The following is a 144,179-nucleotide window of genomic DNA, read 5'->3' on the forward strand; positions in this document are numbered from 1 at the left end:
TCTGGCCTGCAAAGTTTCTGTTGAGAAATCAGCTGACAGTCGTATGGGTGCTCCCTGGTAGGTAACTAACTGCTTTTCTCTTGCTGCTATTAAGATTCTCTCTTTGTCTTTAACCTTTGGCATTTTGGTTATGATGTGTCTTGCTGTGGGCCTCTTTGGGTTCCTCTTCTTTGGGACCCTCTGTGCTTCCTGGACTTGTAAGTCTATTTCATTCCCCAGGTAGAAGTTTTCTGTAATTATTTTTTCAAATAGGTTTTCAATTCCTAGGTCTCTTTCTGCCTCTTCTGGCACCCCAATAATATGAATGTGGGGCCTCTTGAAGTTGTCCCAGGGGCTTCTTATACTGTTTTCATATTTCTGGATTCTTTTTTCTTTTTGCTCTTCTGGTTGGGTGTTTTTGTTTCCTCATGTTCCAAATTGCTGATTTGATTCTCAGCGTCCCCTACTCTACTGTTGATTCCTTGTCAATTATTCTTCATTTCAGTTCCTGTAGCCTTCATTTCAAATTGGTACTTTATTATGTTATCGATTTTCTGTTATTTCCCTAATAGTCTGCTTATAAACACCCTTATAAACAAAATTCTGAACCCTGTATCTGTTAGCTTGCTTGGATCTATTTCATTTAGTTCCTCATCTAGAGATTTCTTCTGTTCTTTCCTTTGTGACATGGTTCTTTGCCTCCGCATTTTGGCTGCTTCCAGGTGTTTCTTTCTATGTATTAGGTAGAGCTGCTATGTCTCCTGGAATTTGTAGAGTGGCTTTGTATAGTAGGTGTCCTGTAGGGTCCGGTGGCTCAGCCTCCCCAGTCACCTGCACTGGGCCTTCTAGGTGCTCCCCTGTGTGGGCTGTGTGCACTGTCCTGTTGTAGTTGAGCCTTGGTTGCTGTTGGCGTCCCTGGAAGGAACTGACCCCCAGGCCAATCGGCTGTGAGGACCAGCTGCAACTACAGCCAGAGAGCTGCTGTGCTGGAGACACCCCTATGGAGCAGGATTTACTTCAGTGGAGCTTTGGTGTTCACCAAGTGCGCCCCTTGAGTGTCACTCGTGGATGTGGTAGGGTTGTAATCCAGTGTGGTTGAGTCTGACCACCAGGTGCACTGTCTCTGGGGCCTCCAGGGAGGTGCAAAGTCAGCCTGTGCCAGTGCCTTGCCCAGGGCCACCCAGCATGAGCTACACAGCAAACCATAGATGGCTGCTCCTTATGCTGGGCCTGGAGGTGTCCAGGAGAGGCCCAGCTACGAGCCAGTGCAGCTGCCGCTGGTGCCAGGCCTGGGCCACTTATCAAGCCGTATGGGGCAGCTGCTGCTTGTTTGAGAGATTTTAGGAAAGTCCTAAGCATGAGGCTGGAGAGGCCACTTGCATGAAAAGCCCCTGGAAATGGCCTGGATGAGCTGCAGGTGGGGAGGGGCGGGGCCTCCGGGAGTCACGGGGCGGGGCCAAGGGTGCGAGTCAGGTGCTGGCGACTCAAACATGGCGCCTGCCCGCCGGCTGTGTGCGGGGAGGGCTCGCCAAAGGAGCAATGGCCTCTGCCAGCCCTTCTGCCTGGAGGAAGCCGCCCTCCGCCTCTCGCCCGGATCTCAGGCAGGTTAGTTCCCCCCCCCCCCCGAGTGTCCCGGGTCCTTTCCGGCTGCTGCCCGGTGCTGGGCTCAGAGGGAGCGTCCGAGTGAGTCCCTGCCGGGCCCTTAAGAGGAGCTGCTGGGGCTCCCGCAGCCTCCGCGACCCTCAGAGACGGTCCCCACTGGTTTCACTCTCGGAGGTTGTGGGGGCGTCTCTTCCCGGCCTGGAGCCCTGGGCTGGGGGCCTGCTGTGGGGCTGGGCCCCCTCCCTCCTCTGGGAAACCGCCGCCGCCGAGATTCCCTCCAGGGTTTCAACTGCGGCACCGGGTGTGGGCCCGCGGCCGCGTCTCCGATTCAGCCCCGATCCGCCCGCGTCTGCGCCCCTCCTGCTGGTCTCGGTGCTTCCTCAGCTCCCTGGTTGTGGGGCTTCTGTGCAGCCGGATCTCAGGAGGCTGAGAGTGAGGGTGGCTCTGTGTTTAGTTGTGATGTTGATGTGGTCGCGGGAGGCGGCGGGTGCAGCTGTGACCTACGCGCCATCTTGTTTCCTCTCACGAAATGATTTCTAAGATTCTTTTTGTTCCTGGGGTCACCCCAACTTTGGGAAAGGGAAGGGAAGGGAGCAGTGTACCTTTTAATTCTGAAGAGGGAGGTCGGGGTGGCGAACGTGGGGAACTGAGAGGCAGAAGAGGGGCAGGAAGGCCCCTGAGTGCCAGGCGCTAAGACGCAGTGAGATGCCGACCCCCCAAAGCAGCGCCTGGCCCACCCCCTGGGAGACCCTGTGCTCAGCTCTCCCCCTCTCATCCTACCCACTGGGTTTCTTCCCGGCTCCCTCCCGCAGAGGGCAGAAAGACTGCCACCTACACTTGCCGCTGGGACAGACAGGTGGACGCTGAAGCCTCAAAATAAGCCACTTTCCTTCGTGAGCCGCCCAGCCCACCGCCGGGGCAGAGCCCTGAAGAGCCCCCCCCGCCCCGGCCCTTGTACCGTGTTGGACGTCAGTCCTGGTCAAGCAGGCAGAGCTGACGGAGGTGTAGCAACGAGGGGACAAAACCGATCCCTTCCACTCACTCGTAACCCGCACCCCCCTTGCGGAACGCGCCGGTCGGGGCGTTTCCCCTGCGGGGTGGACACACCCTGGGCACACCCGCCCTCCTGTCGGCAGGTGGCCGCAGCCTGACCCTGCGAGGAGCTGAGGACCAGCGGCCTCCCCTTTCCCTGCGGGAGCTGGCCGTCCGCAGGGAGCACAGATCGGGGCCGGCTCCTCCGTGGCTTAGTTCTGCAGAGCCAGGCCGGGCTCCCACACGGAGGGCGCGTCTGTCTAGTTTGGGGTTCAGTATTAGTAAGGGAGCTGCTTGGGTATAAGCCCGCATTCGCCAGGACCAGCTTCTGTCAGCCATCAAGGTCTATGGCCTTCACCTGCTTTATCTGCTGTAATTCCCAACTGATTTAGCACAGTGGCTCTCGATTTAAGGTGCATGGGAACCACCCTGCGGATTTAAGACCCCGACGCCTCCCCTCCCAGAGTGCCTGAGTCCCAGGTGAGGCTGTGGGCTGCGACTGCGGCCCGGGGACACACTAACAGGCCCCGAGCCCTGGCGGGGAGGAGGAGCCCTGCCCTCGGTCCCCTGGGACTCGAGACTGAATGTTCTCAGGGCCGTCTGAGTCAGCTGCGTGTCCTTCGGGAAACTGGTCAGCATGAGTAACTCTACAAATCAATGTCCTCTCCTAGCCCGCGGCCTTGGGGAGGCAAATGGTTATGGATTATACTCATTTCTGGTCTCAGGAGAACAGCAGCGAAACCAACGCCAGCCACCAGTCAGCCCTGAATGACACTTGGAAAGCAGCCTCCCAGGGACGGTGCCGTCGCCCGGAGAGCCTGGCAGAGCGCCCTGCACCGTGAAGCTTGGTGGGGCTTCGCAGCAGCCACGAAGCTCGAGCCCTGTACACGCTTTTCATTGAGATACAAAACACAAACATTTGCAGATTAGTGGGCAGAATCTCCACGGACCGAAAGCCCGAGTGGAATCGGCACCAGACCAGAAAGAGAGCGTCTTCCCCAAAGTCCCCGTGCTTTCCTCAGTGACCCTCCTCCCCGGGTCAGGTGGAGCTGGGTTCTCACAGGGGAGGAGCGGCTCGCCTTCGGTGCTTCCTGTAAATGCAGTGCTCAGCTCGTACTCTAGTGTCTGGTTTTACTCAACAAACTCCCGAGTTCCTAACAATCACCGTCACCCAGTCGCCCTGCGCCCACCCCACTGAGCTGCGCTCAGGCCTCTGCTCTGGGGCTGCTCCGCCTGCTGCGTCCCTCCACGGAGGGGCTCTTCCTACAGCCCCCCTGCCCCTTCGCTGTCAACAGCTGGACCTCCCACGCCTGGCCTGCCTTCAAGCTTCCCCCAGCGTCAGGTTTCCATTAGTCAGGGTAGACAGGCTGTTGGTCCCCACCACGCCCACAACCCAGAGGCTCATAACGTTGGGGATGTTTTGCTTCTGCCGGTAAAACCTGGGGGACCAAGTTTCCTGGTACCGTGTGGAACACGTGGTCACCGGGCACCACTGCAGGGGCACAGAGGCCACTGCAGCCCACAGGGCCTTCCTGCCGCCGGGGCCCAGGAGCCACACTGCTCTCGTCTCATCCTCCACTCATCAGAAGTCTCGCACGGCCTTGCTCAGCCACAGGGCTCGGGACACGCAGGGGACTGCTTGGTGAGCATCCTTGTCTCTGCCCACCGACTTTCTTAAAACCAGAGCATGACCCCCTTTGCCCTTTGAGAAAGAAACCTGAGTAGTGTCCCCAATCTCCTCCCAGCCTCAAAAATATAGCAGTGTGCCCAGGGGCTTCTCACCCAAGGCCCCTCACAGGGCACAGGCCTGCACCACCGCAGGCCGCCTCTGGGAGGCACTGCAGGCCGGGAAGTGTGGGCCCCAGAGCTCTTGTACCCCGAACCTCCCCCATTTCTTTAGCACTGCTTTTTTTCTGGTTTTCTGGTTGAACAAAGGTGAAGGTAACTCAGGTTACAGGGAGTGAGTCATCACTCTTCCCGGTCCTCACGGGGAACAGAGCTCTGTGGCCAGAAAGTGAGATTCGGTCTAATGCCAACTCTCATTTTCTGCTGTGTGACTTTCAACAAGTTGTTAACCTCTCTGGACTTTAGTTTCTACCAGTAAAATAATAAATTGATTTCTATAACATATTTTTTCTCCTTAAACAGAGAAGCTGTAGGTGCTCAGAACCCATTTTCGGTTCCCTTTGTTTTAATTAACGCAGCAACGCTGCTCAGGTGTCCTGTTCTCCTGGGGCAGTCTGTTCACTTTGTCCCGAGGGAAACTGCCAGAAGGGGCCCTAACTGACAAGTGCAGAGCCTGCCAGCGTGGCTCAGTGGTTGAGCTTCAACCTAGGATCCAGGAGATCGCAATTCGATTCTCGGTCAGGGCACATGCCCAGGTTATGGCTCGATCCCCAGTGGAGGCGTGCAGGAGGCAGCCGATCAATGACTGTCATCATTGATGTTTCTCTCTCTCTCCCTCTCCCTTCCTCTCAATGAAATCAATAAAGATATATTAAAAAGAAAAAGAACAAGTGCAGAGACTTTGGTACAAGTTCTGAAACACAGGGTCACCTGAGAGAACACTACTCTTGTATTCATTCATTGGAAAGCTCTTTAGGACCCTCCCCTGTGTCCTTGGCACTGCTGTCAGGATGGGTGGTCGGAAAGGACCCCTGTCCTTCTGGAGCCGCGGCATCTTCCACTTGGGGTGGTGCTGGGCATGGCCTGGCGGTGTTCATGGGTCCTCGCTCGCTGATGATTCGAGGCAGAGTGCGAGGCTGATAATTCAGCAGAATTAGAAGTTGCGGCATTTTGCTCCGAGGAGGCTGCTCATGCGGTGAGCCCAGTGCTGCGCCGGCCTTCTCTGTGCTCTGGCCTGGTCCTGAGACCAGCCAGGGAAGTCGAGGCGGGCTTTGAGGGGGACAGGATGGGCCCAGAGTCTATGATGGCCACATAACTAAGCGCTTATATCCGAATCCTCAGGAATTGACTCCTGGGTGTGCCCTGGGCCTAGGCCGGGTGTGAGGCGACTAACAACGTCTGGGAGTAACCACGGCGCTTTTCTCCAGGCTGCTCCTGGGGCGGGGCTGGTTAGAAGGGACTCTGCCCTCCGGCATCTCAGCTGGGGTGGGCGGTAGCCGGGGCACAGCTGCTGCCTTCCCTTGCTCTGCTGGGAGATGACAGCTCAGCTCTGGGAGGCGCAGCCCAGGTCCTGACTCTGCCCATTCCCACCTCCGGGAAAACCCTTCAAACCCGCCCACCACAGGGCCCAGGGCCAAGGCCCCATTCCTGGCCAAGCCCAGAGGCTCCCCCACCCCGGCCTCCTGCCCGCCCAAGACAGGGCAGCTGGAGATACTAGGGAGGGGCCAACCCGGGGTAGCTCATGACCTTGGAGGAGGGTTGGGACCCACCGCCTGGGTCCCAGCCACCACCCGGGGGTGCTCACTCGGGCGGATGCAGACACATTCCAGAGGAGCTTTGTTCATTCATCATGTATGTGAAGAGCAAACAAATCATTCCAGCCCCTGCCTTGTGGGGTTCCCGCTTCCCGCCGAGGGACTTGAGCAAACGAGCCATTCATGTGTCGGGAGGTGAGAGGCGGGGGTTGCGGTTTTATAACTGGTGGTCAGGAAGCTTCGTGGACAGGGCGACACTGGAGTGGAGACCTGCAGAGGTGAGGGAAGGATGGGTGCACGCCCCTGGAGCGGCAAAAGGAGGCACAGGACATGACAGACGTGCCCTGAGAGGGCAGGGCCTAGAGCACGTTGAAGAAGCCGCCGGAAGGCCAGGAAAGGGAGCCACAGCCCACGGAGCAGAGCCGGGAATCACCTTCGCCAGGTGGTCACGGTGCCACGTGCTGCCCAGCTGAAATGGCCTCGGGGAGCAGGGCGACAGGTAGGATGAGACCGGCCGTAAGGGAGGTGACAGGAGAGCCTGTTGGCAGGGGATGCTTCCTTCAGGTCTGGCCTTGAGAGGCGGGAAGGTTCTGAGAGGTGGAGCAAAGGAGGCGCGAGCCCAGGCCCAAAGCCGGAGCTAACGAGGCCAGGACGCAGCCCGACCTGGCGCAGAGGATGGCGCGCCGAAGCGTAGAAGAGAAGGAGCTCTCACCCCCTGCGACCGCGTGGAGGGACCTGCAGAGCAGTGTGCCAAGTGGAACGAGCGGGGCAGAGAAAGGCAAACAGCACATGACCTCACTCACATGTGGAGCCTAATGAACAAAATAAACTGATGAACAAAATAGAAACGGGCATGGGGACATGGAACAGACTGACGGTGTCGGGGCGGGGCGGGATGGATGGAAAGGGCGCAGGGATTGACCAGAGACCATGCACACGCATCACACGGACACAGCGGTGCGGTGAAGGCTGGGGGGGGGGGGGGTAAGTAGAGGTGGGCAAAGGGGGGAAAATGGGGACATCTGTAATAGTGTCAACAATTAAAAAAGAGAAAAAATTAGCTGAAGGACACAGTAAATCTACACACCTGGCCTCAAACTTCGCAACTGGACGGCTTCCATACCAAGCATGCCGAGGCCTAAATGAGAAAGTGTCTCCCAGCCGAGCCTGCAACCCCCCCGGAGGGTTTTCAGCAGGGGGTTGCCCGACCTTCTTTACAATTTTAAGAGAATATTCTGGTTGCTATGTGGAGGGTGATTTGGGGGGCAGGAGTGGAATTGGGGAGATGAGGCCTTAGTGTTCTAGAGAGAACGCACTGGCCAGGGCAGCGACGGGCACTGCGTTTGCTGGGCAGCTGCTCTGGGCCAGTGCGGTGCCTACAGCTACAGCGTGGGGTTAGTTGCTAATTTTACATGTCACGGTGGCCACGTGGCCAAACCCTTGTCCAATTTTAACCCAGTAAAAATCTGGGTTTGATTCAACGTTAGAGGTCTGCCCCCCCCCATCAGCTTTTCTTCCCCTTGCCCACTGAGCTGGTTTTGTTCACTCTCATGGGGTCTCCCCACTGCTGACCCTCCTCTAGTTTTATTGTCCCTTTCGAAATTGTGATCCACCATTTAGTTCCTGCTTTAAAATCTTCAGCATTTTTAGGGGCCTCAGTATTGCCTATTTGCAGGGGCCCCCAAGCCGCAATGTCTTTGGGAGTCAGGCGTGATGACATCCCGGGGTGCTGGTGGGAGCCCCGTGAGAGAGGGTAGGCCCTGGCCGGGCCGGCAGGGGAAAGCTCGAAGTAGGTGATGCTAACCACTCATTCTCTCCCCGTTTTTCTCTCCTTCAGCTCCTAATTTTGCAACTGCTTATTTAGCAATTGCTAAATGAAATAATGAACCAATCAATCAATCAATCAAAGAAAAAAGTGGAACCCAGCACAGCCACTGCTCGTGGCAGACACTGCTGATTTGGGTGAAGGGAGAGAGACAGCGGGTAGGCGAGCAACTAACCTACATACAGCGTCAGGGCCCAACAGAGGCCTACGTCATGCTAGGAAGCTGGGAAAGCTGCAGGTACAGGGCGGCATTTATGCAGCTCCCAGGATCCTGTTTCTGCTGCTGAGGGGGAGACGGCCTTATCTCGGGGGAGGAGCCTGCAGGGCGCGGGCTGGGGGGATGGGAGCACTCGCCACTCATGCTTTGGGAATGGTCGGTGGCCTAGAGTCTGTGGCAGGTTTGGGGGAACAGATGATGCACCTGGGATGTTACTGTGATGGGTGGGCTTTGAAAATTATAATAAGGAAGTCTGGCTTCATCATACAGGCAGTGTGTGTGTGTGGAGGGGGGACAGGGAGTGGGGGTTCAAGGCTTCCAGGAAGTGCATCGTTAAAGGGAGGACTCTGGTTGGGGTACAGGGTAGAGAGAGGATCTGAGGGAGAGAGAAGCGGTGGGGAGACTGGGTAAGAAGTGTTCCCAGAGGCCTGAGTCAGAGCAGTGGGGCGGACATGAGGGCTGAGTGGGAGGCTTGGGGAACCCTGTGAGAGGTGTGAGGGAAAGGAGGGGGTGCTCAGGTCTCCGGGAATTCACGTCTTTCAGCAGCTATTACATGCCAGGCTCTGGTGCCGGACATTTGACACAGATATCTTATTTATTTATACTGGCACTCCTGCAAGGAGGGGAAAGCTTCCCTTTTTAATACAGGAAGTGGCTGAGCCTCAAGATCAAGGACCTACTCAAGGCCCCCCCCTGTGGCAATGGGGGCACCAGGTCCCAAGCAGATCTGTCTGGCTCCACAGTTCGTGCACTTTCCACGGCGCCCCCCAGTCACCTTCCCCTAACCTCAGGGCTGCTCTAAGCCGAGAGCGGCTGGAACCTCACCTCCTTTGCTCTCTGGCTGGAGCTGGGAAACACCGAGTCTTCTGTATGAGCCCCTGGCTCCTGCACCCAGCTCTCCCTGCTGTAGGGTTTTTCCGCCTTCCCCGAGGCCCTGTGCGCAGCGTTATTGGGATCCATGAGCTTTTGCTTTACAATCTGAAAGAGCCAGTGTCTCCCAACATGCATTTCTTTCCCTCTGGAAAGGATGTTAGTTAGCCTCGGAAACACTGGGGCCCTTGGAGGGAGGGTCATGGTGGGCGGAGGGGGGGTGCTGTGACCTGGGGCAGGCAGGGGACCATTACTCAGGAGGCTCAGAGGCTCAGAAGGCCCCTCTGCAAGACAGGCCGCCAGTTAGGACAAGCACGCGCCCCTGGCTCCTTAGCTGGGGAAATAGCTGTGGGGACTGTCCTCTCACTTCTGCTGGGGCCGCTAGGGCCGGTTGCTCTATCCTCAGAGATGTGTATGTTTTAGCATCACTGGAGCCTGAGGCTAGATCCCAGTGTCCCCACATCACCCCTTAACCTCCGGCGCTTCCTGCTACGAGTCTGGGAAGTGGCACCAGAAGCCCGTATGTTAAATTCTCGTCAGAGGGATGGAGTGGGAGCCTTCAGAGCCAGTTGCCATCTTCCCCTTTCCCCACTGCCATGACCAGGGCTGCCCAGTCATCTCCGTGTCCCCAGGCAACCTCTGGCTGGGGAGGGGGAGGGGCAGAGTGAGAATCCAGCCCTTTCTGGGTGACTCAGGTGCAGGAAGAGGTGCTACTGTCTGAGGGAGGCTCTGCTCTGAGCTTTGCAAGAAGCTGGGCCCGGTGGAGGGCTGACTGCACCGCCCCTGGGCCAGTGGCCGCCTCCAGTCCCACTCACGCCTGCTCCACGGTTCTCCACCTCCCTGGGCTCAGCATGGCCCGTGAGGATGAGCTGGCACTAAGCAGGCATGTGCCAGCTCCTTGCTCTGCAGTCGCATGGCTCCGGGGGTACTGACTGCCCGCAGCACCATGTGCTGCTTCTGCTCTTGCTAATTTGGTAACGCACACAGCAAACCCATACGTCTCCTCCTGAGCTTTCCATGGGGTTGCAGAACTGTATTTGCCACCCCCCTTAATCTTTTTGTGTGCACATTTGCAACAGTCAAATGAATGACAGTCACACCTTGGGAAAGCGGAGGGGGGAGAAGACCTTTGAGGGCTGAGCAGTCTGGCCCTGGTGGGGCCCCTGGGGGGCTGAAGGGTGTCGGGTGAGCAGGGTGAGCGCAGGCTCCGGACCACAGCAGGGCAGGCCTGGGACTTGGCGAACGGGAGGTGCATTTAAACGGCGTATTTCTCATTCTTGCAGTATTCCGTCTCTCACTGAGCTCCCTGGGAACTGGGAAGGGAATCTGTTCCGCCACTTAATTAAACGTTTCTATTTCTAATCTCGTGCTGAATTTGTGCAAATAGAAAGCATGGGAAACGCAGTGGCGGCTGCTTCACATAAAAGGTGTGTTTGCAATAGGCGTCGTCAGGAGTCTGAAAGCTACGTGGGCCTCTGGAAAGACCCAGGAGAAGAGGTCTGCGCGGGGCCAGAATCAGGGGAAATGACCTTTGCTCCCTAGGACTACAAAGGATAGAGGGCGTGGAGACGGGAGTCCAGGCTGAAATAATCTCTTTCCCGCACAGATCCGGCCAGGCTTGCTCAGCAGAAGGCGACAGGAAGTGGGTTTTCTTGAGGCCCTGAGCACTGAGCCCGGGTCTGCTGGCCGGGTCCTGGGTCAGGGCGGTCGTCACAGCCTCAGGGCAGGCAGATCCCTGGCTAATCTTTCCCTCCCATACAAGCGACATCTTGTCACGACTATTCATCCACAAAAGCAGAGTGTTGAAGGTGTGTGGTCTAGGGAAGCAGAGAAGCGAAGTTCTAATTCATATTTTTCCACCTCTTTCCTGCCCCTGGTGGTCATACGTGTTTTAAGTGCGTGCAGTTACAGCATCACGGGTGTTCGCTCCTCGGACCCAGCTTTTATAGACGAACCCACAGCGGGGTGCTCCTGGGCCCATTCCTGAGGTGTCTCTCGCGGGTGGGGCCCGGGGGGCTGAGGAGGGGCTGCTGAGCAGCACAGTGGAAAGGAAAAATAAATAGGAGCATGGAGAGAGGAATTTGCCTTTGAGCTTTAACATTTTTCTCACTTCTAAAGCTGGGAGAATGCCTGTGTCAGAGGGTTTTAGTTTAACTCACCTACGGGGCTGGGCCCTCCAATGTGAGGGCCTCCCTACCAGCCCTGCTGCTCCGACTCTGAGAGCAGCAGTTATGAACTAAGGGGAAAAGCTCAGGGAGGAAAACAATCACCCAGTTGCATGGGACATCTCCCGGGAAATGTGCATTGTCCACCTGGGGCCACAGAGCTCCTACTGCTCTGTCCAGGGTGGCCCCGCAGCTCCCACAGGGAGGGACCACATTCTCATTTACTCAGGTCGGGGGAGGGGGCCCAGACAGGTGCGTGTCCCCTTGAGGAGTGAAAGCAGGGCTCGCAGGGGCTCGGCAGTGCAGCCCACGCACCCTGACCTGTGAGGCTCCGGAAGGTTTACCTTCTGTTTTATCATCATCATTTTTGTTATTCCATTTATTTCCCTGTTACGACGGATAGAAAACCCTTAAGCCAACAAGGGCCTGACAATGGGGACCACAAGAAAATGGGGTGCCAAGATCTTTTTAATTTATTATTATTATTTTTAGATCCTCACCGGGGGATATTTTTCCCATTGCTTTTCAGAGAGAGCGGGGGGGGGAGGGGGAGAGAGAGAGAAAGAAAGAAACATTAATGTGAGAGAGACACTCCGACTGGTTGCCTCCCGCACCGATCGAGCTGCAACCGAGGTACATGCCATTGACTGGAATCGAACCCGAAACCCTTCATTCTGCTGGCCGACGCTCTAACCACAGAGCAAAATTGACCAGGGCAAGGAGGTCTTTTTTAATACAGACAATATTATGTTCGTTTCAGGTGTACAACTTAGTGATTCAACAATTATATATACCTTCCCAAGTGACCACCACAGCAAGTCTAGTACCCATCTGTCACCGTACACAGTTAATACAATGTTATTTACTACACTCCCTACGCTGTATTTATATCCCTGCGACTTAACAACTGGAAGTTTGTTATCCTTAATTCCCTCCCTTTTCTTTGCTCACCCCCTCCCCCATTCCCCTCCCATCTGGCAGCCATCAGTCTGTTCTCTGTATCTATGAGTTTGTTTCATTTTGTCTGTTCATTTGTTTTGTTTTATGGATTCCACATGTAAGTGAAATCATATTATATTTGTCTTTCTCTGTCCAACTTATTTCACTTAACGTAATACTCTCTCGGTCCATCCGTGTTCTTGCGGATGGCAGAATTTCATTCTTTTTTACGGACGTGTAATATTCCATTGTGTCTATGTACAACATCTTCTTATCAATGCGCTGGTCAGTGGACACCTAGGTTGCTTCCATACCTTGGCTATTGTAAACAATGTTGCAACGAATATAGCTGTGCACATATCTTTCAAATTATTTCCTTCACATCAGTATCAGAAGGGGAATTGCTGGATCGTATGGTGGCTCTATCTTTAATCTTTGAGGAACCTCCGTACTGTTTTCACAATGGCTGCAATAGTTTATATTCCCACCAACAGTACAGGAGGGTTCCCGCTTCTCCTAATCCTTGCGGGCGCTTGTCACCTGTTGTCTTCTTGGTAACAGCTATTCTGACGGGTGTGAGGTGATACCTCACTGTGGTTTTAATCTGCATCTCTCTGATTAGTGGAGTTGCGCATCTTTTCATATATCTACTGGTCATTTGTATGTCTTCTTTGGAAAAAAAAGTCTGTTCAGGTCCTCTGCCCATTTCTTAATTGAATTGTTTTTTATGTTGAGGTTTTTATATATTTAGGATATTGACCTTTTATCAGATACATGATTGGCTAATATTTTCTCCCATTCAGTAAGTTGCATTTTTGTCTTGTTCTTGGTTTCCTTCACCGTGCAAAAGCTTTTTAGTTTCATGTAGTACCATTTGTTTATTTTTGCTTATGTTGCTTTTGTCCAAGGAGACACATCTAAGAAATATTGCAAAGTCTAATGTTAAAGATGTTGCTATGTGTTTTTTTTTTCCTAAGAGTTTTATGTTGTCAGGTCTTACATTTAAGTCTTTAATCCATTTTGTTTATTTTTGTATATGCTGTAATAAAGTGATCTAGTTTCATTTTTCTTTACATGTATCTGTCCAGTTTTTTTCAACATTATTTATTGAAGAAATTGTCTTTCCCCATGTACACTTTTGCCTCCTTTGTAGCAGACTGACTACTATTTAGTAGACACATATGTGTGGGTTTATTTCTAGGTTGCCTATTCTCTTCCGCTGACTTATGTGTCTGTTCCAGTGCTGGTATCATACTGTTTTGATTAACATAGCTTTGCAGTATAGTTTGAGATCAGGTAGCACGGTACTTTCAACTTTGTTCTCTTTTCTCAAGATTGCTTTGGCTCTTCAGGCCTTTTGTGATTCCACATAAATTTTAGAATTATTTGTTCTATCTCTGTGACAAATGACATTGGTATTTTGATAGGGATTGCACTGAATCCCTAGATTGCTTTGGGGATTATGGACATTTAAATGATATTCATTTTTCCCATTAATGATTATGGTATATCCTCCCATTTATTTGTGTATTCTTTAATTTCTTTGATGTCTTCTAGTTTTCGGAGTACAGGTCTTTTACCTTCTTGGTCAAATTCATTCCTAGGCATTTTATTCTTTTTGATTTAATTATAAATGGGATTGTCTCCTTAATTTTTTCTGATAATTTGTTATTAGTTTATAGAAATAAAACAGATTTCTGAATCTTGCAACTTTAGTGATTTATTAGTTCCAATAGTTTTTTTCATGGAATTTTTAAGGTTTTCCATACGTAATATCATATCACCTGCAATGGTGACATTTCAGGGTTTTCAATATATAGCTTGTCACCTGCAACAGTGACAGTTTTACTTGTTCCTTTCCAACTTGGATACCTTTCATTTCTTTTTCTTGTCTGATTGCTATGGCTAGGGCTTCCAATACTATGTTGAAGAAGACTGGCAAAAATAAACATCCTTGTTTTGTTCCTGATCTTAGGGGAAAAGCTTTCTGTTTTTCATCACTGAGTATGTTAGCTGTGGGTTTGTTATATATGGCCTTTATTATGTTGCGTTATATTCCTTCTATATCCACTTGGTTGAGAGTATTTTTAAAAAATCATAAATAGATGTTGATTTTTTTTTTTTTACTTTTTAAATTTATCTTTATTGTTGAGAGTATTACAGGTATCCCATCCCCCCCCCCCCATTGATACCCTCCACTTCCCTCCCACCCCCTTCCCAGGCCTTCACCCAGTTATTAACTGTGTCCATGGGTTATGCATATAACTTCTTTGGTTAATCTCTTCCCACCCTCCACCCCCCTTCCCTCTTTCCCCTGAAATATGATCGTCTGTTACATGTATCAATGTCTCTGGATCTATTTAGTTCATCAGATTCTTTTGTTCATTAGCTTCTTCTTAAAGGAGACCCTTCAACTTTTCCTGTAGTGTCGGTCTGGTGGTGATGAACGCCTTTAGCTTTCCTTTTCTGAGAAGCTTTTCTCTGACCTTCAATTCTAAATGATAGCTTTGCTGGGTAGAGCAATCTTGGTTGTAGTTCCATGTTTTTCATCACTTTGAATATTTCTTGCCACTCCCTTCTGGCCTGCAAGGTTTCTGTTGAGAAATCAGCTGACAGTCGTATGGGTGCTCCCTTGTAGGTAACTAACTGCTTTTCTCTTGCTGCTTTTAAGATTCTCTCTTTGTCTTTAACCTTTGGCATTTTAATGATGGTGTGTCTTGCTGTGGGCCTCTTTGGGTTCCTCTTGTTTGGGACCCTCTGTGCTTCCTGGACTTGTAAGTCTATTTCTTTCCCCAGGTAGGAGAAGTTTTCTGTAATTATGTTTTCAAATAGGTTTTCAATTCCTTGGTCTCTTTCTTCCCCTTCTGGCACCCCAATAATACGAATGTTGGGCCTCTTGAAGTTGTCCCAGAGGCTCCTTATACTATTTTCATATTTCTGGATTCTTTTTTCTTTTTGCTCTTCTGGTTGAGTGTTTTTTGTTTCCTCATGTTCCAAATTGCTGATTTGATTCTCAGCGTCCTCTACTCTACTGTTGATTCCCTGTAAATGATTCTTCATTTCAGTTCCTGTAGCCTTCATTTCAAATTGGTACTTTATTATGTTATCAATTTTCTCAGTTATTTTCCTAATAGTCTGCTTAAACATCCTTATAATCATTATTCTGAACTCTGTATCTGTTAGCTTGCTTGGATCTATTTCATTTAGTTCCTCTTCTAGAGATTTCTTCTGTTCTTTCCTTTGTGACATGGTTCTTTGCCTCTGCATTTTGGCTGCTTCCAGGTGTTTGTTTCTATGTATTAGGTAGATCTGCTATGTCTCCTGGAATTTGCAGAGTGGCTTTGTGTAGTAGGTGTCCTGTAGGGTCCAGTGGCTCAGCCTCCCCAGTCACCTGAGCTGGGCCTTCTAGGTGCTCCCCTGTGTGGGCTGTGTGCACTGTCCTGTTGTAGTTGAGCCTTGGTTGCTGTTGGCGTCCCTGGGAGGAACTGACCCCCAGGCCAATCAGCTGTGAGGACCAGCTGCAACTACAGCCAAAGAGCTGCTATGCTGGAGACACCCCTATGGAGCAGGATTTACTTCAGTGGAGCTTTGGTGTTCACCAAGTGCGCCCCTTGAGTGTGCCACTCGTGGCTGTGGTAGGGTTGTAATCCAGCGTGGCCGAGTCTGACCACCAGGTGCACTGTCTCTGGGGCCTCCCGGGAGGTGCAAAGTCAGCCTGTGCCAGTGCCTTGCCCAGGGCCACCCAGCATGAGCTACACAGCAAACCGTAGTTGGCTGCTACTTGTGCTGGGCTTGGAGGTGCCCAGGACAGGCCAAGTTATGAGCCAATGCAGCTGCTGCTAGTGCCAGGCCTGGGGCCACTTATCAAGCTGTATGGGGCAGCTGCTGCTTGTTTGAGAGATTTTAGGAAAGTCCTAAGCATGAGGCTGGAGAGGCCACTTGCACAGAAAAGCCCCTGGAAATGGCCTGGATGAGCTGCAGGTGGGGAGGGGCGGGGCCTCCGGGAATCATGGGGCGGGGCCAAAGGTGCGAGTCAGGTGCTGGCGACTCAAATATGGCGTCTGCCCGCCGGCTGTTCGGGGAGGACTCGCCACAGGAGCCATGGCCTCCGCCAGCCCTTCTGCCCGGGAGGAAGCCGCCCTCCGCCTCTCGCCCGGATCTCAGGCAGGTTAGTTCCCCCCCAAGTATCCCGGGTCCTTTCCGGCTGCTGCCCGGCGCTGGGCTCAGAGGGAGCGTCCGAGTGAGTCCGTGCCGGGTCCTTAAGAGGAGCTGCTGGGGCTCCCGTGGCCTCCGCGACCCTCAGGGACAGTCCCGGCTGGTTTCACGGCCCGCAGTTGTGGGGACGTCTCTTCCCGGCCTGGAGCCCTTGGCTGGGGACTTGCTGTGGGGCTGGGACCCCTCCCTCCTCCGGGAAACCTCTGCTGCCAAGATTCCCTCCCGGGTTTCACTCGCGGCACCGGGTGTGGGGCGCGGCCGCGTCTCCAGGATTCAGCCCCGTTCAGCCCACATCTGCGCCGCTCCTCCTGCTCTCGGTGCTTCTTCAGCTCCCTGGTTGTAGGGCCTGTGTTCAGCCAGATCTCAGGAGGCTCTGGGTGACGGTGGTTCTGTATTTTAGTTGTAATTTTGATGTGGTTGTGGGAGGCGACGGGTGCAGCTGTTCCCTGCTTGGCCAGCTTGTTTCTCTCCAGATGTTGAATTTTTCAAATAGTTTTTCTGACTCTATTGATTATATGATTTTTATTCTTCATTTTATTTATGTAGTGTATATCACATTGATTGATTTGTGGATATTGAACCATCCTTGTTTTCCTGGAATAAGTCCCACTTAATCGTGTTATATGATCTTAATGCATTGCTGAATTTGGTTTGCTAATACTTTGTTGAGAATTTTTGCATCAGGGATATTAGCCTGTAATTTATTTGTTTTATTTTTGTAGTGTATTTCTCCGGTTTTGGTGTCAGCACAATGTGGCCTTCATTCAATAAGTTTGGGAGCTTTTTTTGGAATAGTTTGAGGATAAGTTAGTTCTCTTTAGAATGTTTCGTAGACGTCACCTGTGAAGCTGTCTGCTCCTGGCCTTTTGTTTTTTGGGAGTTGTGTGATTACTACTTCATTTCCTTTCTAGTACGCAGTCTGTGCAGATTTTCCGTTTCTTTCTGATTTATGTTTCTAAGAATGTATCCATTTCCTCTAGATTATCCAATTTATTGGTGCAGGAAGGCCCTGGAACTAGCCAGGCTAGGGTGCGAGCTGTGGGGAGCCCGGGGATGAACAGCCATGGGGGACAAGTCGGGGGGCTGGATGAAAGCCGTAGCTGGAGCAGGCCAAGGAGACACCCCAGGATAAGCTGTGCCACATCCCAGAGCTGAGGCTGGAGGGGGCCCGGGCTGCGGGGAACTGAGAGCAAGCCTGAAACTGGTGTGGGCCTGGAGTGGGCTGGGACGGCTTCGGCTGGCAGCTAGGGCACCGGATAGTGCTCCTTGCCTGTGCCATCAAGGTGGGGGGGCACGAATGGCACCATCCGGTGTTCCTGATACTGGAGTTCCTGCAGCTTCCCTCCTGTTTGGCACACGCTCTGAGGTTAGTAACTGGATTTCTTTCTGGCATAGTCTCGGTGCCCTTCAAACCAGTGTTTTCATGGTGCCCCAGGATGGGTGTTTGTGTTGGGTCCTTCGGTGATATTTACCTATTGCATGTTGGTGCATTGGGGGTGGGATTCCACAATACCATGTCTCTCTCTCTCTCTCAAGGAACAAGTGTTAGAAAGTACATGTTTAAGGAGGCCCAACTATAGGCATTTTGTTTTGAATAAATTCACCATTATTGTTGCTTTTTATAACTCTCATCTTCCCCAAAATGACTTGATTCGTCAATGTGTACAAGTCCTTTAGGGAGGGAGGGGGCGGGGCAGGATAAACTACCAAGTCTAATCCACACTGTAGCCTAACCTGATACTCCCCTAGGTCCTCAGCTCAGCCCCTCCCACCTAACACTCATTCTGGATATGCTGAGTGCCCTGCCAACTGCAGCTGAACATCAATCATCAAATGTGCTGATGGAGCTAAAATAAATACCTGACAATGGCAAACAGCAATTTTAGGAAAATAGTAACAAAAGCAAAAATCTGAAAAAATAAAGGGGAAAAATCCCCTTTTGGAAATGATATAGTTTCCCATATACTGACATAGAGTTTGAGTATGTAATATCATCATGGTCATTAGACCATTTGGGGATTGTGACCGTATCTGAAATAGAGTATTTTCAATTCCTAGGTCATAAAGGAAGGGAAACGAGCCTACTCAGGGGAGGCATTAGTAAGAAATAAAGATTCATTCATGCGAGGAGAGATGCGGACAGCTAGAAAGATCTATACAATAAAGACCTCTTCAGGTCACGGGAGGTAACAGAGAAACCTCAAGGGAAGGCAGAAGCAGCTTAGGTTAACCACTGAGAGAAACTGGCACTTAATTCACAGTTTCATATGAATTAACTGTGGCTCTGACACATGGATACTGAATGTGTGCTCATCTTTCGGAAGCCTCGCACGTTATTAACCCCTGACTGTAGGTGAGTCGTGGGACCAGGGACAGGTGCCTTTATGTGTGTAGCACCTGTGCTGCTGCACGAAATCCATTTCTTCATGAAACAAAAACAAACGAACATTAAGAAAAATGAACTTTTTAATTATTTTTTTCTCAGCGGCAGAATCACATAGCCATTTTGATACGGTTTCCAATAGGTCTAAAATACTGCTTTTTGGAGTTGTAAAAATTCCATTACAGAAACACACAGAACAGATGTAGGATAAACAGAATCACATCAGTTGATCAGCTGTTGTTCGAAAGATATTCTTTGCCTTATTTTCCTATAAGAAAAGTCTGAGAGATCAAATTGGAAATTTTACTGTCAGCATACAACTATGGTTTGGGAGGAAGAAACCTAAAAGGGAATGACAAAGTCAGTAACCTGGCTCACTCGCAATGCTATGTCTACGTCTGCAGAAGTCTGCATGTTTGTGGGTATTTCGTATTAGCCAGGACATTTGTAATTTCAAAAAAATCTTCAATGTCTTTTCCCCTTGAGACACAAACTGCTTTAGGAACAGGGTAAAAAACTTCCATGGACAACCATTTGTCACTCATCTGAAATAACCAGATGGAAAAATGGCAAATTTGGTACATGGTTTAAAAAGTGAAACTTTACAAATTTTACAGATCAAAATATTAAAATATGCACAGACTTTTTTTTTTTTACTGCCAAATGGTAAAAACTTTACATTGTTTTTAAATCTGAAAGACTAAGGACCTTGGGGAAAAGTCACTCTTCACACACAACAGTATCATTGTAACAGAAGTAAAAAGCAGGTTAATAGACTCATTAAAGCAAAAAGTTAAGTAACCAGTTGCTGTTAAAATCTATAGTTGTATTCCAATTTTACAAGAAAGTATAACTACTTAAGTGGATGGTAATGTTCAAGACTAAAAGATGTTACTGATGTAACAATTTATAAAACACTGTGAATGAACATGCTCCGCAGTGTACATCCAGTGAATTCAAAATTACACATGATCATGTTAAGAACACCACTCACCAAGGACTGTCCCAAGGTATCTTCAAAAAGTCTACTCTAAAGGTTGGGACAGCGAAAGCAGGGATACACTTAGTTTCTTATAGAGACACCAATACAGCGAATGCACTCACATTTTAGCTACCATTACACTAGTCACAATTCTTAACCTTACAGAATAAAGCTACAGTGTGTGAAATTACAATATACTTATCTTCTTTAGAACTATTTTAAAGGAAGGGCCTATCTGTCATTTTTTAGAAGTCAAAAACCAGCAGAAAAATGTAACTGATAAATGCAGTCTTTAAAATATTTTGTGGCTAATTATATGCCAATTTTCAAAATACAACAGAATTGTTTGGTCCATGAGGCCCTTAAGAAACAAAAGGTAGGTAAGGGATTCCCATTTAGCAATAGAATTATATAGTTCATGAAAAAATTTCAATACTTATTGAAATATCTTTTTACAGAATACTTTTTTTGTGGTTCAACATAAGAAATCTTTCTAATAAATAATGGGTGTGAGCAGGTAAAACACCTAAGTGGATTAAGATGCTTTAATATGACTGTCTCATGGTCTTCTTTTGAAGGCCATCAATAAAAGATTTTCTTTCGTTGTCAACTGAAATACAATTAGTTCCTATATTACCATATATCGGGATTTAATGTATTTTTAATATGTCTGATTTTCTCCCCCTAGGGCAGGGATCAGCAAACTGCAGCCCATAGGCCCAATCTGATCTGCTTGTTTCTGTAAATTAAGTTTTCTTGGCACACAGCCACACCCACTGGCATATATTGTCTGTGCCTAATTTCACGGGGCAGAGGTGAGCAGTTTGCAGACACCATGTGATCCTTGAAGCCCGAACTGTTTACTACCCTATCCTTCACAGCAAAGTTTGTCAACCCTTGCCCTAGAGGGTTTCCCAGACCAACCTAAATTCGTGTATGTTTCTCTACTTTTATTAACACCCGTTCTCTTATTCTGATGCATGTGTCAGTTCATGTATTTTATGCTCCACTTTATTTGTTGGTATGTACCTAGGAAGCCAACACCCTAGCTGAGCTCCCTTGCTTAATACATCTGGAACACGGGCATTCGCTCTGGCTATAAGCCGGCCGGCTTCGGGTCGCTTGGAACTCTCCAGGTGTTGGATGAGCCACACGCTAACAGAGTGGCCAAAGCACTGTGCATCTTATTTTATCTTGAATAAGGAAGCTGGGTGGCCAGAGGAATAGCCACAGCCAAATGTACCTTAGGGTAACTGCCATTCGATCGGGAAAACAGCCCGATAACACACAGGCGCGCACACACCCAGGCACACACACACACACCCAGAGCCACCCGCCCACCTACCACACACTAACAGCTACAACATAAAGTATATTTGTTTTATAAATATATTACTGTCTATATACATATAGATACATCCATAAAACACATGTTAAATAATTATCTGTATAATCAATACTACTTTAAGGTTTTTTTGTGTGTTTTAAAGTTACACATTCTATTAAAATTATCAAAATAATTCTTTAAAAATACCAGGAATAAAAACAGTGAAGAGCTGCTTTCCATTCAAGTGTTTCTAAACCTTGCCATTGGTCATCCGGACTCCAGACTCGGGCATGTACATCTCAAGGAAACGTAGTTCAACTCAGGAAAAGTTAGCCATCGAAAGCATAACACCCTCCCATTGTTAATACTTCATGACAAATAGGTATGCATGTATGTGTATATATAAAAACGTTCTTTTTAGTTATAGTACATATGCTTATAAATGAATTTTCATAAAAACACCAAGTTCTAGTTTCTACCAGTACCAAATATTTTATACTGGTTTGCATTTCCTTCAAATGTTTAGGTTAATGACAAACTCTATCAGGATACACACAGAGATCATAAAAAGGAGACTGAAAACTTACATTATCACATGCAGGAAAGGAGGACACACTTAAGGGCCAGTACTTGGCCAGCTGGGTACTAGTCCCTCTGTACTAAGACAGAGAGACAGGAACTGGCGCATCACTGTGTAAAGTACAGTCAACTCCCACTATTCAGGGGCAGAACATTCCAGTCGAATCCTTTCTCCTGGCAGCTCCACTACTCACTAACACACCCCTCTTCTTTATCAGCAAGTCTGGTAAAATGTATGATTAAGGTGAAAATTTTGGCTACATTAAAGGTTTGGAGTCAGCTATGGATTTAATTTAATGATGGATCCTTTTACTTATTGCTTTAGGTAATTAAGAATTTGCTGTATCTAAAGTCTGACAAATATCTGATTCTTAAGCTCTGAAAGCAACATTGGTGTTTCAAAAAAGGGGGACAAGTTGTCCCCTTGACGTAAGAAAATGGCTATATCTTAACTTACAATTACACTGAAGGATTTCAGTGCGGGCAGTTCAGAACTCTTCACTTCAGGACAGGTGGTGGCAGGCCCCACTACTCCCCAGAGTCTAAAATCCACGAAGCAACGACCAAACTGTTAGCTAAAAACATTCAGAAGGTAAAATGAAAGGCGTGATACACATCCCACCTAAAATCTCATTTAGATAAATTCAGTCAAGTTTGTCAGAATCTCCAAACAATTAAGATACTAAAATGAAGAGAATGGAAGCAAAACCTACATGCACAATTTAAAAGTGATTTCACACTAAAAAACAAAAAACAAAAAAACCCCAACAAGCTTAGAATATGACTAAAATAAAAGGTACTATGCATTTGTAACCCTATTTTTGGCACTGGTTCCGCCTCTACATTTAAGCTTGTTCTACAGACAGTGACCCACAAAATCAAGAACAGTTTCATGAGTGAGTGGGGTCGCTCTCAGACAGACACCACCTGGAACGGTTTGTGTGGTTTCATCCGTAGTCTTTCTGGGTACAGATGAGAGCCACGCTCACCTCAAAAACAACAGCAATAATTGTGTAGAACACCACTTTCCTGAATTAAGTTTGCTGAACACGGTTCAGATTATTGGATATGTCAATATGCACAATGCCTTTTAGAAGCATTTACTGTATACCCAAACCCTACTTCGTGCAACACACAGTGTCGCACAAGTAGTGAAAATGTTATCCTAGTCAAAGGTGCTTGGACATTATTTTCAGGCAGCATTTTACCTTTATTTTAAGTTAAGTTCACACTAGATATGTTTTAGGAGAAAGAAAATGCCAATAAATTTATTTAATATATTTTAATATATATTATATAAAACTAGGACAGACACTTTTATTTACCTAAATTGTTACTTTAATTTTCTACCCTATTCTAGACCTCAATTTTACTTAAAAAATTTGTATTTAAATAAGGGATAAAATGTTGCCCAAAAGTCTAATCATAGTTACACATCTGTGTTTTAACTAGATCTACAAATCAAAATAGTTCTTATAGTTAAAAAGATACAATTTGTATCAACAGTAAAAGGTACTTTCTGGTTTTTCAGGGCTTTACTTCGAACTGTAGCATGTGGAGGAATCAGAATCACCAGGGCAGACTACAGAAACAGATTGGAATGAGGCTGTTACGCTGAGTGAAATTCAACAACTGGAGGCAACAGGGAAGTCATGTCAATCCCACAACTGTCTGCCACTGATCGCAGTATCTACCTTCTAACCGACAGGAAGAATGAGCATCTAGCAAAACCCATGACTTTGAAACCAGAAATATCCCTTACTAATACTAAAACAGACTTTAGTCTGTATCTAAAACTACACTATTTGTGGCAAGAATCTGGCCTTAATAATATAACAGGCCCCCCATAAACCAACCTTCAGGAAAATGGAAAATATACAGTATCTTACAAAAATGTTAAGTTACCATTTACAACTCCTCCATCACCATTTCCATAGTGCAGTATCAATAAATGTTGCATATCCTCAACACATAAAACCACCTCAGGCCAGCCTTGATAAATAGCAGGAAAGCTGAAGAGTATATTAAATATAAAAGTTGCACTGAGAATAATTAGATTCATTAAAAACAGGCAAGTACTGTGAAAGGGTTATATTATCCAGTATCGTTGTGCCCCAAACACATTAAAAATACAGGCCAGTGGAAATCTAGGAATTCGATTCCATTTCTACTATCTTGAAGCACAGCACAGCTGGATAGCAAAGCTGTAAACTAACAGTTACAGCTTTTGCCTTATTCGTAAGAAAAAAAAAAAAAAATGGAAACAATTTTTTCCATTGATTGCATCTGCTTTCCTTTAAATCCACCATATTAAATTAACTAATTACTTAACGACAAAAAAATCCAAACAAAAATAAAACAATAAAAAGTGCCATATTATAAATCATTCTAATATGTTACCCATTTCAGCATAAACTGGTAACTTACATTTGTTTAAAATATAGTCAGTGCTGTAGTATATCTTTGTTTCTATAAATAATGATTATAGCACAAAGAAGCCCACTTTCCCCAAATAAAAATAACTTAAAAAGCTGTAAAAGATTCCAATTAAGCTTGGCTTGAAAAAATAGTTTGCTAGGTCTAGTCAAATGTTCAACATTCTGAAGGTACTGTAATTGCTTGCAATTGATAGAGAAACACCAAGTTAATAAAACATGAAATAAGGATTAAAAAGTGCTGCATATAAACCCCTGATGCACCAAAGATTAATATCAAAGACCCCAGATACATCTAATAAATCAAACTGGAGAAATCTCCAGCCAAGGATATAGCTTTAAAAAGGAAATGTTAAAAAAAAGTTTGAATGTAAAGCAATCCCGTGATACTTGCACTGTGTGGGGCTATACATACAGGTTCCATGATACAGTATTTCACATAAATGGATACTATTTAACCTCCTTGCTGAGAAGGAGATCACATGTGCTATTGTAGCAAACCTCCCTCAGCATTTGAGCTGAACAAAAAACGACTAAACACCACAAAGATGCATCATCTTTCAATAGCCCAGCTGCGATTTCTCCACTAAAATGGCTGCGGCCAGCTGCTGGGCATCTGTCACGTGAGGGTTCCTTTTCATGACAATTCTCACAAGGTCGGGCGGGAAGATGTTGCACAAGTTGACGTAAACCTTCTCCCGGTTGTCCTGGTACCGCGGGGGGTCCTGCGGCAGCCCGCAGTAGGGCAGCCGCCAGGCGGGCTCCTGCGGCTCGGGCAGGCTCTGGAAGGCGAACTGCTCGTAGCAGGGCTGCGAGCAGCTGTCGGGCAGGGAGTAGGTCTGCCGGTAGCCGTAGGCGTCCATCCCGAACCCCTGCCTGTCCCAGCTCCCCAGCCCCTCCTGGCGGGAGTAAGGCTTCCTCTGCCTCGAAGGAGAACTGTCGTACAGCCGCGAGTCGGAGATGCTGTCTAGTCTTGTGGCCACTAGGGACCGCCCTAGGTGCGGCGCCTTAGAGTGTGTCGAGCCCGGAGGAGAGGGATAGTCCCCGGGGCAGCTGGACCGGGCCCCCACCGCCGGGTGCTGCAGATGCACCGCCAGGTGCGGGAGAGGCGGCTTGTGATGGTACTTTGGTTCTTCGTGACTGTAACTTTGCACTCTGGTTAAGGGGTCGTGGAAATTCTGCAGGAAGGGCTGGGAATTAAGGCGGCCGTGAGGGTACATGTGCTGACACTTTAGATTCTCGTCCAGTTGTGGGTCGGGAGAACTGACGTAGGACCGGTCATTGTACCCCACATACGAATCACTGCTCCCACAGCTCATGCTCCCTTCACTGCTGCAGTCAGAAGCTACAGAGCTTATCCTATAATCCGTGTCCAAGGAGAAGCGCCTTTCAGGACTTCGTGGGCCTGAGATGCTCAGATTTGAATATGCGCTCAGCATGGAATAATACCCAATGTCAACGGGGGAGTCACATTTTGGGTACTGTTCGTAAGGCATTGGCGCTCCATGATTTTTGGTTGCCATCAACATTGGAGGATACTGTCCCTGTGGTCTTTGATCCTGAGGTGGGAAATGAACTCCAGATGGAAGGCCATTGCTTAAAGATGTAGTGCTTTGGGGTTTTGCAGTAGAAGTAGCCGGTATGCTAACTAAGGAGGGTACAGACCTGGTTTCCAGTTTGTTTTTGGTGGGGAGCTTTTCTTCCAGGTCCTGGTAGACCTGAGTCCTGATGCTGGGATCCGACTGCCTCTTCGGAGCGCCTCGCTTGACGTCGGATGTGCTGTCACCCTTGGTGCTGCAGGGCACGCTGTTGCTTTTTACCAGCCCTCCTTCGTTTGCAGTTTTGGCTGCTGTGTTTCTCGACATGGCACGAAGCTCATCAGCCACTGACCGCTGAGGCTGGCTGCCCCTTTCCGGGTGGTAATATTTGCACTTGTGTCCATACGTACACTTCTTTCCTATGGAGAGGAACATGAATTAGGTGAAGGAACATCCCCCGCCAGGCCTTGAAAACTCAGTCTGGCACTACTTTCCCTCGTGAAAGACACAGAGGCAGAAATGGGAGGCACACGAGTGTTACTCTGCTCCTTATGTCTGAGAAATGCCACCTTTCCTTCTACTATGCTCAGCACTGAGAGAGGTGGCCGAATGATTAATAATGACCTCCAGAGTTTTTGGCTAATACCATGTCCTCAACTCCGACCCGCCTATTCTCTTCTAGTATGACTTTATAAATCAGGTAGAATACTCCCTTTTTTTTTTTTTAAAAAAAAACAACAACAACTATTGCTGTAATGGGATAAAGCCATGCTAATCTGATGTGCACCTAGATGTAAGAACTCCAAATTTTTATCTACCTGGAAAATTCATGTAGAGTTAACCAACTGAGTTTTTGGAACCATGTTTTAATTCAGGGAAATGCATTTGCATTGAACCCAACTAGGTAAAAATAATTACTTTTTCATGGTTAGGACGTTTTCTTAAATTTAATTACAATCAAAAGAACTACGTACTATACCATCCCAAATTAAAAATGTTTATTAACAATAGTGTAACGACATATGGTATTCTGAAGGCAGATATTAAATACTCATATGGAAAGTTACCGTATGGACAAGGCTGCTTTTTGTGCTCGGGGACAATGGGTTTCTTCCTCAGAAAGTTATCCAGGCTTGGGCCATGCCTGCCAAGAGGGTCATCGGGGGGCATGAACCTAGGATGAATAAAATGCAAGATTATACCTAAGCAGGGTGCTGATGACTTAATTCTAAAGACAGTGTAAAGATTTATTACTCTAAGATATTTTATTCAATTTTAATCCAAGAGTTTTGACTCAACATTTACAGGTTAAAAGTATTAGTGCACAAGGTTCTCTTTTCCTGATGAAAACAATTAAAATGTTTCAAGCTGCTCTCTTATTTGTTTTAATTCAAACAAGTTTTGAGTCTAGCAGTTCTAATTATTTCTTCCTTCCTCTCAGTCTTGGGATTTTGTAAGGATTTTAGAAAACAACCACAGGGATGTTTTAGGAGAGTTTTATAAACATCAACACTGTGCAGCAGGATGGACCAGGTGGGGAGCGGCCGGGGCAGCTGAGACAGAGAAGGGAGACGGAGCACGGAGCAGGGGCTGACGGGGAGACACCTAGTGCAGGTCGCAAGCTGTGCACAGGTCGTCTCGTTTCGTCCGAGCGTGAGCCCTGCAGCATCAGCTCTGCTCTGCAGGTTAATACACTTTTCTAATCTAGGCTTAGATAAATGAAGTTATTTTTATCTAAGTTCGCACGGCGCAGTCACGATGTCTAACTACGTCCACTCTCTTTCCACTCTACTGAGGTGCGTCTCAGCTGACTTAGAAAATGTCTTAAGAAAATAAACTTACTGTTTTGGATCAGCTGTGCAATGGAAGCAAGAATTCATGGCATACACAATCAAAAGCAGTTATTACTGAAAAGCTCTGCTACTAGTTACATCAGTGTTTGAACTTGAAATAAACTGAGTATTTACCCATAAAATGTGAATTATGTACAGACTCTTACGGGACTGTCGACATGGCTGAGTAATAACACTTGACAAATATAGTGTTTAATATTAATAAAAAGACAATATGGCAACATTAAAAGTTTAAAAATAGAAGACAGACACTCAATCCTACAATCTTAATACAATCAATTTTCACTAATGTGTTGCAGTTGAGTCATTTCTCTGTATGCATACACCATTTACAAACAAATTTTATGCTTTGTCTTTTTAACATATTTTCCAATGATTCTTAATAGCTTTTCATAATCATAATTCAGGAAAGGATTACTTGTAAGCAAATGGTTTTACTTACTTGTCATTGACAAATGAGTACATTAATAACCGCTCATCTATGAACTTCTTCCACTCTGGTTTTTCATTAGCCAGGTCCCTGTAGTTATCATTGGACACGATTATACCGTCCGACTCAAAAGCCAGCTTCACGATGAACCTGTCGTCGTAGCACACCACTCGCCGGCCCTGGACTCGCCGGGACGGTGTAAACACCAGGATTTTCTCTTTCTCTAACTTACGAAGAATTTCCTGATCTGCAGGGTAGAATTTCAGGAATAAATACATGTGTAGCACAGGTAAGCCGCATGCACACAATGTGAGCTCTTCTAAGATAAACTGGGCATGTGTCATCATTTAATCAGGGATTATGATTTATAGTTTGTGGACGTAGCAAATCTGTAACTCCCAATAATCTTTTTTCTTAATGGATTTCCAATAACAAAAGCTTTAAAAATACCCACCCCCTGCCTCCCCGCAAATGAACTTAAAAAACATAAAAAGTTTAAAACTTCAGAAACTTTTAAAAGTTAAAAAAAGTTAAAAGCATAAAACTTAAACATGACTGAGCAACTTGTGAATTAACTGGAGTTACTAATTTTTTATACCTCTGTCTCTCCAGCGGACAATCACTACGTGCCTCCTCTAAGGTAAGTACTCTGCTAAGTGTTAATGGCCACCAAGATTACGAATGAATGACCTCTCCTCAAGGAGGCCTTGGGGGTTGGACGGGACAAACATGTAAACTAGGTAAGCAAGGGCTGTAACTGCCACACAGAAGTATGAGCAGGGTACGAGGGAAGTGGGGACGGACGAGCGATATGGGTCAACTAGCTCCGATACTGGCACGTAGACTTCACGATGTTCCCGATAAAGTTCCAAAGTTCACTGAACCAGAACTTGGTTTAGAGAAGCAGCAGAGAAGTGGAAGAAACGTGGGTCTTGAAATCAGCAAGTCACGGCTAAACCTCAGGTTCTGCTACTTTATGTCCATGAAATCAGCCCTGTTTCTTCATGTCCTCAAATGCAGCCGATGGACTCTGAGGAGTCTGAGTTAAAAGCGCTTAGCCCAGTGCCTGGAAAGCTCTTAATGAACAATGTGTTCTTTCACTTAATTTTGTTTAATAGATGTATGTAATTGTTGATCTCTTTTAAAAACCACAAAACCAATCAAAATTAAAAGCCCAGTCTCCACTATAGGATCTGTGACCTTTTAATTATTTTGTGTGTTCCCCTGATAAACATTTTGAGGGCAGATGCCATGTCTCATTGATCTTTGTTTCCACCAGCACTCAGCACATCAGCAGATAATAAATGTCTGCAAATGAATATGTGAGCTACTTAACCATGTGCATTCAGAGGTCTGCCAGCTTCTTTACTATGTTCATGAATAAGCCTTGGTACTTTACTTGTGGAAATGTTCCATCATATGTGATATGCCTGGACCCTCACCAAAATGACTGAAGGAACAAGTGTGGGAGCCGAACAGTAACCATCGCCTTGCTTACTCTGCATTTCCTTAACAGGCAATGAGAAAAACAGGACACTAATTAGGGATAACTAATTAGATGGCAACTAGTTAGGATAAGGAATCTTAAATAAATATGGGTGCAGTACAGCTAGTAAGTTAACGGAATCTCTGTTCCTAGCGCGCTACCTGATACAGAGCTGAGTACTTGCTTGTAGGTGTTTGATATATCAACAGAAGACTGGCAAAGGCTCTGGTCTGAATCTGTATCTGAGAACTTTAAAATATTTCTTATAAAGTTTCTTTTTTTTATACAGTGAAAAAAATATGGGACTATTCAATTTCCCAGTTATTATCTGGTTGAGGTTTTGGTCAGGGAATGATTGTCCTGGGGAGAGAACACCTAGCAGCCTCTGGCGGTGGTGTGTGCATGTTGCAGAGTGAACTACATGCTGACGGGTTCCACGTGATCATGCCGGTGTTTCAAACACTACACTGAGCCGCAGCCCACCCTGGGGATAATCTTTTCCCTTCGGGTCTCACATTCTGTCTGTGCTCGAGAAGCTTGCCGGCCATTTTCATGTTGAAACACTGTTTCTTTCTCAGCTCAATTACTGCTAATATTTGGGCATATTTCCTTATAATCCTTTCTGTGTCTTTCTCTCTCTCCACTGTTTATACTACATGTACATACGTATGTATATGTGTGCACACACACACACACAATACAAAAACCTGCCTTTTATGTAAAAGAGCACTTCCTCGGGTCATTAAAAATGCTGCCTAATATTCTAATACACATTCCATCCTATCAATGTACACTAATTATATACTAATTTACCGTATGGTTCTTTTAAAGAATGTATGGTTTGTTTCTATCTTGTTTTCTATTTTAAGTATTTTGCCCTGAATGTCTTTGTGGTCAGAAATCTTTGCTTGGACCTCTCCTTATTTTCTGAGGAATTATTCATAGGAGGGGAAGCAGTAGATCCAAGATTAGTAACATTTTAAGAACAAACTTCTCCAGAAAGGTTGTAACCATTACGTTTCCACAGCACTGTAGGAGTAATCCCCTCAGGATACTGAGAACTATCCCTTTTTATCTCTGCAAATGTGATGGGTGAAAAACAAGACTTGTTTAAATGCACATTTCTTTAATTGCTAATGAGGTGAACACTTTTCTCTTATTTGACACCGGCCTTTGTCTGCAGGCCGACTATCCCTACTGCACTGCCATTATATATTGGGGAGACTTCACGTTTGTTTTATCAACGTGTATGAGCTCCTGACATGTTAGGACATGGGTTCTGTGTTTATTGGTTGTATTTTTTTCCTTAGGCAAATAAGAAGATTTCTCATTGTTAAGAAAGTTTCCCCAAATACAGATGTAAATTCTGATGCAAGTAAATCTATCTTTTCCTTCGTAATTTCTTTAAAAAAATTTAAATTTAGATAGTTCTTCCCAGCCATTCAAAGACTATTTATAGTCTCTAATGGTTTAACTTTTGACAATTAATTCTTCAACCATCTGGAATTAACTGTTATATGATGTAACATAAGAACTAAATATGTATATTTTCCCCAAAGAGTTATCCAGTGCCCTGGTACTACTTACTGGCTGAATTATGCCTACCTCTCCCACTCAGGCTATGGTCTGAGTCCATGGCTCTGGACTCCACCATAACTTGTCTATCTATTCTTATGCTAGGCTGTTAATGGTTTAATGATTACAGATAAAAATAAAGTCCCAAAATCAGATTTCAGGTACATGGTAAGTGGTCTCTCTATTTGTTTTTGATTTTGAAGTGTATTTTCTCCACCCAGTTACTCCATTTTTGCTACTGTTGAGCAAAGGCAGAGAGAGGGGTAAGAAGGGTTGGATGTTGACTGAAAATCACTTAACTTGAATAATAATTAGCAGGCACAGAGGACATTTTTGCCTGACACTCACACATTTAGAAATTAGAAAACAATGCCAAATACAGATACGTTATTGGGATAGAGTCATTTCCTTCTACTTGATACCAGACGGCTTATCCCAAGTCTCACAGATCTTTTTTGATCTGCAGCCACTATAATGTGATTGTCACCTAGTCTAATTTTTATAGCAGATGCGAAAACTGGGGTTCAGTGTGTTGCTCGAAGTCCTACACAGCTAGTGAGTGGCAAAGGCGGAATTTGAATCTAAGTCTCCTGACACCTAGCATGTCTCTAAAGTTCAAAATGTCACAAAATTTGAAGTAAAAAGTTTCCAAATTAAGAATAAAAAAACGGCTTATGTAGCAAGAATGACTAGTTGAGTTAACATAATCAGACTGGTTTAGTTAACAGAGAGTCTGTAAACTTGAAAATAACCTGAATGTTCCACCTGAGATAACGTGGCAGTCACACAGTGTGAGAAAACAGAAACAGATGAGCGCAGTGTTTGACCCCTGCCCAGGAAGCTGTGGAGAGTGAGAGCACACGGCTCGTCGGGCTTACCTGTAATGAGAGCATCAGGGCGGGACTGCTCTTTTCTCCAGGCGGGGACGAAAACTGTAATATCTTTGTGGCCTCTTTCCAAAAACCAATCCACTGCCAACTTTATCCCTCGGCAGGAAAAAACTTCTTTGTTTCCGTGGCTGAAAGATTAGTTTAGGACACTTAAAACACACCAAAACCTAAATTTAACGTAATTCCCACTTGTAAACAGGAGTGAGCACATCATTACCATAGTTACAGGGGATTTCAAATGTCAGATGGAGCCGAACAGCCCAGAGCAACACTGAGTTAACTTAGAGGCTGAAAATCTGAGAAAAATAATAAAAAAATTGGGATGATTTTTGTGTGGAGAAAAAAGAAAAATAAGTTTTCAAATGTAAAGTTGTAGAGGATAATCAGTCAGAAAGATACCTGCTCTCTGTGACCAGATGGGGAAAGGAAAGGGCCTCAAACCGCAAGAATAAGTTAGTCAAATGTAAAAGAGAAGTCGCACAGGAGAAAACTGTAAAGGCGGAGGAATGGAATACCTGTTCGTTTTTAAAAACTTCCTTCTCGAGAGTTCTAATGTGTACATTTCAATACAACGATTAAGTAACGCACAAAATGTATACGGTGACCATGTAAGGCAACGTGTACATGTGCACTAACAGGAAAAATCCATTCACCATGTTTAACCTCACACGAGAAACACTTTCCGTGTCTTTCAACAAAAAGACACCTGGTTTCAGTTTAGCACTATCGTGTCAGACAAGGATTAATGGCCACACAGGGGCATTCAAAGCTGGATTAGCAGTGTCAGGGCCTAAAAGAAAATGCCCAGCTGAGAACATAGTCATCTGACAAGTATTCATGCAGCACCAAGCTCTGCCTGTGCACCGGAACCTAATAATTCAAAACAGCTCCTCCAGTGTTTGTAAAGAAACAGTCTCCTACTTTGAATGCAATAATTGCATTATTTTTTAAAAAAAATTATTTATTTATTTATTGTTGACACTGCTTTCTTTTACAGTTTGAGCCCCGAAGGCTGCATTTTTTTTATCTATAGTGGAGCTAGGAAGTCTAAATGATATAGGTAGGTAGATGCTTTACTAACTTTTAGCACAAATCAAACATTAGGTATATTAATATATTGTTCCAGTGGTCCCCTGGGAAGCACTAGAACCATCTAAATATGGTTAATCATTTTAAAAACAAAAAGAAACAGACCACCTTGTTTTATAGACATAGAAGGCTATAAATGCAAACCAGAGACTCGATGGTTCCACACACCCATCCTAACAGTCTGGGGCAGGATCTGAGGTGAAATCAAATGTACTGGAAGTTTCGGACAAAGGGAGACAGGGTGGGGGAGTCTGAGGTCACATTTTGTAGGTACGAAGGCCTCACCTGGGCCCCAGCAAATTATATGAAGTGATGCTGGGTTCATGGGAAACACTGATATCTAATCAGTCTTCTAAAAAACTAGAGAAAATGATGGTACCATCTTTTGAGAGAACATGTATATTAACTGTTCCTAAATACGAAAACTCAACTTGCTGAAAGCTAACCATTTTATTTTACACCAATGCTCTGAGATCTAAGTGTATGATTATCTGCTCGTTAGGACATTTTGTTTACTGAGACTTGAGCATTATTAACTGCTTCTGGCACTAGGAGTGGACTAGAAGGATTGTCTTCCCAGTGACTTCACCTGGGAAGGGCAAAGGTCACATTTTCCTACGGGAAGAGAAGATTCCATCTTTTGATGAAATAACTTTCATAAAATGTGAGTAAACAGCGAACATGAGACAAAGATTCTACACGTGCTGAAACTGGATACTGTACCATGCAACACTGACAATAAAGGCTGTTCTCATAGCCTCTCCTTTCCCTCAACCCCCTCCCCCCAGCCCATCCCACAAAACCTCACAGGGAGAAAGCCAGCAGGGGGACAAAAGGGCCGTACTGTGAGTGGCAAATGGAAACAGAGAGAGCCTGGGTTTCTGGGCAGATGGACCCACATCTCTGATCTCATTATTAGAGAAAAAAAGGCCCTCCCCCTTATTTGTTTAAGAAACTGTAGTCATTTTTTTTTCCTGGTATTTGCAGCTACACACATCCTCAGCTGCTACATTAGTTAAACCACAAACCAAAAACACTGGCAAAGCTGTATTAGTATCAGAAAAATTATTTTAAGGCAAAAAATTACTGGCAATAAAAAGTTATTACATAATAGTAATAAAGGGACAATTCACAAGGAAGCTAAAATAATTGTGAACTCAGTCTCCATATGAGTAATGCAAAAGCTCACAGGATTACCAGAAGAAACGAATGAGTCCACAATCACAGGATGGACAGGTGAAGCAGAGAACACTTAGCAAGACTGTAGACTGGACGGTCAATTACAAGCCTGATCTAAGGGATATGAGCAAAACCCTGCACAAAATTAGTGAGGAGAAAATCTTTTCAAGGACACAGAAAAGACTGATGCAATTAGCTGTGTGCTAGGCCACAGAACAGATTTAAAGGGACATCAGACATCTGTGTCAAATGGATAATATATAGGGTGTCCCTCCAAAATGTATGCACACACTTTGAATAATTATAAAGGCAGTGTTTATTAAAATACACTTCATTTTCATTTAACAGCTATCAGCTGTTAAAGTATATGTATACATTTTTTGGGAACATCCTGTATTTTGACAATGTTATTACATTGAAGATACAAGGTTCTAGTTCAAAATGAGTATTGCTATTCACCAGCAAGCCAATTAACTACTTAATTTAAAATATCCCATTTGTAACAGTCACAAAAACCAAATAAATCTAAAGAAGAAAAGAAATACAAGAGATTTATAGAGAAAGTGAGAACTGAAAACCTGTATTAAAGGGAGTAAGAGAAGACCTAAGTGAAAGGAACAATGTACCATCTTCCTGGATGATAAGATTCGATTTATGAAGATAGCAATTCCTCAAATAATCTACAGTGCACTGCAATTCCAACAAAAATCTTCAAAGAGTTTTTTATGGAACGTGAGATGCTGATCCTAAAATTAACATGGAAAGACAAAAGGCCAAGAATAGTTAAGCGATTCTGAGGAACAAAAGAGGAGGAACTTGCCCACCAGGTATCAATACTTAGTATAAAACTACAGAAATCCAATCACTGTTGTATTGGTATAGGCAAAGATAAAACAACAACACAGAAAACATGTAACAGAAAAGCTGAGTGTAAGGTGACGCACACAGGTATATAGAAATGATAAAGTGACCTTACGAATCAATGAAGAAAACATTCAACAGCCCTAGGGCAACTGGTTATTAATATGGGGAAAAATAAAACTGCATTTTTATTTCAAACCATACACAAAAATAAACTGTAGACAGATCAAAGATTTAAATATGAAAAGAAATATTGTAAGACTTTTAGAAGAAATTATAGGGGACATTTATATCAGGATAGGAAAATACTTCTTAAAGACGACGGGCAACCACATGCTACACCAAGGAAAGGACGGCTACATTGGGGCACATAAAACTTCTGTATGCAAAATACTCCATAAACAAAAATGCCAGAGACTGGGAGAAGGCACTTGCAACATACAGGACCAACCAAAAGGCTAGTACTCAGAATATATAAAGTACTCCTAACACTGAGAAGAGGAACCAGTTTTTGGGTTTTTTTTGAAAGGCAAAAGATATAAACAGTGAATTCACAGAAGAGGAAACCCAAATGACCAACAAACATGCAAAGATGCTCAACAGTGAAAAAATGCAAATTAAAGCCTAAATGAGACACCACTTCACACTCATCAGAATGGAAAAAATAAAGTCTGCAAACACCAGATGTTGCCAAGGATGTGTGAAAGTAAGAACTCATACATTACAGGTGGGAGTGTGAACTGGGACAATTCAGGAGAGCAATTTGGCAATACTTTATCAAGTCGAAGGCGTGTTTTCTCTAAAACACAGTATTCCACATTTAGGTACAATGAAACCCAACAGCAACCTGAATATATTTAATGCAACCAGCAGTTGGTGTTCACCCTTGGTCCGGCCTTAGATCTCACATGGGAGTATGCTAATGTCTTATCTCCTACAGGGAGAGGGAAAGGCAGACAAGTGGGCATGTGTAGGGTGGGTCCCTGAGTCCCTAACACTTTCCCAGTCAATCTTCCCTTTACCAGGCCAAAGAAATGAATGCTGACTAGAAAATCCCTGGAATGGCTGCTGTTGCCTTAGAATTCCTTGCCAGCCAAGGCCCAGGGTCGCCCCTAGTAATACTAGTTTGAGCAGACAACTACCAACTTGGTCCAAGCTGCAGACTGGACTTCCACAGATGAGAGGTTGTGGGAGACCGGATGTGACTAATCACGTGTTGGATACAATGTAAGGAGCAACTGAGGAGGTTCTGATAACCAGCTATGAAAGAGGGAGCCTGACCAAAACAGAAACAGGATGTCAGAGGAAGCGCAGTGTACCCACTGATGCAAAGTAACTATCTGCTGAGTTTACTAAAAAAGTCAGATGATATTTAGGGACTGTGGCTTTAATTTCATATAAACAGAGAAGCAAATTCATTATAGTTCTGTAGCCACTTACAGGCTATCTTTACATGAATTCAGGGTTATTTTTTCTCAGTGACAAAAATAGCTTATTCTGTTTTTATGAATTAGCATGTTCCTTTGGGCCTCATCAATTTCTTGTTCTTTTGGGCCTCGATTTCTTCTTTATTTCAATCCTTTGGTAATAATGGATGGTCTACCTCAAGTGAGTCCTTTGCTGGGTGAATTTGTTGGAAGATTTTGGCCACTTTTGATTAGGTAAGAAACCCTGCATATTTGCTAAAAGGTGCCCCTTCAACTACTTTGGCTCAGTGGGGTTGGGCTCCCAGGGAAAATTCCAAATCCTCGCTGCAAATTTTGAGTTACTGCTGAGCAAAATGGGTAATACAGGCTCGAAGGTTGCCTGTGATTCACCACTGGCTTTAATGGTAGAAAAACACAAGAAGCCTGCCAGCAGGTCTCTTTCTTAAAAGCCTTATTTTACTGTCACATTAGGAACAAGCAAGCTTATAAAATCCTGCTTTGCAATGGCCACAGGAAGGCTCATTTGAAGTAGACGCACTGGTATATTAAAAGAGGTATTTTTAGAAAACCATACTTTAGGTAAAAGGATTCCTGGTATCTCTGGATCTCAGGAAATAAACGAATGAACTGGACAGCCATAAAGACTGAATTCAGAAACTAAAAGCTCCTTTTCCTTTCTCCAGGTTCTCAACCCTTCTCTGCTGTTGCTCCTGCTCCCCTATTGCCTTTACCCTTCATTTGTCTCAATCTGGGACCTAGAAGGAGACGATGACTTCTTGGATGGATGGTTCCCAATGGCTTTAGGATCTGGGGGTAACTCCCCTTTGGAAGAGAGAGAATTGCCAACTTTATCTAAATGTTCTGATAATCCCCTGACACTTAACATGCAAAACACAGCAAGGGGAGCAGAAATGACTAACAGGAAGGCCAAGGAGTCTGAGGATTCGGATAAAACACTGTCCTAGAATTAAGGCCTTGGGCTGGCAAATGGTCGCTCTGATAACTTGGAAGAAAGGGAAACAGCAAAATGAGACTGAAACCACAGTGCCCAACAAACCAATTTACTTTTCATCTCAGGATGAAAATACAAAAAATCAGCCCTATTCCTTTGGAGCCCCAGGGATTCGAATGCCTTCTATGAATTCACTGTTCATATCTTCTGCCTTGCTCACAAAGGGAGCCAACTCTTCTTACCCAGGATTGCTGGGTAGATCGGATGTGGTGAGAGTGCACATGCCCTTTCTCTCAGTTCATATTACCCACCTGAAGGATTATTTTCCAATGCTTTGGGAAGCTCTGCAAAAATGCACCAAGGCTCTGCCGCATGCTTTCCACCTACAGCCCTGTGCAGGAGAATGGACACTGGCTGCTGCTTGAGTTTTGCCTCCTGATGCCTCCGCCTGGCTCATCAAACAGGCATAGTGGGGCCAAAGGATAACCCCTCACAAGGGAGTGCCATGGCCGCAGGCACCTCCTGCAGCTCAGGCCGCTCCTCAGGCTGGGATGCCCGTCGTGGGCACTGCTGAGGCAGCCCGAAGCCTTTCTGCAGCAGGTGACCTGGGAGGGCTGCAACGCTGCTGCTGGGCGAGTCCCCACTGATTTTCATCAGTGGGTCCCTGAGGCGTTTTCTAACCTAACAGTGATGGATTCGGGGGCAGATTGGAATAGACCCTCAATCATGTCCAGTTTTGTGGCAGCCTTGTTGCTGGAATTTTAGTGAGAAAAGGTATCTGGATGGCAAGGACAGACAACTTCTCAGGTAATGGCAACACAGCAATCCAGTTTTGGGGGAAAAATGGAGAAAGGGGAAGACAAAGGAACTCAAGATCGCAGTGTTGCCTGCCCAGTTAGAATCGTTCACAAGGGGCGCACACCTTTTTCTGGGGAAACCAGCAAATAAGACAGGACTCCCTGATGAAGGGGTCAGTGCGTCGCCACTGTAAGAAGCCAAGGGCACGGGAAAGAGGAATGCTGAGACCGAGAAGGTGCAACGATGCAGCCTAGTTAACTAAGACGCTTTGCTAAGCCCACCAGGAGACTCTTCCCCCAAGAAATCAGAGAGGAAGTCTGCATATCTAGGATAGGAGGCATAATTTCATGTATTATACTTTAAGTTTTATATACGTACACACACATACACACACGCACATATATCATTTACAAGGTTAACCACAGGATAGAGTTATTTTAGAATTATAACTGTTATCTCCCAGTGGTAAACGTGAGGAGTAATTGAAAAACATGGAGAAACTTAAAAAGGGAATGAAGTCCTCTATTAAAGGGAATTGCCTCTTTTCATTTTTCATGGCATTGGAAAAAAAAGGGGGACATTTTAAAAAAGGAGAGCAGAGGAATATCTTTACAATTATCTTATTTCCTCAAATCTGATTTTTCTTGAGTTTGAGTATTTGCTTTGAATTAACATATGACTTACAATGTTATACAGAACCTTGAAAATCATAAGTGATTTTTATTTTCTTATATTCTAAAATTTATGTAATAAGTATATTATTTATATTACCAAAGAAAAGCTATTCTTAAAAAGTCAGTCTTTCCAAAACTCACCTAAAATCTAATTACAAAAATTATCCTCGAATGGCATGTTCAGTACTACTACCAGTGAATATAATAGTATTAGTGCTCCTACTACTGAAACCAGTACTACTATTAAACAGAGATGGCCTTTGGTTAGTAGGCCAATACAACAAAAACACCAGTCTTCGGAATTAAGACATGAGTTTAAGTATTTTCTTTGCCACTTTTCTGTGTGATCTTGTCCAAGTCACTTATCCTGAGTCTCGATGGTCTCATACGGTGAAATGGAGATAAGTCCTTACAGGGCTGTGAGAACTGAACAAGGGTGCCTGGAGGCTCAACAAACATTAGTTCCTTTACTTTCTCAAGTCCCTTTAGCCCTAATTTTTAGAAAATGTAAAAAAGCTTGCATTGGAATGAAAATAAAACCAATAAAGTAGATCTTTAATAGCTTTAATCTCACCATTGACAGTAAACTGTCATTTTTAGAGCAATTATGTTTGATGTGTGAAGGTCACTAAACAGTTTTAGTTTAAAAAACAAACAAAATAGAACCAGGTAATCAGGGGATTCAAAAAGACAATCAATTGCTTTTTTGATAACTTTCTATATATCATCTTTTATTTAAATAAAAAACTTGACCTATAAGTTTGCTATACCCTCTTCTGAAAGATTCAAGTATGATTATAAAACTTCTATGACTTTAATGGGTCACTATATCAAGCTACCCTATGATGATAAGGGTTTGTCATTTAAGTGTCTATAATGAAAAATATAAATAAAAAGTATCCTTTTAAATTAGAAAACCGTATCGTACTTGAGAACCTATTACTTCCATGTGCTGACTCACGGCATCTAGAATTCTTTCCTTCATACTACTGAAGGCTCATAATTGATTGATGCCTATTTTTTCACTCTTCTGTCTACTCAGCTTATTATCTGATTTCTTTTCCAAGGTCACTTTGAAGCTAAACTTTGTTGTAGGGATGCTAAATACTGAACATACCACCAGAAAACTAAATCATTTAATAACTATTTATCAAACTTTGTTCCAAACAGAAATTCCACAGTGTGTCTCAGAGGCCCTTCTGAGGGTTTTTAAGTGGGAAACAAAGCCCCACCTATGCCCCCCAATTCAAACAGATCTCTGCTTTTGTTTGGTTTAAATACTGGGCTTCTATGCAAGATTTGCAGGATTGTACTGCTTTAAAGGAAAATAAAAGCCTAAGAAATCACTGACTTAGGACAATGAAATATCCAACATCAGAATTATGATAGAGTCTTGATATGAAATAGTTCGCTATTACCCTCCAGTTGGTTATGGACACAACAGCAGTGTGGCCAAGAGAGTGTCTTCACAATGGGAAAGGGAAGGAAAAAGGAAAGGAGAAAGATTTCTTTGACCTTACAAGGTCCATAATTTGAAGCCAAAGTTGTTAACAGGAAGCACATCTAGCTAATCCAGATCTAAGGGTATGGTTAATCTAAAAAAGCTGAAGAGAACATACCTGTTAAGTAGATGTAAACTTGTCTTCAATATTTAAAGAAGAAAACATCGGCTTTGATCACTTTTTCCTATTTCATATAATTGGGTAACTTTTCCCATTTCTTATCATTACTAACACTAGGTTAGGTGAACTGTAATTTACTTTATTCATGTTACGGGACTACTGATGCTGCTGTTTCCTAGGTTAGGGTTAAAACAAACACATTTGAGATAACAGGGAAGTTTATTGACCGTTGGTCTATTAAAATTCATGACTGATGGCAACTAGAATTATGTACTTAGGGTTATAAAGAGATGCAGTGGAATATAACTAATATTTGTCTTTGTCAGACTCCACCTGATCTAATTAAACAACAAAAAAATCTAGTTCTGATTCTTTGATTCTTTTTGTAGTCTCTAAGGATTTCCTTTAAAACAATAAGAGAAATGGCATACCACTGCTAAGGACCTGTAATACTGATGATGCTCACCTAGAGAGAAACTAAGCTGTCTTTTAATTAATATTAAGCCCCTACTAAGTTGAGTCTTAAAACATATTCCACTGAGAGGCTATCCAAAAGAAATACAATGTGAATTGCAAATGTAATTTTCAATGCTCTAGCATAGCACATTTAAAAAAGTAAAAAGCAGTAGAAATTAATTTTAGTAATAAATTTTGTTTAACTCAATGTATCAAAAATGATCATTTTAACACATAATCTATATAAAAGTTATTTCATATATTTTTGTACAATGTTTTCAAAATATGCTATGTACTTTACATTTTGAGAACATATCCACTTGGACGAAACACATTTTAAGAGCTCAGTCGCCACATGTGGCTAGTGGTTACCATACTGGGTCGTGCAGGTCCATGGCACATAATTTCAATAAACTTCTGTTGAGGAATAAGAAACAAATCTGAATGAACTCTAGCAATTGGTAGTCTCTCCTACGGTCTAAACCAAACACGTGGACTAGCTGTCCAGGAGGGTTTTATTTACTACAAGTCAGTGCTGGACTTTAAATGGTAAAATGGCAACAGGACAGCAAACCCACCAAACAGCTGGAGGCCAATTTTATCCTAGGCCCAATGGCCTTCAATATTCAACTGGCATTGGAAAGAGTTCTCAATTTCTTATAACGTCACAAACCAGATGAGATGCATGAAAGGCTCTGTGCTTTTAAAAAGATTCACCAGAAGCTTACATCCCATTTATAGAGACTGCTAAACTTTGCTTGTATTTTATAAATATATGGGCTGTTCTTGATAGAAAGTTAAGTTATCATAACTAATGCATTTTCTTTGTTGAGATTCTAAAATATCTGGTTTCTGTTCAGACTTTCAGAAAACGACTAAAGGTTGAGCTGGCGTGCTTTTCTACATTCAGTTAACACTCAGATTTGTACTAACAGTAGCTGGTTTCTAACACATTCCCTTCTGGGGGGTGAGGTGTTAATTGTCAAGCAAATGGTTGCTTTATTTCTCTCTTCAGTACCTCTTGATTGGTATACAAAAACAATGATGTTCTTAGTTCGTCTTTCTGTCCAGAAACTGTCTACAGTTTAACCTTCGCATATATTTTTAAATATATGTAGGTCTCCTTTTCTCCAGTCTTAGTGTTCAAATCCTCCTTTAAATTTCTCTGCAGAATGATCTTTCTTAAAGGCAAATGACATGCCATCTCTTCCTTAAATTCTTTTGGTGGTTTCCTATTCCTAAGAGAGAGGCCATAAGAGCATGAATCCTACTCGCTAAAAGTGGTCCACTTAGATTATTAGCAAAGAAAATATCTGTCCTAATACTCTGCACGAACATGCACCAGTAAGGCTTACCCACCGGTCAGGAGATCTGATTGAACCCAGAAACCTGGGCTCACTGACCAAGACAGAGGGCTCGTATGGTGGGTGGTGGCGGTGGAATTTCAATAGTTTGTTCATATCAAAAAGAGTCAAGTGTCAGCAGAAGAATTTGTGCTACCGCATAATGCAGACAGAGGTCGTTACGGGGCTCTGGGTTTTTCATCCGCACCATTCTTATCTTTTATAATATTTGGTAGAAGCTAATGTAAGATATAGAGATACAATTAATTTTAAATCAGTCAGGTGACTAGCATGAAAGCATATTGAAGAAATCAAGGACTTTTAGGAATCAAAGGGCTCTGACACCCAACTGATCATGCTCCCACCCCTGATGGCTCACAAGATTGTACCTTGTTAATGATATGACAAGTCCTAAACCTAAAACCTCAGACTAAAAGAGCGCTGGACTCATTTAAGAAAAAATGTGAATTTAAACTATAGATACATGTGGACAGAGACTAATTCTGTACTCCACTGCTGAACCACCTCAAGTTCAATGGAATCACAGATTTGAAGGCTGGTAAAGCTACTTGGAGGAAATAAAAATCACAGTATCACAAGAATTTCATTTCAGAAATATGATATTAATTATGCTCTATTTCTGTATGTCTGGAATATCCATTTCATGGTACATCTACACTGTCAAGTACCTGCCCTATTAAGGAAAGAAGCGTATTTGCTGAATGACCAATTTGCTAAATTACTGAGAAGTATTTTTTTTAAAGAATTAAAATTAACTGCAGCTTTCTGTCAGGAATTGTTAGTCCAGCTCCACTAAATGTTAATTTCATTCTTTTAATGTTTCAGAAACCAAATACTTTTTGAATGTTTAACATTTTATACGCAAAAGTGTAGGGCTTTCTCTAAACTTACTTCACCGTCTTTTCTATTCCTGTGCACTTAAGTCCTCTCTGCTCCTGTATCTAGCAGTGACACACCTGTCACAAATTATGCTAGACTAAGTTCTGGGCATTTGCCTCAACTTTTGGTGAACTGCTCATTCAACAAACTTAACCAGAGCTTCTATCAAGGTGGCACATTTTAAAAAGGATACTAAATAAGCCGAAAGAAGACACATGCTCCCTCAAGGCAACACAGGTTCCCTGAAATTTCAGGACCCTGAGCTATATACTCTGGCTATGTGGCTCATCCCTGGGCAATTCTGGAGTCAATGAAAACCACTGATGATATAAACTGCAGTGAAAATTAAAACACACCTACAGGTCATAATAAAATGGACTGCTAATTTACTATGTTTGTTAAATATTGAATAAAAAACTGGAATAACTAAGTTTTCATTACATTAATTATAATTCTGGCTCTTTAATGTAATAACTGTAATTTACTCAGCACCTATGACATGACAGGTGCCTGGTATTAATTATCTCTAATTCTAATAACAAGCCTGCAAAATAAATAAATAAAGTTAAAACATATTCTTAACATATAACTTAAATAAAGTTAAAACATATTCATCTCATATAGGGAATATATCTGCTTGAGAGATCAGGAAGGAAATAAAATAGTGTTCTATTCTTAACCCCCCCCCACACTTACTTATTATAATTTATTACCATATGTATAGATTTATTATATAATAGGCTTGCTAAACTTATGAGTAGGAAATTAATTTCATAAGTAAAAGCATGTCATATTTTATGCAACATGAAATGGGTAAAATCTCTCTGAATTTTTGTTAAATTACCATTCTGGGTCTCAAGTAGACATGTATTTTTAAATGACTTCGCTACTTTATGTTGAACTTGTAAATGGCAGAATGTAAAATGTTTACTATGACTTTTTATGAGCTCTGGTACTTTCAAAGTTATGGATGTGGTACCTGGTATTGTGAATGACAGTAAAATGTTGCTATAATAAAAATTTCCTGTCAACTCCCTGGGTCCTGGAAGGCCTGAAACACTTCCATTAAGTGTCGGATTAAAGTATATGACGGAGAGAAGACCCGAATTTGCACTGTTTCACCTGTACAGCAAGGCAACAGGATGGGGCCAGAACACTGTGGGGTAGAAGTCTGCTTTCATAATGAAATAGGACGAGATTTAAAATGCCTTGATTATGCCATCTCTTCTGTACACTAAAGGTTTTTCTGTGGATAATTCTCACCATGTGGGATGAGCAATGCTCAGTGTTTGGTAAATTTTCAGTTTTCCTAGGACTTTTTATCTCCATTTGGAACTAGGTTTTCATCACGTGAGCTGACGTCAGGCTGACCCAACTGTGACATCATTTATCTAGATGATACCCATCTTAAAAATTCATTTCTACAGGATACAAGTTTTATAAAACTAAAGCCATCTCCCCCCTCCAAGGCCTGCATTTATGTCCAATACCAAATTCCCCTCTCGTCTCCTCCTTCAGAACTTTGCTTCAAAAATTAAACTCATATGCTCAGCTCCTCTCCTGTGGAGGCTCTTCCCCCATCCCCTCAGCTTATACAGTTTCATTCTTAAAAACAAAATGAAACAAAACCCTTTCCCAGCCCTTCCTTCTTTCTTCCTTTGCTCTGCCAACTTCATCCAGAATAAAGCCTAGCTCTATTCACTTCTTGACATCATGCAAGTGAGCATCTATCTTTAATACCAGATGGCATTCTTGAAGACAAGGACTTCCTGGCTGTCATGTCCTCTGAGCTTATTTTCAGTACAACCCACGGGATATTCTCTTCCTAAAGTCTCTTTCTTTTTTGAGTTTGATGCCATTTGTATATCTCTTGGTTTTTCTACCACTATGCTTTTTTCTAACACGTTTTTCATACTAATTTTCTCTTGGATCATCACTTTCTTCTACCTCCTGACCTGAGATACCCACATTTTCATCTTGAATGGTTCTCAACATAAACTCTGCATCAGAAATACCTTGGCACTTAAAAAAGGTAGTTATTTGGGTTCTACCACAGTCGCACGGGATCAGATTCTCCGAGAGTCCTGGAGGTTGTGTTTGTAAGAACTCCCTGGTGATTCTGGTACAGGGCTATGGTTGCAGGTGTTTCTCTAGGACCTGTTACACCTTCCTTCATTACTCTCTCCCTTAGCAAATCCATGGCATTTTGGCCCCACATATATCATGCTGCTAAGGTAATTGTTCACTAGTCCTGGATTATTATAAGAAAAAAAAATCCTTATGTGGTCACGTTTGGGAAAGATTAAAGAGAGGTTGTTTTACTGAAAGACCTCTCAAGGTCATATGCATACTTCATACCTCTATGACATTTAAAGCCCTCTTTATAAAAGGGTTGTTTGCATCCAAACTCATCTCCTCCCTCCTATAATCCACTCTAAACATCACCGCCAGATATCAGTATATGGCATAACTCTACTCTTGGCGTCCCCCTCCTCAAAAATCTTCGATTACCTTTGGATTAGGGACAACCTTAAATTTCCTAGCCCAGCACTCAAGACCTTGTAATATCTGGCTCGAACCTTTGTAACTGGCTTTTGTCTTTCATTATACAATAAAAAATGTATAGACTTTGAAATCAGACATATTTGGGTTGAAACTATACTGTACCTTGGGCAAATCCTGCAAGTCTCATTTGCTTAAAAAGGCAAGTAAGGCCTGGCCAGGTGTGGCTCAGTGGTTGAGCATCGACACAGGATCCAGGAGATCATGGTTCGATTCCTGGTCAGGGCACATGCCTGGGTTTCGGGCTTGATCCCCAATCAGGGGCGTGCAGGAGGCAGCCGATCAGTGACAACTCTCATCACTGATGTTTCTCTCTCTCTCCCCCCCCCCCCCTCCTCTTTCTGAAATCAATAAAGATACATTTTTAAAATAAATGCAAGTAGGATAATACAGGTTCCACCTGCAAAGGTTATTTTTGGAGAATTACAAATTGGCCCTTCTCATACCCTGTGCAGAAGTACTTGTGATCACCTACTACAAACAGTGGTCCTCAAATATCAGTACCATCATTATTAGCGGGGTACTTTTTACAAAAGGAATGCCTGGGCTACACCTTAATCTGCAGTTGGTAGGTCTGTGTGTGGACTTGGTAGGTCTCTAGCACATGTGGCTACTGAGCGCGCGCAGCACTATGAGTCCAAAATGAGGCGTTCTGAGTGTAAGATGCCCGATTTGGAGACATGAAAGAGTACCGCGAAAATCTCATTAACAATTTTTAAATTGATTACATGTTGCAATGATATTTTGGCTACGTTCGGTTAAACAAAATGCATTATTAACATTACTTTTATCTGTTTAACTTTTTAATGTAGGTACCAGAAAATTAAAAATGACACACGTGCCACACATTATACTTCCACTGAACAGCACTGCTCCAGAATGTGCATTTTCAACAAGTTCTCCAGATGATTCTGTGGCAGGTACCTTCAAATGACCTTTGAGAAACAATATATAAAATTCTAAGCTCTATAAAAGAAGAACTGATGCCTTCATATATCTTTATATCCCCAGTGTTCTGAACACTGAGCAGTTGATTATATAGTACTAATTGAACTGAATTTTAAGGCACCAACATTTATAAAAAATATTTCATTAGAAGTTCTCCATTTGTTCTTTCCCTCCCAGTTTCTAATGAATTATTTTTGAATAACATCTCTTAAATAAAACAAAAAAAATTGCCTTGATTTGTTCCCAAATCATAAAAATAGTTTATTTCCTAAAACAATTTGTGTTTTTCCCCTATGATTATTTGACTTGATGTAGAAATAGGCTATTTATCTGACTAGATTCCAAAATTGTTGAATATTACTGTACTCAAGTTCTCCATTTAAAACTAGTGGTTAACATGAAACCAAGAAAAAACGCTAATTTTTACAGCATAGTAATAGAGCCAGAAGAGAAAAAATAAGAGACATATCCGGGGAAATGGGGTCTCTATTCAGGGACAAATGGGGTGAAAACGGCTGACCACTCTGGAAGTAGAGAGACAGAACACTAAAAGAGAAACGTGTAAGCTAATGTTAGGATACAGAATAACCTTGACTTTAATGGCTGTTAGAAAAGTCACACAATTAGAAATACCTTTCAAAGGTTGTTTGGTACTAATCCCTGAAGATTTTCCCACCTACCTCATTGCCACATTGCTGCCATCAATAACTACTGGTCTCAGATTTTCTCCATCATCTGTCACGATCTCCTGCAGCATTGGAGAATCAGACCGCTGAGACTCCAGGGACGACGTTTCCCGCATCACGCTGTTAATAGTAGTAACTGTTTGTTCGGCCTCACTTTTATTTCCAAGTTTGACGAGTTCTCCCAAAATATCATTGATTAAAGCGTCAGTGCCAAGTTTGTTCAGCACCAGCTGAACCTGTTCTTCAGAATAACCCAACTTCAGTGCAAACTCCAGTTTCGTTTGGTACTCCCGCACCACGTCGGGCGGCTTCCCTTCCCGGGGTGCGGTCTGGGGCTCTTCGGGTTTCAAGTCTTGTAAGATTTCACCGCGTTTGAGGATGTGAGGCTCCAAGCAGGGAGACCTGCACAGCTGTCTGTGAGCCTTGGCTAAAAAGCATGGCTCTGCCGAAATGCTACTCAATTGTTCCGACTCGTTATCAGAATTTGTGCTTTCTTCAGAGTCACCAGAGCTCGCATTCTCTTCAGACACCTCTTTTCCTTCCTTCCCGGAATTAACTTGATCCATTGTTGGTTTTTCTACCATTGACCAAGGTACAGATGTGCTTAAATGTGGGTCAGTGCTCTCCACACAAAGGTGGCCTAGGTCATGCCCCAGATGATCCTTCAAGCCCATGAAGCTGTTCTGTGTACCTGACTCCACTTCGCTGTTTTTTCCGTATTCCTGAATGCAAAGCACTCCGTATTCCTAGAGAAAAATGTAAAACATTTAGAATTTCATATTTACTGTTTCATTTGTCTCAATATACAAGTTGAAAGAGAATTACCCAACTATAAATACCTACTTTAGGTTATGCCCACACCCTCTCATCCCTCAAACCCTAGCCAAGATAGTACCAGGCTGTTTTGCATATGAAGTTGGCAATTAGAAAGGCCATGTGACACCCCTCCGCCCCCCCCCCCCCCCCCCCCCCCCCCCCCCCCCCGGTCAACAAAATAAGTAGTGAACTGGATTTTTTTTTACCAATTTTTGTCTGGCTCCACTATATCATACTGCTTCTCAACCTTGATGGAAGAGACTTTTTTACTGTTAGAAAGGCCTACCTATGTTTCTACAGTGACACACAGAATACTATCAGGAAGAGTGTTTTAGATATGCTACGGCAGTTTATGTCTATTTAAAAAAAAGAATTCATAAAAAATTTGTAAAAATTCTTTTAAAGAGAAAGCCATGTGGAAAGAAAGGAAACATTAACTTACAATTGTAAAAGTATCATTAATTAAAAAGTTAATAATTTCAATGACAGTCTAGAGACATTCAAAAATAATTCTGCTATTGAGTTGAAAGAGCACACATTCAGCAACAGCCAACAGGAATTAAATAACTGATAAAGTCAATTATATTCCATTTAAGAGATGAATAGTTTGGCCCTAATAAGCTTTATTTTGTGAACACTGAACACAGTAACAGAATATAATTTTTAATGTTATGCTACCCTTATCAAGCACCAGGGACACTAGAGTGGAGGAAAAGCTCTCTTATTCATTCCAGGGAGTGGGGAAAAGCTCTCGTATTCTATGAACATTTATAGATAGGAAAGAAATAAAATATTTCACATAAAATTAGCAGCAAATAATTATGTACACTGAATGTTATCTTAATTTCTTAAATTTTTATGGCAGAAAATACTTCTATATATCAGATAATAAACCGTTATCTGCATTTGATTAAAAAGTCATCTTTTCTCCTACTTTCCCCCTATAAAAATGCTTTTACTGTTTAAAATGCTTCTGCTGCTTTATCGTTTTCCTTAAAGTCTATTGGGAATAATTGTTACTTCTCTACCAGGACAGCTTAACAAAATAACATTATTTTCTCCTGTGCTTCACTGTAAGGCTTATATTTACATCAGTAGTTTACTTATCAAGGCAATTCCAGTGTTATATCCATGGATATAGTATGCCAGTGGCAGCTCAATTTGAGACTGTCATAAAACATCTATTTACACAACCTAAAAAAAGATATTGGAAAAACAGTTCATTCTAAAGCTCTTCAACATCTTATTTACACTAGAAAGGAGCTATTATATAAACGTTAAAAAAAAATGTTAAGTGATTTTCTAAGTCACACATTTGAATACATACTTGCTGAACTTATTAGAGAGTGAAATATTGCTACAAAATGAAATAAATTATATTAATTATGGTAAATACTAGAGAACATGGCAATCTTTTACTTGATACAATACACTTAAAATTCTTTCAGTGTAGAACTCCTACACACTTCTACCAAAGTTTCTTCAGATTTTATCCCTTGAGAAGACAGACGTTAATATCACTGTTCTACTAATGTAGCCTCCATTAGTTTTAAAGAAACAGCAAACTCTCCTGGCTCCTGACTATACAACTGATAAAAAGAAATATTCCTTAGGCGAGCTCCATATACATTGCTTCATTATGAAACTGTATCCATTTCAATTTTTTTCTATTAATATGGATATGCATGAGCCCAATTATTTAGAATTAAAGGAATTTTGAAAGCAAATCTTTACACTCACTGATTTATTAACTACTGTAATATACTGATGCCATAATGCAAGTAACAAATCACAGCAGCATCCTAATAAAGGGATACAGTTAAAAGAAAAATCTGCACTGTGGCCTTCGTAGAGCTCCCACTGAAAGTATTTTAAACAAGAAAAACCTATTGGAAGCTGGGCTGCCTGGCAACCAGAAGCTGGTTGCTAAGCTGCACTCTTTTAACATGCCATCATGAATGCTAGCACAGTGAAAGAATAATTTGGTATGAACAAAAGCCTATAAAAGAGACTGGGACTTAAGTGCGTCTGGTTTACCCTCAGAGAACAATGCAGCTGCCAAACCGATCTGGAAGCTCCGACATCATTGTTCTGTAAACCCCACAATCTGCTCTGACTGCAGGAAGTGTAGTTAATGGGCAACATTTTTGATCTCCCCTGAAAAGTTTGGGTTTTGCATAAGTGCTGTTGTGAGATAATTCTTCAAGATAATAATTCACTGACCAAATCCCTAGACTGAACTAGGAGATATTATTTTAATTTTGAGCAGTAGCATTTTTCTTATGGGCTGTTTCAAACAAGACAAATACTTTATGAAAAATACAGCCAGTGGGGAAAGTTAAGATGAAATGTTATGTTTACAGCATAAATAAAATTTTTATGTTTTTCAAAGAAACAAAACCAGATACTGTAAAGCTTTTAAACCGAAAATTAGCCACACTAAAAAGTATATAAATCTTTATATATCACCTTCAGTTTAATATAAAAGTGTTGGTGACACTATGTAAATCTGCTATATACTTTTATTACATGACTATGATACAAAAGAGAGAAAAATGAGATTGTCAGTTGTTTGCTTTTTATATTATTAAACCAGATAAAACTCATTTGTATATGAACATATTTAGTGAATACTACACACCTTTAACTTGTGGCAATTCATGCATAAGTGCTGTTATGAAATAATTCTTCAAGATAATAATTCACTGACCAAATCCCTAGACTGAACTAGGAGATATTATTTTAATTTTATATATGCCATTTAACCCAAAAGTTTGAAATAACTGAGCTAATATGATTTTTAATACTAAACATAAATGTAAGCTTGATCTAACCTATTTTTTAAAAATTAACATTTAATTTTGTTGCAAAATACTTTTTCTTTTAAAAGACTTTGGTTTAACTTTTTTTCACACTGAGAGGCCTCTCTTCATCTTCCAGATTTCATTGGTTACCTCAGAGAAAGTTATTCAATGTTATCTTGTCCTAAACAAGCAGATAAATAATTTTTAGTACCTATAAATCAACATGCTAAATATATAATAGTACAAATAAGGTCAACTGAGTTCACTTGCCAGGCCTACAAACTTGAAATAACCTGATTTGTATTGACCCAAACGGTAACGACTTATTTTTTAAACTTTAACCACTAAAATGCTTCCTTACCCACTTGTAATTAGTAAAGGATTGCCTTAATATGGCCCTTTAAAAAAAAAGGAACCTGGCAATATCTTGAAATCATTCAATAAAAAATTAAATGTTAAGATTTAAAAACTGATAAAAATATTTTCACATGTTGCAGTACTTGTCAACGAATATGTAAAACTTACAAGTAATGAAAAGAATCTTAGGATAAAGAATGGCATATGATCTTTTGTTCAATGCCTTAAAAATGATCAATATAATTTTGAAAAAGAAAAGATAGTGAAGACTCTCATAACAACATCACAAAATTTATTACACGTAATGTAGAAAATACTTTTCTCCTTAATTTCCAAGCCATTTATTAGACTTTTAAGTTCTGTATTTACTCAAATGCAAGCATATATAAGTCATCTGTAATCAACTATTAACTAATAAGGGTAATTTTCCTCAGTTCATGAAGCAGCAAATAGACAAAGTTTCACACATAAAGTAGGTCAGAGTTTATACTCTGACAGTTATCAGAAAACTCCAAGAAATATGGCTTAATTTTTAAGTTTTATATCAGGAATCCATTATAACTGGTCTTTACATACTATATTCATGAACACAGGAAGTATTGGGCAAAAATATAATTGTCTGAAAACAGATTCCTACACTTATAAAGGTATAGATTTCCTCCAGATATTGTACTGGAAATAAAAACAATTTTTCTTGCTAAAGGCCCAATAAGTTAAAAATCAAGTAATATTATTTGTTGAAAAAGAACAAAATTTTCATAATTTTGTAGATGATGATGAAGTATAATATTTTAATGGCCAAAAAGAAACTTTATCTTAGCAGGTTAATAATATAATGGCTGTTTACTCGAAATTTGTTGCATATACACAAACTCCCCATTTAGTGAGACTTTCTGAGAGTTCTCATTAGATAACTTGGATAACCCTTCTTCTCGAATCAGATATAATTTATCTTATAGTCTAAAGAGCCTCATATTAATCAAGAATATTAAACCATAAACTTGTTAAATCAGTTTGTTTGTTTGTAATGTAAAGTTACAATGCCATAAAGTGGGTTCTGGTTGTTGTCCAAATGGTAATACTAAGAGAACAATGAAAATAAAATAATGAATATGTAATAAATACCTACTGCTGTACCCTCTGTGTATTTAATTACCATTGTATTTCGGGGAGTGCGGTTGTCAGCATCCCTCCCCTAACAAAGGAAGGATGTCCCTTTGAACAGATTGGTTAATGCTCCAGGGCAACAGATGTCTACTGGAACTGTGGGAGACCAGCAACTGGTGGCCTGCCCATCTTCTGAAAACTTTCAATAGACTTATGCATATGTTCACACAATAGGGCATGTGGTAGAAATGAAAACCTCTTTTTAACCCTTTATGCTCTTTCCTTCTCTCCCAACTGAGAGATGAAAGTCTTTGTCTCCTCCTCCCTTACAGGACTCTTGAAAGCAATCGTTCTTGAAATGACATCTTCAATCTAATATCTGAAACTAGTGCAAGGAAAGAAAAAGATGGGAGAGAAGAAATTAGTAGCTCTAAATGAACACTGAAACTTCTGACAAAGCAATTGGATGCTTAATCATCATCTTTAAAACAAGCTGTTTGAAACATCTATTTATATCACTCCATCTTCCCAAGCTAGGTTTTTAAGACAATGGAAAAATCTATCTAATCTTACTATCATTTTACAGCACCTAGGTCTGACAGGGACACCTTAAAGAAGCCTAAGAATGTGACAAGATAAAATCTAAATTCATTGTTTATAGAAATATCAGAACAAGTTACAACTTATCTTTAAGTACCAAATGATTACATGCCATGCCTAATGCCTTGCAAAATGCTCATGAAGCTGTAATTTTAAAATTCCAGAATTATAAAAATGTAAAAAATTTTCACATATTTTCCAGAAATAATTTAACTTTCTGGTATTCTAGCACTCTGTAGTAATTTGTAGGCTTTCATTTGAGGTGCTTTCTATCCTTTACAGAGTTCAAGTTAATACTATGAATATTTACTAAAGTTTAACTTCCAAGGCATGAAGTAGCACAGATACTCACGTTAGCAGGGAAATACAAAGACATTGGTTTCTGAAGCAGCTTCAGCAGTAACTCCTTAACACAATTTTAGCTGCAGACTTCCAGGCAGGCAAGAAGAACAATGAATGGCTGAACAGATGGAACGGCAATGTCTCTGCTTAACCTACTACTGAGTGGAGTAACAGCCAATCATAGGCCAGAAAGCTCACAATTAGTTGGCCAGGCAGATGCAAACCAACCTCAGCACCCTGCGTCCAGGTTTTAAGATAAGCAAGTTGATGTCACTCTTGGGGTCTGCCCCAGGCAGCATGTGTATTAACGAGGGGTGTGCGGCAACAATAGGCCATACAAAGCGGACTAGTAGGCAGCTGCTCTTGGAGCGCAGTCATTAGGGAGCAGGCTGCCAACGAGAAACACCTGGCTTGGGCAGGCTTCAGCTTTTCCTCTTGTTTCTAATGCATGAAACAAAGAAACCAATTATATTTAAAGTAGCAAAAGTTGCATGTTCCCCAAAACTTGGGGCTATACTCTAGTATAGCTTTTTGTTTTTGAAAAATAAAGAAAATGATGTGTGTCAAAATAGCAATTAAAGACTGCAGCAATCCCTTTTCTATAATAAATGAGTTACTGATGAAATGAGACAGATTATAATAAAACAATTTCCCTGGAAATTCTGGGATATCTAAAATATTGGTAAGTGTTGATTTGTTGCAAGACAATAAAAAGGAAAAAAAGGGATGATGAAAATAACATTGCCCCAAAAAAAGGTTTAAGAGCTTACAAACAGAAATTACTTTAAAAAGTAAGTTCACTGAAGTATAGGGTAGGAAGGTAAAACAAGTTGGTGCAACTTTGTGCCAAATGACTCATCTGAAATGTATATTTAGACAAAACTAACTTCAACCTAAAATCACCAGAACAGCCCATCTTCTGTATGTCAAGTGTAAAATTCTTTTATAATGGATACTAATTAAATAAAAGCAAAACCTTGACACCTGTTTAAAGTATTTGTACTTCATAAAATGTGTATGATGTAATATTCAGATTCCAGTTCAGCAACTAGTTGACTTTATAAAGAAGAAACATTGTGATATTTTTGAAGGATATAAAAGCATACAAGAAGCAGGCCCTTCACTGAGGAAGCTTGTTACCCTTGATTTATTTTAGAGTTTCAGAGTGCAGTATTTATAATGCAATGTACTCCTTGCTTTTGAGAGCTGCATACATTATGTCTGAAGTGGCCTCTGATGATGAAAAAATTCAATCAAAATTCAAACACCATCAGATGTTGAGAGAATATTTCCCTACTACAGAAAAAGGAAATCTGTTGCTGCCCGAGTACCTACTTACATTATGTAGTGCACACACACACACACGCACACACATGCACACATGCAAGAACCTCCATTTCATTCCAGTGCAAATTAAAAGAGTAAAGGCAAAAAGCTGCTCTTAAAATACAATTTTTTACTTAGGCCTCAGCTTTTCCATTATACATGTAAATAATCATGAACTCTAAGAATGTAAGAGTTGGTTAGAGTGCCCTGAACAGTCAAAATCAACCTCTCCTTTGACACACACATACAGAGGCCACTCATAATTAAGATCATTTGTGAATACTTGGAAAAACACCATACTGGCTGGGACTCTTGATCATATCCTTACTGAGCCACTTGAATGTACATAAGCTCTTCTCTCTGTACGGAATAAGAGGAAGGCGTACTTCATATGGTTCAATTTTTCAGTTATCTCACTGAAAGCATTCCTTATGCCTACTAAAGTCCTAAAAATTATTGTTGTTTCCAGAAAAAATTGAAATATAAAGTATGATATAGATCACCATTTGTCTACAGGTACATTTCCTCAAAAGAGCTTGAAGGTATGCCATCTCAAAAATGTTAGAAAACTTACAAATCTGAAAATATTTTTAAATTAAATTATTGGGTTTCTGAATGGCAAACTAATTTCTAAAGCAAGAACTATTCTTTTTTTCTGCCAAGGGTTACAGTCATGCCTCTGCAATAGTTAACGATGGTCTAATTTCATAGGCCCATTAAAATAATCTCTAATATTATGTAGTTTATTGAAAACTATAAAGTGAATTACACAGAATTCAAATTTTATGTCTTGGGTAAGCATACGAACCTCAAAGAAATGGAGAAAATTAGAATTTATATTATTTTTTTCTTTTTTTGTGTGGTATTTTTTGAAATTCCATGAGTAAAAGGTATCAACCCTGAAAGGAGTAAGAAAGATAAATCAAGGCCACCAGTATGGTTTAGTAAAGGGACTTCTGGTAAAACTGAGTTTGACTAAAAAGAGATAAAAATGAAAAATATAACATCTATTCATGCAAAGTGGTTAAAACTAAAACCTAATAAAACTTAAGCTATGCACTGACTACAGAGATCAATATTTACAGTCAATATTTATGAATTCATACTAAAAACTTTTTCTTTTGTGTATAAAAAGGAAACTCTTCAGTATGAATGGACAGTCTTCTTTCCCTTGGGCTCTTTCTTCTTTTTATCCCTTGCTACTATAGTTACTATTTTATAGCTTTAATTCAGGAGGAGGAGGAATCCTCTCACTAATTCCTGCCGCGGTGAACACAAAGAATGAGAGAAACTACCAAGAGCTCAGCAGGCAGCCTGATCTCCAGCACTGGATTAAGCTTTTTTGCAAACACCAAATAAAGGCAGTGATCTGAAAAAGCTAATCAGACCCTGCTGTGGTATTTAGACTATCTGGGTTGCTAGTATTGGATAATGTTAAGCACATTAAAACATCTGTAGGTGAAAAGAGGGCCATCGGCTGTCCGTCTTAGTCACACTTCCCTCGTCCGCTTCCCAGGGCAGAGCCAATACAAACAGCTGCTGGCTCTGCTTGGGTCACCGCTATCAATGACTGTGCAGTTACCACAGGAGAAACAAGAAAATAAGGCTGTGTAGTTTTAGGCAGATACTAAAATCCATCAGTGCCAAGGATGTCACTGAGGAGCGAGCGTGAAACTCATGAGCTTTGATGCTAGTGTTTGGAATCAATTCTGACAGTGGTGATCCAAGCCCGCTTCCTGGTACCCTTCTCCTAACATGGGTTTGTTCCCCTTTAACATCTCTTTTGAGCCTAACAATAACACCATAGAAGTAAGGTTATTATATGAAGTTTTACCAATATAAAAGTTAAGTTTTAACTTTTTTACTCCAAAAAGTTAAAAACTTATTTTTGAGAGTTAAAAACCCAACCACCAAGAACCCTAATTATATCCATGGTGTAAAAGAATGGAACAGAATCAATCAGGCACTAACTCTAATCTCTGGGTTATTATACTTAGGAGGTCAGGTGGGCCATGAGAGTTTTAATATATTTTATTTTCTTAAGTTACTTACTCCTTCCTTCCTCGAATACTCCCTAGGTACATCCCTGCCAAAGTAACTTTTACTGACACCTCTCTTATGCTCAAAAGCCTCAGCAGCAAACCATGAGTCTCTGGTTCTCTGCTTTGTTTTCAAGGCTTTTTCCATAACCTGGGCCCCTCCAGGCCCTGTAATCTTATCTCCCATTTCACCTGAGGGGAGGGTTAGCACAGGGAAAGCCACCTTAGGTGTCCTCTGGCAATGCCTCACCTTCCCAGATCACACCTGCTGTCCTAAGCCCCGCTCAAGGTTTACTCCATAAAACCTTGGACTAGCTCATATTTTTACTGCTGTCCAACTTCCTTTGAATTTCTGTAACACAAAGGGTCTGTACAGCATAGCACTTATTTACAAACCAGGCTGTAAGCTTCTTGAGGGCAGAGCCATCATCCAAAAAAAAACCCCGACATGTGCAGCAGTGTGCTGGTATCTAGAAGACATTTGAGTGAAAATTATGGCCAGTAAACAGGCTCCTGACAATAGGAATGCAGGCATTCACGTGAACAAAAGTGCTCCCGGCTAGTTTTCCTCTTTTGTGACAGGGTGAGCTTATCAAAGGGCCCTCAGCTACCTGCAATGTCCGTGCAGCCCAGGGTCTGCCCTTGGGGCTGTTTGCTGCTCTCGAAGTGAGTGGGCTCAGGCCTCTCGGCGATGAGGTCTTTTCATGCAGTCTCCTCTCGCTTCAACTTCCCACCTAGAGTGGCGCTGGTTGAGGATGAGTGACGTGATGGGAAAGTCTGGAAAGAGGACTGTGGGCGCAAAGCCCAGACCCTCACTCACGCATCTCTCTTCAGGGTCCGCCCAGGTAGGTGCTCGCTAAGTGCAAGGCTGCTTTGCTCTCCAGCACTGCCTGACGCAGAGGGGTTAAAGCTTTCTAAGTTGGGGGTTCAATGTAACTGAGCTCTTTATGCTGTGATCTTAAGTCATGTTCTGCAATAATTCTATCAAAAAAAAAGTGCTGCTATTAATTTTGATGTCCACCTGCCTGGCTTCTCTATTTCTCAGCTGGTTCAGAGCTAAGGCAGGAAAAAGGGCCCCTCAATAAACTCGACAGTAAAGTTTTGTTAACAGTAAAGTTTTGTTATAAAGAACCATTAAGGGAAAAAAGTGATAAAAAGACTTACATACATTAACTCTGATAAGACTACTTTAAAAACACATATGAAGGGATAAAATTAAAAAAAAAAAAGAAAAATTCTGTAATAAAGATAAAATGCTTCTCAAAATAAAATTCATTGAGTTTGATTAAAATAATCTTCCAGTACCCTACCACTAAGAGCAGACAACCCTCACCAGTCTTTAGGGTTCAGGGACAGATACTAAATAAATCCACAAAAGCAGTACTTCTTCCCGGTGGCCTAAAAACAAGGAAACTTTTCTATAGTCATTTTAAGTGACAATATAACCCATATTCTTAGACTTCAACTATTTCCCAGTGATTAGCTTCCCATTTAGTATTTTAAAAAATTCATTAGACAAGCCTTTAAGCAGATTAGCTTAAATTCCTATAAAACTTGTACAAACTCAAGGAACAAGGAGTCTTGGCAAAGGTCGGGAGTACAAGTCACACCCAAAGCGCTGATGTAACAGGTTACTATAGCAACTGATACTTGGGGGAGTAGTGGAGAGAAAATTCGTGAGAGAAAAAGGGCACACGTGATTCGAAACAAAGTAGAAAGCATGTGGTATCATCCACGTTAACAAGGCACAGTTATACTCAGTATAATTGAAATGCTGAGGAAAATCTGACAAAAAATGTGCAATTTTGTAATAAAGTACGTACAAGACATTCTTGGAATTATATCACAACTCGATGGTGGTTAAATGACACTGTATGTCGTCTGGTAATGTATTTACATTAGCGTGATCAAAGCCTAGTCAGAAGTCCTCTCTCCTGACACCCCTGCACTTCATTTCCCCCCTTCTCCTCTATGACACTCCCCACTTCCCCCCCAGTATGTGCGCCTATCTGCACATCACACCTTCAGGCTGCAGTAGCAGCTGGGGATGGGTGCAAGTCTTGTTCTTTAGGTGTTAAGTAGTTCTGCTTAGCAAACTAATTCAAAGCTCCTTGACCAAAAGCATTGTTAAAGTGAAAGTGACAGATTTAGGCTATAAAGAATAATTGTACTAGACAGAATTAAAATAGGGCTCCAGCCTCAGCAGTGGTTGAGGGTCAACCCATGAACCTGGAGGTCACAGTTTGATTCCTGGCCAGGACACATACCTGGGTTTCAGGCTCAATCCCCAGTAGGGGGCGTGCAGGAGGCAGCCAATCTATGTTGATGTTTCTTGCTCGTCGATGTTTCTCTCTCTCCCTCTCCCTTTGAAATATATTTTTACAAAATAGGGCTCTATCATTAGGTCTGTCTGTTCTTGCTAATGGTCTAGAAGAGACTGTAATAGTAGTATACTAAATGGAAAGGAGCTCAGGAAAACAAAGCATGGTACGCAAATAACACAAAAGGAACTGTCAACCAACTATGACCCAATAAAAGTTCTCTGTTAATTATAATTTGATCAAAATATAAGTTCTTATTAATGATCAAGATAGAAAATAGTTCCTTATATAACAATTCTTGTAAGATGGGAAAACAAAATGCTTGAGTTAATACTTCCTATGGCCCTTGATTTTAGACAACTGTCCCAGGGTGCAAGAAACTGAAAAACACTGAGTAGCTGACAAAATGAACTTTTGTTGGAAAATATGCTCAGTGAAATTAGCACAAAAGTTTGTTAACAAAATTTTTCTTCAGAGAGTTCTATTCATGCCAGGGGGAGAGGTAATAACTCAGACATTAAATTTATTATTCTGAGCATTTAGGACAAGATCCCTTCTAAATACAAACCACCATATACTATAATTAGTTAAATCTAGAACATGAATCATCCTAAACAGCTGCCAATGCAATTCAATTATGAACTCGGATAGGGCAGGGACTCATGTTTTATTTTCTGACTTATCTGCAGCACCCAGCAGAGTGCCTGGCACGCACAGGCACTTAATAAATATGTGCTAAGTAAATGATGGCATTTCAGCATCGGGGCCAAAACCTCTTCTTCAGATTTATTTGTTCTCTACTTACTTCATATGACCTGCACTCCAGCCAAACAGTTTGGTTACACATTGGAATCATCGGGGGAGGTTGAAAACACAGGGCTTGGATTCCAGACTTTAATCCTTAGACATTTATTTTTTTTTGGTCTGGGTGAAGCCTGGCCATACTCCAGGTTATTCTAATGTGTAGCCAAGTTTAAAAACACTGACTTAAAAGTTTCTTCTAAAACACCTTTCTCCACAGCTTCACATGTTAAAATCCTACCCATTATCATTAAAGATTCAGCTAAAAACCCAACTTTGCCATGAAAACTTTCCTGGTACACAGTTAAACTTACCTTTGGATTATTTAAGTTTTGCACAGGGCCCGACCTGACACGGTTAGGGTTTGATAAATAAGTCTGGGAGCATGATACATAGTAGAAACACAACAAACACTTATTGAAAGAATGATGGATAGTTGGTTCCCATTATTCATGGATTCTCTATTTGCAAATTTGCCTACTTAGTAAAATTTGTAACCCAAAATTAACACTCATGGTACTTTGGAGTCATTCTACAGACATGCCTGCGCAGAGAGGTAGAAAATGTGAGATGCCCAAGGCACATATCCTTGCTGAGGCTGAACAGAGTGAGGCTTTCCCTTCTTATCTCAGCTCTCCTACTGTAAACAAGAGTCCTAAAAAAGACTATTTAGTGATACTTTTTTGCATTTTTGTGCTTTTTGTTGGTGAATTTGCTGTTTAAATGGCCCCCAAGTGCTGAAGTGCTACCTATTTGTTCCTAAGAGCAAGAAGGCTGTGAAGTGCCTTGTGGAGAAAATGTTAGGTAAGCTTTGGTGGACATTGATTACAGTGCTGCTGCTGGTCATGAGTTCAGTGTTATGAATCAACAGTTATCTATAAAATAAGGTGTAAACAGCAATACATGTACAACAGGGTGTACCAATTGGTGGGTGAAAATGTTTTGCCCTGTGGCTCACAAGAGCCTAATCCCGTGTTCCCTGTATGAGCAACTGTTCAGTATTTGCAGCAACTTTTAGAACATACCTACAATGAAAAACAAGAATTGGCTGTAATTTCTCCCCCTTCAAAACTCTGAGAGATCTTATCTGCAAGTTTTAATACCAGTTTTATTCAGCAAATGGGATGCTCCTAGGGCCTGGCTCTGAGACTACAGCCAGAACAAAGCAAGTCCTTCCCCCACCAAGCTCAGGGCGTAGTGTGGGGTGGGGGAGAGAGAGAATATGAACAATAAATACACGTCAGGGGATGGAAATGCCACAAAACTTTCAACGAGGGAAGGCTTCTCCCATAAGGTAGTATTTGTGCCCATATCTAAATGAAGTGAAAGGAGAGGTGTAGCAGGAAGAGGGAGGATTAGGGACAAAGCCCTGAGACTGAGTGTGTTCCTGGGTCATCGAGGTGGCCAGTGTGACTGGCGGCAAGTGAGCAAGTAGCTGAGTCAGAAGGTGAGGTCAGAAAGGTAAGGTGAAGAGAAGCCAGGTCATGTAGAACTTTGAAGGGCAATGCTTCTCAAATTTTACAAAGCACCTGAAGATATGAGGATCTCGAAGATTCTGACTCGGGAAGTCTGGGGCGGGGTGTGAGATTTCCGCATTCTAAGGAGCTCACAGCTGATGCTGTTGCTGTTGGTCCAGGGACCCTACTTTGAGTAGCAAGGTCACAGGCCACAGTAAGAACTTGGGTTTTATTCTGAGGTGGGAAACCTTTGGAGGGCTTGAGAAGAGGAAGTGATATGACTCAATTTTATACTAATGTCTTATAAGCTTGGCCTACCTCCATACTTCCAATTGTGTTACATTGATCTTTACCTATTTCTTTGCCTGTACCATATATTAAAAACTGTAGATTTATAACATATTGGGTACCTTGCATGTGCAAATCTATCATTAGTTCTTCTCATTTTCATATTACCCTGGATGTTTTGCATATGCGGTACATGCTTTCAGATACTTTAGAACTGTTCTGAAAGTTTTAACCCAAAAGCTGTTGGGAGTTTGATGGAGTCTGTGCTGCAGTGATACCTGCTTAAAAAGCACTTCTGATTAATCAATCAAGAACAGTTTATTAAAATTTTCTCTTCCAATATAGTTACCTAGATTTCTTAATGGGGACTTAGGAATTTATTAAACTTGTCTTAAAAACATTTTGCTCTTGTGAATGGAGGGTTTTTCTTTCCCCATTATATTGAGGCTCTTGGGTTTCCAGGCATATAATAAAATCATCAGATTGTCTCTTCCTTATCAATGTTTGTATCTCTTGCTCCATACTTTTATCTCATTACACTGTAATATTAAATGACATTGATTATTTTGTGTTGTCCCTGATGCTAATGGGAATGCCTCTAGTGCTTCATTATTAAGCGTTATACCGATTGCTGGTTAGGTTGTGCACACACATAGATATACAACACACACACATACACACACACACCCCAACTTGGACAAATTTACCTCCCCATGCCTCAGTTGTAAAAAATGTTTATTTTGAAATTTAATGAGCTAGTCAATGTAATTAGAACACTTGGAACAGTGCCAGGCATATACTAAACACTAATAAGTGTTAGCTACATGAAATTATGTTTATATACATGTATGTATATGCACATATCACTATACAGCCTTTAAAAATCATGTACAGAAATATACTCCTCCTTCATGAGTTAAGAAAAAACCCTGAAATGTGGATTTCATTAAAATAATATAATTTTTTTCTTTGACTTAATATTGTGAAGTCTATTAACAGACTACCTAATACAGAAACATAACTACATTTTGGAAGGATTATACAAAGGCGGGCAAAGTAGATTTACAGTTGTATGTAGAACGCAGAGTTTATTCTTATATTATTTATTCATTACTGTATTATTTTCCATATGAAAAACTATAAACCTAGGTTTGCTCACCCCTATAAATGCTGATATTTCCCTAAAACTTTTTATATCAATAACTGTAAGACTAGATCGTCATTTTCTTCAACTTATTTCCTTTGCCACATTTGGGCACCACTATTTTGCTGACATTAGAAAAGGGATATGGTATTTCACCCAAACTTTTTCTCATTGGCAAACCAACTGCCCAGTGTACGTACCAAAGGGAGCTAGACTAGACTGTAGACTGGGCCATGTGTTTCTACACAGGCACCATTATTTCTGATGTACTGGTATTCTGAAAAGTGTCCCTGAACCCTTAGTATAAATGTCAGGGTAGAGTTTACTCCAGCATGTGGTTCAAAGAAAAGACAACGAGCCAGAGGGAAATCCCGTAACTTAGGGATGTAGGAGCCAACACCTCACCCTGCAGCCCCCCTGCCAGCTAACCCAGTGACCAAGCACGCTGCGGGACAGCTGTCTCAGGTTGTTCAACTACGAAGTGGAGGTAGTAACACCACCAACAGCAAAGGGTTGTTTTGAAGATCAAAGGAGTTAATATACATAAACTTAGAACAGTGCTTGGCACATAGTAAATGTTAAGTGTTTTCTTTAAAAAGTTTGCTCAGAAAGTAAAATTGCAATACAAAAAAATAGAAAACCTCTTTTTCATGGTCTTATGTTCTCATTAACCTAATTCTAAAAGTTTTCTCTTTAGTATTAAATGGGAAAGAGTATGCAAAAAAAGAGGCTACTATGCAAGCAAAGGCTACAACTGTGTCCCATTAGCTCTTCTTACCACATGTTTATAGAACCAAACTATCAAATGACCTGGAGTTCAAATGCCCTATGCTAGGTCTTTGTTCATGAGCTTAACCATGTGAATTTTGTTAAATAATTTAGAACGTCTCTCAGAGGGAAAGGGTAATAACGTAAGTTTAGAAAAGCTAAACATACCTATCATTTTTGTAAGAAAAACTGACGACGTGTCATATAACACTTTAGCTACTGAGGGCAATTGGAAGGTAATGTGAGAAAGCTTAGTAAGGAACACGAGGATAAAAACGGTTAAAACCAGTGATTTAGAAAAAGTACATTGATCTGATGGTGGACAGGAGTAAAGGGATGAGGGAGAAAATGGACAAATAGAAAATATAAGAGGACCTGAGAGGAAACAGTTTCTGGTGGAAAATGAGAAAACATTTCTTTGGGTTTAACAACCTAGATGGTGGATTGTGAGAAATTACTTAAAAATAAATGGCCGCAGACAAAGAGCAGCCATCTCTTCCCACCTCAAAAACATTTTAATTTCTAGGCACAGACTTTCCTAAAGTAATAAACTGGTACGCTTTTCAGAGTTAACTTCCTCCTAAGATCTTTGTTCTTAACTACTGAAAGATTAACTCCACGCTAGTTATCTCCCTTAAATAGTTGTTAACAAAATCTTTTATGTAAAGATTTTAATGGCTGAGGAATTTACTGACAGTAGTATCATTTAAACACAGAGTGCCTTGCTAGTTACGGCATTTTTATACATGCTAGCTAGTAGACCAAATTTTATTTTAAAATTGTTTACAACTAATACATTTAATAAATAATACTCTGATGAAAGGCAGGAAAATAGCAGAATGATTACCAATTGAAACAAGTGAGAGGTTAAGCTAGTATTCAATGAATTCACGTATTCACTCAAAAAAACATTTATCTGAATGCCTACGAGAAAGAAATAATGCTATGTGAGGAAGATGAGAGAGGTACCCACATAAATACAGCTGCTACCCTAAAGAATATAAAGTTTATACTAGGGAAAGCAGACAAATGAATATCTATATAACACAGGGCATGTCGGAATTAATGCTGTTCACAGAGGTATGTCATGGACAAAGACAGTGGCTTAGATTTGAGAAGGTCCTGAGAGTTGACACTAAGCTAAGGACCGAATGATGGTGATGACATTCCTACAGACACTGCGGTGCGCGTCTGTGCAGGGCGGAGATGGGGAGTGGGGTGAGGGAGGGAAACACAAGATTTTCGCCCGGAGAGCAACAAAATCATAGGCCCGGAGATGCGAGAGATGATAATATATACAGAATTACGTGGCCAGTTCAGGGAAAGTCTCGAACGCCACACTAGAGTTTCAACTTTGGTCTTGGGAAGCTATGGAAAGTTTTAAAAATAGGGAATGAAGTATTTCTACACCCATTTTAGAAGGTAATGGGGTACCACTGAAGGCTTCTGAGAACGTTAATGACGTCTTTTTAAGTACTTTGAAAATGACAACTCCAACTGTATCAGTTTTGAGGAGGCAAGAAACTCAAAGAGGACAAGTTAGGAAGGTTTATCACAGTTCAAACCAAGGTGACTGGTACCTAAAATTATGCAGGAAAAAAGAGAAAGAACTAAGAGACATGGGTGACAAAGTCCTACATACTGTTATTAATACTGGGTTCGTTGCTTACTTTCGTAATTACGGGACAGGCCAAGTTTCATTTAGAGGACAGGAATATAAAGATGTACATCTTTCCTCACCCAGCAGCATAGGATGCCCAAATGCTATCTATCCATGGACCCTTTGGGGAACTGCAGAATCCAGGCCAAAAACTCCTGCTTAAGAAAACGAAACCCTGGAAAGCGGGCCGAGGCAGAGGCGGGGGCACGCGCACTCTTCATGTTTGGCAGGAAAGGGGTGCGGTGCAGACAGGCCGTTCTGGGCGGCTGGGGAGGACTGGGAGAAAGGGGCGCACGCCGGGCACGAGTGAATCACGGCGAGAGTGACTAAAGGACGAACCTCAGAGGAGCGCGGAAGGGCCCTTGGGGCACCCTCAGCCTCACAGCCCCCCGCGCCCGACACCCGCGGGGCCCACAGTGGCGCCCGAGGAAGGCGCGGGGCGGCCCGCGGGCCCCAGGGCGCAGGGGGTCCCCGCGGGGCGCTGCTGCCCCCTCTCCAGCCCCACCTTCCACCTTCCTCCCCGGCCCCGAGGCACCCGGGCTCGGGGCTGCCACCTGCCGGAGTAAAGGCGCCCGTCCAGGCGGCTCCTTCCAATCCCTCCCCACCGAAAACCAGGCTCCCAGTGACGGGTCAGTGCGGGTATCAGAGCAAGGATCTGACGCCAGGTGTGGAGGACTCCAGGGGAAGGGGGTGACCACCGCAAGGAGCCCAGGGAGGCAGACGACGAGAACCGGGGCGCAGCCCGCCCAGCCCAGCTCCCTCCGCGAGGGCCCGACCCAGCGCGTTTCCTAAGCAAAAGGCTACTGGGCAGCAAAGATTTGGCAATTAAATAAACTAGTCTTCAGAACCAGTCATTCTCAAGTAAGTAAATGGTCATTTTATTTTCGATTATAATTCTGATTATCTTTTTAAGAGTCAATACAAAAAGTTGAGGTAGAGGCCATCAGGCACTGAGAAGAAAATTGTTTCTGAATTTTGATCAAATGTAAATCCATGTTGAACTGTCCTATTTCGGGTGTTTATAATCAAATAAGTACCTAATTAAAATGCACATAAAACTTAAGTAGTCATTTGCTAGCAAAGTAGGAAATAAACACTTATGATCCACCTGTCATTCCGAGGGACGATCCGGCCCAAGACTCAGCACCCGACAGCAAGCCTGCCAGACTGGCACCGGCTCCTGGCTGTCACTCAGGAGCTGCACAGCGCCTTCCCCACCGGCCTCTGCACCAGGCTCCCGGCTGTCACTCAGGAGCTGCACAGCGCCTTCCCCACCGGCCTCTGCACCAGGCTCCTGGCTGTCAGTCAGGAGCTGCACAGCGCCTTCCCCACCGGCCTCTGCACCAGGCTCCTGGCTGTCACTCAGGAGCTGCACAGCGCCTTCCCCACCGGCCTCTGCACCAGGCTCCTGGCTGTCACTCAGGAGCTGCACAGCGCCTTCCCCACCGGCCTCTGCACCAGGCTCCTGGCTGTCACTCAGGAGCTGCACAGCGCCTTCCCCACCTGTGTCTGCGCTCAGGTGCCCTCCCAGCACGCACACGGGAGGGTCTCCCAGCTACGCTGCAGCTGCCAACCTGGCACTACTTCCCAGCCACCGAGGCCAGCAGCCAAACCTCCTGCTTCAACCAAACGCACAAAATTAACTTGATGACATTTTTTTCTTATAAGCAGATTCCTGATGTTTTTTCAAAACCATACTTTAAACATACACTACCTATACTCTGAATCTAGTCTTATTCAAACCTCCTTTTTTTCAAATCCTCACCAGAGGGTATTTTTCCCATTGCCTTTTCAGAGTGGGGGAGAGAGAGAAACATTGATGTGAGACAGATCCACTGATTGGTTGTCTCCCCAAAGCGCCCTGACAGGGGCCAGGGATCGAGCCTGCAACCGAGGTACATATGTGCCTTTAACCAGAATCGAACCTGAGACCCTTCGGTCTGCAGGCCGAGGCTCTAACCGCTGGGCCAAACCTTCCTTCTGAATAGGAACGTTCCCTGCTGATGTTCTTACTCAAAAGGGAGTTTTCAAAGACTTGAGGACCAATCAGAGGATCTCTCTTTAAGGTAATCAAAGACCTGGTAGAACACTGAAAAATAGGGAACTTAATGGGAAAAAAAGGCAGTAATTTGAAGCATTTTTTTCTTTAGAAAAAAAAAATTTGGTTAATTTTCTTACAGGAATTACTAGAATTGGCACAGTCTCCATTTTCAAGAATGCGGAGTTAATTCCTATAATTCTGCTATTTCTCTTGGCTGGTTTATTCATCCACCCATAACCAGGTCAGGAAAGAAAGAGTTAATCTCCCCCCCCCCCAAGCTTTACAATCCTGGGGGTGAAAGTGGGAAGTATTTGGAAGAGGCACTCTGAAATACGAGTAAACTGGTCAAGAGCATGAGGAGGGTCATGGAGGAACCATAGCTGCTGGCTCTTCCAAACCCCAGGGAATGCTAGGAAACACGCAGAAGGGAGAACACCAGGGCTAAGAGGTGTGGAGATCTATAAGCAGAGAAATTCTGTTTAAGGAACTCAACTACTTTTAAAGCACACTGGGCAATCAGCTTATTTGTGAAAGCTCCATCATTCTATCCACAAAGATGACAAAAAGCTCTGGCAATCCAAAGCATTAGATTTACTTCTCTTATCAACAGGCCTTATATAATGATGCTGGCATTAAACTCCAGGATATAAAGTATTTAAACAACAATAAAAATGACCCTTATATCTCAAGTACTCAAATCATTCACTATGAGTTGCTTGACTTCAAATTTGAGATACAGACATGCATTTGTGCTAGACCAACTCAAACCAGCAGAATGGAAACATATTCTGACCATGACATAAAAAATGAGAAAATAGCAGAGAGCTAAAAACAAATTTTAACACCCTACCCCCAAACCCAGTATCTGTAAATTAAAACTCTCTTCCAAATAACTCTGTAAAGAAAAATTTAGAATAAAATTATGGACATTTAGAAATGGATGACAATAAAATTGTAACCTGTAGAAGGTAGAAAAACAAATACTCAAAAAAAAATAATAGTGTAAATGTATTTAATAAAAAACAAGAAATAAAGGAACTTAACATTTAAAATGGAAAGGTTAAAATGAGCAAACAAACCAAAATAAAGTTGGGCAAGGAAATAAAATTAAAAACAGAAATAAGTTAGGAAGATGGTCGTAACACTGAAGTGGGGAAGATTTGGAAAGATAAAAATTCTGTGTAAGGTCATTTTCATTTCAGATACCAATAGCTATCCAAGGGGGGCTGTCCACAAGACAGTGTGTAAAAAAGAGAAATCAGGATTGGAGATAGAAATTTGGTAGTCATCAGCATGTAGATGGTACTTAAAAATTTAGTATTGGATGGATGGAAAACTGTAGAAAAAGGAAGAGACATCAGAACCAAAATTTTGTTAACAGGATAGGAAGACACTACCTAGATTCACATATAACATATTTTCTTATAGTATACGTTGCTATGCTTAATCATTTTAAAAAACATGCTAAATTAGGACATCCGTACAAAAACTACTTAAAAATCTCATGATACCACAAAGTGGTCTTCCTGATGGCCTCCAAAAAGTTCAATTTCAGTAGCACTGTCATTGTGGGAGTTTTAAATGATTTCAACCTTTTTTTTTTGGGGGGGGGGGACAGTTTTCAAATAGTGTTCTGAAAGATGCCTAAGAGGCTGACTAAGGAGGGCATTGGGACCTTGATTCTGAGACCTCATTTGAAAACAGAGTTTTATTCCAGGGAGCAAAACTGTTTCATTTACTTTTGCTAATATTTTATAAGTGATGTAACAATAGTGAAAAGAAGAGTATAGGTCTCAAAGTTTGTATCACTGAGACAAGGACATGATCTTTAAGTGGGCTGAAAGCAGTAAATTTCAGCACTTAAACTTCATATTCAATTGAACAGTCAAATAATGAAAAAATATTTTTACAGATATGTCTAAAAGATTCTTAGGAATTTAATAATTTAATGGAAACTTCTCATAGTATGCACATCTCTTTTAAAGTTTCTCACATTTACTTTTTATAGATATTTTCAGGAATGTGTGTATAAAAGCAGGGGAAACCTGTGTTAGAAAACAACAGCCACCAGAACTTAAAAAATAAAATACCAAGGAGGAAGTCACACTAAAATAAGAATTAAGCCCAAATGACAACTATTACTACTGTTCTCTGATTTAACCAATGCAATAAGACAAGAAAAAAAGAATTACAATACTGAAAAAATTCGTATTATTGGGTCACTATGATATATCTTGAAAATCAAGAGACTTAACTAAAAAAGTATTGGACTAAGTCCTTTAATTTAATTAACAGTATATAAAAGTTTATTAAAGGTAGATGGGTATTTAAAAAATAACTTTCTTTTATACCAGCCACTACCAGGTATAAAATAGAGGTATATGAAGTATAAAATATGAAGGAAAATCTTTCTTTTAAAAAAAATGTTTTTATTGATATTTTAGAGAGAGAAAGGGAAAGGGAAAAGGGGGGAGGGGGAGAGAGACAGAGACATCAGTGAGAAACATCATCAATCAGCTGCCTCCTGCATGCCCCCTAGTGGGGAGTCGAGCCTGCAACCCAGGCATGTGCCCTGACCTGGTATCCAACTGGCAACCTCTAGGTACACGGGACGACTCTCAACCAACTGAGCCACATTGGCTGGAGGGGGGGGGTCTCATTCTTAATAAATCTCATTCTAATATCTCTCAAAGACTTAAGTGCTTCAATTATACATTATCAATTAATCTCCACACCATGATATTATATGGTATTACCATCATAACAGGTACTATTACCACAATTCTACAGACAAAGCAGCTAAGGCTTAGGGAAATTAAGAAATTTGCCCAAGATCACATAGCCAGTAAGTGTTAGAACAGAACTCAAACTCAGTCTCTTGGATACTACAGAATAGGCTTCTCAGCACTATTATGCTCATTCTTGTCAATCAAAAGAACGAAGACAGGTTTGTGTGGGAAAATGGTGATAAGAGCAGAGAACGGATACTCTTGTATTGCTGAAAGAATATACATTGGTGCAACTTTTCCAGAAGACAATTTGCATGGTCACATATGGGAATTTGTTAAAAAATATATTCATCAGTGTCTACAAAGAACTATATACGTGTACATTTATCACACTGTTCTTTAACAACAACAAAAACTTGTCACATTCTAAATACTCAACAATATGAACTTGATTAAATTGAAGTACTTGAATATGTTGGAAAGTCATTCAGCTAATAAAACTAATCTTTTAAAAGTATATTTAATGACATAGGAAAACATGGTATGTTTGAAGAAACAGAATGAAACTACATATTCATGTAATTTTTAAATAGGATGGGTATATTGACTATGATCTTAAAAAATGAAACCACTGATACCAAAACTTTAAGTTATAGCTCTAGGTAAGAACTACAGATGCTTTTCACTATCATTTTATACTTTTTCTATATCTGAAAATGTGATAAAATGAAGCAGTCAACATAACAGAAATGCAGTTTAGAAAACATTTCCCCTATTTAAAAACTATTTTTTCCTATGTATGATATTGCTAATTTTAACATACTTTATGCCCATGATTTTTATGTTACTTAAGGCATTTTTCTCTCTTCATAAAAACAGAAATAATACCTACTTTATAAAAATAATTTATTGCACATTTGAAGCTTTTTAGAGCTGTGCTAATCATTGAACGTTACAGCAAAGTTCCAAAAAGTATCTAATACATAATCATCAACTAAGTGGGGCAATCAAAGAAAATGATGACTTAAAGACAAAACAAAAACATCTAAGTCAACAATGAGGAAGCAACTTCAATTATTTCAGGAAACCTGCTCCCTTTAAGTGGACAAAAAAGCTAAGATTTGAAGCAGAGAAGTCACAGAACAGGATAAAATTAAGCCCACAAAATTCTGCATAGGAAATGAGTACAGATGACGAAGAACAAAAACTAATTTTAGCTTCGCCCTAAAAGAAGTAATAGGCTTGAAGGCCTTTTGAACAATCTGAAACACCTGGCATTAAAAGCAGTAACAGAAAACTTGATTTTATAGAAAATTTATATCTGGTAATCCCAATTACTCCTCACAGTTAGGAGCCAGTGAATAAGTAGAGAGAAAAAATAAAATTTCTGTCCAATCCAATTGATACTGTTAAATCATTTTTTAATACTGAGTGCCCTCTATGTGCCAGGAGCTTTTACACTTATTGTCTTGAAACAACAAAAACAGCTTTGCAAAGTGCATAGTGTTTGATGGATGAAAAATCAAAGAGAAACTTGGTCTCGCCTAGGATCACAGCCAGGGCAACGCTGGGACTCAAACCTAGGTTTAGCTGATTTCAGAGGCTCTACCTGCTCTCTCTATACAGTACAATCTTTCAGTTCTGCAACCTAGACTATCTGAGTATCCTAAAAGCCTTTTTAATCACTGCCTAAATACTTTTATTTCGGACATAATATTAGCTGTGGTTATACAGTTTCAAAGCCCACAGCAGATATCTGCTGCATATTAGAAGGAGGGAGTGACAATGTCAGCAAGGAACAGCTAACATCGAGAAAACACCAAAAATCATTGAATCATTGATATAAATCAAAATAAATCATGGAGTCCTGTTGCCCATCTTTAAAAAAAAAAAAAAAAGCATAAGAAGTACTGCTTACTGCTATTTTAGGATAAATCAGAAATCTCAGTAACATCAGTAAGGTTAATATCTCTAGGCATGAGCTCCATCACCTGGAAGATAGGCAAAACAACAGTGTAAACTACAGAATTGTTATAAACCCAAATTAGGCAATGTAAATGCTTAATATTATGCCTGGTATAGTACTAATGCCCAATAAACATTAGCTATTATTATATTTCACATTAAGTGAAATTACAGGCTACATATTACTTGAAGGTAGGAAAATATAATGCATGTTGTACACATTCTTCCATTTAAAATTGTTAAAATGTTTTGCTCTTGAAAGCCTTTAAAGACTAACTTTTTAGAAAATTCACGTTCATAATATCCTTCCCCAGTTAAGTGGGGTAGATAAGGCTAATTATATTTTACAAGGCAAACGTGTACGGCCCCTTAAGAAATCACATCATGTATTCTAATTAAAAAATGTTTAGGTAGCAACAGTTGTGTTATCTGCTCTGCATTATTGTGTCCCATCTCTTAACCATGTACTGACTTCTGTTCTTCCTACCCACAACAGCTGACTATTATTATTTAAAGTACTATCTGGCCTTTAACAATAAAAACACATTCATGAAGTTTTCTACCTGTGCCAAACTCTGTAAAAGACTGGGACGACAGAGTCCTTACCCTCAGGGAGGCTAGAGACTATGAACAAGATAAGAAAAAATCCTACGCATAGTATAAGGAACTGTTGTCGACATTTCATATTATCAGTTAATGCTTATGATGTAGGTAGTATTTTCTCTGTTTTCTAGATAAAGAGCAGAGACACAGCAGAAAAGAAATAAGAAACAAAGAAGAAACAGTTAAATATCACTAAAAATGCAAGTGTTGTGGAAAATATACAGTATTTTGAAAGTACAGGGAGTAAGCAAATAATTTTGCATGAAACTGGGGAATTAGGAAATGCTTATATTGTTTTACTTTAAAATCCAAGTGAAAATCCTATAAAGTACAACTACAGGAATAAAAAATTGTCAGGAAAATATTTATCAAAATATTTACAGAAGTTATTTCTGGGTAATGAGATTCCAGAGGGCTTAATTTTCTTTTTACTTTGCTTTTTCTTAATCAACTTGTACTACTTTAATAATTTAACATATAAGTTGGAAAAATATTTAAATTAGGTACTGAAGCTCATCTAAAAAATTGTTAAAATTTTAAAAGTTAATACTTAGTGCATTCAAACACAGTATGCAATCAGCACTCTCACTCTTTGCTAATGGGTGTGTATTTATCAGCACAATTTTTCTGGAAAGCTTTTTGGCATAAAAAACCTTAAAACTTACTTATTATCTTGTGTGATTACTTCTAGGAATCCATCCTAAGAACACAGATGCAGAAAAAAGTTTCTTTACTGGGATATTCAATTTAATATTAAAATGTTGGCAAAAGAAACCCAAATGTTAACTGAAATAGAAGAATGATTAAATAAAATGACATGTTCCTAGGAAGAAAATGTTTGAAATATTTTTAATGGCATAAGAAAATCCTTATTGTATGTTAAAAGGGGAAGGGAAGGTGGGATACAAAGCTCTATGAAAAGTATAATTCCAATTATATAAGAAAAAGATGTATCTTTTAAGAAACAAACTCCCAAGAAAGATGATTCCTTTATCTTATATAAACCTCACAACAACAGATACATTTATGAACATGTATTAGGTTCCAGAGACCTCAATATTTGGTTAAAACAGGGACTCCGCCTAAGTTGGAACTCTCGCTCTGCCATTAACTGTGAGACCCATCAAGTTATTTAACCACATTGTGGTTTGGTTTCCTCATCAAAAAAAAAAAAAAAAAAAGAGTAATAAAATATTTCTTCATAGGCGTGTAGTAAGTATTAAATGCATTAATACAGGTGGAACACTTAGAACAGCAAGGATAAGTTATTAGTCTTAAACCACAACAGAGTAACGCAAGTGAGATCTAAGCTGAGGCGTGAACAGCAAGGTGGAGCCAGGCAAAAGGTGAGGGGAGCTTGATAGCCACTTGATAATCTTAAAAGCAGAATACTCTGAATGTTCAGAATGTGCTTGTGGGCTTTGCTTTAGGCTAGCTCGCTGAGCATAAGAATTAAGGTCAGTGTTGTGATGGAAAATCATATATACTATGCTTTATGGGTGGCTACTCCCTATTTTCATTTTTAAAAAGTAAAACAATCCTCTGTCAGATAGAAAAATTAAAGAGAGAAAATCATACTGAATGACCAAGATATTGAGTATATTTTGGGATGAAACAGATTTTTAAAAATCACATTCTCAATTGCTGATCATTTCCCTGAACTGTAAATAGTGATACAGCAGCAATGATAACGTTTTTGATGAATCTCAACATTATAGGTTTGCCAAGGCATAAGATTTTATATGTTGTAGGTTCATGAGGCATATTAACACTTAAAAAACAAGAAAAGCTTTTAGAAAATTTGGTACATTTGAGATCCAACCCTAGAATCTCAATATTTTTGGTTTAAATTTAGAATCCTGATTTAATAAATTTTTGTTATTTACTGACCTTGTTACTTAATATTTCTCTTTCCAAAAACTATGCCCCCAAAACTATCTTTGCCACCTTAATCACCCACTATTCCCATTACCCACTGAATGCCCTGAACACAATAGGCCACCCAATCCCTGCTTTCCTGCCAGGGTCCCTTGACTCCATTCATTTAGAAATGACTCGCACAAAGCTCTACCTCAGGCACACCTCATTTTACTCTGCTTCTCTATTGTGCTTCACAGAGGTTGCTTTTTGTTTTACAAATTGAAAGCAAGACCCTCTGCCTGCAAAAAAATTACCACTGGCTTTATTGCGATGGTATGGAAAGGAACCTGCAATATCTCTGAGGTATGCCTGTACCTGAATCCTACCTTTGAGGCCTGCCAGGCAGCCTTCCCCAGTTCCCTCCTGTCACGGAGGACATTTGATCTAGCATTATGCTCTATCTGCTTATAATCTCCTTTTACAGGTCAGGGGACTCACACAGCACCTAGATGATACTAAATAATTATTAGCTGAGGGAATAGTTTACCAGTCTCAAAAGAACAGTAACTACAGATTAGTTTACAATCTTAAATTCTAACACCGAAAGAATAAAAACCCCCTACTTCACAACTTGCTTGTTTCTTTAAAACTGCAATCAAATCAGAATGAAAGAATTCTTCTGGATTTACGTACAAGGACGACGAAAAACATGAAAGGTATAAAATGATATAAAAGGGTATAAAATGGCATAAAAAGCTATAAAATGATAGCAACTTTTATATGTGATAGAAAATAAAATTAACGTCCAAACTATTGTGGTCAGCTAGAATGAAGACAAGGTAACCCAGCTATAGAATGAGAAACATTTAAAAAAAATACAATTTCCATTAACCACTTGGGGTACAATTTGGTGGATATAATCCATAAAAACATAGCTCCAGAGAAGCCATTAATATAAAGGACATCTTTATTAGTCTGGTAATTAAAACAACAGTGTTGTAAAAGGAAGTGACTAATAAAAACTTTCATCAGCATACAAACATTCCAAGTTTGTTTCCTATCCTTTAATATTTTCCATTATAATAAAGTAGTTTCATTAGACTTTCATTATTAAATGCAGGCTAAAAAATACTGGCTTTTTTGTTGTTGTTTTGTTTAGAAGTTCATTTTACTTCACTTACAGTGTTCAAGTACTTTTGTGATGACCAGATGCTAGAGGCAGAATTGCAACTTACTTTGAAAAGGTAAATAGTCAAATAAACATTTTGAATTATAGACAGTTACCAGACCATTCTGATAGTTCTAGGGTAGCTTCAAGTAGACAGATTTTAGGAAATTTAAAATAAGAATGTCAAATTGGAAGAAAGCAGGTGAAGAGAGAGGAAAGTCTGAAATAGGCATCTTCTTCAGGTTATCAAAATACGATAATTTCACAAGTAGCTGCTTCTGCTATTTTTATATTCAAATATCAGATAACACTAGTATTAAAAAATTACTAAAATTAATTGTATATTGTAAGTGATCAAATAAATGGAAGTGTTACCCACTGAACCCTAAATATATTAACAGTTTAAAAATACAAACATTTGTGACCTCTTGTGGTTCTTGGAAAATCCAAAAAACAGGTTTGAGGCACAGCCACTGTTTTCTGTTTATAACATGTACTAGGAAAAATATGATGAAATAAGTGAAGAAATGAAGTACTTTCCCAAATTTCTAAATATACAGTTCTTAGCCCGAAGTACTTCTGCACCTATTGGAAGATGGTTAGAAATACATAAATAAAGGATCTGAATCAACAAGGGCCTCAGGGGCCTGGGGATATTCCCACACAGTCTTGCAGCCGGTAGGAAAACCTTCCCTAAACCTGAGTTAGCATTTCACCTCTTAATCCCAAGACACGGGGCACACCCCAGGATTGTTATCGATTACCCCAAAGGCAGGAAGCTCAGCTAGAGTCAGCTGTCCTTAGAGCCTAAGGCTGTGTTTTAAGGAATTTAAAGGGGGCGAAGGATGAGGCCGTTGAGGGCAGAAAAGCGGGACTCAAGCCCCCAAGTTGTACGTGTCGCACGGCTTTGGACGGAGTTAAAAGCGCAGCGGCCCGGCTCAGGCACGCGGGGTGGCGGTGGGAGTGCGGGCGGCGCTGCGGGCCGGCGAGGGGCCAGGTGGGAGGGTGTCCGCGCCGGCCTGGGCGCGGGCCGGGTGGGCAAGGAGAGCCGAGGGCTGGGGCTGGAGGTGTCGGCCGGTGCCGCACCCACGAGCGCGCGAGGCGCCGAGCCGCAGGAGCAGGGCTGCGGGTCCGTTTCCATCGGCGGCGCCGAGCTGCCTCCATGTTCGGCGGCCGTGCCCCGGGGCGGCCGGGACTGGACCGGCGCCCTAGGCCGCGGGGCCGAGGAGACCGGCCTCGCCGCGCCCGGGATCCCGGCGGCGCTGCGCCGAGGACGGGGAGGATGCGCTCGGCTTTCCTCTCGCCCCACCCGAGCCCCGGGGGCCGCGGGCGCCCAATGACTCAACCTCCCGGCGTCCGACCCGCCCGGGCCTGGAGGTCGCCGGCGCCGCCTCTCCCGCCCCAGCCCCGCCGCCCGCGCTCCGGCGCGGCCTCCCGGCCCGCGTCCCTCCCCTCGCCCCCTCCCTCGGGACCGAGCTCGCCGCGGTGGCCCCTCCACCCCTTCCCGAGGCACAAACCTGGGGACCGCTACCCGGCATGGCCGACCGCGCGACGGAGCGGCGAGCGGCGCGGGGCCGCAGAGACAGCGGCCCCCTCGGCTCGGCTCGGCTCGGCCCGGCCCGCCCCGCGCGCCTCCCCCGGCCGCGGCCCCGCGCCCCCCGCTCGGGTTGGCACCACTCACCCGCACGCGCGCACGGCCTCGGCCGCGTTGCTCAACCTACTTGCAGTGTCTCAGCGGCCATCACAGCCCGTCCCGGACGCGGGCGGCCCCGGGGCCCCGGGCCGCTCTGCCTCCGCCCTGGGCCGCCGCGCCGCTGCTAGGGCGCGGGGCGAGCGGGAGGCTCCCCCATGCCGGCCGCCCGCCCGCCGGCCCCCCGCCGGCCCGGCTCAGGCGCGCCGCCCGCGCCGCTGCTCCGCGGGCGCCAGCGGACCCGGCTCGCCCGCCTGCCCGCTCCGCCTCGACCTCCCGCCGCCGCCGCCTCCGCCCCTTCCCTCGTTCCCGTCTCCCTCGCCGCCTCCCGGGCCGCGGCTGGCAAACCAGCACCTGCTGCTGGAGATCACCGAGAACTGAAACAGGAAACCCCGGGCCAAGGGGAAAACCCGGGAGGCGTGGAGCGGGGTGAGGGGAGCCGCCGGAGCCCGTCAGGCTCGCCCCGGCCGCGGGGGCTGCCCGGCGCCCCCGCCCCCGCCCCCCGCGCCCCTTCCCGAGCCCGGCCCGGCGCCGCGTCCCCACCTCGCGTCCGCGCTCCCCCAGCCGCGGCCGGGGGGGCGCGGGTCCGGGCGGCTGCGCCTTCCCCGCAGGTCATCCCTGGGCAGTCAAGGGAATCGAGGCCGCCTTCTTAGGGCAACTTTCCCCCGGCGGTTCGCTTATTATCAATGCGCCGCGGCGAGGAAAACCCACGGCGGTCATTGGCCAGGCCGAGGAGGGAACTTAAACAAATGAAGCGGCCGGCGCTCTTCCAGGGGAGGGACTCCTTTCGGGAAGGAAGGTGGCCCGGCTGGAAGCGGCCGGGGGTCCGAGTGGGCGTCGCGCCGGGGATGAGTCCAGGTCCCCTACGGGAGGCGGGCGGGGGGTGGGGGAGGCGGCCGTGGCGCGGACTCGGGCTCCCGCGCCGCGAGCGCGGAGGCCCTGGGGGCGGGGGCTTCCGACCGGACCGCACGGCGGCCGGCGCGCCCAGGCCAGCCGCCCGGACACCGCGTTCGGGGGCCTGCGGCGCTGTCGCCGGGCGCCCGGCTCCCGGCCGCGGGCGGAATCCCGCAGCTCTTCGGGCGCGAGGGAAGGCGCTCGCGCGGGTGGGGCCCGCCGCGCGCCCCGCGCTGGGCAGCCCGGATGAACCGCGTTATCTCGTTGAAGGTCCGCCACGCCGCGCGGTACAGCCCCTTTGTCAGTCGGCAGACGGAGGCTGGAGAGAGTCTCCCGCCCCGCACGGCTGGGCGGGGGCGCGCGGAGGTGCCCGCCGCCAGGGCGCAGCCTCGTTCCCGCAGCCGGGTCCATGCCTCCCGCGCGCTTTCCGCCGCCACTAATCCCCTCGCCTCTCCCAGGTGCTCCGCGTAGGGCCCATGCGGTTTAAGCCCGGATTTGTTCTTGGTCTACTGTGATGCCCATGATGCTTACTGTGGCGGCTCAAACTTTATGTTTTCCAGTGTCATGGTCTCTCTTTCTCTCTCTCTCTCTAAAAAAAATAAGTAAATAAACTACCTTTATGGTTTAGTTGAGCAGCACAGGTGTCCTCACCTCTTTGGCCCGCATCTGTTGCTCTTTAGCGACCTGATGATGATGATGATGATGGTGGGGGGGGCAGCGGAGAGCATTGTACTGGCTGGTGCCCCTGGGCACCCTGACACTGCCTGGGAGACGAAAGGGAGCACCTCGAGTCTGTTTTCCCTTCCGTAGGCCAGCCTTGGGGGTCGTCAATAAAATAGCTGGCTCCTAGGCTTCTCTCGAGCATGTGAAAGCCCTCTGGCCCCCACTTTTAGTACCATCTTTAAGACCCTCAGGAAGCCTGGCAACCTGCTCTGGGCAGCCAGCCCGGTGTCTATTGGCAGGAAGGAAGCATGGTCTGGGAGAGCATCTCCTGTGCCCTGAGCCAAACCCTCAAAGGGCTCTTGAGCAGTGCTAGGGACGGGCGGGGAATTAGAAAGAGGCTGGCTGGCTGGCTGGCTGGCTGGCAGCAATAAGCGATGGCAACTTTGGCATGATTTTTGAGAAGCCAGGGAGCTCCCCTCGTCCACAATGACTGCCCATGCAGCCTGCCTTATGTCCCTCCATTGACTCAGCTGAATTCCATTCAGTATTGATTAAGCAGAGCTATAGGGCGGGACCCTGTATTAGGTCCTTCAGAGGTAAGAGACATGAGTCATAACTATAACTGCTAACATTTGGTGAATGCCTACCACGTTCCAGGCACTCTTTTAATATTTTGCATGTGTTCTCTCATACAATGCCCACAAAACCCCTATGAGAGGATAGCTGTCACTATTTCCATTTTACAGATGAGAAAACTGAGACCACAAATATAGTAAGTAACAATGCAAGGATTGAAATGTAGACGGCCTGACTCCTCTAGAATCAGGAACCATTATGTGAACACAGCCCTGCCCTTAATTACCTTACTGTGTAGCTGGGGAGATGGAAACATAGGAAAATGGAAAGAAAAGGAAGAAACTAAGACAAGAGAATTTACAAGTGTTAAATGTGTGTATGGGTAGTTAATGCGATGAAAGTTCAGAGGACAGAGGAATCTCTTTAAGTTGGAGTGGTTGGGGAGTCTACGTAGAAGATGACTCTGAGTTTCAAAAAGGGACATTTAAGTGGGAAAATGATGACGAATAATATTTTGATAAGCCGAGAGTATAAGGAAGGGCATATCGGTGGAACTGCATAAACAGAGTTCTGGGAAAATTTGGGAAGTAGGGAGAGAGGGAAGGAGTTCGAGCTTATACACAGTGTGGCCTCTGTGAAGTTTTTTATTTGTTTGTTTGGGTTGTTGTTGTTTTTTAAGAGGAAGTGACGTGGAGAACATCCTATTTTGGAAAAGCCAATACTGTGAAGGTTATTGGATGGTTTGGAAAGGGAGGGATTGAGGCAGGAACACAAGTTTGAAGACCTACATGGGAGCTCTGACATGAAATCATGGAGTAAATAGTGAGAGAAAAAGAAAAGACAGGTGAGCGAGTATTACTAATACTGTGAATTAATAATCACCAAAGTTTTGTGACTGACTGGATACACTTAATGGAGATGGAATTAAGAAAAGGGAGAAGTCCAAAATGACGTAGTGAGTGTGAACGCAACTGGAAAAAAAGGGTAGGTTTAGGGGCAGAGGAACTACTTTTTGGGGCAAATGTTTAGAATAGTTTGGTTTTAGGCATATATTTGTGGTAATAGTGGGATATGCATGTGGAACTATTATATAGTATTATGTAAAAGGGAAAATAGTTGGATAAATAGCAGAGGCTTCTATCTGCTATTGAGAGAGGATGAAAATTTTAAGTGATCACTATTAGAGCTGAAAGAAAATTTCTAACAAAAATAAAATGCTTCTATGGCTCTGAGATAAATGAGCATTAGGGAATTCCTCTTTATTCCAAGTTATGTTTACTTAAAGGAAAGGAGAGTGTATAAGAAAGAAATTTCATGGACTCAAAGAATGTAAGGCTGATGAAAAGAAGAGTTAGAAATCATTTAATCCCACTCTGCTTTTCATTTTGCAAATGGTAAAATCGAGGATCAAATTTTCAGTGTCGAATAGCAAAACTTTAAAATAGGCATCAGCTAAATATGGCACAGTTATGAGTAGCCAATCTGTATTTGAGTTATAAAATCAAGTCTGGACCTTGAATTGTGACATTGAGTTGCATATATGTTAAAAATCTGAGTGGCCGTGACTCCATAATAGGCAAAACCTTGAGCAGCCTCACAAGTTGAAAGCAAATGCTTTGGAAAGGACGGGTTGGAGACAGGGGGTGGGAGGGGAAATGACTGCAAGGTCAGCACTTCTTTCTAAAATATAGCTCCTAGGTAGACTGCCACCAACCTAGATTCACACTTGAACCTTAAAAGACAAGAGTTTCAGGTGCCCACCACATCCCATCCAGTTGCCTCAACCGGGAACTTCTAATTGCCCAGCCACCTATCTAAGACCTCCAGGGACAGTAGGTCACCCTCAGGTTCAAAACCGGCCCCCCCCCCCCCCCTCCGAAAAGGCTTCCAGTTCAATCCAGAGCTTTTCTAGTGGTGCCCTTAGGAGTTTTCTTATCGAACATGTGTGAACGCAGTGGCTACACTTGGGGTTGCGAGAGAAGTATTTCTCTTGCTCTCGTGTCTCCCGCCTCTACCATTTCTGCCCCAAACACTTACCTTAGTTGAATCAATGTCAGAAGCTGCTTGGAAGCACCTTCGTCTCCAGCTCTTTAGCCAGCACTTGATTTCCTCTAGTTGAAGAGCTTCATCCACATAGCCAGGTGACTACTGTGATTTTTCATTCACAGTTTCTTTTATGTCTTTAAGAGAAGTTCTGGTTAATCCCAACAGCCTATGAAATGTAAAGTTTCCTTAATATCATTGCCCTAAACAACCGTTTCCTAAGCATGTGCTTTAGTGACTGGTTAGAGTTGCTTCTTAATGCTGAGTTCTTAGGGAAAGGAAACTAGAGGCCACGAGGTTTGTGCTGTTGACCAATCCCAGAGCTGCTTTCCTTTGATGAGTTACCTCGATTCCACAGGAGCAGCGTGACTCTCAGCATTTGTGGGAGGCCACCAGAGAGCCAGAAGAGCAAGGTTTCCAATATGCTTGTGTGGTACAGCTGTGTGCTAGGTTTTCTACCTGAATCAGACAGCACGGCTGCCCTACTTTCACCACATTTGGCCAACATAGGAACTTTGAGAAAAAGAAACACTTAATAATAGAATAAAAAAATGCTCCTAAGGTGGCACTTTGCCATCTTGATGAGGACAACACCTGCCATTGCAGTTCATCCTGCCCCCCAGAAGTTTTGAAATTTTTATTTCAACACAGAATTTCAGGCGTACCTCTGCAAGCCTCTGTTGTTTCAAAAGGAAATTGGTATACAGAATTACAAATGTACAAAATTGAGATAGTTGAAAACAGAATTATGGAATGTCCAGGTTAGAGTGCATTTTACATTAAAAATCCATGTCACAAGAATTGTAATTGCAGCATTGTTTACAAAGGCAAAAAATTAGCATCAACTTAAATGCCCATTAATAGGAGGCTATTTAAATAAATTGTAGTTATCTTTATACATTAGAATGCCATTTACCTATTAAAAAGAATGAAATGGCTTTATGTGTATGAAATAAACTAAGATCCATTGTCTATTGAAAAGTTAATGTGACCAGTGTGTAGAGTAAGCTACCATTTGTGTGAAAGAAAAAGAATATCTCCACATTTGCTTATGTGTGGGTACAGTATCTCCGGAAGGACACACAAGAAACTGGCAACAGGTTGGATTGAGCTGAAGAACTGGGTGACTAAGAAGAAAAGGTGGGGAGAGATCCTGTTAACTCTGTACCCTTTTATAGCTTTTGAATTTTAAATTGGGCACTTAAATTAGCTACTCAGAAAAGATTTTTAAAGCCTATATTTATTGATGATGTGTTGCTGTTTTCCCTGCCTTTCTATGCAATTTTATAAATAAGTAGACTTTTTTTTTTTTCCCAAATAGTAGCACAGCCACAAGGAAGAGGAAGTTGCAGGAGTCATGTGAGTTGCACGTGTAGAGTCCGGGGCTTCCCAGTCAAAGGAAAGATTCCTATGATCATGTGCAAGGGGAGATCCCATAATTGCTAAAGGATTCCCAACCAGCATTAGTGAGGTTAGTCACTGATTTTACAACGTAATTGTCAAAAGTTCCAAATGCAGATTCTAAAAGATTTTTGATGGGAACTATTTTAACTAAGGGGAACATTCAGGGAAGTTCTCATCAGCTGATAGGAGAGAAGTTCATATAACCTTCAGGTATCACAGAAGGCCAGCAGTAGGCATGGGGCAGAAGGAGCATTTTTATCCCATAATACTCATTACTTAGAATTATATTTGCTGCCCGGCCAGGCGTGGCTCAGTGGTTGAGCGTCGACCTAGGATCCAGGCAACCGGGGGTCGATTACTGGTCAGGGCACATGCCCGGGTTGCGGGCCCGATCAGTGACTCTCTCATCATTGATGTTTCTATCTCTGTCTCTCCCTCTCCCTTCCTCTCTCTGAAATCAATAAAGATATATTTTTTTTAAAAAATTTTATTTGCTTATTTGTTCTATCACGTTTCCCCACATCAAGAATGTGAGCTCCATGAAGGCAGGAGCTCTGCCTGCCTTGCTCCCTGCAGCATCTTGAGTTCTCCTGTGCCTGGCACATAGAAGGCACTCGGGTTGTTTCCAGACTTCAAGACCATAACATCCAGTGGCTCTCTGGCTTCTGGCTGCTTATTTAGGCATTAATCTGTTAGAAGGTAGTAAAAGCATGGCCTGGGAGCCAGGATTCAAGACCCCAGGTTCCAAAATAGTGGGCAAAGCAGAATTCAAATCTCAAAAGAACTAGGGAGTTGGAAAAATACTGAAGCATGGAGTAATAAGGTAAGGAGCCAATGACTGAGCTAGCAGAACGAGGTAGGAGCTTGGCTTAAAAAACAACAAGCAGCAAACACATTAAAATAAAACAGTTTCCCTAGAAAAATAGCAAACATCATAACAATAAAGTAGAAGAGACAGGCCCATAATTAGGGCTACAGTTTACAGGAAAAGCAGGATTATTGTCAGAGCAGATCTGCTGCTGAGTCACTGCACCCCACAGAGTTGGGTGGTTGGGGTGGGGAAGTCATTGACAGGGTGTCAGTTGGCTTCAGAGTCTGGTATGGGACACAGGTCAGCGAGCCTAGTCATTAAGGTCAGAGGGAATCAGGGGAAACAGCCAATCTGTTTCAAGTGCTCACATGCATGGGAAATGTACACTGTCAGCTAGTTTTATTTGAAGGTGGAAATTAGAGGGAATATTCAGCCAACAAGCATCCAGGAGTCAGAAATGAGTTCAGCCAGGCAGGAAATGTTAAGCAGATCTCCACGGGTCCCATAAGTGAGCGCTATAGGCCTGGGTAGGACATAATTGATGCTGAAGAGATAAACAGATTAGAGTTATCTGATGGCTTTTAATAGTTTTGGTAGGTCTGATTTTATTTATTCATTAAAAAATTTTTATTTATTGGTTTTAGAGAAGAAGTGGGGGGAGAGAGAGAGAAACATCGATTTGTTTCACTTATTCATGTGTTCATTGGTTCATTATTGTATGTGCCCTGACTGGGGATCAATCCTGCAAACTTGGCATATCAAGATGATGCTCTAACCAACCGAGCTACCTTGCCAGGACTGGTAGGTCTGATTTTAGAGAAATGATTTGTCTTCTGTCTTAACTATTATCTGGCCAGTCCAGAGCACACTGGTTTTAACTTATAGGCAGGGGTAGAGTCAGGCTATGTCTCATGGCCCTTCAGTTTGGTCAAAACATTTACCTTATTGGGAAGAATGCCAGTAGTCCCTTAAAAATGTGTCTCTAGTTCTTCACTCATCCATGACTTCCTCCAGTTTTTGAGTTTTATACACAGAACCCTGGCTTATTGAGAAGGACTAGCCATCTGGGTCCTACTTTAAACATCTGTTTTGAAGAGTGAACATTATCTGTCTTTGGAAGCCCCTACTTTTTAATCGTGCTTTCCCTAGATAAATTGAGGGATTTTTCACTTTATTTTGGATAACTACAAGAGGCAGTTAAATGTTCAGTTAGCTTTGGCAAGAACAACTTCTTTACTAAAGACACTGTCCTGACGAAGTGTATGGCCACCACTTTCTGTGGTTTGCTTTGCTAAAATATGTGTTTGCAAGAATATTTTAAAGTGTTGGTAGGGTTGGGCCTATACAATTACTTGTAGTGTCGTGGCAATTAATTATCTCTGCACAAAAGTAGGGGCTTTCATTTTCTAAGACTCATATATGTAGCCAACTAATAGTGAAAATGAGACTGAAGTACTTCAGCTATATGGATCTTGAACAAGGGTTAATGACAGTGAATTTCACTGGCTTTAGCATCTAGTACCTTTTAGTATTCTAATATTTTAACTTATAAAAGACATGCTCATTGTAGAAATTTTTTATTGCATTTATTGGGGTGACATTGGTTCGCAAAACCATACAAGTTTCAAGTGTACAACTCAACAAAACATCACTTGCACCCTGCATAGTGTGCCCATCACCCGAAGTAAAGTCTCTTTCTGTCCCCATTTATCTCCCTCATCCACCTTCCCCCACCCCCTTTCCCTCTGGCTATCACTGTACTGTTACAGTCTGTGTCTATGTGTTTTACATATATTTACATATATATATATTACTTAATCCCTTCACCTTTTTTCACTCAGCCCTCCACCCCCCACCCCCACAGCTGTCCGTCTGTTTTTATGTATCTATACTTCTGTTTCTATTTTGTTTGTTAAATTATTTTGTTCATTAGATTCCAGATATAAGTGAGATCATGTGGTAATACATGCTCAGTGTAGAAAAACTTTAAGGCACAACAAAACATAAGGTTTTAAAAATACAAATTATCTCTCCTCCCATCAACTACCCTTACATTTTTTTCATTTTCTCCCATTCTACATCTCTACTCCACTACCTTTCTTGATTTAATCAAATCAAACATGTGCTTATTAAGTTCCACCACTGGACTTGGAATAATAAAATAAAAGACATGGTCCACATCTCAAATAAACCAAATATTTTCTCAGAAAGGCAAGACATACATTTGAAGAAAATCTAGAGAAAACACTAAATTAAATATGATCAAGTGCCAAACATGCCTGAGTTTGAGGCTAACTCAGCTGTGATCCCTAGGACGGGGATCGGAAAATAAGTCTCTGTCCACCTTAGGAATTCATTCATTCAACAAATGTTTATTGAGCATTTACTTTGTGCCGCTGTGAGGAAGTACCACTGCTTCCTAAGGTGGACTGGAGAACTCCTAAGCCCAAGGCAGTTTGCCTCCCTCAGTCTATCTAGCTCACTGCCAACTCCAGCTCCTCTTCTACCGCTCATTCCCCTGAGCACCTGGCTTTCTTGGTCCCTCTCTCCGGAACACTCTTCTAAATATCCACAGGGCTTGTTCCCTAATGTCTTTCAGGTTTCTGCTCCAGCGTCACCATAGTACAGAAGCCATCCCTCAACACCTCACCTAGCGCATCACACACATCCTTCCATCATCTACATCCTGGTCACTACCCATCTCCTAGCTCTGCTTTTTTAAAAAAGCATTTATAAAAATGCTATGTATATATGCTCTTCAGATAAGATGCCTATATAAATGGAAATTTGTTTATCTGAAGGTGAAAATGCAGGAAAGTGCTTTTCAAAAAGATAAAAGGAGAGAGAACAGTGTGACATCACAGGAACCCAGACACAGTCGTTATGGCGGTAAGGCTTTCTTCACAAGTCCCCAAATGGGTATAACCATGAGACAAAATAGTGACAGAAGTCTCACGTGTCCGGGTACCTGCTGCGCCTCACAATCAGCCAGAAGCCAGTTACCTAGTCAAGTTGGGATTTCCATCATGGACTCTGCTTTTCTCTGCCTTTTGTTTTCACTTCTCTCATAGTTCCTACTTACTTCCCCGATCAGTCTCTTTGGGACCTTTCTTCTGTCTACTTCTGACCCAAAGAATTCCTCTCTGACCCATTATTTCATGGCTCCACACACATGTCCTGGGTTATCTCGCCCATTCCCATGGCATTCATGACTACCTACATTCTGATGTTTGCCAATCGATATCCGTAGCCCATAGCACCTGGCACTGGGCAGGCATACAATAAAAGCACATTTTATTTATTTATTCAAAATGAGGGGAGCTCCTACTGTGTGCCAGCCATTATTGTAGGTGCTGGAAAAGTTTTCTGCTCCAGTAGAGCCTATTTACATATGATCGGTATACAATTAAACAAATACACGAACAAATAAAATAATTTCACATACAAGCAAAAGCTCTGAAGAAATAAATTGGAGTGGAGTACTGGCAGGTTTGGGACTGGCTAATGGGCAGGGACCAGGGGAGACCTCTTTGGAATCGCATTTGAGCTGAAATGATGCAAAGGAGCTAGCCGTGCAAAGCACACTCCCAGGAGAGGAACTCGCATGGAAGGACGTCCAGGCACTGGAAGCAGAGGCTCGAGGAGGAGCGTGAGGAGCTTGGTGAGGGAAGGAGCTGGCGAGAGTGGGGGCCGGTCCCTTCCGCAGGTCGGGTGCTCTCGCCTGCCCCAGGCCTCCCGTCTTCCCGCCTTCTGACTGCTGACCGGCCTCTCCTCCTCTCTTCACCTGCCTGGTTCTTTAAGTACGTGAGGCGGTGATCCTTCTTTGCTTTGGTAAAGCTCACCGGCAGTTACAGAAAGGGTCCACGCTTTTGTTTACTTCTGGGCTTCCACACAGGCTGCTCTCTCTGCCCGTGACACCTTTCTCTGAATACTTTGCAAATAAAGATTTGGTTCAGCGATTGACTCCATTCTACAAAGCCTTCTCTGATCGCTATCTGGATTAGATGCTCCTCCTCTATGCTCCCAGAGGCCTATGTGATAACCGAGGTACAGCAAAGTTGAGTGACTTCCTCCAGATCATGTGAGAATCAGGATTTGAACCCAGGCAGCCCAGCCCACCCTCTACCATTGTGCGCCAGTCCCTGCTTCATAAAGCTGCTGGGACAACTATGTGGGGTGATGACCGCAAAGTGTTTAACACAAGCCCTGACATTTGGAAAGTACTCAGTAGTTGTTAGCTCCAGTTACAGACACAAATTCTGCCCCTGGAAAGCTTATGGCCAAGCGAGGGAGCGACAAGTCTGGTAAGAATCTGAGTAAGACGGAAAAAACGGTTTCAATACCTAGGAAGACCTTCAGCGTCGGTTAGTTGCTTCCCTCATTTGCATCCTTCTCTGTAAAGTACCTGTCACTTAATAAGAGTCATGACAATACTCTCTGAAAAGAATGTATTAGAAGGAGGAGCGGGTCTTATGGAAAAATGATAAATTCAGTTTGGGGCATGTTGAACTTGTCTCCTGTGGGTGCTTCTGGGACGTCCAGTTAGAGATGACCAACAGGTTGGACAAATGGCAGCAAAATCCACCGTTACTTAAGCCTCACCCTTGATTAGTCCCTCCCCTCCCCTCCCCTCCCCTCCCCTCCCCTCCCCTCCCCTCCCCTCCCCTCCCCTCCCCTCCCCTCCCCTCCCCTCCCCCCTCACCATCTAACCTGGAAACCGGGCCTTGTTGATTCTGCTTTCAAAATATACCCCTAATCCACCCTCTTTTCCCCTCTGCCTCCGCCCTGATCCGATCGACCACCCGCCCTCTGGGCCTCGTCTGCTTCTCCTGTAAATGGAGACACTGACAGTATTTGCCTTATGGGGTTGAATAGTTTATGTAAAGCCCCCAGAATGCTACCTAGTGTGCAGAGAGGGACCAAAAAGTAGAAAGTGGGCCAAGATAGTCTGGGGCCCTGGAACCCACTGGATGAATGTTTCAGAAGAAAAGTAGTTATCAGAGGTTAAGAAGATTGGGAACTTCCAAATACGTGATGTCTTGTTCCGTTAGGACATGTTTACACAAGAATGGTAAAATAGAAAGTTGAACAATGTTGTTCCCCTCAATCAGTTAATCAGAATAGCATATACAATAATTATCTGCAGAAAGGTTGAGTCAATTAGGATCTCTGAGTTTGAGGGAACAAGACTCAGCTAGAATCGAGTTGACTCAGGTCCCCTCTGTTGAGTCAAAACTTTTTGCGTCAGGCCACCTCACAGAGCGTTGACCAGTCTGTGGACTGGTTTCACTTGGGGTCAGCTGCCCATCCTTACTTAATCAGTGGAGCCCAGAGAGGGGTGTGACTAAGCCACCAAGGCTGGGCACAGCTGCCCTGGCATCAGGGGCTCAAGACGGGGCAGTTTCCTTCTCACTAGAAGTGGCTCTGGGCCCTGGGTGTGTCAAAAACCGTGACCGACCCTTACAGTTGAGGGATGCAGTTACGTTGAAGAAAGGTAGGAGGTATGAAGTCTAATGCCTGGTTGTGAGTCCCAGTAATCCAGTTCCACTTTGAAGCAGCTCTGTGCTTTGAGCACGTTGGTCAATTTTTCTGGGGCCTAGGTTCCCTCTGTTAAGCAAATATGTTTATCATTTCATAAGAGTTTGTTTTGGAAAGCTCCGTGTGAACTAATCATCTTGAATCATCCAGGTCCCAGATAACCTCGGTGCTTAGTAGGAGCGATGGATGGTTTTAGTTGAATTGTTAATTGCTAAAACTTTTGTTAAGATACTGCTCAAAGAGGCACTACTCTCAGTGACTAGGGCAGAGATATAATTCCCACAAAAGATTTTCTTTTCTTCCCAGAGGTGTAGGAAGTAGAAATTCCTTAATGCTAATGAGAGATCATATGGCCAACTCCAGCAAGACAGTCTACACGTGCACGATTTACTGCTATGAGTTATCTCTTAAGAAATAGGGTGAAATGGGATGGAAGAGCTAGTCAAGGCTGTTCTTCAAAGGCACAGGTCGTCGTACTAAGGAACCCTGACAGGAAAGTAGGAGGAGAAGGAATACACCGAGGGACAGTCCAATGGAACAAGAAAGTTGACCTAGGATTTCAGAGCTGTTCTCTGTGGGTGGGAGTCACTCCCTCAAGCACCCCAAGTGGCCCGTCAAGGTGGAGAGAGAACAGGCTGGAAGCCATAGGATGGTGTGAGCACTCGAGGGCAAGTAAGGAACAAACAGTTCAATGCTGGTGCGCATCACATGTGAAACATAGTTATTGCCGCCTGGAAATACATTCTGCAATTCAAAGCGAGAATGCCCGAAGCTGATAGCACATGTTTTTGTGATGGCTGCCAGCTGCCTCGTGGTGCTTATGTCTCTATCTTTCCTTCTCTCTTAGCCTAGAAGAAACTACCCTGTTCCTCAATCTAGAATATATACCTGGAGTAATGTGGCCAATATTTTAAAAAGTAAATACAATGAGATAGTCAGGATCCTGGACTCATATGATAGAATTTACTAAAGAATATTGGGACTATAGTATGGGGAAGGCCTGGGGGTGGGGTGGATGCCAGGTGGAGGGGATCAGTGGGGGTGGGTAAGGGGACATCTGCAATACTTTCAACAAGAAAGATAAATTTAAAATACATTGGGCACCTGACATAAGCTCTAAAAGGGCTTAAAAACCAGGCTTGGGGGCTATTTATAGCCTCCATGTCCAGGCACCATGTCCAACATCACACCACAGAAGTGGCCCAGGGAGATAACAATGTCTCTGTTGATAGGTGTAGACACCACAGCTTGTCCAGCCTCCAGCCCGATGCTGGCACTAGAGATGGCCACGAGAACCGTGTGCTTGCTGCCTCTGGAAAATGAATGTCGCTTCTGTCCCTGCTATTACTATTGCCGCAGTGGGCTCTGTGAGGTTCCTTCTTTGGTCACTAGCTCCTGGTTCAAAATCTGAGGTGAGTGCATCCAATCAGAGGAGTCTAGGCATGTGCTAGCCTGTTAGCTAAGCAAGCTGGGCCCTGAAAGTTCAGGTCCTGTAGTGGCAGATGGACTCTGCCCCTGAGGTTTCTCATGAAAAGCCAAGAGGTTTAGACACTGGAAAGCCAAAAACACCAAAAAAGTATACAAGGGTTGTCTTCTAAGAATGTTTCATTTGGGTCAATAAACCCTTGATTTAGTCAATACGAGATACTTTAGCATACAACTCCCAGTCCACACGTGTCCTTTCAGCCCTTGGTTCTCGGCAGCTCCTGAGAAGTTCCTGAGAAAGTGAAGACGGTACTAATTCATTAGATGCTTTAACCTACATAATTTTTCTCTCCTGGGAAATATTATGTAAATAGCTCTTTAGTTCAGAATTTTGAACTTTTACTAGCATTAAAAATCAAGATGTGTTTTTTGTTGTGCAGAAATAATTTTTAATACATTGAATAAATGCTTGCCCATAAAAATAGTAAGTTGAAAGAAAAGCTTATGTATTATAAGATACTTTTGTGCTTAAGATTTGTCAAGATTAGGTAGTATTACATGTCATACTACTACTAACACTACTCTTACTACTACTACTAAAAACAAGGGAGGAGTAACACACTAAATATTTTATTCTTAGATTAAAAATTTATTTTAGATTTCTGTCTAGACCTCTGACAGTACAGACACACAGAAAAAAGCTTGTCTCTTCTTGTTGCCAGTGGATATTTTTATGATCCAACATCTGGGCTGTAAATAACAAGCTCTCTTATCAAAACTATCGAATAGTCATTTCATAATTGATTAGCAATGCCAGCTGTGACCCAGAGGCATGCCACATGGAAAAGTGTCTAGTATCCATGTCCCCTGTACATTCTTTCCCAACTCCTAGTATAACTAATTTAGAAGTTAGAGAATTACAAACCAGATGGGAATTAGACTGTCCTCGAAAGCCTGGGAGATTTTTGTCCATATGTTTGTGGTTGTTCTATAGCGAGACCATATTTTCCCAAGTGATGTGAATAAAGGGACGAGTGGCCTTTCGTGGTGCTTACTCAGTCTCTGTCTTTCCTGTGAGTCATTATTGCTTAGCAGCTCGATGCTGTGTGTCAGCCTCGCCTTCAGTGTGTCATTTTCATTCATTTGGAAACTAAAGAGCTGTGCTTTGCACCATGTCCTTAATGTCAGCAAACCCAGCTCTGCTGGATTGAAATGCAGAGGTGTATTTGCAACTGGTGCAAAGTGCTGCAGGCTGCTGATCTGGGCCAAGCAGCTACACTGACCTTGAAGGCCCCCTTCAGAAGGGCTTGAGGACCGCACACTCGGGGCTAGTAACACTTCAAGGCCAGCAAGGCAAGCAAGCTACCTTTATTTTGTGGGTGAGAGGTACAGAGTATGTATGACATGTAGGAGAAGTGTGGGCTGATAGGAGTCACTGTAAAATAGTGACAACATTTATACCTAAATTTCTTATGGAATGGGTACTTCCTAAGGGTATGCTTAAACTTTTAAAATATGTTATCTCACTTAATCTTTACAATAACTTTATTCAGATATGAAAAGTGGGTCCAGAGATGTTAGGTAACTTACCCTAAGCCATAGTTAATGGTTTGGAGCCAGAATTGAAAGAGTTCTGCAAGACATCCAGAACTCCTAACTGTTACAAATGAACTCAAATTCAACACCTAGAATGAAATTCTGTTGGTTGTAGGAGGTGGAAAGACCAATATAGGAGGCTGACAGAGTTGCCAAGAGCCTGGAATTTCTGAAAGAGACTGTTGGTTTGTAAAAGAGCTAAAGGAAACCTGGCATGTGTTGATTCCTAGCTTAGACTGTAAGTTCCATGATTATTTTTTATTCACGATCTTCAATACGGAGCACAATACTCAGCATATAGGAGACTTTCCATACCTCTCAATACATTTTGTTGAATGAATGAATAAAAAAATAAGACTGAGAATTTATCACTTGAAAGGCTTACGCCTGAGGGAAGCAGAAGACAAGCGAGACAGGGAAGTTCGCCTGCAAAGTCAGGAGAGAGCAAGGAAAGGTTAGAGTGGCCACACTGCCCGGTGATGACTAGACAGATTTTACTGTGAACCGGGCGCGGAGGACCCAGAGAAGTCAGCTACTTGACTGCAATTTTGACTTGTTATTAGAAAGGAGAAGGCATACATGCTTTCTCTCAGCATAGCCAAGACATTCTGAGTCCTGCTTTATTTTAATTTTAATTTTAAAGAAATGTTACACATGAAGCTGTCTGTGAGAGATGGTCATTAATGATCATTAAAATAGGAAGTGAAACAGGGAATTTAATTACTATTTCTTGCAGTTTTGTTGATAGACATCTCATCTGACAGTTTGACTCGATCCAAGGCTATTACATAGTGCCTAGAAGAACAGAAGCGTTGCATATCCTGAAAGATAGGTTTTAAACAATACCCCTCGGTGAGGCTCTTGATAGGAGCTGGGTGGGAGGTAGATAATGCTGAGGTTACCTTCTCTGTCCAGAGCCTTATGCACTGGTGGTTTCTGTGGCTGTCTGAGACTGATATGTGCTTTGAAAATAAAAAACAATAGCAGTCGGATTGTCATCTTATTATTAACATATAAGCTCTTTCAGTACACTCGTGGTTGATCATTTCTACCTTCACATGGAAATGGATCAGAGAATCATAAGCACAGCGCCTATGAGACATGGAGGGTGGGGGAGGAAACTAATTCTTCCTCTCCATTGAACTCTTCAGAATTAAAAAAAACACCCTAAAATTCAATAGAACCATCAAAAGCATATGTAATCAGCTATGTAAGTTGTCAAAAGAACCTGAGCGTTCTATTTATTCTCTGATGCCACAAAAAATCTTATTTTCCCTTCATTAAGAGAGAAAACAACAAAATTATGAGCACCTTGGTATAACCCTCCTAATAATGATGATTCCGTGGTGTCATCTCTTCCTGGCTGACCCGGCTGCCAGCCTGCCTGCCAGCACATGTTCTTATGGCATCACTTACACAGCCATATATCACTGGGTACAAATTACTGTTTTCTCCTAACTTGTGTCATAATTGGTTGGTTACAGTTTCTTCCTGGTAGCTCATATATTTGAAAATGTTATCAAAGCAAATGTTCGATATTTTTGCCTGGGAAAACCATCAGCTGCTATCTTTCTGAGATGCTTTCTTTGCCTTCCCTTCTCTCCCACCACAACCTCTTCTGTCTCAGATTTCCTGGAGAATGGGCAGGAATCACCAGGGTGCCCAAGAAGCTCTCTTAACATTGGCTCCAAACCAGAGAACACATGCTTCCTCTTTTTTACCATTAAAAAAAATTTAGTGTTATTACCTAACTCTGGTGGAGTTACAAATCCAAGAGTAACATTAAAAATTTCTCCGAAGTGTATTTTGGATCCACTCTAACATTCATTAGTTCTCTTGTCAGTTCCTTCATTCAACAAATACATGGGTCAGATACTACACAGGGAACTAGGAATTCAAAGATTAATAAAAGTCAGTCCTCTCCCTTAGTGGTTAAGCGGGAGGGCAAACATTAGGGCAGAGAAGTGCTTCTTAAACTATCTTAGGGGTGGTAGGTGATGAAGGAGATAGTGCAACCGTAACAGAAATAAAATATGCTATCAACCTTCAAAAGAACCCCACAGAAAACCAAAGGATTTACCCTAGCTGATTCAGCTTGGTGGTAAGAACGTCAGCCAATGGACTGAAGGGTCCTGGGTTCGATTCCAGCCAAGGGCACCTGTCTCGGTTGCAGGCTCAATCCCCAGCTCTGGCTGGGGTGCATGTGGAGGCAACCAGTGGGTGTTTCTCTCTCACATAGATGTTTCTCTCTCTCCCCCTTCCACTCTCTCTGAAAAGCAATGGAAAAAATATTCTCAGGTGCGGATTAAAAAAACCAAAAACAAACAAAAAGCCCTGAATGATTACAATGCTATCCAGTTGACCTTTGAACTGCATGGGTCTACTTATACCATGATTCTTCCCAATAACTATACAGTCTGTCTCCGTATCCCCAGGTTTTGCATCCACAGTTGGGAATCTGTGGCTAGGAAAGGAATCCACGTATGTGGAAGACTGGCTTAAGTAATTCTCAGATTTTCAACTCCCGACAAGTTATATGCTTGGTCTAGCATTCAAGACCAAGGCCAAGGCTAAACTGACAACACCTACTCCGTGTCTAGTTCAAGGATCATCTGTGTGACAAGGTCAGTGAAACACCTCCTAGAACCATTAGAAATGACACGGTAAGCTCTGCTTGGAGAAGTTGAGGAAAGTTTTCTGGAGAAAAAAGCATTTACATTTAAAGACTTAGAGTTCACTTGGTAAGCGATGCAGGAAAGAAGATTCTAGTAGGGGAGGTGTCACAGGGAGGAGATCATGGTATATTGGGAGATATGCAAGTATATCCTGATGCCTAAGATGAAAGGAGTTGTGAGTCAGGAGGCTGGAAGGGTAGTTAGAGCAACGTCAGGAAGGACCTGGATGTGTTTCCCATAGAGAGTTTGGACTTTATCTTAAGGCCATAGGGGAGCCATTGAAGAATTTTAAGCAGGAGAGAGATATTGCAAGCACTCGTTTTAGAGAAATAAATCTGGCTTCAGTTTAAAGGATAGATTATAAGGAGAAAAGACTGGAAACTTTCTAATTTCCTTTGGCAGGGGTGTTAAAGGACTGGTGTGAGGAGGGTTAGAAGTATCTCTTAGCTATGTGCTAGGTAGAGGACGCTAGATGGTGATTGTCAGGATGATGTCTGAGAGAGATCCTGAGGTTGCGCTGAAGTAGAATGTCCAAAGGGGACAATCAAAGCTGGGGGCAAAGACCCAGAAGAGACAAGAGCAAAGAGTACCAGATCGAAATACCTGGAACAGATGGTCTGAGTGAACTCCGAGGACGGAAGCCAGCACCTGCAGTGGAACTGTTATATGGTGGGACTTTTGTATTTTCACACCTCTGTGTGAGCACAATGGGTTTGTTGAATGGTTCATGGCCAGGATGAGACAGACCAGAAACGTGGAGACTTGTTAGAACTCTGTTGTAGTGTCTAGTCAAGAAGAATTCAAGACCAAGAGAGTTGCAGTGTTGATAATGAAGAAAAGATAAATATTAGAGCTTTTTGTTGCTTTCCTGGGATATTTTCCAAGATAAATTAACAGCAAAATGTACCTCTAGGTAACAAATCAAATTAACTTTTATGGTAAGTGGTTGTTGTATGTTAAACTTTGGAGTTTAATTTTAGAGACTATCAAAGGCAATGCTTTCACATAATACTGGGCCTCTCCTTCTGGCAATAGATTTCAAGGGCCGGTTGTTTATGAATCTGTCCCCTGGTTCATAACAAAACCTTATTAATAACATGTAGGAGGGCACTTGTCTTATTGTTATATGTGGGAGGGGACCTCATCCAGGACATCTAAAGTAATTTCAAATTATGAATGTATAAATTAAAAAGCAGTGGGACAGAACACATTCCACCGGAGGCTGTCAGAGAATGACTTGTACCTACCCTCAGGCTGTGTGAACATAAATAATCAGAGCCTATACTGAGTTCATGTAGCTTGGCTCAGAGCCACTTCCTGCCTCCAGAAGGAAAGGGCAATGAGAGAGCATTTAAGGTTCTAAGAGCTAGTGACGGAGGTGCCTGCTCTACCCTCCCTGCTGGAGTTGCTCCAGTGAACCACTACTGTCTGGTTCTAAAATCCAGGTGTGAGAATTCCCCCTTCCCTTCCCTTCCCTTCCCTTCCCTTCCCTTCCCTTCCCTTCCCTTCCCTTCCCTTCCCTTCCCTTCCCTTCCCTTCCCTTCCCTTCCCTTCCCTTCCCTTCCCTTCCCTTCCCTCCCCTCCCCTCCCCTCCCCTCCCCTCCCCTCCCCTCCCCTCCCCTCCCCTCCCCTCCCCTCCCCTCCCCTCCCCTCCCCTCCCCTCCCCTCCCCTCCCCTCCCCTCCCCTCCCCTCCCCTCCCCTCCCCTCCCCTCCCCTCCCCTCCCCTCCCCTCCCCTCCCCTCCCCTCCCCTCCCCTCCTAGGTATCCAGTGGTTTACATGTGTCCTGGGCTGAGGCATGGGGTTGCCTGGCTGTGACCAAATGTTTTGGTGTGTGTGGACTCAAAGCACTAGGGGGGCAGTGAGCCCTCCCCTGCAGCGTCCTGGCAGTGGCTGGCCCTCCCCTGCAGTGTCCTGGCAGTGGCTGGCTGAGGTCTGACCCTCGCCCTTCGCAGCTTCGGAGGGCAAAGCCTGGAGCCCCACACAGTGGCTCTCGTGCTGGCTCAGGTGGAATAGGAACTCTCTTGGGGATAGGCCCAGACATCCAATCCCAGACACACGGGTTTGTCCTGTCCCTTCCCCAGTCCCCACTGACCTCATTTGTTCTCTCGCCCACTTTTCAGATGAGACTCTGCCCCCCCTTTTAAAGGCGGACACCCTGACTACTCATGGTCCCCTTGGAAGGGTAGCCACCAAGTCCTTGCATTGTCCTTTCACGGTGGCTTAGCTTGAGCCCTTGCGGTCCCGCCGTGTCTAAGGGTGGGTGCACCGAAGCTCTGCTCACCGCTTCCCAGCGGGCGTCTTCTGGGAGAGCCAGGGGAAAACCGCGCAGGCTCGTCCTCAAGCGGCTGCTTTGTGAGAGCAGCGTGTAGTAGGGCAGCAGGAGCTAAAGGGCTCGTGACGAAGCGGTCACCTTGAACTTCAATTTAAGTGGTGTATTCTGATGAATTGCAAGGCCAGTGACCAGGACCGGTCTCAGAAAGGCTGACGGTGTATGGAACGTGAGAGCTTGAGCCACACAGGATCAGGTTAGCATCGCAGAGCTGGAAGAACGGGCCTTCGGACGTTGATGTTGACCTTGCTTCCAGCACCTCCTTCTGCAGCTCTACAGTGAACAGCTGTCAGTAAACACGCCTTTTATAATTAGTTATACGAACCAAGCATAGGACCTCCTATCTGGATCTATTACATTTATTTTTCTGACGTATTTTTTGAAAATTTAAATCTTTATTTCTTGAATGGGCGCATGTGTTAGTTTCTAGGTGGCAAAGAGAGCTACACAATCCAGTGACTAAGTTTATTAAGGAGCCAGCGGCAGCTCTCCCGCAGTGCTTGGCTCACTGCCTTGTTCACGCCAACCTCCAGCCATCTAGGGGGTTTCTTGCCTTTAACTTCCCCAGTGGGAGGACTCGGGGCCCGCGACGGGGTGGCTGACGCTGCTGCTGCCAGGCCAGCTCAGCACGTCGCCGTGTGATCCCTTTCACATGGCTGAGCGAGCCAGCTTCATTCTCAATGCCTGACAGTCCTCCCCATACACCTGCAGCAAGGGCGACGCAGGCAACGACCCAGCAGTAAGAGGCAGGTGGGGCAATTGGAACAGGAATTTAGGAAGTTCTTCTGGTTAACAAAAGAGTCCTAGAGAAATGAAACATTCTTCCCATATCAGTTTAATAAGCTATTTGTTCTAGTGCAGTGGTATGTGCAGATACACTTGGAAACCACCACCACATTATGGAAAGGCTAAGAAGAGGGTCATTTTTCCCTTTCATCATTTATTGGTCTATTTTATCTTTTTTTTTTTTTGCCCTTTCACAGTTAAAAAGCTTTATTTTTATGTAAAATGTAAACTGGTCATTTTATATACAATATAAATTATATAAAATATATTTATTTGTGAATGCATATAGATATATTTATCTATAAATATAATAAAATATGAGAGGCTGGATATAAAGACAGACAGTGGCTAGACCATATTTAAAAGCAGAACTCTGACTCATAGCCTGCAGCAATGCGCCCAGGAAACCAACCCCCTAATCTAGAATAATCACTCCCGGAAGCTGGCCTGCTGTAAGTCAGACTCGCAGGAGAACAGATTGCTATCTCTAGTAACAATCCAGGAGGCCAGACAATCCTGCAACTAGTTACAGGAAAGAAAGAGTGAGGGGAAGAGGAAACAGAAATAAATATATAAAATATATAGCTACTATAAAAAGTAGTAAGAGTATGAAAAGTGACTGAAATATAGGTTTTAAATATTGTTAAAAATATTACAATGTAAAAGTTAAATAGTAAGGAAGACAAAATAAACTAGATATAATTAAGATCAAAGAAAACCATTATATGCAAAGAAGATATTTAAAAAAATAAATATATGCCTGGCCGGGAATGGCTCAGTGGTTGAGCGTCGACCTAGGATCCAGGCAATCGGGGTTCGATTCCCGGTCAGGGCTCATGCCTGGGTTGTGGGCTCGATCAATGACTCTCTCATCACTGATGTTTCTATCTCTCTCTCCCTCTCCTTTCCTCTCTCTGAAATCAATAAAGATATATTTAAAAAAATAAAAAAATAAAAAAATATAATAAGCCCTGGCCAGTGTGGCTCAGTTGGTTAGAGCATCGTCCCATGCACCAAAAGGTGGTACATTCCATTCCCAGTCAGTGCACATGGCTGGGGTGTGTGCAGGAGGCAACTGATTGATGTTTCTCTCTCACATCGATGTTTCTCTCTCTCTCTTCCTCACTCTAAAAATCAATACAAAATCAATATTATAATATAATATGTTAAAATAATGTAGTTAAGCCAAAGATTGACAAATTTAAAAAGTTAAAATCCACTGAGTTAAAAATGAAAGTAAAAATGGATAACAGATAAAAATTCTAAGGCTAGTATCTTCACGTGAGGACAAATCTCCAAAGCTTCCAAGATGAGGCCACTTCCAAGGTAAGTCCAAAGATTACTGAAGGCCAAGAGCAAGGACCTATGGCTTCTTGCCTGTCCCTTTCATGCTGGTTCCCACCCATGTCCACTCGTCCACTTGGTTAAATGCTCTCTGTGCTGTGGGACAGCTGTGCCTACCTGCCATACACAGCCCAGCCTGATGCCCCAACAACAGCCTTAGCTGCTGGAAAATATTGTCAGAGTTTGGGCTGGGGACAGGCTCCCAAGATACTAAGGAAGTGTATAATGACTTAAAATGTTTCAGGTTTAAAAATATTTAATAGACAGGTGCATTTGGGTTTTTAATTTACCGTAACTGTCTGCATGTTGCACCATGAAGTCTTACCCAGTGGGGGAAGTCTAGTCGTGACACTGAGTGTACTCCAGGCATGTTTTCCTGTAATGGAATTGTGGGCCGAACTAATGCCAGAGAAGAGAGGGTTAAAACAATCCTGGGAATTTCAGGTCCCCAACCTCCTGGGAGGCACAACACAGAACCGGATTAGGCAGGCAGTTCATGGCTGGAATTTTGTGGCGTCGTGAGGCAGATCCTACAATCACGCTCCTTAATCAACATTTCTCACTTGCTCAACTCTGGACTCGTGTTTTACAATACAGTATTTAACTCCTAATGCAATGACCTAAATTTAAATGACTTCCAGTAATAGAGAAATGTTTGCCTGATTCGAAACTCAACAGCATTGAGAGAACTGACTTACCGTGTTCATTACTTCATGGAAACGGGCCAAATCGTGTCACTTCGTTCCTACATGTTACTGTACTCAGATGGCTGTACATATGCTGTGTGTGTAAAAATATCTTCTGGCCTTTTTTTTCTTCTTTTTTCTGGAACCACATCTATAGCCCACATTTTAGTACCGTGTGTATTGTTTTATGAGTGCTTCAAGGGATTACTTAAAGATGCGTTTATGTAGGGGTGACTCATTCCTCCTCAAATACGCAACACCCCCCGCTCCGTCTTCATTCTCAGGCGATGGTCTTCTCACTTTACCGAAAAATTGAGGCAAGTGAGAGAGAGAACACAAGCTCCCACCACCACGGTTAGCCGGTTACGGTCACTATGCGCGGAGACTCGGCCTTCCCCTCGTGGCTATGGGGAACCCTCGGTGTCCCTACCCCTCCGTTGGGCCACAGCGCCGCTCCTCTGGCCTGCTTAAGGTCATGTCTCCAACGATTACCCTTTCTCTTCCTCGGAGCATCACTTTCGTCTTTTCACTAGAGCATCCCCGTCAGCACACAAGTGCCACCGCTGACCCACCATCTCCCCGCCGCCCACAGCTGTTCCCAGCTCAGCCCCCAGAGTGACCCTGGTAAAACCTGAGCCACTGCTAGAAATCATCCGACGGCTACGTATCTCAGTCAGAGAAAAGAGCAACATCTTTACAACGGCCAACAAAGCCCAACTTAATTTCCTCTTCCCGCACCTCGTCTCTTCTCCTCCGTATTTGCTGTGCCACGGCCGTATTGAGCTGCTTGCTGTTTCTTGGATGCACCCGAGTGTTCCCAGCTCGGGCCCTTTACGCCTGCTTACACTTTTCCCAGGACCGCCCTTCCCTAATCACCCGGCTCCCTCACTCCTACAGGACTTGCCTCCAACGTCACTTTCTCAGTGAGTTCTACCCTCACCACCTGTTTAAGATTCCCTGTTTTACCCATTCTTCCTATGGCCTTTCCTGTTTCACTCCCCTCCCCACCCCCTGCCAATCTCCCACTCAGGGTTTATCATCTTCCAATATACAGTAGAAGTTATTTATTGACTTATTTTTTCCTGGTTTTCCTCCACTAGTATATACATATCATGGAGGCAGGAATGTATATATTCACTTCTCAGTAAGGGACCTGGCACTCAGCAGGCCCTTCAGTTAGTATTTGTCACTTGGATGAATGAAGAAGTAAATTCCGTAAGAGCGGGGACCTTGTTGGCTTGTCCATTGCTCTGCCCCCAGTGACTAGGACACTGTCTGGCTCACAGGAATTTTTCAGTACCTATTTGTTGAAAGAATGGATAAATGAATCAAGGTAGAAACTAAGAGAAACTGTGCAGTACCATTTCATGGCACGGAGCCACCCATCCACCTCACAACACCTCTTAGTTCGCTATTCCAAGTTGTCTGCTTTTACCTTTGTTTGGCTCTGACATAATCCTAGATGAAAACATGATTAATTATGGACTTCAGCCTTAGCTGATCAATCAAATGCTTCCAAAGGGGGTGAGTCTGGGAAGGGGTGTGTGGGCTGGGGAAGGCAGTGGGAAAAGGTTGAAATTATAACTGCAAGGCCAGTAATTTTGTCCCATTATCTACTGGGTTGAATTATTTATTCATTCAGCAAATATTCATAAAATTTCATCTATGTGCTGGAAACTAGATACACAATCCATTCATTCATCTTTTCAATCTACAATGCTGAATGCTGTCCCTGTTCCTGCGGCTCCAAGATGTCCTTGCCATGGTAATAAGCGTCCAGACACAGGGAGTGGAGTCTTGGCCTCAGGAAATGGTGAGGAAACTAACTACAACCCCCTTCTGGAGGGAGGAGGCAACTGGGAGGGGCCTTTTCAACTTGAGATTAGGGTGCACTGGGAGTCCTACCTGATTCATAGGGTACTTTGTACCCAAAGAAACAAGCAAAGCTGCAAACTGTCCTGGGTTTTGAGCTTTCTTTCACTGGGTATGCAATTTGATTCTCCTTTGATGATAAAAGAATTAGAACTTAGATTCATCTGGCAACAGTCTTTTAAAAAATATACATATTTTAAATTTTTATTTATTGATTTTAGAGAGAGAGAGGAAAGAATAGAGACATCGATTTGTTCTTCCACTTATCCATGCATTTGTTGGTTGATTCTTGTATGTGCCCTGACCGGGGATTGAACCCACAACCTTGGAGCATCAAGACAACACTGTAACCCATTGAGCTACTTGGCCAGGGTGGCAAGAATTTTTATTCATTCTCATTGGCTGCCAGCATCTAATCGGACCTCAAAAACTAGAAGACTCTTTGATATAATTCTGTTCTGTTACTTTAAGATCTTTGTCTTTAACGTTTATTTTGTTTCTAGAGGTGAGATTTATATTTACAGCCAGAAATAGATTGTGAACAAGAATCCTCTCTTAGACATCCAGTAGCTAACCCTAATAGAGTGTTTTATACATAGGTATCCAGTAGCTCTTTATTTCAGTCATGGTGTGTTGTTGCAAACCAGGAGAAAGTCTGTTGTTTCCTTCCTGCAGGCACTATCCTTACCTTTTTCTCTTAATGCAGTTTTCCTGTTTACTATGCGCTTATATAAAAAAATTGGCAAAAATCAATCATATGGTAGGACACAGAGCCTCTCTCTTCACTGGTGTGAATGGACGTGAGGGCTGGGGGTGGGGATTCTTCTTCTCAAAAGCCTGATTGTGAAAGGAAGCCAGGAGGGACATTGAGTTAAGGGTGGACTAAAATGGGATGGGAGTAACTGCACTATGTGTATAGGGCCAAGGCGGAGCCAGTTGAGAGGAAGAGATTCCGAATATATAGAAGAGAAAGGAAATAATTTCACAATGAACAAAGGAATGAATGAATGTGCTGAGAGGGTGCAGGATGCCAGGAGAGTGAAGGAGGAAGTGGGCTTGAAGAGGGTGCTGAAGGCTTAGGACACCCCTCAGCCAATAGATCAGGGCTGACCAGGGGCACAGGAGAGCATTGCTGAGCTGCTGGCAGAGACCCCCACATGCTCAGAGGCATGGGGATGATAGTATTACGTCACAGGGATTGGAATTAGAACCAGTCCTTGTGAAAGCCTGTCCCAATGTCTGGCACCAGAGGCAATTACGGGCTGCAGTAATTACTATTACTGAATCCATGGATCACTTTGGGAATGTCGATGTAAGAAAGTCTAAACATGTAGAGAATTTTCATAAAGATTTATTTGAGTCAAACAGGATATGCCCCGAAGCAAGAGCTTAACAGACTGTGATAAACACTTCAAAGAAATGAGAGTTTGCAGCTTTTTGTGCATTTGGTATTAAGGAGGTAACATAAGGATTATTATATGAAGGCGAGAGAAAGCAAGGCAGGGATGGGGCTCTGGGATAGTTAAGATTATGTGATCCCTTGAAGGTGATCACTAGAGGAGGGTGGGGGTGTCTGAAAGGGGGCATTTCAAAGGTGTGTTAACCTAGATGCACAGAAACAAAAGACAGGGCTTGCTTAAGGCAAGGATAAGCCTGTTACTAAAGAAGTTAGATGCTTGGGGCGAGACTACCCACCAGTTAGGAATTTATGATGAGATCACCCTGTGAGGTTACTTTCCATAGAACCCCTCTTTTGTCCACAGGAGAAAATATATGTTAAAATTTTTTTTTCTAAAATGATTTCAGACTGAAAGTTGCAAAATAGTGCAAAAAACTCCTGTTTACCTTTTAACCATTTTTACTGGATGTTAACATTATACTATATTTATTATTCTTTTTTTAAATTTATTATTTTTTTTAATCCTCACCAGCAGATAGTTCTTCTATTGCTTTTCAGAGAAACTGGAAGGGAGAGACAGGGAGAGAGAGAAACAGAGATGTGCCCCAGCCAGGGCCAGGGATCAAGCCTGCGACTGAGGTACGTGCCCTTGGCCGGAATCGCACCAGGACCCTTCAGGCCACAGTCGGATGCTCTAACCACTGAGCAAAACCGGCCAGGGCTTTATTATTCATTTTATAATTCTCTCTTTTATGTGTGTGTGTATAATTTTTCTGGTATGTTTTAAAGTAAGTTGAGATATAATGACCCTTCATCTCTAAACACTTCAGTGTGTATTTCTTTAAAGAAACACAAAAAACATGCTCTTGCCTAACCACAGAGTAATTATTAAAATCAGGAAGTTAACATCAATCTAAGACTATTATCTAACCTACAGACTTTTTGCAAATTTACTTTGGTAAAAATTTAAAACGTGAATTATTATACCTGTCATCTTTGAATAGACTAGCAGAGATTCTTCCTTTGACTAAGATTATAATTCACAGTAAATCAGTGCAAAGATAATTAAAAAGCACATTTTTAAATGAAACTTTTAACAACTGTATATTCAACTTTTTAAAAAGTGGATTGATTTAAAATTGCTCACAGTGGTTACAGGGAAATGATCAGTCTATTTAAATAAGATTGCTAAAAGGTTTTTCGGTAAAGACAAAAAAAAAAGATGCCCCGGTCATTGTTTTTACAGTAATTTATCGTGGTACTCAGGATTATTTAGAAATAGTGACTATTACATTTCTCAATGCTTCTTGTAAAATAAGGAATTTTTATTTCTAGCATGCAAAAATGTCAAAATGTGTCCAAAGAGGAATACATTACTGTGAGATCATTGTCATACTTAATAGCCAGGGTCCCACTGTCGGGACACAGTCAGGGAGAAGGCAAAGGGCCTGTCTTTCCAAAGCTAAAAGGTTAAATTTCTGGACAAACAGCACAAAGATAACATGATGAATGGAGAGCCATTTTAAGTGACAAATGACTGAGTACTGCCCTCTTTTTGGACAGTTTCTCATAAGTCCTTAGAGTGTTCTGGCTAACCCTGTCCTTTTAACTCAGTCCCAAGGGAATTTAAATATAAATAATATAAATATAAATAATATAAATATAAATATAAATATAAATATAAATAAATATAAATATATATGGGGTGTCCCCCCCAAAATGTACACACTTAACAGCTGATAGCTCAATTGATGTTTGTTTATTTTCAGATTTAACCCATTGAAATTAATAATTATTCAAAGTGTGCATATATTTTTGGGGACAGCCTACATATATTATACACATATATACATATATATATTCTGTTTTTCTTATCTATTTATTTAAATTACAAAGGCAATAGACCAAAAATTCTTACTCTATCTAACTGAATCGTATGAAATTTTCATTTTTGTAGGTCCAAATGGTCCAATATCAGCAATATCAAGTAGCCTGATCTAATAAAAGGGGTGTAACCTACTAAAAGATTCAAACAATAGAAAATACACAGAACAAAATGTTCGAAGGTATCTATCCTTACTTACTCCCACTAGCCTTCCCAGAAGTAACATCTATTAAACTTTAAGTGTGTCCTTGTATTTTTCTAAACATCATATATGGACTACTTTACAAACTGCATTATGCATATGAGATTTTTGCATGCCAGAAAATTTGGTAAATGTTGTGTAAATATTTCATGTTATTGTTTCATGATTTGTTTAACCATTTGTTTAATAAATTTCCTTGTTAATATGTAGCTAAACTTTTAAATGTTTTAGACAGTACTAAGTGAAGATCATAATGCATATTTATTTGTACATATGGACAACATTTCTTTAAATTCCTCAAAATGGGATAGCTGGAGCAGAGGAATATGCATTTGCAATTTCATTAAGTACTGCCAAATTCCCTTCCCAAAAGGGTTTACCAATTATCCACTAAGTGACTATTTTCCTGCATCCTTGCTTATACTAGGTATTGTAAATCTTTTAAATTCTCATGAATCTGATGGGAGAGAGATAACATTATGTTAATATGTATTTTCTTGATTACTAGTGAAGTCAGACAACTTTTGATAGGTTTTTATTGGTCATTTATATTTCTTCTGCCAATTACCTTTTTATAACCTTTGATTTGTATGCAGACTGAATATTAATTCTCTACTTGTTTTATGTTCTATTATTTTCTACCAGTATTGTCTTTCAACTTTATTTATGGTAAATTTCATCATTAAAATGTTTTTAGTTTTATTTAATGATATCAATCAATCTTTCCCATTTTGAATTCTGGAGTTTTATAATTTAGGAAGACCATTTCAATCTTGGGATTATAAACTGTTTTTGCAAGTATGTCCTTAAAATAGTTTTTAATTTTATTTTTCACCTTTAGTTTTCTATTATATTTGCCATTATTTTTGTGTGTATAGTTTTAGTAAAGGTCTGTTTTTATTTTTTTCCAAATAGATATTATTCTAATACTATTTACTGAATGAATAATCCTCCCTAACTGATTATAAATGCCATCTTTATGGAATATAACAAAGTCCTATTTATAAACAGGTCTGTGTCTGGATTTTTAATTGTTTTATTTATTGATATATTTTAACATTCATATCATACTAATGTAATAATTGCTACAGCTTCAAAGTATTTTTAAAAATATCTGGGAGCTCTATTTCCGTTTATAATTCTTTATTTTATTAAACCTTGGATATTACCTGGTATTTTCTTTACATGAAATTTAGCATCAGCTTAAGATTTGTTAAATTCTCGTTGAAGCTTTATCTAGTATTGCATTGAATGTATGGATTGATTGGGGAAAAAATGAATATTTTTACAATTTTGAATTTTTTCTTCTAGAAACTTACAATTTCTGTATTTACTTTGGTTTTTAAAAACAATCCCGGCCGGGCTTGGCTCAGCGGTTGAGCATTGGCCTATGCTCCAGAAGATCGAGATTCCTGGTCAGGGCACATGATGGGGTTGTGGGCTCGATCCCCAGCAGGGGGCGTGCAGGAGGCAGCCCATCAATGACTCTCTCATCATTGATGCTTCTGTCTCTCTCTCCCTCTCCTTTCTTCTCTTTGAAATCAATAAAGACATATTTAAAATAAATAAATAAATACAGTCCTTATTTCCTATAATCACTTTCTCCATTGTTTTCTTCTTTTTGACAGGTTCGCTCATAGCTGTTTGTAGTTTTGATCCTTTTGTGAATGGGATAATTTTCATCATGCTTGGTAGCTGCTAAGGAAATAGAAACAAAATTGGTTTTGTGCATTGATGAATTTCATTCATATTTCCTTAATAATTACAAAGCATGCTGAAAGTTATCTGACCATTTTACTAAAATTGCTGTTTAATAGATCTTCATGGACTCTCTTTAAGTTTTTAGGTAGACAATCATTGGCAATGGGAATTCGTCTTTTCTTTTCTGATATTTATGCCTCTTTTCTTTATTGTGGTATTATTTGACAAGCATTCCCAAGCTGATGCCGAATAGTAGTGGTTTTAAGAATCCTTGATTTATGTCTGAAATTAATAGGATGCATGTGTTTCCCTATTAAGTGTGATATTTGCTTGGTGTTTCACTAGGATACTCTTTATTGGTCAAGAAAGTTTCTAACCAGTTTCACCCTAGCTTTCTAATTTTTTTAACCCATTGACACAAACAATAGTTCGGTGAAGGCCTGGGGGTGGGTGTGGGTGAGGGGTGAAGGGGGGGTCACTGGGGAAAAAAATGGGGACATCTGTAATACTTTCAGCAATAAAGATAAATTCAAAAAGTCACATTTTAAAAGTTGCTGTCTGATGTACATATACTAACATGCACAGATCTTCAGTGTTCAGTTGTGTTTACTCATTTAATGGCAACCTGAAATAAAATATGGAGTAATACTCCAACCTCAGAAAATTCCCTCATATCCTTTTCCAGAGGCAGCTGCTTTCTAATTTGATTCCTGTTGATTAGTTTTGCCTGTTCTTGGACTTCATTTAAATGAAAATATTCTGTTGTGTCTGGCTTCTTTTCCTCAACAAAACGTCTGTGAGATTCCTACACGTTGTTGCCTGTGACAGCACTTGTTCCTTTTTGCTTCTGAGTAATATTCCATGGCATAAATATACAACAATTTGTTTATTCATTCGCCTTTTGATGGACATTTGGGATTGTTCCAAGTATTTGGCTATTATAAGGTTTCCATAAGTATTTCTATAAATTTTTTATTTTTGATGAACATATGTCTCACTTTTCTTTGGTAAATACCTAGGAGTGGTATTACTGGTTCATAGGTAAATATCTGTTTACCTTTATAAGTTACTGCCAAAGAGTTATCCAAAGTAGTTACACCATTTCACATACCCACCAGCGATGGGCGCGAGTTCTAGCTGCTTCTCCTTCTCGCCAATAGTTGGTACAGCCGGTCCTTGATTGAGCCATTCTAGTGGGGTAAAGGGCTGTATTGCTGTGGTTTCCATTAGCATTTCCGTGATGACATTGAGCTCATTGGCCATTCATGTATCTTCTCTCATTAAGTGAATGTTTAAATCTTTTGCCCATTTTTTAGTTGGTTGTATTTTATTTTTGATTTTTAGGAGATATTTATATATTTTGGATATAAATATAATCTGTCACATATTGATGCTATAAATCTACTTGTTCTCTCATCCATGATTTACCTATCTGTTTTTTTAATGCTAACTTTTGGAAGGTAGAAAATTTAAATTTTGATGTTATCTAATTTGTTAATATTTATCTTTCTCTTTCAGGAAGTGTTGACTTACTCCTAAGGTAACCAAGATATTTTCCATGTTTTTCTTCAAGGAGCTTTATAATTCTGGCTTTTATACATAGGCGTATGGTTCATTTTAAATTAATCTTAGCCACCATCTTGGCCAGAGTTGGTTTATTAATTTTCCCTATAGAAATATACTTTTCTTCCAGAAGCATTTGTTAAAAAGGCCTTCTTAACCCATTGACTTGACTTGGTACCTTGGTAAAAAAATCAGTTGAGCATGTATGTAAGAATCTATTTCTGAGGTCTCTATTCTGTTCCACTGATTTATTTGTCTTTCCTTAAACCCACACTACACTGCCTTTATTATTGCAGCTTTATAATAATTCTTTAAATGGGAAAGTAATTTTTCCAAATTGTTTTGGCTATTTTAGTTCCTTTGCATTACCATATAAATTTTAGAATGACCATGCGAATTTCTACAAAAAACTGGCTGAAATTTAATAGAGAGGTATTTACCCATGAATTAATTTTGAAAACTGGACATCTTAATAATATTCTGTCTGAATCCATAAACATTTATTTAGAACTCCATTGATTTTCTTTAGCAATGTTTTGTAGTTTTCAGTTAGTGATTTTACTTATTGGTTGTTAGATGTGTTTCTAGGGATTTGATGTTTTGATGCTATTTTTAAAAAGTTTTACTTTTCAATCATTTTCTGGTGGGAGATAGGACAACAATTTAATTTTTAATTTGAAACATTCCTGCTAATTTCACTTATTAATTCTAGTGTTTTTGTAAATACACTGGTGTTTTTTTATGTACAGAATCATGATGTTGGTAAATAACAACAGCTTCACTTTTTTAATACTATGCTTTGTTTTTATTTTTTTCTTGCTTTGTTACATTTTGCTTATTTTTTAATAACTGTTTTATATATTTTAATTTATGTTGTGAGATTAATAAAAACTCATGACTGGTGTCTTTTGTTGTGTCTTCAATTTGGAGTATACCTTTTTTTTTTAATTTAAATTTTTAATTGTTAACACTGCAGCAGATGTCCCCCATTTCTCCTCTGTTTGCCCACCTCCACCCAGCCCCTCATCTTGTCCCTCACCACATTATTGTCTGTGTCCATGGGTTATGCATATATGTTTTTAACAGTATAGCTTTTTAAAACTGTGATAAAATATTGGATAAATATCCAAGGCAAAATGTCCTCTGAAGCAAGAAATTAAATAAGAAATTTAAAATAAAGCCAAACTTTAAAAGAAAAGAAGCACTAAGTATAAGCTGAGCATTTCAATCACTTTATAAAATAATAAACACATTCATTCTTTCATTAATCATTCTTTCATTAATTCAGTGATTCATTTATCACTGAATTAATATCAATTATATGTCTATTACATCCTCTTAACACATATTGATTACATGTCTCCTGTTTTCTACTATGTCTATTATTGTTTATTAAGTGAAAATTTATAAAAATATTCCCTTCCTTTTTCTCTATTTCTTAATTCAGATTCCCAATCATAAGATTGAATTGACATTTGTGTCCTAGAATTAGGTAGCTTTGGGCCAAGCCCATAAGACACGATCTGGGTTAGAATCCTAGACAGAGAGCCACCTGGGACAAGAAGGTAAAATCTAGGACAATTCAGGTTAACACAAAATACTGCTTATTTTATAAATAAGTGACATTTTTAAAAAATGGAGAATTTAATTTTCAAGCAAATACTATATTCAGCTTAATCTCTTTTTCTCTGTATATCTTTAGGAGACATGCATTCTTTGTAGAATATTATTCAGTTTATCAGAACTAAAATTTTGATGTAAATAAAAACGAATACTTTATAATATTCACTCTCTGTTTTTAAAGACTTAATTTTTTTTAGAGCAAGTTTAGGTTCACAGCAAAATTGAGCAGAAAGTACATAGAATTCCCGAAGGATTAAAGATAGCAGCAGATTGAGTGGAAGCTACACTGACACCCTCCTGGGGCCAAACTGGAATTACAACTAAAATATAGAAAAACCATGCTGAATAATCAACTGCAACTGAAGAGGAGCTAGAGAGCACCCTCATAACCAAGGAGGAAAAGTGAAGACCACACAGAGACTGGTAGGAAGTGCGGAGGCCCTGAGAGGGCCGGCTGGGCTCCCACAGGCAACAGGTGAAGGTCCAGAGGGAGATCTCAGCTGTGGGGTTTCCCACTGAGGACTCTGGGGCCTAAACCCCAGGCTGGGCTTCCCCGCCAAGAGAACAAGAACTGAGAAAGGTGCCCACATAACATCTGGTTGTGAAAAGCAGCAGGGTTTCTGCGTGCCAGTGAGAGATGGCTGGAAATGCAGGCACCCTCTAAAGAGCAAACACACAAAGTTTCGTGTTCAGCCACTCACACTGGGCTCTGGCAGAGAGAGGGCAGGGTGGACTGGAGCAGTGTGGGGAGAATTTAGGGTTGAGGGCTCTGGGGATAGAGCTCAGAGGACACCCCTCTGAATTCTTGTGCCGAGACATTCCCCTAAACTGAAGAGGACATCTTTCTCAGACAGACATTTTGCTGCTTTTGCCTGCCCTCAGCAATTGCCCCACCCTGCTGGAAAACCTCTTGCTCTACCCTAAGGAGTTTCTACAGCCTGAGGCTCCATAAGAGAATCAGATTAATCAGCCTGCAGGCAGAGGCAGACCTCAGAGTGCTTTGAGTCTTTGCCTGATCTGCTTCTGGACCTGGGCCTTGGAAAAGCAGACTTGGTGTGCATCTTGGTCCTGTCCAATTGCACCCAGCCCCAGCAGAAGAGACCTCAAGCCGAGAGTTGTTGATAGCTCCGCTCCACACAGGGTACTCAAGGCCAGTCACAAACTATGTCTGACATCAGCCTGCGCCGGAGACCCTTCAAAAAGACAGAGAGTCCTAGCAGGTATACCTAATACATAGAAACAAACCCAAATAGGCAGCCAAAACAGGGAGATAAAAAAACGAGCCCCAAATGAAAGAACAAGAGAAAAAGAGCCCAATGAAATGGAGATAAGCAATCTCTCAGGTATAGAGTTCAGAATACTGACTGTAAGGATGCTCAACAGCATGAAAAAAGATATAGAAACTGTGGAGGAAATGAAGAATGACATAGCAGAAATAAAGAATACATTGGAAGGAATAAACAGCAGATTAGAGCAAGCTGAGGATCAGATCAGTGAATTAGAAGACAGGGTAGGAAAAAAAATCAATCAGAGACTCAAAAAGAAAAAACAATTAAAAAACAGGAGGACAGTCTAAGGGAGCTGTGGGACAACATGAAATGCAACAATATTTGCATCATAGGAGTGCCAGAGGAGGTCAAAAGTAAGCAAAGGGTAGAAAACCCGTTTGAAGAAAGAATGGCAGAAAACGTCCCTAACCTGGTCAAGGAAAAAGTCACACAAGTTCAGGAGGCACAGAGAATCCCAAGCAAGAAGAATCCAAAGAGGCCCACACCCAGACACATCATAATTAAAATGCCAAGAATCCAAGACAAAGAGAGGCTCTTAAAGGCAGCAAGACCAAAGCATTCTGTTACCTACAAAGGAGCTCTCATAAGGCTCTCAGCTGACTTCTCATCAGAAGCTCTACAGGCCAGAAGGGAATGGCATGAAGTATTCAAGGTAATGCAAAACAAGGATCTGAAACCAAGACTACTCTGTCTAGCAAGGCTATTATTCAAAATAGATTGTGAAATAAAGAGCTTCCCAGACAAAGGAGCTTATCACCACCAAACCAGCATTGCAGGAAATGTTAAAGGGACTGCTGTAATTAGAAGTAGAAATAGAAGCATTGCAAGAAATGTTAAAGGGCTGCTGTAATAAGAAGAAGAAATAGAGAGAGAAACATAGGCATAAAATGGCAATAAATAAAGACCTATCAATAATAACCTTAGGACTTTAAGGGAGAGATCAACAGCAATACAGTCATAGTTGGGGACTTTAACACCCCACTGACTTCACTGGATAGATCTTCCAGGCAAAAAGTCAACACAGAAACAGTGATTCTAAATGGCACACTAGATCAGATGGATTTGATTGATATTTACAGAACATTTCACCCCAAAGCTGCAGAATAGACATTCCTCTCAAGCGCACATGGGCCGTGCTCAAAGATAGACCACATGTTAGGACACAAAACAAGTCTCTACAAGTTCAAGAAGATTGAAATCATATCAAGCCTCTCAGATCATAAGGGCATGAAATTAGAAATCAACTGAAGTGAAAACACTCAAGAGCATTCAAACACATGGAGGCTAAATAGCATGTTATTAAACAGTGAATGGGTTACCAATAAGATCAAGAAAGAAATAAAAAGCTTCCTGGAAACAAATGAAAATGAACACACAACAACCCCAAATCTATGGGACACAGCAAAAGCAGTCCTAAGAGGGAAGTTCATAGTACTGCAGGCCTATCTCAAAAAGCAAGAAAGATTTTTAGTAAACTACCTAACTCTACAACTTAAAGAATTAGAAAGCTCCCCTGTGAAGCCTTTCGGACCAGGGCTTTTGTTTGCTGGCAGTTTTTTAATTACTGCTTCGATTTCATCAGTTGTTTTTAGCCTTTTCAGGTTTTCTGATTCTTCCGGATTCAGTTTTACATGATCTCACTCATATGTGGAATCTAACAAACATAACAGACTGAGGAACAAAATAGATCCAGAGACATAGAAGCATCAAACAGACTGAGGGATCTCAGTGGGAAGGCGGGGGTGGGGGAGTTGTTGGGGAGAGATTAATCAAAGAACTTACATGCAATATGCATAACCCATGGACACACAATAGTGTAGTGAAGGCCTGGGAAGGGGGTGGATTCAGGGTGGAGTGGGTCAATGGGGAAAAAGGGGGAATATCTGTAATACTTTCAATGAAGATAAATTAAAAAAAAGTACATAGAATTCCCATATATCCCACACTCATAGCCTTCTCATTTAGCAACATCTTCCATCAGAGTGGTGCATTGTTACAACTGATGAATCTATATTGACACATTATCATCCAAAGTCTATAGTATAAGTGAGGGTTCACTCTTGGTTTTGTACATTCTATGAGTTTGGACAGATATATGACATATCTACCATTATAGTATCATACAGAGTAGCTTCACTACCATAAAAATCCTCTGTGCTGCACTTATTCATTCCTACTCCCCGATTCCCTCAACTCCTGGCAACCACTGTTCTTTTTACTGTCTCCATAATTTTGTGTTTTCCAGAGTGTCATATAGTTGGAACAATACAATATGTAGCCTCTTCTGATTGGCTTCTTTCTCTTAGTAATATGCATTTGAATTTCCTCAATTTCTCTTCATAAAACGATACCTTATTTCCTTTTAGCACTGAGTAATATTCCATTGTCTGGATGTACCACAATATATTTATTCATTCACCTACTGAAGGACATCTTGGTTGTTTCCAAGTTTGGGCACTTGTGAATAAAGCTGCTGTATTATCTTTTCAAAGTAATGTTTGGGATTATATGTATAAATGTGGGCCCTTGGATGTGGTCTTCTTCTCTCCTGTGTTTATAGTCATACCCTTGATGACCTCACCTAGTTCCCTGGCTTCCATGGCATCTATATGTTGACAGTTTCTCTATACCTCATCTCAACCCCTTGTCTCCTGAACTTCTGACTCATCTATTCGAAGGCCTATTTCATCTCTGCACTTGGATGTCCAATAGTCATATCAAACTCAACATGTTCAAAACTGAGCTCCTGGTCTTCCTTTCCATTCTGCCTCAAATCCGCTCTACTTGCAGCTTTCTCTCTCTATCTGTCTCAGTTGATGCTAACTTCATTTTCTTAGTAGCTCAGGCCCAAAACACTGGAATTATTGAATGGCTCTCTTTCTATCATACCACTTACCTAACCCATCAGGAAATCATGCAGAATATTCAGTATTCTGTATATCCCAACATATAGGTCTATAATGTGACCCCTATTCAGTTCTGCCAGAGGTACCACCTATTTTAAATCACTATTATCTCTCATCTATAGTAGCCTCCTAAGGGTCTCAACACAGCAGCCTGGAGTTTTCTTCTACTGTTATTATTTTTGTTTGAAACAATCACAGTTTCAGAAAATCTGCAAGTTCAGTACAAAGGACTTATTTTTCCTGAATAATTTGAGCATAAATTGCTGACGTGATGCCTCATCACTCTCCCTTCCCCAAATACCTTGGCATGTATTCCTATAATCAAGGACTTTATCCCATGTAACAGCAATGTCACCATGAAGGTCAAGAAGTTCACAGTGATGCAGCTCTATTACTTGATCCTCACACCATGTTTAAGTTTCACCGTTTGGTCTCAATAATGTCTTTCATAGCAAAAGCATTCAGTTCTATATCCGGTGTTGCACTTAGTTGTCATGTCTCTTTAGACAGATTTGGTTTGACCTGTTCCTCAGTCTTTCCTTGACTTTCCAGATGTTGATGTTTTTGAAGATCACAGACCAGTTATTCAGTAGAATTGTTCCCAATATGAGTCTGTCTCATAAATAGATTCAAAATATGCTGCTTTGGCAAGGCTATTACAGAAATGAGCTGTGTTTTTCTGGTGGCATTTTATCAGGTGGTAGACAATTTCAATTTGTTCTGTTACAGATGAGATTCAACTTGATCACTTAGTGTGTGCCAATATTCTCCACTATAAACTTACTATTTCCCCCTTTAATATCTCGCATGAAGGTGCTTGGAAACTATGTAAATATACCATTCTTCATCACGCAATTTTTTAATGTATTTTTAATATCTGTATGGGCTCATGGTTTCCTATATTAAGTTTTAATTTATGTAATTTTTTTCATTTTATTGTTTTATTTTTACAGGTGACTATAATTATTTATTTTAATTTGGTTGGTGGGAGCTCTTTCAAGCTGGCTTCTGTATCCCTTTGCCCTGTTCCTATCATTTATTGAACATTTTCTCAGTTTGTGGTTGTTTGGTTTGGCTTTTTTTGGCACAGGATGTTCCAGGCTCATCTTATACTTTCCCTGTCTGAACCTTGGACTCAGGCATTTCAACAAAGCATGCTGGTTCTTTTCTGTGGAAACCCCATCCCCCCCACATCTCCCTTCTTTCCTGCTCAAGGCCCTGAGTCCCCTCACCAGGCCGCCCCTGCCTGGGATACCCTCCTTTCCCTGCTTGGCCAAGCTCAGACATCCTCTGCCAGGCTGCCCTCCCACTCGAACATCCTCTTAGCCTGTTCAAATAGAGTCCTTTGAAAACCAATCAGATCATGTCACTTCTCTGGCTCAAAACCCTAAGATGGCTTTATTTCACTCAGAGTAAAAGCCAGAGCCCACATCACACACTCCCAGCTCTGACCCAGGCAGGATCAGTTCCCCTTTACGCGCCCACCTCCTTCGCTACCCTGCCTTCCCTGCTCACTGTGCTCTGCGCACACACCAGGCTCTCTCCTGCTGGAGCACGTTTGCTCTTCCCCCAAGAAATGATCTTCCTCCTAAGAACCTCCTGGCCAGAGGCCCCACTGCCTTCAGGTCCTTGCAGAAATCTCACATTTCAGTGAGTTTTACCTTGACTCATCCAAGTAATACTGCGAACTCCCCTTTGCTTAGGTCGATGTTCCTTTCCTTTAGTAAAAATGCATGAACGGGCCTGTTTGGCAACGGAAGCTGATGCCCATGGGGCATGGACCTGCCTGAAAAGAAGTGCAGAACCAGAGAGCTCCGAGCTGCCTGCCTAAGACAGGGAGAGCATTTATAGTGTGTAGGTGTTGCTCCAGCAGAGGGCTGAAGGCTCCGAGAGCAGCAGAGACGTGAACAGGATCCCAGCGTGATCCAGGAACATTTAAGAATGAAGATGTTTCAGGCTCACGTGCGAAATGTGTTTTGGATATTGCGGCAATGCAGCGATTGTGTTTGGGGGTGCACTCGGGCAGATTGGGAGCACAGTGGGAACCGCGCACTGAGGTGCGAGGTGTCAGTGAGGACATATGCACCCCTGGGAGGTTGGGAGGATGGTGTCCCCACAGCATGTGAGAGGTGGAGGAAGCTGCTGAAACTAGCTGCTAAAGAGAAGTGTGGAGGCTTTAGGGTCCCCTAGGATACAAGAGTGCTCCCAAAGTTCATCCCCCTGATCCGGTCCAAATGAGTATCTATTACACACTCAGAGAAAGGGAGCTCACCATTCAAAGGGCTCCGTCTGAGGCTGCCAGGTGTGCCCTGGGAAAGGAGAGAGCCCTGGGCTGACACGGGCATCCCTCTCAAACTGGGAGGGTAGTCAGCGTGCTGGGCAGAGCTTACAACCACCAGGCCGAATAGAACACGCTTTCTTATGTCACGCATTTAAATGACATTGTGTGCATATTAAAACAGAGACGCTAAGGCCTAGACTGCAGCATCTCTAGAGTAAATCTACAACAGGAATTTGCACTTAAAAGTAACTTGCTTTCAACTGTGCTTTCACATCCTGGAGGCTGTTAATTCCCCTCTGCTATGGGCTCACTACGTGTTCTAAGAGTTAGAAAAGCAATACGGGGCAGTAAGAAGGCCATGGCCCCCTTCCCCTGCACTCTTGTTGACCTTGGGCAAATCGCCAGGCTCATCAGATTGCTAACTTGTAAAAATAAGGAGGTTGACTAGATGATGCCTAATTGGGCTGCCCCAGGTTTTAGAGATACCCTCAGGCTCTTCTCTCTGTCCTTCTCGCTCAGCATCTCTTTTTCTGTGGGTCTGTTCTATTTTCCCTCCGCCACCTGTCTTCCCGAGTCCTCTCAGTTTCCGTTTTCTTAGAACTCTTATCCTCACCTGGCCCACTGTGATAGACTCCCCTCTCTACTTTCTAACAGCTCTTAATTATTAGTTTTTGCCTCTGCTGTCAACCCCTCAGTCTGACAGTTTCCATTTAGGTCCTTGAAAGGAATCCAAGTGGCGCAGCTTATCTTCTTGAAACAGTGATAGACTGGTGGCCAACCGATAGATGAGCTCCCCGAAGACCTGCTCCCATCCTGGGGCAATCAGCTTGCGATCTATAGTTTGAAATAATCAGTTTCAGAAGATGTGCAGGTTCAGTACAAAGAACTTATTTGTGCTTATAGTCACCAAGCGACAGGTTCTGTGTTAGAATAGCCGCTGTCCCTGAGCGGGACGGTAGGCGAGTCATGTTCCTTTAGAGATGTATGTAACTGGCAGGAATCACTTTTAAAAAGTCAGATTTAACTCCAAACCTTTGACTCATATCAATTCTGTGATAAGACATCATGTCTCATGCCCAGGTTCACTACAATGATTATTTTGACAGTTAGGACCATATTTCTTGTATGTTAATGTGATTTATAATATTCGCTTAAGAAAAGAAATTCTAGAAAATGAACACAACATTACTAAAAGTGTTTGGTTGTTCACTATTTTAGGTTCAGTAAAGAGACAAGTTAATTCTCTCCCCATTTCCTGTCCTTCAGTTAAATAGATATTTATTGAACGCCACTTCTGGACTGGGCACTGTTCTAAGTAATGAGATACAGCAGGGAATGAAATGAACGAAATCCCTGCTTATGTGACGCACACATTCTAGAGAAATCTAAACAAGTTTTTGTTTGCTTGTTTGTTCTTTAAAAAAATACTTTAAGCGAAAGGAATTATCTAACAAGAATTTATTACCATAGGATTTCACTCATATGTGGAATCTAGAGAACAAAATAAATGAAGAAACAAAATAGACAGATTCATAGACACAGAGAACAGACTGATGGTTCCACAAGGGAGGGGATTGGGGGCCTGGGCGAAAGAGGTGAGGGGATCAAGAAGCACAAATTGGTAGTCACAGAATATTTATGGGGATGTAAAGTACAGCACAGGGAATGTAGCCAATAATATTTAAAAGCTATGTATGGTGCCAGGTGGGCACTGGAAATATCATGGGAACCCTTCGTAAAGTATATGATGGTCTAACCACCATGCTCTACATTCGAAACTAATATAAAATAATATTGAATGTAAACTGAAATTAAAAAATAAAATATAAAAAATGCATACCCCCACAAAAAATTGATATATCCCCTACCTTCTTAGTCAGACCTCAACATTTTGTCCCACTTGCTTGGTTGCTCATTTATTTTTGAAATGCACTGCATATTAAGTTGAAACTCTCCATGTAGCCTTCAGACCCATTCCCTTTTCACCTCAACCTTTCTAGAATGCTGTGGGCTGAATTGTGTCCCACAGAAATTCACATATTGAAGCCTTAGCTCCCAATGTGACTGTATTTGGAGATGGGGCCTAGAAAGAGGCAGTAAGGTTAAATGAAGTCATAAGAATTGGGCTCTGATCCTATAGGCCTGGCACCTTAAAACAAAGAGGAAAAGATCCCAGAGCTCTCTCTGCCATGTGAGACAGTAGGAGGTGGCTGTCTGCAAGCCAGGAAGAGAGCTCTCACCAGCCAGAACTTTAATCTTGGACTTCCCAACTGTGAGAAGAGAAACTTCTGTCGTTTAAGCCACCTAGTTTATGGTACTTTGTTATAGCAGCCCAAGCAGACTAGGTCACAGAGGCAAAAACTATTCTGAATTTGGTGTTTGTCAACTCCAAGCAGGATTTATACTTTTATTACATTTATGTAGATCCATGAACAAGAACTATGTAAATTTTTTGTTTGCAGTTTTAAAAACTTTTTAGAAATAATACTGTGCTCTACATACATTGCATATAATAAAGAAGTGGTCTATTTTCATTACAGTTCCTTTGAAAATTTGATGAAATTTATGGCCAATTTTCTCACAGAAAAATGTGCACTCTTTTGTATATAATTCCAGACGTTCATAAACTGTGAAGCTCAATCATGAACCCTGATTAAGAAGCTTTGCTCTAGTCATAACTACTCTTTAGAATATTCATCGCACAATATTGTGAAGTTCCTAATTGTGTAGAAATAGAGTAAGTCACGACCACTATTCCATGCTAATTGAGACTAAAAAATGGACTCACATTTTAGAAAGATACTTAATAATAAAGGTTGGGAATGAAAATGTTGTGTTCTTTTTTGTGAGTCACCAGAAAATTAAATTATTTACCTGTTGAATTTTTCAAGTTTCCTAAATAATTGAGGTTCAGCAGCAGGGAATCACATAGTAGCGATATTGGCTTGATAAGGAGTTAATGAAAAATTGGCTTCATTTGACCTGACAGGAAGGGCTTTATCTATTATAAATGAATAGAGCTGAAAAAATAAATGTTCCTTTAATTTAGTACCTTGATTGGCATAGTTAAATATCAAATCTCATTTTGTTCCCCTGTAAAATATGAGGACGCACATTCACCTCCCTGGGAAATTGGAAAGCAGAGGTTTTTTTTTAAAAAAAAACACAGCACCTGGTGTGAAGTTTCTTGGAAGGGGTGCCCAGCGGAAGGCTGTAATCGTTTGCTGGCATGCGGGCAAGTGCCTCCGCACTCTGCCTTCCTCTGATAGTAGCAGAATACTGGGAAAGATGTTCAGGGCCAAGCGAACATTTGCAGATGAATTACCACCTGCCACGAACACAGAAAGAAATATTGATGTTAAATAGAGTCGTTTGGAGAACTCAAGCCGGGGAAAAGAGTGTGGAACCAACGGAGATCTGCCGAGCCTAGCCGAGTTTCAGAAAGCAAGGGTAAACCATCCCGCAGAAAACAGCACGGGCCTGGAAAGGTGTGGGGATCACATTCAGGTGCCTGTTGAAATCTGTCATTGCCTGTCTTTACCGAGGAGGGCTGGAAGGTAGGGAGGCGACACATTCTGAGATGAACTCTGGAGCGAATATTTTCCAGGCAGAAAGGAAAAGCAAAAGGCTTAATTATCATAAAGCTGAGAAATAGAAGATCACATGTGTAAGGTCAAAGAGAGACAGAATTCTGTTCTTTTAAATTTATTTTTAATTGAATTTAGTGGGGTGACATTGGTTAATAAAATTATATAGGTTTCAGGCTTACAATTCTATGACACATCATCTGTGTATTGTACTGTGTGTTGACTACCCCAAGTCAAGTCTCCTTCCATCACCGTTTTTATTTATCCCCCCTGTACTCTCTCTCCCCTCACCCCCCCTTTCCTCTGGCAGTCACCATATATTGTCTGTGTCCACGAGAAAGAGAGAATTCTGTGGCCAGGAAGAATCAGTAGGAACAAAAATAATTTTTAGGTCTTTTGGAACATAAACAGAAGCAAAGTGATAGAGAGAAAGAGAGGGGCTGAGGAAGCTGAGTTGCTGGCACCTACAGGGAGATGAGCATCTGAACGTTACTCTAATAGGTGATTGCTGGGTGAACAGAGCAGCGCTGAGGACCAGTAAGTATGCTCCTTTGAGCCCATATATATATATATATATATATATATATATATATATATATATATATATATATATATACACACACACAGGGGTGGAGGGGAGAGAGATGGATATCTCTAATAGGACATAGGAGAAGAGGTAATAATAAAATTTAGGAGGAGGGAGAAAAAAATAAAGACTAGGATGACCACACCTTGACCGGCTCCCCATATGGCCTGTCTTTTCCTAAGAGTGGGGTAGGTTGAAAACTAGTGGCCCCTTAAAAGATATTCACCTCCTAATTCCTGGAACCTGTGAATGTTACCTTATATGCCCCACCCTCAAGTCTTTGTGGATATAATTAAGTATTTTGAGATGAGGAAATTATCCTATATTGTCCTGGATTTTCTCTAAAACATGTTTCCTTATAAGACGGACGTAGAGGGAGACTTGGGACACTAGAAGAGAAAGAGGCAATGTGGCCACAGAGGCAGAGATTGAAACAATGCAGCCACCAGCCAGGGAAGGCCGGCAGCCACCAGAACCAGGCAGAAGCCCTCCCCCAGGGGACACCCACCACAGAGGAGTCCCAGGGGGTCTCGGGTCCAGGGAGAGCCCAGCAGGAGGTAGAGTTGAGCACCAGTGTGACTGGTGGCCATGTCGCCAGCCAGGCAGGTGGAAGGAGGAAAGGCCTCCAGCTCAGGGCTGGCTGCCAGGTCATGGAGGAGGTCCACTGCTATGACTGCCAGGTGGCATCACTAAAAACTGGGTCAGGAGGCTCTGGTGATATGTGACCTCAAAGAGGGGTGATGCCTGCCAAGGAGCTGCTATGGGGTGATACCCAAGGTCAGGGAATAGAAGCTGGCGAGAGTGGAGTCCAGCCCCCAGAGGCGAGTGTGTCAAACAGAAAATCAGCACACAACGTGCAGAGCGCCTGGTGGCCCCTTGAGTATTTATCACCTACAGACAACTCTGCACCTTCACACAGAGCTGCTGAGCCCATCTCACATAGCAATGTACGTAAAAGTGACCAAAAATGCCTCCATGCAGGGAGGGATGTGGGGTGTACCCCACTTCTTTTCTCTTAGAAATATCGACACTCTGCTTGGAGCCCACGGCTCCAGGACACATAGGAGCATCACCTCACTGTTTCAGCTGCTGGGCTGAAACCCAGCAGAATGGATTCTCTCCTAGAGCCTAGCAGAAGCTTGGCCCTGCTGACACCTTGATTTCCACCCACTGAAATTGATTTTGGACTTCTGGCCTCTAGAACTGAGGGAAAATAAGTTTCTGTTGTTGTGTGCCCCAGTTTGTGTTATTTGTTACAGTGGCCATAGGAAACTAATACAGGGACCAAACACAAAATCAGCAGCAGAGAAGCACACAACAGGGATATCAACAATTACAAATAATACATTGGCCCCTTTGACAAGAATAATCTAAGCATGTGAGTTTCCCAAAGTAGGCAGGTATAAGAGGAAAGAATTAAGAATGTATCGTGCCTTTCAGTAGAATCGTATTTCAGAATAGTCAAGTAACTCCATTGATGAGGGAAAGCTCTTTTTAAAACGGAGGAACAATTATAGAATCAGAAAATCACCAATTTCCAACCCCTCGTGAGAAAATTGAGGCAGGATTATCAGTGGTTCTCAAAGTTAGCTGCTCCCTGGAATCACTAAGGGGCTTTGAAAACTATTGATGCCTCTATCCAGCCACTAGAGATGCTGATGGAATTGGTCTGGAATGAGTTCTGGGCATCAAGATATTTAGAATCTCTCAAATGATTGCAAATGAGCAGCCCGGGTTACAAACCACTGCTACCAAAATATCACTCCACAGATTATTTCATTTTTCTAATCACACAAGGAGAAATGTACCTTACAATGGGGAGATCAGGCTGTTGCTACCTCAACTCCGTGATCAAATTTAGAATCACTGTGCTTAGAAATACCAGACATATGTGTGTTTCGATGAGACATAACACTCTCATATAATAATGACTATAAAATAGAATTTGTGCTTAACTGTGAAAAAATTCCATGTAAAATTAAAAATTATAACTGTGCTAAGGGCTATGAAAGAAAGATACATGATGACAAGAGAGGGTCTAATGGGGCCAAACATGGGTGAGGCATCAGGACCACAGTTAGGACCTGGGAGACACATGCAATAATGAAATTTGTGCGATTCCTTGATTTTCAGCTAGCTGTATCTCTCAAACTTCGTTTCTGCCACGTCCTCTGTGTAGTTCAAGGTGCATTTACCGGGAAGTGGGAAGATTGTTTTATGGACCTCATGCAAGTGCCCAGCAGCTTCCTCCCCTTCACTGCTTCCTACCACGGTGACAGAGCTCAAAAGAAGAGCTGCCTACTCCTGTCCAGTGCCCACTGCCCCCGGAGGGCACCATGACCAGGCCCTCTGCTTCTTATAAGCCAGCTCTTGGTTCGTCACTATGGCTGTTTCCTCCATGGGCAGTGTGGCTGCCTGGGAGGAGCGCTGGCTTTAGCATCAGGCAGCCCTGTGTTTCAATCCTTCCTCTGCCACTTAGCGGCTCTGTGAGCATAGGCATCATATTAGCTTTCCGAGCCTCGATTTTTCTCATCTATAAAATGGGAACAATAACACCTACTTTACAGTGTAATTGGAGTGAGGACCTAAACTGCCATAACAAGTGCAAAGTGCTTAGGAAAAGACCTGCTCTGGGCTCTAACCATCTTCCTGTCAAACTGATGGAAGAGTGACCTACCAGTGGGGGGTCTGTACTGTCCCCTCAGTAAGTGTAGAAATGCTAGTGGTATGCATTTGTGCTCTAATGCTTCTCTGTGAGGGCCTCTCCAAAGTCCCAAATCCAAATTGCTTGGGTGAGGAGACAGTACCAGTGTCTGTGCACAGGATGCACCCTGTGGTCACCTCATCCCCGAGCTCGGTCCCCATGCCAAGGTGTGAGCCCTCATTCTGATCGAATTTCTCCCCACTCTCCTTGGCCCTCATTCCATACCAGCATCCTTCGTTAAGAATCATCTGTGGAGCACTTGGTAGGACTAGAGAAAGTGCTTGTACTCACAGAGCTTACACACAGTGGGGACAACAAAGAAGCAGCTCAACACCAAATGCACATAGAGTGTAATCCAGAGAAGTTCTTCGAAGGAAGAAAATACAGCAATTAGAGAGTGAGGAAGGGCAGGAAGTGGATTATTATTATCTATCTACTTATTAATTTTTTTAGCTAGAATAGTTAGGAAAATAATTTTTTTGAGAAAACATTTCAACTGAAGAGACTAAACAGGCGAGGGAGTTGCGCAAAGATTGGGGGAGAGAGCTTTCCAGAAGGAAGCAACAGCTGGTGCAAAGGCCAAGGCTAGACTCAGCTTGGGAGGTTTGGAGAACGGAAAGAGGCCAGTGTGAATGGTGCCGAGTGGTGAGAGCTGAGGCCAGAGGAGGAGGCAGGGATCAGATCATGCAGGGCTGTGGTGAGGAGCTGGATTTTATTGTGTTGGAACAGAGAGCCACTGGAGGATTTTCAGCCAGAGAGCAAATGCCCCGATCCTCACCTAGGATCCCTCTGACTGCTGTGTGGGTAACAGACCCACAGGGTCAATGGGGGAAGCGGGCTGACCAGGTGGAGGCTATCAGAGAGTTTAGGAGAAATGATGGTGGCTTGGTTAGGGTTACAGCAGCGGACATGGTGGGGACTGGCCCACCATGATATGCTTTAGAGCTGATCATCAGAACTTACTCGTTGGAAATGGGGAGAAGGCAGAAGAATTAGGAATGACCCCAGTTTCTCAGCCTAAGCAACTGGTGACTGGCATCTCATTACACAGGCAAGACCTTGGGGGAGAGTGGATTTTGGAAAAGAAAAAGAGAATGTTATTTTGGTCATGGTAAGTTGGAAATGTTTATTAGACAACCAATTGAGAATATCAAGTGAACAGTAAAAATACAAGCCTGGGCTAGGAAGATCCTGACCTGAGTCATACATTTGAATCAGTAACCTATTGGGTTGGGTGGTAGTAAAGCCACAGGGAAAGAATATGGGTGGAAAAGACAGGAGGGCCCAAGACAGGTCCCTGGGGCACTCCAACATGCAGTGTGATACGGGTCATAGTTGTGGCCTAGAGCCCTCTTGAGCTTCCAGGGCTCTTATCTAAGGCTACCCCTTCCTGGCCCAGCTCAAGGCCAGAGGCTCCTCCTGTTTTTCCCAGTCAACCCTGATTTTTGCCTTTATCTCAACCCCAGCTACTCTTAAGTCATGAAACAGAAAGAGTTCAGCCACCGGCACGAGCAGAGCCAAACACTAGACACCAAGAACGGCAGTGGAGAGGTATTGGCTGTTTTGTTATGAATCGTGCCATCCAGAACAGGAAGCTAATGCTCAAAAGCCCGACCTCCCCAATGGCATGTAGGTTACAGATTACACAGGGGAAAATCACCAGACATCGGCTAGCCGGCCCAGGGACCTTCTGGGAGCTGACTGCTCAGAGGTGAGGTGTGAGTAATGAATCATTTCTTCCGGCCTTGACGACAGCTCTGAGGTCTTTTCAGCATCCCTCTGTCCAGTTTCATGGGAAAGTAGCCAGGGGGTCATCTACCTTAGGGCTCAGGAACTGAAACACAGCTTAGGCCAAGATGCTATCTTTTGCCTGCGTGAGATCCAGATTCATGTCACCATTACTCAGGTCTGAGCTACTGTCTGCCTTCTGCTGCCTGAGGGGTTGCTAATTATCCTGGGGAAAGGCGAGGTATCTGAGGGGTGTATATATAGAGAAAGATGATTTCTAGAGCTAGGATTTAAAGCTAAGTTTAATCAAAGTCATAAGGACCCTCAGTTTCACTTACAATCTGCCTCTCTCACTTAATCACATGTGGTCTTGCTTGATTACTTTATTTCTTTGGTTTGTATTAGTCTTGTGTCTTCACCTAAATTGCTGCCTCCTGGAGGGCAGTGAACACATCTAATAAATCCCTGTATCATCTCCAAAACTGGACAGAGAACTATTAAGTACTCAAAAATCCGTGTTGATTTGGTAGGATAAAGCTGCTTGAGAAACGCCCCATGAGGCCGTGTTGGCCCTGCTATGTTTCGGAGCCCCGTGTGTCCTGACACACTCCCTCCAGGTTGCTGCCACCAGGCAGGGAGAGGCCATTGCCTCCACTGTGGAAGGTTAAATAAGCACCAGAAAATCTACTAGCAGGGCAGGTGGACGAAGCAAAGCTCGAGAAGTGAAATTACTTTCTTGGTGAACAAACCAACCACACCAAGAAACATAAACCAAACCCCACTTTATTAGGAAGGAAGAGACCTTCAGCAGCCCCTCCGGGAGCCTGACCAGAAGAGATCTATTAGCTGAACGAGGCGAGCCAATGTGAGCGCTAAGGAGAATTAGTCTTTATTACGTTTCTAGAGCACTGGCCTTACTGGAAAGGCGGTGGCCCAGCATTTACCCTGTGCGCCCATTTCCTGCTTGAATGTGACAAGTCGCCTGCAGCCGAAAGAGCTGTTGGATCATTAGCTGTGGCCTCAATTCTGACTCCTCCTGACCTTCTAAAAGCCTTCGCAGCTCTGATCAGCAGCACAAAAGACAAAGAAGCTTGAGGGGAGGGAGGACAGGGAGGGAGCGAGGAGCATGGAGGGGAAGCCACGCATTGAAGCCGGGGACACAAAGGAGCCCGCAGCAGATGTCAGAGGGAGAATAGCGGGAGGCAGTGAATGGGGGGAGTTGAAATCGGCTGCACAAAGAGAAGATAAGGTCGTTGGAAAACGACCAGAGAAGCACAGTGTGACCTCGGATCAGAGAAGAGAGGAGGCATGTAAAAGCAGAAGGAGCAGTGAGGGGTGGATTTGCCAGAAAATTGTCCATTAAAACTGAAAACATAATAGCTCTCTTTAGGGGATGCTTTGCAATACTTTAGATCCTTTGGAATACTTGGCCAAGAATGACAAATAACAATGTCTTTAATGAAATTAGACTTAAGACATTATTAATTAACTTTAGTGGTGTAGCACATGGTTGAATTATTTGGAATATCAGAAAAATTAAATAAGACATGATTCATATAATTCATGAAAGTCACAAAGATGGAATTGTTTTCAGTTACCATAATTAACAGACAGGGTTGGGCAGAAGTAGGTTTACAGTTTTGAGTACGTGAAGCACAGTTTATTCTTGTATTATTATTTATTAATTATTGTATTATTTTCCATTTAAGTTCTTATTTTGGACTTTGCTGGCATGAGTAAAATTCAGAAATGTATCATAAAAAATTTTAGATCTAAAATAACCTGATTAAAAATGGGCTATGGAGTTGCATAGACATTTCTCCAAAGGAGACACACAAATGGCCAACAAAATATTCAAGGTCATCAGGGAAATGCAAGTGAAACCTAACATCTGTCTGAAATGTCTAGTACCAAAAAAAAAAAAGTGTTGACAAAGATGTGGAGAAATCAGACCTCTTGGTAGGGATGCAAAATGGTGCAGCCTCTGTGGGAAACAGTATGAAAGTTCCTAAAAAAATTAAAAACAGAACTACCATATGATCCAGCAATCCCAATTCTGGGTATTTATCCAAGAGAATTGAAATCAGGATATTGAAAAGATGCTAGCACTCCCAGGTACATTGAAGCACTATTCATAGCCAAGATGTAGAAACAACCTAAATGTCCATCAACAGGTGAACAGGTAAAAAAGAGTGTCATGTACATACAATAGAATACTATTCAGCCTTTTAAAAGATAGACATTTTGCAACACAAAACAAAATGGGTGAATCCTGAGTGCGTTATGCTAAATGAAATAAACTAGTCACAGAAGGACAAATACTGCATAATCCCAATTCTGTGAGGTACCTAAAATTGTCAAATTCATAGAATGAAAGAGTGCAATGGTGGTTGCCAGGGCCTGAGGAGGGGAGAAAATGGAAGTTGCTCATCAACGAGCATAATGTTTCAGTTCAGCAAGGTAAGTAAGTCCTGGAGATCTGCTGTACAACACGATACCTTACCAAGGCCCAGGGAAGGCTGCCCCCAAATATCCACAAGGACATGTTGATGACTTTCAATTAAAGTTACTTGGTAGGCAGCTTGTTCAAGAAGGACACATTGACCCTCCCTTATCTCCTTGAATGCAGGAAATAAATCTCCCCTGTGAAAGGTGCCCTCCTTGCTCCCCGGATTGGGGGGGTGCTGAGAGAGACACCCTTATTGCTAAAGTTAAGAATCCAGGGCCAAGAAGCCTATCTCAACAAACCTTGTTATTTCTGTACTAATTTACTACCCAAGCTTAGACTTAGATTCCTCACTAAACAGCAAGCAAACTTAAGTTTCTTTGTCCTGTCAAATCTTCACAAATTTATTGTTTGTTTTTTTTTGTCTAAATATATAAAAAACTGGTTGGTTCATCATTTCTCTGAGCAACATTTATAATCTCCCGAGTATAAGTATCAAATTATTATTTTTCCTGTTAGTCTGGTCTTATGTCAATTTCATTATTAGTCCAGTCATAAGAACTAGAAAAGGGGGAATCATCTTTGGTAGGGGTGGGAGGAATTTCCCCATCCCTAACAGCCTATAGTCAGAATAATGTATTATACACTTGAAAATTTGTTTATTGGGTATCTCATTTTGTGTTCTTACCACAATAAAATACAATGAAAAAAACACACAAAAACCAAAAGGCAAAGATCAGTATATTGCTACAAACTTTATATTGATGCTACTTTAAAAAAAAAAAAAAATCAAGAGGTTCAAATATATTTAAGAAATAAAAAAAAATATTTAAAAACTGCAAAAAATATTAAATCTGAGATATATCATGCTTAGCGACAAAGTGTCTGCCCACCCCCTGACACTGACAAGCTTAGTGACTTGTTCAGGACCACTTTTAGACTCCATGATACACTGATCTACTCTCTGGTTTCAACGGCTCTGGGAACTCTTTTTAGGTGCTCATGTCAGGTCTAGTGTAGGCTCTGGGTAATGTCACCCTAAAATAGGAAGAAAATTGGCCATGGCTTTGGACTTGTTTAGGAAGCCCTGAGACCCTGGGGGAAGAAGTTGGCAATAGGTCCTGTGAGTCAGGGCCGGGTTTTGGTTGAGAACAATGAAAGACCCTGGAGGGAGACAGCAAATGTGGAGGTCCCAGGACTCCTCAACAATGTGGCCAATTACCATGGCCATTGGCTAGGGGAAATGTTTTTGGGGAGCAGAGCATCCATGATAGAGAAAATAATGAATAAATGCAAGATCCAGTAGAACAGACCCAACAGAAGGCTTGTGTTGCACACACCCGCCCCCCCACCCCCACCCCCTTTTAGTCCGAGATGGACACAAGACACTACAAAAAGTTTAAGGGATTTGCTCAAGGTTGCAGTCAATAAAAGATGAAGCATCACTCTTCTTTCCACAAAACTGCATCCTTTGTGTACAACCAGAAATATTTCATGCCTTCGCAGGACAATAACGGGCCAGTAAGATAATGCCCCTAAACCTAACCTTTGAACCTTGGCAGGTGGCCACTCTGTATTGAGCTTTACTTACAACTTATCTTTTCAGTCTCAGCCCCTGCTCCGTCTGCCAGGGCAGTGGGCAGTGAATGAGACACTCCCTGTAGACAATGACCATGGAGGCTTTTCATCAGAGCACAGCGAAGCTGTGTTTGAAACGACTCTACGCTTGTCTTAATAGGCACGACCCTTACTCTTGGGACACTTTTCACTGCCATGTCTGCCTTGTAGTCTGAATGAAGACAGTGATTCATCTGAGCTTTTCACATTCTCTCTTTCATTATTAGAAGAACCCTTAGGTCATTTATGGTTTGGACCTTGGCCCCTCTCATCCATTATTTAGAAAGAAGCATGGACACTCTCCCTGTTCATAGGGAGGCCTGGTTCACTTTCACCCTGTTTCCTTCTGTTCACAATGTCAGTATTTTTGTCTTCTCTCCTCACATAGATTGTTTTTACATATCTGATGAAATGGAAGCTCAAAGAAGAGCTTTAAGGGCCCTTGTCACGCTACGGCTTGTTATATCACATAGGCTTGTCCTTTGCCTACCCACTTCTCTTGTGTCCTGAAGTGTTTTTCTCTGGTGAGTACAATTACAAGGAGTAGATTTCAACTCAGTTTAAAGACAGCCAATAGCACTTACAGATGCCTGAAAAATAAATGGGGCTGCTTCCAGAAGCAGTGAGCTTCTTGGCCTTTGAGGTATGTTATCTCTGCATTGGCCAATGGTCATGTGTCAGAGATAATGTTAGAGAGAATTCATGCATCGGATTAGGAGTGGCTCAACAATGACAAACATTAAGTATTTTTAAATGCTAGAAATAAGGAAAGTGAAGACAAGTAAGATAGTCTAGCAGGGTTAGATTAGAAGATTCCTCAGGTTCCTTTCAATCTTATATCTAGATGCATATATAGGGACCTCTAAGAAAAGTTTTAGTTGAAGCTTGTTTCTTAAAGTTATTGACCTAAAGTGATCTTTAGAGATCATTTTTGTTGAGCTTATTTTTTTTTTTTTTCTGATAGAAGCAGAAAACTGGACTCCAAAAGGCAAAATTTTTTCTTTCTTTTTTCCAAGAGCACTCTGAAAGAAAAACAAATTTGAGTTTTTTTTCTCAGCTGGAATCTATTTGTGCTATTTTGGGTACAAAAGACTCTCAATTGCTTTCTCCTACATTGGGACTTTTCCAATTTAGCACATGACCTCTTCTTAATTGGTGGTTAATGTGGGGTGACTATACATTTATCATTCAGACCGAGGCACTTCTAAGCTCAGAGCCTGTTCCCTCAGCCTGGCCACAGTTCCTCTTTGTGTCATGTGTTCAACAAATGAAAGACTAATTGCAAACCTAACTTCCTCTAGGACAGAGTGATGGAAGCATGCACTTACTAATATGTAGTTTAAGATGCATGTGGAATAAAAACAGTCTAGTTGTTACGCAATAAGGCTTTAGAATAGAAGGAAAACATGTAGTGGTATGGGTTTTATCTTTCCACTAAACAATTTGTTTTGAAATGATTTTATACTCAAACAGAAAACTTGCAAGTCAAGTACAAAAAACTCTAACATCTCCCTGATCCAGATTCCTCAACTGTTAATATCTCACTGCATTGGCCCCATCTCTCTGTCTCTTTGTGTGTCTTTCTCAATTGTGTGATTTGGAAAGAGGAGAGGAAAGTCCATTCTTCTTCTGAAAACCATGTACCAGCAGGAAGTCTTGGGAAATGACCCAATAAGAAAGGCAGGAAATTGGAGAACAAAAGTATGTTTGTAGTCAACCTCCATATGCTGGGCATTGTGTTTCCTGCTTTGCAAACATTCTCTCTTTAAATCCTTGGAGGAATCCATTGAGGTGGGTATTATTTTCACCTCATAGATGGGGGAATGGGTTCAGAGAGGGTAGGCAACATGCCCTCGGTCACAGGGCCAGGACATGGACTGTGCCTGAGTGTACCATTCCACTTAAAGTTTCTCTTTCTGTTACAGCTCACCTTGTCATTGCAGAAAGAGTGCTCAACTGGGAATGAAAAGATGCAGCTCTGCCCCTAAAGCTGTGTGATCTTGGGCAAGCCGCTTTATTTCACAGGAGTTCAGCTTCCTCAACTGTGACATGAGGGAGTTGAGACTAAATGAATCTGAAGATCCCTTTCGGCTCTAAAGTCTGAATAATTTAATAAGCGTAATGTTTTTCTGGCTCACTGACAAAGTTTGTTGAACATGTTATTTGTTGTTCACCATAGAAGGAGGAGAAATGGGACTTAGAGCATATTTAAGCAGCAAAATAGTTATTTCCTTCTGTCTGTTGGGCTGTCTATTTGATAGCCTTTTTAAAGCTTCTATGGGTCCTTGACCTTCTGCTACTTTCCCCCTGTGCTGGTTACTGTGCTTGGAGCTTCAGTGTTGGGATAATTCTGAAGGAAATGTGTTGAGCATGCCTCTGATGGAGAGGTTGAAGGACTCTACTTTTGTTCATGGGCTTGGTTTTGACCTCACCTTTGGTGACCTAGAAGTCACCCTGTTTATGTACACCTTTCCTTAGGTAATCCACTCCACCTTCAGATAGTTCTAAATATTTTTATAAACACCTTTCTAAATATTGGACTGCCTTTCAGAAACCAGAGTATGCATACTCCCAGAGTTATGCAATGCCGTTCTAAGAGGGCCCCCAACAAGCCACAGTATAACTGCAGAATAGAAAGTCCCATAAATTGTTAATCCAAAACCCAAGAACCCCCAACAATCTTACTAATTCTATGGATTCTTTTGTCTTGTTCCCTGGGATCTGGAATAAACATTCTCTTTGTTCTGTCATTAAGGATACTGGGGGTGAAAGTTTGAGATGTAGTCACATTTAAAGAGCACAACATAGTGTCTGGTATACAGTATTTTCTCAAAAGTATAGTTGTTATTGTTACTATTGTTATATCAACTCAATTCTCTTCTTATGTAATTTCCTAGCCCAGCTTTAACCTTTTCCATGTTGTTGGGTTTTTTTTCTTCTTGTTGTTGTTTTTTACAATAGGAATTCTTTCAACATTTGACTCCCAGTGAAGGCAGACCCAAGCTCCTCTTATTTATTCTACATTTATCTCTTGGTTCTGAACTCCATGGATTCCAAGTCTAATTCTTAGGAAGACAATGACTCTAAAATCGCCAACATATGGTAAATATGTAATGGCAGTGAATCAGTCTCTCCTGAGACCCTTTTCTCCTGGTTAAATATTCCTGGTTCCTTTGACATTTCTTCATATGGTTTTATCAGGATGATTCTCTCACCATTCTGGTCCCCCTGTCCCCCCAAAGATACTCTAATTTATCTATATTTCTCTCACAGAACTGATCCAATAGTACTGAGACTCCTCTTTATTCTGTGCATGCTTTCCACCGAAGGCTGGTTAGCTTCAAGTCTGATAAACGCCATCTCCATCTTACTGAATTTGTTCATTGGTGCTAATTAGGAAGCATGACAAAGTCAATTGGCTGCTCAGCACTCATTCCCTCCCTCCCTCCCTCCCTCCCTCCCTCCCTCCCTCCCTCCCTCCCTCCCTCCCTCCCTCCCTCCCTCCCTCCCTTCCTATTTTGTTCTTTCCTTCCTCTCTTTTTTAAGCAACCTGATTTTCTTTATAGGAATTACCTCTTCCCCAATGGATATTGCCTGTTGGGATTATAATCAGGAGCTCTGTTTACTCCCCCCAAGGACTCGGTCAACCTGCTGTTCTTTCCCTGAAATCTGAATCTTGGACAGAAGGCAATGATGCCGAAAGTCGTTGGATTTCCATCCGACCCTAGCAAGGCTCCTTGATTCCATAGTTCTCTGCATGTAGCTCCATTGTGGCAGTTCCTGCTGTCTTCCTTTCCATCTTTCCTGTGAGTCTCACATCTCCTAATACAGACCTTTGACTTAAGTTAGCTGGAGTTGCCCTCTCCTGCTTACAATCGAAGTATCCTAACTAACACTACCATTTACATGGTGGCGTGCCTATCTAGTATATAAATACTTCTACAATCTCTCGCTCTAAAGTTTCTTTAATACTTATTCAACAATTTAAAAAGTGTGAGTAATCTCCTGCCTCTTCATTTTTACCATAATATGCTATCTATCTTTATTCCCAGGGGGCTGAATCTGTGGTAGAGAAACCTGAGTGTGTTCCCACCTTCCTCTCCTTGCTACAGTATGATTCTATGTCTTTTACTAGAACATTAGTTAATGAAGCGTCTGGGTTTGGCTGAACATAAAAGATCAGTGGTCTTCTGAAAAGGCCAACTGCCTGCCTTCCACCCGGGAAGCAGTCAGCTCAGTGCGGGGCTGTGCGGGACACAAGGCACTGTGCTCTTTCAGGTGAGACGGGGAGTGGGGAGCGTTTGCATCTGCCAAAAAGTCACTACCCTGCAGTTAAGTTAGATTTTATCCACTTACTGGTGTTGAAATCACAAAAGGAAAGCAGATATCCTAGCATGAGATTAAAATCGGTTTTTGAATGAAGACAGCAGATGAAAGTTTTGTCAGCCAAGTGGCACTGCAGTGGGAAGCCGGTGCTTTCGTACCCGTGAGGCAGTTCAGCGTCCCGCGTGTACTGGGCAGACAGCTTCACGCGCTGGGTCTGCTCATCTCCTTCAGGTCAGACTTTTGTTACTGAGGTTTCAGACTCCTTCCTTCCTGGTGAGATCTCAGCCAGGTATGTGCCTGGGAAGACCAGATGTTTCCCCTGGGAAGTAGATGCTGAGACGGTGCTTGTGGCGCAAGAGGTTTATTTGGGGGCAACGTCTGTGAGAGCAGAAAGGAAAGGGCAGCGGGGTTGGGCAGGGAGAGCCTCAGGCCACGGTGCAGATCTGACAGTTTCCCCCGACCTATTGGGGCTCCAGAGCAAAGACCGACACTTAGACGAGTCCTGCTTCAGGCAGAAGCAGCCGGGCCCTAGTAGCCTCATCTGTGGTTGCTGGTGGGGGCCTGACTGCCCAGCAAGAGTGTGGCCTGGGGTCAGAATCTGTGGATCCTGAAATAGCTGTATCCTGCACGTATGGAACTCCCTACAACTGAGCAGTGTGCTCCTGTGACCGGCACACCATCCCTCTGAATTGTGTCCTAAATTTATTCAGTGCATGGACTGTGAAGCCAGACAGTGTAGGTTGGAATGCCAGCGAAAACACTTGCTCACCTGTGACCATCAAAAAAATGTTAAAGCTCTTTTTGCCTCATGCTCACGATCTTTAAATTAGAGATAAAATCAGTAATAACTTACAGACTTATTGGAAAGCACTTAGAAAAATGCTTGACACGGTAGACACTGTATATAATTATATGAGTGTAAATGCTCACACAGTATGTATGTATTATTATTTATTTGTTCACTAATTGTGAACTATGTGCCAGTCCCCACGGACCTATCACGTAGGAGCATTCAGATGACCTTCTCTGAACCAGCTCAGTTGTCTGTGAAATAATGATGACAGTTAACCCTGAGGGAGAGTACATCTGAGAGACTCGGGAGACTAATGCCCTCATTACTAATCAGTGACACTGCTCACATTGCACACTTCTTTTCTTCCTTTTTTTGTTAAAAATCATTTTATTTTATTTTTTCTTAAGACATTGGCTTTGGCCCTGGAGCTAACTGCAGTGCAGCAGTATCTCAGCTTTAAATGCCAAGCTTCCATTTGTTTGTGTGTTGTGGTGAAACAAGGTGGCTCTTTCCTAACCACCACACCAGTGTGAGTAAACAGGACTATAGGCTACATTTTTGGGAACTAAGATAAACAACTTCCTTAAAAAAAGTCCCCTAAATGCTGTCAGGGAGACAATTTTATTTATTTATCAAATACACATATAGTAATTATAGGTCCCTGGTGTGACACTAAGTACTTAAAAGTATCAATTAATTTGATCCTTAATACTATGATTAAGTACTTGATTTGAGTACTATCAATACTCTCATTTTATAGTCTTGGCAACTGCAGTGCAGTGAAGTTCAATGACTTGCACAAGGAAAGAGGCCAATGAGAAGCAGGGTTCAACTCTGAACACAGGTAGAGTTTGTGTTTCTGAGGCTTGTGCTCTTAACCACCAGACATCCTATTCCCTAGCTCTCATCTTAAAATGCATTCTTTGCTTCTGTCACCCAATTGTGAGGACTCTTGGAGCATAAATATCCCAAAGGAAAGTCCTAATTTACTCTGGGGCTGAGGATCCACCTGTCTAGCATTTGAGAAGAGCTCCTAAATTGTGTGGTTCTGAGTTTATGTTACTTTGGGACTTTCAATTTGGAATCTTACATTGGAGGCCACCCAAACTGTTTCTTGGACCCCATGTGTCAGTCCCCTGGCAAAATATGTAAGACCAATTCGCAAATCTTAAGCCACACTGAGGGCAATAAAAATGAGGGCAAGAGATTAAAGATGGCGACACACTGAGTGCAAGCTACATTAACAATCTCCCAGGACCAAACTCGAATTACAACTAAAATAAAGAAACACCATGCTGAATAATCAACTGCAACTGAAGACGAGCTGGAGAGCACCCTCATAACCAAGGAGGAAAAGTGGAGACCGTGTAGACACTGGTAGGAAGTGCAGAGGCCCGAGAGGGCTGGCTGGGCTCCCACAGGCAGCAGCTGAAGGTCTGGAAGGATATCTCAGTTGTGGGGGGTTCCCACTGAGAACTCTGGAGTCTAAATTCCAGGCTGAGCTTCCCAGCCAAGAGCACCAGAACTGAGAAAGTTGCCCACATAACATCTGGTTGTGAAAAGCAGCTGGGTTTCTGTCTGCCAGGAAAAGATGGCTTGAAATGCAGGCACCGTCTTAAAGAACCAACACACAAAATTTCATGTGCAGCTATTCACCTTGGGCTCCAGCAGAGGGAGGGCAGAGTGGACTGGAGCTGTATGAGGAGAATCTAGGGTTGTGGGCTCCGGAGATAGAGCTCAGAGGGCACCCCCTCAGGATTCCTGTGCGAAGACATTCTCCCAAACTGAAGAGGACATCTTTTTCAGGAAGACATTTTGCTGCTTTTGCCTGCCCTCAGCAATTGCCCCACCCTGCTGGAAAACCTCTTGCCCTACCCTAAGGAGTTTCTACAGACTGAGGCTCTTTAAGAGACTGATAACAATCAGACACCCCACCCTGTGGAGTTTCTACAGCCTGAGGCTCCATAAGAGAATCAGATTAATCAGCCTGCAGGCAGAGGCAGACCTCAGAGTGCTTTGAGTCTTTGCCTGATCTGCTTCTGGACCTGCGCCTTGGAAAAACAGACTTGGTGTGCATCTTGGTCCTGTCCAATTGCACCCAGCCCCAGCAGAAGAGACCTCAAGCCGAGAGTTGTTGATAGCTCCACACAGGGTACTCAAGGCCAGTCACAAACTATGTCTGACATCAGCCTGCACCAGAGACCCTCCCAAAAGACTGAGAGTCCTAGCAGGTATACCTAATACATAGAAACAAACCCAAATAGGCAGCCAAAATAGGGAGATAAAAAAACAAGCCCCAAATGAAAGAATAAGAGAAGTCTCCAGAAAAAGAGCCCAATGAAATGGAGATAAGCAATCTCTCAGATATAGAGTTCAGAATACTGATTGTAAGGATGCTCAACAGCGTGAAAAAAGATATGGAAACTATGGAGGAAATGAAGAATGACATAGCAGAAATAAAGACTACATTAGAAGGAATAAACAGCAGATTAGAGCAAGCTGAGGATCAGATCAGTGAATTAGAAGACAGAGTAGGAAAAAACCACTCAATCAGAGACTCAAAAAGAAAAAAAAAAAATGAAAAAACAGGAGGACAGTCTAAGGGAGCTGTGGGACAACATGAAATGCAACAATATTTGCATCATAGGAGTGCCAGAGGAGGTCAAAAGTAAGCAAAGGGTAGAAAACCCGTTTGAAGAAAGAATGGCAGAAAACTTCCCTAACCTGGTCAAGGAAAAAGTCACACAAGTTCAGGAGGCACAGAGAGTCCCAAACAAGAAGAATCCAAAGAGGCCCATGCCCAGACACATCATAATTAAAATGCCAAGAATCCAAGACAAAGAGAGACTCTTAAAGGCAGCAAGACCAAAGCATTCTGTTACCTACAAAGGAGCTCTCATAAGGCTCTCAGCTGACTTCTCATCAGAAGCTCTACAGGCCAGAAGGGAATGGCATGAAGTATTCAAGGTAATGCAAAACAAGGATCTGAAACCAAGACTACTCTGTCTAGCAAGGCTATTATTCAAAATAGATTGTGAAATAAAGAGCTTCCCAGACAAAGGAGCTTATCACCACCAAACCAGCATTGCAGGAAATGTTAAAGGGACTACTGTAAGTAGAAGTAGAAATAGAAGCATTGCAAGAAATGTTAAAGGAGCTGCTGTAATAAGAAGAAGAAATAGAGAGAGAAACATGCCCATAATAAATTAAAATGGCAACAAATAAGGACCTATCAATAATAACCTTAAGGACTTTAAGGGAGAGATCAACAGCAATACAGTCATAGTTGGGGACTTTAACACCCCACTGACTTCACTGGATAGATCTTCCAGGCAAAAAGTCAACACAGAAACAGTGACTCTAAATGGCACACTAAATCAGATGGATTTAATTTATATTTACAGAACATTTCACCCCAAAGCTGCAGAATAGACACCCCTCTCAAGTGCACATGGGCCGTGCTTGAAGATAGACCACATGTTAGGACACAAAACAAGTGTCTACAAGTTCAAGAAAATTGAAATCATATCAAGCCTCTCAGATCATAAGGGCATGAAATTAGAAATCAACTACAGTAAAAACACTCAAGAGCATTAAAAAACATGAAGGCTAAATAGCATGTTATTAAACAGTGAATGGGTTACCAATAAGATCAAGAAAGAAATAAAAAGCTTCCTGGAAACAAATGAAAATGAACACACAACAACCCCAAATCTATGGGACACAGCAAAAGCAGTCCTCATAGCACTACAGGCCTACCTCAAAAAGCAAGGAAGATTTTTAGTAAACTATCTAACCCTACAACTTAAAGAATTAGAAAGCTCCCCTGTGAAGCCTTTCGGACCAGGGCTTTTGTTTGCTGGGAGTTTTTTTATTTTATTACTGCTTCGATTTCATCAGTTGTTTTTAGCCTTTTCAGGTTTTCTGATTCTTCTTGATTCAGTTTTACATGATCTCACTCATATGTGGAATCTAACAAACATAACAGACTGAGGAACAAAATAGATCCGGAGACATAGAAGCATGGAACGGGCTGATGAATCTCAGCAGGAAAGTGGGGGTGGGGTATTGGTGGGGAGAGATTAATCAATGAACTTATATGCATATATGCATAACCCATGGACACACAATAGTGTAGTGAAGGCCTGGGTGGGGAGTGGATTCAGGGTGGAGGGGATCAATGGGCAAAAAAAGGGGAGATATCTGTAATACTTTCAACAATAAAGATAAATTAAAACAAAACAAAACAAAACAAAACAAAATGAGGCCAGTTAAGAAGGTCAACCGTTCTCTAAGATTGTTGGACGATTTTGGGTTTACAAACACTACCTGCCTTAGGTTTATTATTATTTCAGTTTATATTTTCAGAGCAACTTTTTTCTTTTAATCCTCACCGAAGGATTTTTTTTTCATTGCTTTTCAGAGAGACTGGAAGGGAGAAAAAGAGAGAGAGAGCAATATTGACGTGAGAGAGACACATTGATTTGTTGCCTTCCACATGATCCCTGATTGGGGTCGGAGATTGAGCCTGAGACCAAGGTATGTGGCCTTGACCAGAATTGAACCTGAGACCCTTCAGTAGGAGGGTTGATGCTCTAACCACTGAGCAAAACCGGCTCAGGCTCAAAGCAACTTTTTCCCCCTCTAGCTGTAACTCCTGTTTTGGTGTGTGCATTTGTGTGTTTTTTGTGTTTCATCTTTCATACACAGATGAAATACTCCAGCAAAAGGCAAAAAAGCAGAATAAAAGCATGAGATTTTCATATCAGACTCTCATGATTTATTGCAGATTTTCAGAAAGCAAAACCCTCTTCTAAAAAGAAGGGAGAAATCCCTACAAAGAAAGGAGAGAAGAACTGGGTGTTATACAATCTGAGTTTTAACCCTAGCTCTTCCATAAACATATTGTGTGAACTTGGGCAAGAAAATATTTAATTTTTCTGGGCCTTAGTTTGTTCATCAGTGACATCTATAATAATTTCAACCTCAATAATCTGTGGAATTTGGAGGAAAGGGTAATGGCATAGCAGTTTGGAGGGGAAAAATAAAGTAGTATTTATTTTATTAATTCATTCTCCCCCTCCTCAGTGTAAAGTTGTATTGGTGCTGTTATCTAATTAATGTGAGACAAATTACCCCGTAGTGCCCTTTAAGGTGGGGTATAAAGTAGAGGTAAATCACTGAATGAATTTATAGAAGCAAATAATTATAATATGATTTCCAGTGATATCCTTAAGTCAACAGAGGAGATCTATACTTAAACCAAACCCTCTGTTTCTCATTTTAAAAATAAAGCCAGGGCAATATGAAAAAAAAAAAAATTATTGTAAATGTTATAAACACCATAGCAGAGGGCAATTAAGGTTTTGCTTTAATGGCAAAATAATTAGTTAAATAATTCTTGCAGTCACCAATATTTCTTGGGCATCTACTATATGCCTAGGCACTGTGCCAGGTGCTGAGGAGACAGTGGTGGGTGAAAATAAATCTTAGAATAAGAAAGCAATTTCACAAGGATCTAAGCTGCGGTACACGTCACAACAGGAAGAGTGCAGACAGTCCCGAGAATGTGTGCCTTCATCTGGGCAAGGGGTCAGGGCGAGCGTCCCTGAGGAATTGACTTCGAGTTCGAAGATGAAACAAAAGTACAGTCTGTTCTGCCACTGTGACCCCTATTTCTGTAAGTGAAATTGGCTCGCGCATGATTGGTAAACCGGAGGAGCACAAAGTGAACGTCACGTTCTTTGATGGGGTAGATTTTCCCCGGCATATTAGCTGCAGCCAAGGAGTGCGGTTGAAGGCAAATCCAGTCACAGGGCTGAACGCAGCGCTGTGCGGGGGAGTCCAGTCCCCTCGTCCCCCTCTCCTCTTGGGACATATGCTGTACCCTAGAAGTACTCATTGTGGGGTTCTTTTGTCGCTGTCTCTTGAAAAAGTCGGAAACCCCAATCCCTTTCCACCTTTCATCATAAAACCTTCACCTTCTGGGGAGATCCTCATATTTCTTCATTTATTAAGAATGTAATGTATTTTGAATGGGCCTAGTATTTTCTATTGAGATTATCATTGTTTTTTGTTGTTGCTCAGGTCAGAACATTGCATAGATTTTGAGTCGTTTGTCCCAAATTTAATTTTCCTTTAAGCCTTTGTAAGAAAGGATTTTCAGGTACCTCGTAGCAGAAACACCTTTATTTGGAAGCAAACTCACAGTTAAAAAATATATGCAACTGCTGTAACTCTAAATGAAACTCTTTGTCAGAGTGTTCAATGTAGGTACGTTAAATCTCATCTGTAGTTCATATATGCTAAAACTTAAGTATATAGCTTTTATCTCACCTTTCTAAATAATTTAGACATAGAGAAGTTATTTGACTTATTTAAGGTGACGAAGGAATTTCGGTTGAGTACTCTATTGACGATGGCATACTACCTTTGATTTGTTAATTGTTTTTACTTCCCACTCACACATTTTTTTAGATGTGAGAGGGCCATAGTATTTTTAAATTAAATTTCATTGAAGTTTACTTTGCATATCACACAAGCCATATGTTTTAAGTTTACAGTAGGATGAATTTTGACAAATGTAGTCACCACCTCAAAAGGCTCCCTCATGCTCCTTCCCAGTCAGTCCCCCCCCATTCCCAAGCAACCATCGATCTCCTTTTGATCACTATATAAGATTTTTCTTCTCTAGAGTTTCATGTTAAGCAGCCCTTAAGCAGCAGGGTTTACTGCAGGGCTGGTGTGGACGACTAGTCCTGCATAGACTTGGCCAGTAGGGAGACATGAACCCAAATGGATCGAGACTCACAGCACAGTGGGTGGCGTGAGTTTTGTTTCCATTGATCCTCCTTGGCCCCCGGACCTGGGGGATGGTGCGCAGGAGGGCCCAGGGGCTTATGCACACAGCGCATCTGTCTCAGCTGGGAACACGGAGCCCAAGAACCCCTAGTGTTATAAAGGGACGGCTGGCAAACGAACTTGTCTGTCCTCTCCTATGGAGACAGGCATTATCCTTACTATCCTGTCAGGAAACAATTCTGCCTGCTGACTCAGAGGAAGCGCTATTTTTATAACCCTGGAATGTCTCTGGGGGGAAGAGAAAGCTTTAACGTTATTACCCTAGGATGCAAGCAAATCTAATCCCTGCTGCGGAGCAGCCTTGCAAACACCCTTCTACAAAGCTGTCAATGCCCTCTGCCCGGAAAATGGGCAGAGGTGCCGGAACGATCTGCCAGCATCATGAGAATGTAATCATGCAGTATGTGCTCTTTTGAGTAGGACTTATTTTGCTCTGCATAATGTTTTGGACGTTCATCTTTCTAAGGCAGACTAGAGTTCCAATGTATGGTTATGCCACAGTTTATCATTTACCCGCTGTTGGACACTTTCGTGGCTATTATAGATAAAGCCACTGAGATCGTTCAGACACTAGAGAGTTATCTATTTCTCTTTTAAATCCTGTAGATTTTGCCCGGCCGGGCGTGGCATAGCGGTTGAGTGTCGACCTAGGATCCAGGTGATTGGGGTTCCGTTCCCGGTCAGGGCACATGCCCGGGTTGCGGGCTTGATCAATAACTCTCTCATCATTGATGTTTCTATCTCTCTCTCTCTCCTTTTCCTTTCCTCTCTCTGAAATCAATAAAGATATATTTAAGAAAAAAAAATTTTAAGAATCATTTAAAAAAAAATTCTGTAGATTTTCACTTCATCTGTTTTGAAGCTTGTTATCAGAAATATACATTTTCGAGATTGTTCTCTTATTGATGAATTGACCTCTTTATTATGACGAAATGTTCCACTTTATCTCAGTAAAATTATTTCTTCTGAAATGTTTTGCCTGATAGATTTTTTAGTGGTTGCTCTAATGTTTACCATATATGTCTTTAAATTATCACAGCCCAACTTCACATAATATGATGCCACTTCACATATAATAAAAAAATTCAACAATATAGTCCCATTTTTCTCCCATTCTTTGTGCTATTGTTCTACATTTTATATTTGAATATATTATAAACCCTAATGCATTATTTTTTTTTTTGTTTTAAATGGTCAATTAGCTCTTATATAAATTCACAATTGGGAAAAAATGTATTCTACATTTACTGACATGCTTATCATTTCTTTACTCTTTTGGGTAGACTCAAGTTTTCATCTGGTATAATTTTCCTTATGTCAGAAGCACTTACTTTAATATTTCTTGTAGTTCAAGTTCACTGCTAGAACTTCTCTCAGTTTTTGTTTGATAAATTCTTTATTTTGCCTTCATCTTTGAAAGGTATATTTTGCCACATAAAAATACCAGGTTGAGAGCTTTTTTTCTCAAGCACTTAAAGACGACATTCTATTGTTATGACAGCCAGCCTCCAAAATGGCCATCAGTGATCTTCACCTCCTGGTATTCGTGTGTTTGTACAGTCCCGTCCCACACTGAATCAGGGCTCACCCACGTAATCAATAGACTAGGACTGAAATTACATTACATGACTTCTACATGTTTCATATAGTCATTGCATCTTGCTCCTTGGTCCCTTGGAACACTCACTCTGGACACAGCCACTCACTATGTCATGAGGATACTCAAGCAATCTCACAAAGTACACAGTTGGAGAGAAAGAAACTTGACAGCGTCCACTTGTCAGAAGCCAGAGTGATACACCTTGAAAGTGAATTCTCATAAGAGACACCTAACCGGAGCTACCTAAATGAGCTAGTCTCAAATTCCTGACACACAGAAATTGTGAAAGATAATATCTTATTATTGTGGCTTAACACCACTAGTGTTGGGTGATTTTGATGCTTTTGTAATTAACTGCTTACTAATAGCAGGAAAGGAGCAAAGGGAAGGCCAAATACTATAGGCATGTCATTTGAGCAGCTCTACCAGGAAGCTAAAGCTTTGCACTCCTCAGGGAGCCACCAGTTTATTGCCCCCGGCAGCTTGCAGCTCGAATATCTCTGGGGGATGGGACTGGACAGAGAGGAGAATAGACGCATGTCCAGTAAAGTTGGGTGATGTCGGGAAGGTACTTGCCTGCCAGTCACACCTGGAAACAGGACATTGACCAGAATGGGTGTGGTCACTGCAAGTGTGAGAAACTCGAGATATTTAATCCCCTAAACAAAGGAAGTCTTCCCCTTGGTTCCTTTTATGCTCTTGGGACTCATTGCTTGGGTGTGCTCTCCTGCATTCACCCACATGGCCCATGGCCATGTGGACCCCTCCACGCAATGGACTGAGGGGCTGCAACTAGCCTGATGCTGAACTGGACCCCGCTCCAACATGGAAAGGGAACTCTAGACTCTGTGCTTTACTGAAGAGATATAATTTCAAAAAAATAAAGCTTTCTACTACATTTCACCCTCCCGTGAGGGCCTCCAGAAGTGCTTATTCCATCAGCATCCCAAGAACCCTACTTTCACCGATAACAATTTGTTATCCTGCAGTAGATACAATTTCCTTTCACTTGCATAGTTTTTGATGAAAAGGGTGCAGTCATTCTTAACTTTGTTTCACTCTTTTGTTCTTTGGATGCTTTTAGGATTTTCTCTTTGTCATTGGTTTTCAGTGATTTGATTATGTTGTGCTTCAGTATTTTCTTTTGTGTGTGTGTGTGTGTGTGTGTATGTGATATTACATGCTGTTTGTTGAAATTCTTGGACATACTCATCTATAGTTTTCAACACATTTGAAATATTTCTGGCCATCATTTCTTCAAACACATGTTAGACCGTTTAATACTGTCCTTTAGGACACTCAGAGTCTGTTCCCCTGTCCCCCACCCCCCGTTTTTTTCTTTGTTTCATTTTG

At 42.3% G+C, this 144,179-nt stretch overlaps 1 protein-coding gene across 1 annotated transcript; it reads right to left on the reverse strand.

The window, feature by feature from the left end:
- Positions 1–18,672: 18,672 nt before the first annotated feature.
- ZC3H12C (zinc finger CCCH-type containing 12C) lies at positions 18,673–77,153 on the reverse strand. Its single transcript, XM_087821557.1, has 6 exons — positions 77,077–77,153; positions 47,194–47,945; positions 31,691–31,830; positions 27,764–27,998; positions 26,536–26,642; positions 18,673–25,887 (listed from the first exon to the last, which is right to left on the reverse strand). The coding sequence occupies exons 2-6, from the start codon at positions 47,871–47,873 to the stop codon at positions 24,491–24,493; spliced, it is 2,559 nt and encodes an 852-aa protein (XP_087677683.1). The 5' UTR covers positions 47,874–47,945; positions 77,077–77,153; the 3' UTR covers positions 18,673–24,490.
- Between the last annotated feature and the right edge of the window lie 67,026 nt (positions 77,154–144,179).

This window comes from Miniopterus natalensis, chromosome 11 (genome assembly GCF_054644295.1).
Source record: "Miniopterus natalensis isolate mMinNat1 chromosome 11, mMinNat1.hap1, whole genome shotgun sequence".
Taxonomy (NCBI): domain Eukaryota; kingdom Metazoa; phylum Chordata; class Mammalia; order Chiroptera; family Miniopteridae; genus Miniopterus; species Miniopterus natalensis.

Bases quoted from the DNA above. Each gene is read 5' to 3' on its own strand.
- ZC3H12C (XM_087821557.1), bottom strand. From the start codon at position 47,873: ATGGGCTTGAAGGATCATCTGGGGCATGACCTAGGCCACCTTTGTGTG. The intron at 26,643-27,763 runs GTAAGTAAAACC...TATTCATCCTAG, and splicing joins TACTCATTTGTCAATGACAA to GTTCATGCCCCCCGATGACC. The intron at 25,888-26,535 runs GTAACTTTCCAT...TCCTCTCCATAG, and splicing joins AAAGCAGCCTTGTCCATACG to GAAAGAAGTGTACGTATGGA.